The 144,179-nt window shown below is 34.3% G+C and overlaps 1 long non-coding RNA gene across 3 annotated transcripts; it reads left to right on the top strand.

Annotated features, from left to right (window-relative positions):
• The first annotated feature begins 47,745 nt into the window (after window positions 1-47,745).
• On the top strand, window positions 47,746-134,966 carry LOC129219277 (uncharacterized). 3 transcript variants are annotated; one of them, XR_008580396.1, is made up of 7 exons: window positions 47,746-47,864; window positions 70,393-70,508; window positions 74,392-74,502; window positions 108,533-108,586; window positions 124,227-124,319; window positions 126,320-126,440; window positions 131,971-134,966. It is a non-coding gene; the product is annotated as an uncharacterized LOC129219277 (long non-coding RNA). The 3 variants fall into 3 exon arrangements; XR_008580395.1 differs by having other exon boundaries at window positions 47,768-47,864; window positions 70,393-70,673; window positions 74,385-74,502; XR_008580394.1 differs by lacking the exon at window positions 47,746-47,864 and having other exon boundaries at window positions 69,492-70,673; window positions 74,385-74,502.
• The last annotated feature ends 9,213 nt before the right edge of the window (window positions 134,967-144,179 follow it).

The following is a 144,179-nucleotide window of genomic DNA, read 5'->3' as shown; positions in this document are numbered from 1 at the left end:
ATTTACGTCCGACACCAAGCTAAAAATATTTTTTAAATAATTTTATTCCTTATAATATCATTTGAAAACTGAAATATGCTTCAATAATAAGTTTTCTTTATAAATATGCTGTTTTTAAAATTAAAATGTAAGCCAATTCACAGACTTTTAATAATTTTTAAGTGAACCATCAATTTTACTATTTGTGTGTTTACGTCCGACACCAACTCTTTACATTTTTTTAAGTTATACTTTAGGGATCTATTGTGAAAAACTAACATGATTTTTTATTCCGTGGAATGTAGTAAGTATCTTGTAAATAAATTTGATCATTTTAGAACAGTTTATATTTGGTAAGTGGAATTAAAACAGAAAATTTTCTTCATTTTTTACGTCCAACACCATGGAATTGCCCTTATTTAATGTTTATTTTATATTGCTTTATTCATTTGTTTATTTATTGTACATTCATTTTCGTTTTGTTTTCTTTTTTAACTCATCCTTATTTACTAAGTCATTATTGTTACTATTTTCATGGCTTAATGAAGATAAAATATCTATTAAACCATGAATGATGAGTGTGGTACCACCATTTCTATTCTGTTCAGACTTCTAATATTTACACAAAGGGTCCACTTAAAGCAGATAATGTAAAAAGACTGAAATTCTTTTTTTTTTTTTTTTTTTGACATTAAACATAACCTATCTGCCCACTAATCTAAGGAAAGAATAGAATCTAGTTTTTTTTTTTTTTTTTTAAAGATCAGTTTTCTTAAGCATTCAATAAAAAATACATACTGGTATATTTTACTTAAAATACTCACAACGAGTAATAAAAATATTTATCACTCTCATTTCGTTTTTAAAATTTGTGTTAAAAAATAAAATGCAGGTAAAATGTCATTTCTGTACCTTGTCCACAACATGCATTCTATCGATTTTCCAGCAAGTTTACTGTACAATGATGCTGTGTTAAAAATGTATACATACAAGTATTATACGTAAAATAGCATAAATCTAATTAAATGTGTCATATCGATACTCCTAAAATCATTCCACATTTTGTATATGTGTCCATAGATACTGCTATTAGTACAACAGAAAAGAATAATAGATCTTAATATACATATTACGGTGTTAGTTAGCCACTTGAATTCCCCTCTCCCCCTTTTTTTAATCTTAAGTAAGCCATTCATAATATTGTTTTGAATGTAATTCAAAATGTAAATTTTGAATGTGAACTATAGTTAAACTAGCTGACCCAGCCACGCGTTGCTGTGGCAAAAAAGTTGGATTAAAATAAATTTTTACTCATTATTTTGATAGAATCAAATAAATATTTTTCTTAGAGCTTAAAATAGTATAGCCGATTTTAAAACATATGAGATTGATAATGGGCGTGATTCAATGTAAAAAGGATTCCTAAATGCTCCTGGAAAATTGTGGGCAGCTGATGTGGCCAATTTCTGCCAATAACATGTCATGCCAAAACCCGGAAAGTTTTCCGATAAAAGTTAATAACCTTCCTGAAATCATCTCAGAAGCCTCTTGAAAAATTCGAAGATCTTTCCGTTTGAAGTTAGTCGTGTTTCTGGAACTTTAGTGTAAACTTAGAAAGGGATACAAAAAAAAAGCTTAGCACCTTTCTGATTTACTAAGGAACTTCTGTAAGCAGTAATGCTAACATAGCCAAAGCAAGTATCGAAAATTTTTACTCAGTAACGTTTCGGATTTTTTTTTTTTTTTTTTTTTTTTTTTTTTTTTTTACAGTGCAGGCTGAAGAAAGTACTTATTGAATTCAGTAAGTACTAACTAAATTTTCTATGGAAAAAGCACTATACTTACGCTTAGTAAATTTTGTAAGTATGACTTCCGCAAAAAAAAAAATAATAATAATAACTTGAAAGTGATAGTAAATATTGAAACTGATTGTAAAATAACCGAATGTAGAAACTAAGCGTAAACCACCATACACTTTTAGATTCTACACTACGTTTTATTGACATTAGCTTTCTCTATAGTTTGTAATCAATAACTTCTTTACAATATACACTAACTAAATTAAAAACGTATAAAAATTAAATTTTTTCAATGAAGTAGATAACATTGACTTCGAACTATTGTTTCTATTATTTAAAAACTGAAAACTGTCTAAGCACTAAGTTGTGCACAATGTTCTTGATCAACCAGTCTTTTGCTAATACGAAAAGTATGATAACTTTCCACGTGTGAGTAGGCAATATTTCGTTGCCCATAAGAGAAATACTTATGTTTCAAGTACAAACCGAAAGAAGATATTTTTTGTTCTTTAAATCTATTTATGGTCTTTGCAAAAGCTAAACGAATCAAAAATTGAAGCCTTTCAAATGCGTTTGAAAATTATGACGCTAATAATGGATTACGTGGCAACACAAACATTTCTCTTAAACTTTTCCGACAAATATTGTTGACTTTTAATGTAGAAACGTGTACCGTTGCGTAATTTAGGTGGGTTTAAATTGCGAAAAAGAATAAATTGTTGAGCCAATTTTCAACCGGAAATCGTGTAGACGCATTCCTGGTGTATCCAGGGAATTTAAAAATTCATTTGGACAGCATCAATGGGGAGCTTTTTTTTAAAGCCGTCAGTAATGGCTCATTATTCGCAATAATTGTAGCTAAGACAGAGTCATTGCTCTGTTGTTATACATTGCAAATCAGTGTTAACTAAGTCGGTGGCCCAACTATCAAGTGACGGCATATCATAATAACTAAGTGGCAAATTTGAAATTGAAACGCAAAAACCTTCAGTTAAAACTAAAGCTTCATATTCATCTCTGGTGTAAAATCTGGATTTGGACATTTGTGTGTTTGTTAAACTTTATGAAATACGTCTTCAAACGTGAAAGTAATATAGTTTCTCCTTAAAAAATAATGATTGTGTTGGATAGTATGTCGTCCAAAATTGTTTTAAACAGTTGACGAATACTGTTTCTCCTTATGTCATACCTGCATTAGAAAGTGTCAACTCCCAATGACTTTGTGCTACCAATAAATACAATTTGCGACATGCATCAGGATATGTATCTGACAGTCGACAATTGACGATCCACAAATATTCCTGTCTGTTCGGGAATGTTTACCGAAAACAAAACTGCTACAAAACCAGCGCGATTACAGAGGCAATTATGATTTTTAAAAAATTGAATTTATCTAGAAATAGACTCTCAATTAGTTCACTTTTCATCTCAACGGCAGTGCAGAAATTGTCTGGCTATTTGTTGTACTGTATATTTTGATACAGTTCAATTTCACCGTTTCCAATACCCAGCAATTGCTTAGAAAATACTTGTGCGATTAGATTATTTTGCGTTTATACTCGCATGTTCATGGCCAATCGCATTACCTCGTCATTACGCTATAAAAAACGTTTTTGTTAAACGTGCGTTGATTTCATCGGAATAACTGGTAATGTCTGCCGGAAGTCCCCAGACAGTATTCAGACAATTTCGACTAAAAGTTTATCGTTGCCGTTCAAATCTTGCATAATCCTATGATGTGCTTCGAATGAATGCTTTTACTCATGAGCCATAGTACACTTATCCCAAATTATAATTTCACTCTCTTGCAACACTACAGCCATACCGCGTCTTTTTTTTTCTTTATTGTACACATTGCGTTTTGTTTGTTATGAATATCTAATAGGCAACTTTAAAGCTGAATGTGCTGTTCGTGTACCATCTAAAAAAAGTAGCAGCAATGCCTGACGATGCAATTGTCACTGCAATTTTCTGTTGCGAATGTATCTTTGCAAGAATTAATGATATTAAAAATTTCCTGGGGAACAAAATAAAGAAAATAATTGTTTTCCGCTTAAATTCATTAACTTTCCTGAAATAAACCTGGAATATTTTTGAAGAATTCAGTAGTCTTCTTGGTTTAAAAGGCAGTTATGATTCTGGCACCTGCAGAGAAGCCTAACACAGGATTAATATAATAGCCTGGAACCTTCCTGCTTTTCTAAGAAAGCTCTTAAAGCATTAATACACGCATTGCCAACGCGAAGACAGACTCTCAAGCAAGTAGCTCGACTGTAGTTCCTCTGCAACTCTTGCAAACCTTCGTGATCCAGATAACTTTTCGCACTTATTGGGTGTTGAGTCAATCTGGACAAACCGCAATCACTCCGAAACCGATACACCTATTAAATACGTTTAGTTAATCTTGATACTTGTGGAGAAAAATACTTTTCACAACGGTGTGAAATCTGCAATTTGTAGCAATTCAAGGAAACGTTTTGAAAAATATAGTTGATTTTCTCAGGAAGTAAATAATAACCTGTAATATCCCGAAACATTATATGGAAATTCTAAGCAGCATTTCTGAGTTTTTTTATCATGGTGTTTTTAGTAGTAAGTCATACGATGTTAGAGTTATATCGACTAATTAACTTACACCGCCATCTATTAAGAATTTTTAGAACTAAATTAATTCACACTATTATTGCATAATTAATATGAAATTTGCAGTAAAAAATTGTAAAAACTATCCTATCTTTTAAGTTGGACCAAATGACACATAGATATGAATTTTGAGAAAAATCGGTTGAGTAGTTTCGGAGTTTACCCCGAACAAACATCGTGACACGAGATTTTTATATATATAGATTTTAATAAAAATAAACATTTAGCGGTTAATTAGTTCTATTGAGATCCCTTGTAATTCCTATTGTTAATTAAATTTTAAATGTCCTGTTTAAATGTTGTTTAATTAGTTCAGAATATTTTGTCTTATAAAAATAGTTTTAATTTTTAGAATATGTAGAATAAAACAGATGTTAAAAAAATGTTTTTTAAAAGTAAACTTTTTTTTTTTTTTTTGGTCCCTCTTAGCAATTTAATTGAAGTTTGCTATTCTCATTTTATCCTTCGTAAAATTTGAATACTATCAAGCATTTCAATAATTGTTTATTAGCTGAGTAGTGCTTTCATATTACATTAATACAATAAACTGTTTTCTAATTAGTTTTTGTTTTCAAATATTTTCAGTATACACTTACATATTTTTTGTTTTAACTTCTAATAAATAGAAATTTGGATACGAACTGCAAAAAAGCATTTTTTATGTAGTCTGATCCAAAGTTTCAGTTTACTACTTATTTCAGTTTCTTAACTCAAGATATGCTACATAAATGAGAGAAAGTCAATGGGGGAAAATACTAGTGTAAAAAAAATGTATTTGTGAGGCCAAAAGCATAAAATTAAGGAAACATTCCTGAAAGCGAGATTATGTGTAGCAACATAATAAATGTGCCATCGTGAACATACTATTGAAATTTGAATCAACATTCCTTAAATAAAGTGTTTTGTCTAATTTTTCAATTTTAATTACTTGAAAAAAAAACTAATCTTTTCCTGAGTTTGTGAAGCATTCAAGTTAGGACAGTAGTTAATTTTTTGCTTGAAAGTTGAATTTAAAATCTTTGCTAAATTTGGACAGTAAACCCTCATTAATCCAGACCCAATTAAACCTGTCTTTGCTTAATCTGAACAGTAATTTATGTGTACATGCTGTATAAATGAAAGGCCATTTGAGCAATAATGTTTTTTTGTTGGCTGTATTTCGTATTTTTATATTTTTCTCTTGCGCACTTTTATATTTCATTGTCTTGAGTTCAACATTTTACTGTGTACGGTAGTTTGTTTATGCACCTTGGCTGAATTTGTAGGTTAATTTGTTTAATCCATACTTTCATTAATTCAGACGACTTGGATCACATATTAGTTACTACATTTAGATATTTTTTCGACCATTGCATGGTTTTCATATAAAAATTAAAACCCAAAGGGTTAATGTATGAGATGAATGTTTCAACTTACCATAGGCAAAAGTTAATGTGAAATACACCGCCAGCTCAGTCATTTCCAGCCGAGGACTGCCCTCACGTTCAATCTTCGAGTTGAACCGAACCATTGTTTCGGTCACTCGTCTGGTCTGCTAATTCTATATTAGCTACCAGTTTGTTTCGCACTCTTGGCTTCCTTACGAGGTTTTCCATCTCCAGCTCAGTCACTTTCCTATGCCAGGCTGATGAATGCTAATAAGCACGAAACTGCAGTCCTCGGCTGGAAATGACTGAGCTGGCGGTGTATTTCTGCTTTAGCCCTGGCTAATGGGCGGTAATTTACTGAAAAAAGTTAATGTACTCGTAAAATCACCCATGTAAGTATTTTTTACATTTATAGAATTTTTATATTGTATCTCCTTTTGGTTATGAGAAATAACATAAACATGTTTAAAATTGAATATTTTAAAACTTTTTATGTACATTTGTGAATAAAGATATTATTTAATTTATATTTTGTGTTCATTTACTGATTTTTCCATAATTTTCAAGTATGTTCGGTTAATTTTAAAAAGCAATGCTATAGTTGGAAAAAATATTTTGGGGAACTCAAAAAAGAAAAGATGGTGTGAAACCAGTTTACACAGTATTTGCAATATTTTTATAACAAAAAAACAATTTTTGGAGACAGCATGCCCCGTACCCCCAACTGCTGCCACTGCTCTGTTTATATGACATATCCATAATACGCAAACAACACTTTTTCTTACTTTAATTTACTATTATTAATGTGTTGCTACGTCGAAATAAATGAATGTGTTGCTTAAAAAAAACTTGGATGTTTAAAAATACAGTGGACGCTGGTTAATTGAATCCGAAGTAAATTCAATCAAATGTGTTATTGAATCAAATCTTCAAAAACAGAACAAAATCCAGGTTTTATGAATTTGTCACTTTATTGAATCAGCCACTTTACAGAATCAAAACTGTGTAGAACAAAGGGGATTCATGTAAGAGGTGGCCACTGGATAACCCATAAAAATAATGTGCATTAGGTTTGTTTGCCACTTAAAACTTGCACATGCTACAAAATTTGGTGAATTTTTTGTATTTTTTTTAAAATGTTTTATTTACATCAAATAGAAAAATAAGAGTTCAATGTTCTTGAACTAATCTCCACTATAACCTAATTTTTCATGGTGTTATGCAGGGGTGCCACCTGGGGCGGGGGATCGTGGCGCATATTGCAGCATTGAAATTTAATGGAAGGGGCTGCTTTGAGGGGTATTTTTCTCTTTTGGAGGGGGGAGAGTTTGTGGCATTAAGAGAGGTGCTCCCCTGCTTTTGGGGGGTATAATCATCCCTGTGTTATGTATAGATTATTAAATAGAGGGAGGGTTGTGTTGAGCAATCACGATTGCTTACTGTTTTCACTTGACAGCAGTTGATTTGTCTTTTGATTTTATTTTTCTATACTCATAATGTGGCGTTCTGGACCTTATAATCAAATTACAGTGGACGCCGCTTTATGTGATCACGTTTAATGTTTGTGTAACACAGTTGTCGATCAGCTGAGCCTTGTTTGGTTGTGCATATGTACATTCAACTTTTCTCTGTTATTATAATCAGCCGGTTAGATATCAAATCACTTTCGCTCAAATGTTATCACATTAGGTGGTGTCTACTGAATTTACAAACAACCACCTTGAGTTGACACAATCTTTTTTACGCAAAATCGGTATACAGCACATAACATCTAACATCCAGCCCATGGCATTCATTTGAATTTTGACGTCTTGAATTCAAAAAAATTTGCCATAAAAGCCATTAGTAGAAACAGGAAACCCAACGTGTCAAGTCCTATCGCAATTTGTGATTGCAAAAAAAACATGATTTTTATTAAAGATCTCAAAATCCACTTTTTTTATGTATAGTAACAATACACAATTTAAATGCTAAACAAATCCAAACCAAAACTTACTATCTGTTGTGTTTTTTTTAAAAATACTTTATATTAAAACACTACCTGCAGTTATTTATTTAGTTTTCTTTCTAAAAGAACACCTATTGATTACAAAGTCAGCTTGATTACTTCCTAACAATCTTTGAATTATGTTTTTTACTCAAGTTGTTTAGAATCGTAATTTGCTTTTTCTTTTGCAGAAATACTCTTACCTGTCAATTTTATTAATTTTGATTGTCAATTAGTTTATGCAATTAATTCGAGTAAATTAATTTTAGCTCGAGTTATTAATTTTAGTTTTAATTCAACGGAAAAGTTTGCCCTGCCTGTCCTAGGGGGGGGTAATGTCCTTTTTTCACCCCTCCCCCTTCTACATTAATTTTTGAATCAATCATACATTATTTAAAAAATGAAATGTTTACTTGTGTGCAAAAATAGTTGAAGAAAAATTCGATGCATAAACGAAAAAAAAAAAACGAATTTTATTGTTTATGCGTTTAAGTACTTGGAATACATTTTTCTTCACACATTAACAAAATAAAAGTTCAAGCACATTTGAAACAATATATAATATTTTTATCATGAGCTTAATTCTTCCCCATTTAAAAGAGGTTCCTTTTAACCCCCGAAACACGAGTGCAGTGTCCTGCAAATTACAATCAATTGTACATTAACGTTGTATTATTTACGTTTTGTTTTACTTTTCATCACAAAGGCAAAAGCACAAATTTAGCTTTGTTAAATCTGCTCATATTTTTCCTCAAAAAAATAATAATAATAATAATAACAAAAATAAAAAATCTCTGAAAATCTATTAGTTAAATGAAATATTATATGAGTTGAAAAAATATCTTTATGCCTAAAAAGTAAAAAGAAAAAATAAGTTCTTGTTTTACGTTATAACAATTACTGGATTCAATAGTAATAAAATTAATAATGAAATCGAAAATCGGCGTAGTTTGATTAAATGAAAGAATGCAATAGAACCAGATTTTTTATTTTTTAACTCATTTAGATTTTAATAACATTAATTTTTTTTTTTTTCAATTTCTTAGAAATACTTAAAAACAAAATAATAGTATGTTAAACTACGCACTGCTTCTACTATTAAAGTTGGGCCAAAGTACAGTTCGATCACGCTCTAAACCTTCGCATTAAATAAAACCATTTCATTGTTTTACCATATGCTATCCACCCGCGCTCAACTGATCAATATTATGGTTCAACCTCGCACTAGTCTTTTGCGCGAGCGAGACTCATTCTAGGTTTCAGCTTTCACCATTCGTGCGGGAAGAAAACGACGCCGCTTTATGGTTCATTCTTTCCCCAAACAGAGGAGCCAGCAAATGTTCTCCTGATTTTGGTTCGATGTTTCACGGATATTTTTTACAGTGCAGGGACGTAACTAGAGGGGGCAGACGGGGCGCGTGCCCCGGGCGCCAGATTTTGGGGGCGCTAAACTGACTAAATAAATGCTTAAATTTAATTTTTTAAAATAGTACAAGTTATTAGAAGCCAACCACCCCAACCCCCCCCCCCCCAAAAAAAAAAAAAAAAAAAACACGCTGTGCAGGCGCTGGCAGAAAGTTTGCATGGTTTGATGTGGATAAAGAGTGGGAAGGAGACAGAGAGAGAGGAGGGCGCAGTAAATAGCATGAATGTGTTTTTCTCAGAGTGAGTATTTGTTATATCTTATCTAAGAATTTTCCTCTCGGAGGAGGAATATGGGAGCTAAGCTGAGGGAATACCACCAATACAAAACAGCGGAAATGCTCAAATGTCCTTTTTCTACAATTAAACGTCATAAAGCTGTCAACATGAGGTCTTCCTCCAGAGCCGTGTCCAAGGGGAGGGTTTTAGGGGTTAAACCCCTCCCATTGGAGAAAAAATAAAAAAATAAATGAAGAATTGTGCATATTTGACTTAAAATTAGCTTTAATGTTCAAATTTGTGTACAGAACTTTTTTTTAAAAAGCATTCTCTTTGAAGTTGCCTGGTAACTTACGACACTGTATTCTCTTAATCAACTAAAATCATATTTTGGAAAAACAGAGATGGAGGAACAGTTGAATGGGCTGTCAATACTTTGTTTAATATTGCTTCTCATAAGGGGTTTTGATCTGGGGCGTTTCACAAAAAGCGATAACTGTTGCCGCTCAGTAGATGCATAGTAATTGCGTTTGTTAATGTAATTTACATCTGCATCAAAGCTCTTCTTATTTAGTTTGCTAAGCATTATCTTACAATATTAAAACCTGAAAACATATGTTATAAAAGAGTTTGTGAAATTTTCTCAGTACTTGTTGCAATATATTGCACTGTAAACAGATAATAGATTTGAATCTAAACAAGCAGTAAAATGGATAAATACTGAGGTTTTCTTGCCCAACCAAAAATTTCCTTCTGGGAGGTGGGGTTCATAACGATCCTTACATGTACAATACAACATCATTTATCCGGACTAGATAGGACCAAAGGCAATGCTAATAAACGAAAATCCTGATAATAATCAATAATATTCTTAAATATGCAGACTTATCTTTTATTGCACCAAAAAACAATGCTTTCTAACAAAACTATATCATACCATTTTTTCTCAATTACTTCATCAGTTATAATTCAGCTGCAATAGTATTGGGCTGACATCCAAAGAGTACATCATATTGTTTGCTAAATTAGTACTATACTTTATTGTACGTCCTTTGCAGAAGAGTATGCTTAATTGAAATGAAACCGAGTATTTGGCGCATTTAAACTTCTGTTCTTGAAATCATAATTTTAAATGATTATTTACGTAAATATATTTTTTCTACAAATTTGATCTGGATAAACAGGCGCTGGCTAAACGAGGTTCTGCTGTGTGTAAAATACATTTATAGAATAGGTAGTATATTACTTAAAACCTAATCTTCTGTGAATTTGAACCATCCTCCCTCCCCTCCAAACTGCTAAGCCCCTCATTATGACCTTAAACTGTGAAGAATTATTTGCACACTGAAGTGTGTTTTCCTGACAATGCAACTAAGAATGAAAACAATTGAAGCCAAAAACAGGCCCGTCATTTGGGAGATCAGGGGGGTCAATTGTCCCTCTCCCTGCATTTTACAAACACAGGGTTGTGCCGTCCTAAACTCGCTTTTAGAGCAATCTTGAGAGCAGGAAAATGGTGAGTTTGGAGAAGTAAAATGGTAAATTTGGAGCAGCTTGGAGCTGTAAAATTGCAAATTTGGAGCAGCTTGCAGCAGCGAAAAGTTAAATTTTGCATCAATTTGTAGCAACTATGTATATTTCACGCACAGAAATATGTGTGACATGATAAAATGATAAAAAAGGAGATTAAGGATGCAAAAAACCGTAACTCCAACACTCCAACTACTAATTGAAGCTCTCTTAATTACATTTATTTATTTGTTTATTTTTATTTTATTTTATATTTATTTATTTATTTTATTTTTTGTCTAATATTTTTCACAAAAAACAAGCCATGTCCTGCTCTACTTTTTCTCTCTTACACTGATTTAAATTTAGTTCACATATTTACTTTCCTTAATACATCACTGCTTTTGTTCACATTTAAGTTTTGGTGTTTGATATCTATTTTTAAATTTTGTTTGCTTTTTTGTAGTTCATACATATATGTAAAAGACACATGATATATATACATAAAACTCAAAAACATATTCAAAAAGGCTAAAAAAAAAGCAAAAAAGAATAGTTAAATTTAAAAACTTTACCTCAACAAATTACAAGTGAGTTTTAAAGAACTATTTATTAATCCTTTTTATTTATTTATTTATTTTTTTTGGTACCTGTAAGTTATTTACTAACATTTGACCTTATACACATAGTCATATATGTTACATACTGAGCTGATTGATTAACAAATCTGAAGATCAAGCAAAGGAAACCATTAAAACCTTTAATTTTTAACTATTTGATATTTAATTACAAAATTAATAATGAAATTACAATGAAAAAAAAATGCTTTTGAGAAATGATGTCATAAGAAAAGGAGTTTTAAAATACATGTGAAAAAATGAAAATAAAAATTTTGAGGCAGGCTCAGAATATGGAAAGTAATGCTTGAGTCTCAGAAACTTTAAATGTCTGCATTTTCATCGCCAGAGCATTAGAATTCCCCGATTTTTGCTATCTTATGTGTCTCCAACCAAAATTAGGGATCAATTTTCTGTCCTAAAATCTTAAGAAACCCAAGATTAAAAACTGGTGAACAATATTAATTTTTACACATGGCATTTGCTTAGATCAATTCGGATGCAACTAGATTTGACATTTTTGAGTGGGCATGGCAAGAAAACGAACTTACAAGTCCTCTTCTTCTTAAAACAAAAGATAAGAATGGTTGAAAATAATGGTCAATGCAAAATTTTTCAACTCAAAGGAAACGATCGCATAATAAATTAAAACGATTGAATTTTTCAAAAGCGGATGCAATCGGATTTTGAAATACGCAAAAAATCGGGGCTATATAAAAAAAATCGTAAAAACAAGCTCCAAATGTCTAAACTTGATGATAATCTGAAAAAACTGCCAAATATGCTGAAGGAACTGCAACATTAAATGCAAAATCGCACTTTTGGCGCAAGTTTGTCCGATTTTGGAGCAGAAAAGTTAATTTAGCAGTCTTTTGGAGCGTTTGTCGCAACTGGCACATCCCTGCAAACATGATGAATTTAAGCATTTTTGTACATATTTTGTTGTTTTTTTAGATAAAATGTATCTATCAAACGCTTTGCCCCTTCCCTTCAAAACAAAATGTTTTGAAGTGACAGGCCTGCTAAAACCCCTCCCTTGATGAAATCCTGGACACGGGCCTGTCTTCCTCTCAGCTTTTACAATGACGAGAACTTGTCTACCCCACCCCAAGGGCCTAAGGGAAAATCGTTACAGGTTCCCTTGGCCGTAGCCCATGGCTTAGGAATTGGAGCCACTATCTTTATCCAACAGAACCATTCTCTAAAGAGTATCTTCTCTAGCTCGTACCACGAGCTTTTTTTCTGCTTTTTACTCCGTTCTCAGGATATTTTTTGCTCATCTTGCATAATTTTAAATCAATTTTAAGATATTATGTCGAAGAAACTATTTGAAACTGAATTCAGAAAGAGAGCGAACAATCTTCATCTTATTTATCATCGTGGTTAAATGTTAAAGGCGTTAGGAGAGTAGGTAAGGCATTGTTTAGATAATTTGAATGGATGTAATACAAGTTGTTGAATTTTATAATTTTTCTCATTCTTGGAAAAAAAATCTCGCACTATAATAATGGAGATTCAATTTAAAGTTCGGGAGGCTGCCAATTTTTCTTTAGAAAATACTAGGGTTATTTTGAGGATAAATTGAACTAAAACGATAAATTTTCGACTTAGTTTCAATATATTTTTTCCACCCATACAATATTTTAAATATGCTCAAATCGATAACGTCAATCAATGTGTCAGAAATCAGCTATTTTTTACGGCTCTAAACTTGAATTTTTCTTTGGTACTTTTGATGTATATTTATCATTACAGTAGAACCTCGTTTATCTTGCTCCCGTTTATCCAGATCTCCAGCTTATCCAGATCAAATTTTTAAAGTTAAAAAATATATTCACTGAAAAGATATAATTCTAAATTATGATAGCCGGAATGAAACTCTCAATGTACCAAATATTTGCTCTTTATTTTGATTAAATACACAACTCCTGCATAGGACGTGCAATAAATTATAGTCATCTAAAAAACAACATGGCACATTTTGAGTGCCATTCCTACACCACAGCAGCTGAACTATAAATGACTAAGTGTTTGCGAATAACAATCCTATGTAATTTTGTTACAGCGTTTTTTGCTGTTATAAAAGATAAGTCTGCTTATTTATGAATGTGTTTTACAAATTACCCGGATTTTCGTTATCCGGTTTGCCTTTGGTCCCCGCTAGTTCGGAAAAATGAAGTTGTACTGTAAATGAAAATAACCTGAACGGAAGCGCACTGAAAACATATATTATTTAGCATTTTTAAGATTTTTTTTTTTTTTTAAAAAGGTTAACAGAAAGAGTTTTGATCTCAAGCACATTAGGTTTCTGTTTTTTCTATTAACTGTTTCTCAGATGTATACTATATACCAGAGTTGGGGGACGTGCGTCCTTTATAAAAATTAACTCTTGTAATAATTAATATTTAACTGTACATATTGCGAAAATTTAAAATGTGTTGCACATAAAATTCTTAAGATAGAGTTTAAATAAGATAATCTGTCCTTTTGAACTACAGTAAGATGTCAACTTAAAGTCAGGATAAGCCAAGTATAGTAACATTCAATTAATTTCAAGTAAGAAACAAAAATAAACAATTTACTAAATTTTTTATCGGATTTAAAATTATTTCACGCATTATTGCGATATGTTGCTCTTTTGTAGTTGAATATTGTTATTTTTCTTGCGAATTTCTTCATAGTAGTATATTAAAATACCGAAAAATAAATAATTGAAAATCTTTGTTTTATTGAAGTTATAATTTTTAATTTATTTTTTTAAAGCAATATTGCAACAAGTTGTGATTTACTCTCTTGAGGAAATACAAAAATATTTTTCCTTGAATAACTTCGTATGTAAAATAATGAATAAAATACTTAATGATTTTTATCCCCTATCGCTATTTTTAAAAAAGCAATACAGTAATAAAGCTATATAAAAATTTATAATTACTTAAAAGCCGCATTTATAAGGCTTATGGCATTATAGGCAGCTGACTCCTTTATCACTACCTAATTCAAATATGGCTTCCAGTGGTGAAACGGTTTAAAAATGGTACCAAATGGAATGTTATTTATCTATTTGTTCTACTGGTTAAAGAGTAATCACGGTGTAACGAAAAGTTACATTACAAGACATGTATAAATTGTAAATGCATTTTGTGTAAAATTCGTCCTTGGCTCATATGAGGCAGTGAGAAGCAAAGGGATGTAAGTAAACATTTTAAAGTTTTGAGTAAAACGCGTATAGCCTAGGTAGGCTTTCATTGATTTTTTTTCTAAATCATGCTGTACAGCAGCACCTACCAGGCCTACTAGTACTATCTCTTGCCCCAAGACAGAGGAGGGGTTCACCTACTATGTGCACTGGTTATCTCCAAATGTTTAATTTTGCCACTTGCATCCCTTTGCTTCTCACTGCCTCAAATGCAGCCGTCTCCTCCGTGATTCTGCTCCATTTGCGTTGAAATTTGATAGAATTAAATTTAAGATTTATTTAAGATCTTAATTTTAGGTTTAAGTTCTTGTTTATTGTATATAGTTTACCGTCTGGTGTGTTTAGCCCAATATGATATTCTGTCGTGCATATACTGGAGCTTAAACACCCTCTTTTTAGTCTGTAGTTTAATTTTTTGGTCTTTCGACCATACTTATTGAATCCTCCACGGTTGATGAGCTCTTGATTCAACCTTTCAACTTTTTCTATTAATTGCTGCTTTTTTTCTCATCATTATTATTCTTAAAAAAATGTTTGAAACTTGTTATTTGGCTTGCATATTTTATATATTTACTTGGCTTTTTAGTTTTACTGTGTTGCTCATCTATGAGCTTTGGTTCGTTTTTTTTTTTCAATATTCTTCACTTGTATTATAATATATATATATATATATATATATATATATATATATATATATATATATATATATAGGGAGCGTGTATTTTCTCTGTAATGTACTCTCTGGTGTTGACATTATGAAGTTTCTCGAGGATTTTTTTTTTTTTTTTTTTTTGCTTTGTTTGTTTTGTATGGGGGGGGGGCGCCGAAACGAGGTCTTGCCCCTGTTCGAAAATGACCTAGTTACGTTCCTGCTTGAATGAGATGATTTCCGTTTGTTGCCTGTAATTCTACCTTAGCCCTGGCTAATAGGTGGTAAACTGCTTTATACCCATGCTTTGCTTTCAATTGACGAGTTGAACTGCACCATTGCTGGGGACTCTCGCTGGTGTGTTAATTTTAATTTAGCTACCAGTCTGTTGGCACTCTAAGCATCAATGAGATGACATCTGCCTCCAGCATAGTTATTGACTGTTCTAGACTGATGAGTCCATAACAATGACGAAACTGTAGTCTCTGGATGTCATAACCAGGATGTCGGTATATTGCATATCTACCTTAGCCCTGGATAACTTACTGCTGAATCGTTCCATAAATGTTTTTCTACAACAATGTCATTGTCTTTAAAAGTTGTGCTGTAATTAAAGTCACTGAAATAAAGTACTTTTTGAATACATATCTGTGCATTAAAAACTTTTCAAAAACTAATTAAAAAGTATGGCAAAAATCAAATTATCTTAGGATCCTGATTTTGCTTCATTAGTTTTTTAAAACGAAAACGTGGACACTTGAACCACTTTAATTTGGTTTTAAAAAAGTGGTTCATTATCTACATAGTTTAAAATTAATATAAAGTGTTGATGTTTAATATTTTCACGGATCATTCTTTTTGGAAGACCCTGCATTATGATTAGTTAATTTTGTTTATTTAAGGGTGTATTCAGGGGGTTTGTCATTGCTCCCTCCCCTCCAGCTTTTGGAAATATCGATTTTGAATTTTTTCTCTATAAAATGCAATGGTATGTACCATCCCTCCTGGATTAACCTTTCCTTTCTAAATTCTCACTGCAGGTTTAGTTCAGGGTCATATCTAATGAGTGGGTTTTTAGTGTTTTAAACTCAGAAATTTTTCTAATACTATTCCAAAACTTGCTTTATTACATTTTTTCTATTTTTTTTGCAGAAAAATTAAACTACAATAAACTCTCTATCATCCGCGAGTCATTTAACAAACAGGAACGTGTTTTTGCAGTATGAAGCAGAAACAACGACTGTTTTTTGTTTAAAAATTGTAAATAAACTCATTTATTTTTGTTTCATTTATTTATTGTACTGTCTGACCATCACGAGAAAAGCCACTGCCGAAATGTCTGCGCCTATCTACTGCCCTAGTAACGAGGCGCGTCTCATTTTCTCAAGAGAAACTTAATGTAGGGAAAACCCGTATGACTGCATAAAGGCGAGAAGAAGAGGCGAAATGGCCCCAGAAAGCCTTCCTGCTAACCCTTACAGAAAATGAACTACGTCTGATTCTATATCAGTAGACGGGCTCAGACTTGACGGTGGGAGCTTTTCTCGTGAAAGACAGACAATATTTTCTACATAGTAAATACACTTGTTCTTTATTTATGCAAGTTCCGTTGTGCAAAAATACTAAACTTTTTTACTTTTTTTACTGTATAAATTTTCAGTTTGAAGAAAGTATTGACGCATCAATGCAACTATATTTTTGTGGGAGGACAATTTTTACCTTATTGTCCCTCATTTTAGCCTTCTTGGGGTTTATCCGCGATTTTATTATCAGCGGCACTTGTGACAACTGACCCGCTGATAATCAAAAGTTTACTGTATTATTTTTGAAGAATTGTACCACCTCAGTGCTTTAACTGCAGTATTTATTTTTATTGTAGTTATTGCGAACATCATTTGTTTCAAAACAATACAGAGTTCCCTACAGATGTTAAATACCTATCAAATACAAAATTTTTGAATTTGAAAGTACCAGGGTGCTTATTCCAAGCTCGAAATTCACCTTGCGAGATTAGTTCTGATCGCCTCACTAGATGGCGCTATAGGGAAAAAAGCGGTCTCGGAAGGAAATTCTCGCAAGTAGCAATTCCAATCGCCAAAAGAAGGAGAAAAGTGACTTTTCGGGCGCTTATTTGCGGAGCGAAATCTCAACTGCCCTAAAGTAGGCGAGATTGTGCGATTTTTGTGATACAATTTGGGAGTTTGTCTTTCTGAAAGGTATTGGCTCGGGGGAAAACGAATTTGGATGTTGCCAAACTTGGAGATGGTGCAGGGGGCAAGGGGGGGATTAAAACTGCACTGGGGGGGGCAAATGGTTTTCCGTTAAATTTTTGTGACACAAAAATGGGAGTTCGTTTTTTTGAAAGGTATTGGCAAGCAGAAAACAAATTAGAATGTTACGAACATTGAACATAGTGAAGGAGAGGGAGGTTAAAACTGCGCTGGGGGGGGGGGGGGCAAGTGGTTTTCGTTAAATTTTTGTGACACAAAAACGGGAGTTGGTTTTTTCAGAAAGGTATTGGCAAGCAGAAAACAAATTAGAATGTTACAAACCTTGAACATTGTGAAGGGGAGGGAGGGGGGTTAAAACCGCGCTGGGGGCAAGTGGTTTTCCGTTAAACTTTTGTGACACAAGAACGGGAGTTAGTTTTTCTGAAAGGTATTGGCAAGCAGAAAACAAATTAGAATGTTAGGAACCTTGAACATAGTGAAGGGGGGGGAGGGGAAAAGTGGTTGTCCGTGGAATTTTTGTGATAAAATTCCGGCAGTTGGTTTTTCTGATAGGTATTGGCACGAAAAAAAACGAATTAGGATGTGGCCAACCCCAAAAATGGTGCAGGGGGCAGGGGGGGGGGTTATAACTGCAAACATAAAATAGGTATATATGCAACATTTTTCGCTTTTCAACAAGTTTTCTAAGCTTAAAATGCTTAATTCAACTTGTTACAAATCCTGTAAATAGTAATTATTGTAGTAATGTAACCTGTAAATAGTTTCCCGTAATGAATATACAACCCCTTTTCATATGGCTAAAGTATACGACCCCCCTATTTCCTTTCTGTTCATTGATAAAATTTGATAACGGTCTACTATTTTCCAGAAGCGTGTGGAATATTTGAGAGATTTCTTTTCGGTGTGTATATAAACCGTTACGCTGGATAAAGAGGGGAGTTTCGATGGAGATTTCGAACTGAGAGCGTATTTGCTCTGTTTATAGCGAGGCATTTCGCTGTGTTGTTTTCGTATTTGGAAGTAAATACGTGTGTAACCGTTAAGTTTACGGTGTTGAGTGATATTTGCTTAATTGCTGATGATTAATTTAGCAGTTGTTAACGATTTCTCCTGTACATAGTGTAAATAAAGCTCCTGTGTTTTTATCAAGAACTGTGTCTTCATTTCAAGAAAGTGGAAGTCTCGCCGGAATCCGTTACAAACTAATAACAACGTTATAATGCACAAACATCCGAATTAAATTGCAGACACGTGTTTCGGAAGAACACGTGTTAAGAGCTCCTTTTTCAATGTAAAAAATGTTACTTTGTGAATGAAAATGCATTCGGCTAAGGTTGATAACTTCCATTGATTCCACTTTCGTAACCAAACCCATCATTTAGGAATTAAAGTAAGGTTGGGGGGGGGGGGGGATCGGGAGCACTCCAAATTTTCAAGATATAATGCATTTGAAATAATTCGGGGCTAGGAATTTCCTACTCCCTCTTATTTTTTTGACCGCTCGACGGCCTGCACAAATGCGTCTAGGGCAAATTTTATGTAAAAAGGCGTTTATAAATTTTATTTTTCTTTTGTACATTATCCCACTTAAAATTTAGTTTTTTCACAAAAGTACTAGTTGTTCCTGAAAATTGTATGAATTTCAAATTTACACAGAATGTACAATCCCTTTTTTTGCATTTTAGGGGGGGGGGGGGTGACATCACAAATTACCGCCCCGGGTGTCACCCATGCTGGACACGCCACTGACGTAGGTAATTTTTTTTTGTCTTCTTTTGCTATAAAATCCTCCTCCCCCCTTTTTTCCTAAATTCTTTATTTATTACCTACTGTCAATATTCAATTTCAATTGAATTAAATTTGTAAGAAAATTTATTTTTCTTTATTGAAATTTGGTATTGATTAACTAATTACAAAACAGTAGAAAGGCTGGTAATGTCTGGGGAATTGCTTCTAAAATTGGATTTTCCATTTCGCCGACATCAAAATTAGCAATATTATACAAATACTGTATTCGATTATACTGTAAGCATTTGTAAATTGGCTGCTATATAATATGATGCATTTCAAGGAAAAGAGAATGCTTGAAAATGCTCCTTTTTTTCTTTTCTTCTTCAATTTAGGATCTTTCCTTTGGGTTGAACTTTAAAGTTCTTTATCAACTGAAGAGAAATAATAATTGAAAAATTTATTCCCTTTACGAATATTTTTCAATATACATTTACATAACATAACACTCCAGGGTCCCCCGTACCTACCACTATGTGTGGTTTAAACGGTTGGATGGGGCCCTGGAGACAGCTGTGTTAATCGGTGAGTTGATACATTGTATATGTCGTACATAATGCATGCAATACACGAAATCATATTCCGACAGACAGGAATTTTGCTTACACAATTTTAAACTCACATAAAGATTAATAATAATAATAATAATAATAATAATAATAATAATAATAATAATAATAATAATAATAAAACATACACACACATATACAAACATACATATAGATATAGATATATATATATACACACATTACACAGGGTACACAGCTATACACCATTGAATAGTGGTAGCAAATCAACAAAGTGACACAAACAGACAATACACTCAGCTACATTCACCAAAAACAAAGCCAACAATCATTAGATTGTACAATGTAATAGGAGACATGCAGAAGGACAGAATGTCTAAAGAGGCAACCATTAGATACTAAAGCTGTGGGTAAATAAAAATGCATGCGTTAAAGAAATTAGATTGAGCTCTGGTACAGGTAACCCTCGGTTGATAAAGAATGGAAGATTGCGTTAAGACGCGCGGTGCTATGCCGCAGTTTAAGTGCCTGCTTCAGGCGTTGTTGATGGGATGTGCCCGGAGGACAGCGGAGATGGTGGGCTTCTGTCAGTGGGCAGTCAAAGATGTAATGGAGGCTGTCCCCTATTTCTCCGCAAGAGCAGAGAGGAGAGTCGATAATGTTAAATCTATTCAAATATGAAGGAAATGGGCCGTGACCTGTTGAGAAAATGGTGTGGCAACGGTGTGAGACGCGCGGGTAGAGCTTGATTGTTGGTAGCATATCGTGCAATCCTCTGCTCGTCTCCGCGTTGTCCCATCGGTATTGCCAATCCATACAAAGCTGAGTCGTTAATAGCCTCTTGAGGTGTGACGCGGGGTATGGGACACTCGCGTCTTCCTGAAGTCCGGTAGTGTCTGCCGCTAATTTGGCAAGACGATCAGCTTCGTCATTCCCTCTGTTGTTTGAATGGCCTTTAACCCAAAAGATGTTAAAATTTTTAGTAGAGCTGAGTACCTGTTTTTGAATTGTTTGGACTAATTGATTTTTGCTAAAAGAATTTTTGAGGGCCAATAGAGATGATAGGCTGTCAGAGAAAATTTGGAACGGGTATTGAGGAAGGCTTTGCGTATAAGCAATTGCATTTTTGATGGCCAAGAGTTCTGCTTGGAAGACAGAGTTTCCCTCCCGAAGTCTCACCGAAGAGGAACTTGTAATTGTATTACCCGAAAAGGAAACAAACGCGGAGCCCACACCAGTCATGGTTTTTGAACCATCTGCGTAGATTCTGCGAGGTAAAAGTTGGTTTGGATGGATCTCTTCAGTATGGATGAAGCTAGTGTCTACGAGTTGTTCGTAGGAGCATTTGAACCATTTTGGAGCGTCAGTTTCAAAGAGCGTACTTTGGAATTCGATTCCGTCAAGATGAATTGGTTTTTGTTTGATTAGAATGTTGAAGGACCATATATGTTGCCTTATTAGTAGTTCCAAAGGGGGGATCCCAGATAGTATGTAAAGGGCTTGATGTGAGGTTGTGGAATATGCACCTGTAAGAACAAGAAGGAAACGGCGTTGGATAGAATGGATTTTATTTACGAGACGTACTCCTAGATAATTGCCCCATAGGCCAGCTGCATGCATGAGGGAGGATTCGACCACCGCCTTGTAAAGTAGACGTCTTTGATGAAAACTGATGCCCCAATTACCCCCCGCTAATCTTTGAAATTTGCTAAGGAGTGTTACTGATTTAGTTTTTAGGTAGTCGAGGTGAGCCGTCCATTTTAGGCGATTGTCGAGTACCACCCCCAAATATTTTAAGTTATTTTTTCTGATGATGTGGAAGTCTCCCATTAGAAGAGTGGGGGCTCTTTTGAGATTCCTTTGGACTTTAAGGTGCATATATGCTGATTTGGAATTGGAAGCAGTCAGGCCATGCTCGAGCAGCCAGGTGTTGACTAGTGAAAGAGTGTCGCGCGCAAAGGTTTGCAGATCATGCGTGCGCCTTGTTCAAACGAGAATTGCAATGTCGTCCGCAAAGGCCTGCACGTGGGTGTGATCTGGCCATGGAATTCGAAGTAGTGAAGCCACGACGAGATTCCACAGTTCCGGTCCGCTACAGGAACCTTGCGGACAACCTTTTTTCTGTTTGATAGAGCATGAGCCTGTGCTTGTTTGAATGAAAATTTTTCTGTGAGAGAGGAAACTGCGATATATATTTAAAATGCCCTCATCGCAGTGGGAATCGGCGAGGTAATACATGATCTTATCCCATGGAAGATTGTCAAAAGCTGAAACAATGTCCAGGGAGATGAGCACCATTTGATGCCCTCTTGCAATTCCTTCCTCTATTTTTGCAAATAGTGCGGCCAAGGCATGATTAACGGAACGCCGCGGGACGAAGCCAAATTGGTTTGGGTGGTGGAGGTTGTTAAGGGAAAGGTGGCTTTGGAGACGGAAAAGTAAGATTCTTTCAAAGATTTTTGAAAGCACTGGCAGAAGAATTATTGGCCTAAAGGAGGTAAAGAGGGAAGGATCCTTACCTGCTTTCAGGAAAAGTATCAATACTCCCTCTTTGAGAGGTTTTGGAAAAGTTCCTAGTGCTTGGCAGGCGTTGAAGTAGTCTTTAAGGAAATTGGGGAAGGTGCGATGAATAGCAGTCCATATAATGTAGTCCAGGCCATCTTTACCTGGTGCTTTCTTGCGAGGGAGGAGCTGAACTGCATGTTCAACCTCCTCCCTCGTAAAAGGAGTGTAGGTTGAGGGTGGGACAGGGGGATCGACTGGAGGATCTGGTTGGTCTTCTGGGTAAAAATGGTTCAGGATCTTTTGACAAAAAGAATCTTCGGTATCAGTAGTGGCGGATGATTGATGCATATAAGTTGGGGAGAAAGCTTTGCCGAAGCAGATTTTGTAGGGTTTGCCAAACACATTTTTGCTGTGTGTGCAGAAGGTTTTCCAGGAAGAGGTTTTAGCTTGGCGTATTGCTCGTTTGTATTTGGCTAGTGCTTTTTTGTAAATGACTTTGAACTGATTCTCCAGTGAGGAACCCCTGTTGCGCTGGAGACGGCGTCTCGCAGCAGTGACACACTTTTTTAGAACAGTCAAACCTGTATGCCACCATTTTGCCGGTGAAGGTGTGGCAAAATTTTTCTTCTTGAAAGTTAGCTCTGCACAGTCCTGTATAGTGAGTGTGAGAGCTGTTGTGAACCGATCAAGATCATCAAATGTGGTCAGGGTTGGAAGTAGGGCAATTATTAGTGGCAGTTTAACTTTGAGCAGTATTTCAAATGGTATAGTAGTATATAAAGTTTTATAGCGGATGAACCGTGAGGTTGAAAAAGAGCTGTCGATATTAATAAAAATATAATTATGATCACTTGCTGATATGATATTGCTGACATCCCAGCTAATGTTGCTGCAAATATTTTTGGAAAAGGTTAGGTCTGGCCAACCATGACCATGTGCTGTTTGAAAGGTGGGAGGGGAGTGGGGAGAGTTGAACATGTTTAAATTCAAAGTAGCGGCAAAATCAAGGACGGCCTCTCCCCTTGCCCCGTCTCTGGAATAACCGAAAGTTCTAGAAGGGGCGTTGAAGTCCCCTCCGATGAGGATGGGGATGAGATTTATTGAGTTAATGAAACTCGAAAGCTCGAGAAGAAGTTCTTCGATTGGTTCGGCCGGGGACGAGTATGCTGAAAGCAAAATGAAGGGGGAGGTGTCCATTGAGACCTTTACTGCCACAAAGTCATATGACTGGAAGGCACTTATAGTTTTAAGTTTATTTGTGGGTAGGAAAATTGCCGCACGACCACTGGTTGACAAGACTCGGCCCCAGGAGGAAGGGATATTGCAAATTTGTTTCTTGACCAAGTATGGTTCCTGAGCCAAGAATGCATGAATTTCTTGTTCTGGTAATAATTGTTGAAGTAAGGATGTAGGTGCAGCCGCTCTTTGAAGGTTTATCTGAACAATCTTCAGAGAGGGAGCGGAGACTGAGGTGAATGAATTTGGGGAAACTGTTGAAAATTGTTTTAGATTTAAGTGGTTGAAAGATGAAGAATTTGCCAATCTAGTGGATGGAAGGGAAATCTCAGAGTTTGCATTTTGATATGTTTTATTCATATTTCGTTTGGGATCTAACTTTGTTAACAATATTCAAATAAAAAGGGCACTTAGAGTCGTTTGCTGCGTGATCGGTAAAGTAGTTTGTGTGTTTGCTTACATTGGAATTGATGCAATTCGTGCAAAATGGTCGGGTTGCATTGCAAGGTTCATTGCCATGGTCCTCAGAGCAATAGCAGCAACTGCGTTGCTTGTTGCAGTCCGAGGCGACATGGCCAAAGCCCTGGCAGGCATAACATCGTCGAATTCCGAGGAATTCTCGGATGCTGATGACCCGCCAGGAAAGGCTTAGTTTGGGGGAGGACATAATAAAGTGGTAGGCGCTTGGGGAACACTGGAAAACCCAGTTATTAGTGCCGTTTTTCCCTGAAAGTTTAAAACACGGGGAGACCTCCTCATGTTCGGGAATGTCAAAATCGTTGTAGAGAATATCTTGTAGGACTGGGCCGTCAAAGTCAGGTGTGACACCGTAGAGGATTATTCTCGGTAATCTGAGTCTCGGTGCTCGCACGCTAATTTTGTCCTTTAGGACTGGGACTTCTGCGAGGTTCTCCTGTAGAGAGGAAAGATCATTTTGTGTTGGCAGGTCAATAGCCACTCCCCCTTTAGCCACGTACCTGACCCTTGAGACTTTGATACCGTCCTTCAATGGATCGAAGTTATTCTCCAAGAGCTTCCTGAGGTTTTTAGATGATGTGCAATTGGGGTCGGTGGGGTACACTAACATGGTGTGTACATTTCTTTTGGCTGCCGAAGCATAGGACGGGGGGTCATTAAAGGGGGGAGAGGCAGGATTTTTAACGGGTTGGAGAGGAGAAGGCGAAAGGATGGTGGGGGAATCAACTATTAGCTCTGTCTGTGTGCGAACTGTTGTATACGTGATCTCTGGTTGGTCACACTGGGAATTACTCTCAGTCAAATTGAGCTCAGGTTGTAAGTTTATGACATTATTTGCATCGTTGGGCAAAATTCCAGTGGGGGAAGAAGTTAATTGGTTCTGTTGGCTATCCTTAAGCTTAAATCGTAGTAGCGCAAGGGCAGATTTGACTTGCTCTCGTAGTCCAATCTTCAAGAAGATGTGACGGTTTCGATCCTTGCCCGAGATAATGGTGTCAAAGAAATCCAATATATCGTCTACTGAGTTTTCGTATGTTATGAAATTTATTGGGGGTTGGGTGGTCTTATGAAAATGGTCTTCAAAAGGACCAATGTTAATCTCACTAAAATCTGTGGAATTTGAAGATTGCAAGGAGAGTGAGGGTGTTGGTGGTGTACTGTTGGTGGGGGGTGGGGAGGTTGGGTGAGGAAGTTTACCCAAGGAGGTCATCTTAGAGTCCAGTTTCTGTAACACCCAATGAGGGGGAGAATGCCTTTGTACGACCTCGTGTGTATTTTCCATCGTATTTAAACGATAAGTATTTAACGAATATTTCGGATGCTAATCAATAAAAAGAGGAGTGACTTCAAAAAAAAAAAAAAATGTTGTCTTGAAATCTGAGCTGAATGAATGTCTACTTGATAGGATTCAATAAGCTTCTAATTTTGTATACTAATTGGACAAGACTATTTAAGCTAATAATTCCTGAGATTATGATTTAGCCCAAGGAAAAAAAAAAGGGGGTACTGAAATCTCTCTTAATTCTGAGTAAAATGAATATTTACATGACATTTCAACAGTTTTTGAATTTTTAAGACGCATAAAAATATAGCATAAAAAATTAATTACAATAATTTAATTAACAATGGAAATCCAGGCATAATGCATTTAAAATTTTTTAGCGTCGCTCTGCTTGAGGCACCTTAAATCAAAAAAAAAAAAAGGGTAATTATAAGGAGTAAATGTTAAAATATAGATATATATGTATAATAAAACACATTGGTGAAAAGTAACTGCAAAATAAGTAAGATGTACGGAGATATACTTTGCAGTATACAGCGAATGTTAATTAAAATATATATATAAAAAAAAAATTATATATATATAAAAAAAATAATAATAATAAATTCCAAAAGTGAAAAATAATTACGTAAAGCCAGTAAAATGTACATAGATAGTTGATAAATCACTATTAAAATGTTTATACGTACAGTTCCTTGGATGAAGAGCAGTAATTAGCCCACATGTGAGCGACAGTTCAGGTGATAACAGGAATGACGAATGTGTAGCGGGGCAACTAGAGCACGTTCCCTAGTCAGCCGGAGAGGGAAAGTCCATAAAAGTCTGATATGGTGACTCTGAAGTGTGAGGTGGATTAACACTCTGGGCACATTAGAATACACAATGTTCACTGAAAGTAAATGATGCACTGTGAGGAAGATCCCTTGGATACGCAATGCAGATATACGTTTGGTAAAACTTTTCCCAAAACAAAAGTCTCGTTACAACACACTTTTGCAAAAGAAATGACTTTTTTATGGAGAGTTTGCAAAAGGGAAGTGTTGTTGATGTTGTATTACCCTGTGTTACTTCCATGGCAGTTTCAACTTAACAAAAGACCATTAACTTTTTCTTTTCAATGAACTCCCAAAGGAGAAGTATACTGCCGTGGGCAAGTTATGGGTAGCATCTGATGATTTTTAATGTTTTTGTATTTTTGTCACCTATTGTAGGTTAGCTTTAATTTACAAGCTTGCTTATTTGTTTCATGTTGAGAAAAAGTGCAAAAAAACGTCTTATTCCAACATTTCCCTATTGTTAGTATTGAATACAAAACAAGTTGCTTCAAATATCTCGAAAACTACTTTCTGCAGATACTGTCAATTACCTGCCCACTGCAGTATAAATGTTTGAACGTGCACTGAATTTTACTAGTGCTAAACTCATCAGTAAAAACTTGAAATTGAAACAACCATCAATCGATTAATTATTAGAAATACCTCGTTTTTTTTATGTTTATTTTTGAAAGGGGACACATCTAATATTCTCGATACCATTTGGATGTGTCCAAGTCTTTATGCTCGATATTTAGTATTATGTAGCAAAATTCTGAAAAGAGGCCTAATTTTATGCGTAAGGATAACATTAGAAACACTATCACCTCACTACAATCCTTGATTACAAAAGCTTTAGTTTGTAGAAAACCACAATCCAATTTTATTAATTAAATTTATATAGGTCTTGCATATTTATATTTTGATGGCATTGAAACTTCATTGACTCAACAGGCCTTTGTGAGCCCAAGAATCTTTTTTGTACAAAAATATTCTTATTTTTCTATGTCTTATACAAAAAGTGTACATTTTAAGTTGAAAATTTTGACAACTCATTATGCCCTTTTTCAAAATTAATAAATTTTATTCAATTATAATTAGGTTGCCAATGATATAAAATTTTGAAATAAGAAACAGATTTCAATTTAAATGGCATGATTTTTTACTATTTAAATTCTGGGACCTTTGGGAGTCACTGTAGACCCCTTGTCAGCTAGGGCTTACCAGCCCTCCATAAATATATCACTTAGATTCCAAGCTAGGCCCACTATAGTTGGGGCAAACCTAACCTGGGAATATTGTGAAGACTACACAAATCCTAATCACAGCATTACAGAGCTGCCGGTTAGGTTTACACCAGGCAGACATGGCCTCTTGTTGACCCCGTCGAAATTTAAACTTCCAATAAGCAGGTATGTCATTTAGGAGGGTCAATTGCCTCACCCCTAGCTTTGAGAAATTAATGTTACATATAAGGGGTTGTAGTTCCTGCAATAAAATTTGCATTGAGTAAACACCCTCTCCCACCCCTCAAACCCTGGAAAAATTCGAAATGACAAGCCTGCTTATACGAAGTATTAGAAGTTCAGGAATACTAAGAAATTAAGAATTTCTGTACTTATTCATGTCTTGAGCAAACCAATGTGATTTTAGCCAATTGTAATAATTACTGTGAATAAGAAACAATTACCTTTTCACAAATTATAGGTAGTTCAAGTATTTGGTAAATATTCACTTCAAATTACTTCAGAGTTACCAGAAGATTAGTTTTCAGTGGTTGATTCATGGGTTTAAGAGGCCCATTGAAATATATTTTTGGGGACCCCTTTGTCTGTAATTATCGTCATAATTGGCTGGATAGCCCCTTGCGAACCTTGGCCTTTTTCAGGAGATCCCGCCAGGCTGTCCTCCTCTTTGTCGTTGACCTCCAGTTTTTGATTTTAATGAAATCAAAATCAGAGTCCACACAGTCGACCTATCTTGTTTTTGGTCTACCCATTGGTCGCTGTCCAAATGGGACCGCACTAAAGACCGTCAACGCAGCTCTGTCATTTTCCATTCTTGAGAAATGACCAGCCCATCTCATTGTTTAGTTTGGTAAATTTCAAAATATTGATATTTCTAAAAAGTTTATTAAGTCTTTGTCTATCATAGAACTAAGTAAAAAAATTTAAAAAAGGGCTGCAATTTTAAATCATCTTTCTAGCCTTATGGTCCTGGGAGCCCCTTACAACTGCAACATGGTAGATCTGCCATTTCATCTTTAGAATTTTTTTTTTTTTTTACTTGTCTTGATGCTGTCCTAGATATTTTGGTCTAAACTCGGATTTTTTTAATGTAAAACCAAAATACATCATAGCTTCAGAACAACAGTAACATACCTAATCACAGATATAATACTAAGATATCTTACTGTTGCTTTGAGGGGACAATATAGGTTTTTTTTAAAGAAACACAATCGAGATTTTATTAGTATTTAAAATAAATTGATTATTTAAAAAGTGCTCGGCGCCCAAAGTTCCCGGCGCCCAAAATGCTCGGCGCCCAAAGTTCCTGGCGCCCAAAATGCTCGGCACCCAAAGTTCCCGGCGCCCAAAACGCTCGGCGCCCAAAGTTCCCGGCGCCCAAAGTGCTCGGCGCCCAAAGTTCCCGGTACCCAAAGTGCTCGGCGCTCAAAGTTCCCGGCGCCCAAAGTGCTCGGCGCCCAATCTTCCCATTTCGGTCACCTGACCTTACAATTAAACCGATGTGGTCTATTTTCGAGTAATCGATACGGAATCGATATCCTCCACCAGCGTCGCTCCCCAGAGGCTTGCGCACGGGAGTCACCAGGGGTACTGTGGTCCCCCATTAGCTCATAAAAAAAAAGGCGAGATTAAACGTCCGGAGAACCATAATGTTTTCCTGTAATGTGCAGGTGGCTGAAATGAGAATGAGGTGTGCTGCCTCCAACGGACAAGGCAGCTTCTACAAACCAGCTTCAGCTTCCACATCACACATTCAGCTTTTATCATTCCTTCTTGTATACGCAGTTCATTTATGTATGATTTTTTTTTTTTTTTTTAATCATGAAACGGTGGTGCTGTACGGCTATGTTTAGCGAAATTAATTCAGGTTCTAAATTTGAATGGAAACTCTTTTTGACACCCTTCAAATTGATTTTTACCCCCCTTTTTACACGAATGCAGTTCATAATATAACATTTAGTAAAAATATCAAAGAATATTATGCTTTTCATGAAAGGAAAAGCAAAGATGCTCGTTTGAAAATTTAATGTGCTCAATCGTGTACCTATGGAGTCTATAGCGTCCCCGGTGAACTCTATGGACGGCGCCCTCCCCCTACACCGTTTCATGGAAAATTCATTAATGAAAATAACATGCAGCAATTTATTATAAAAACATTCGTAAGTAAAAGATTCACGTAGAAGTAGGGGGATCCGAAGATTACTCCCTTAGAAAAGTCTCGAAATTGTAGTTGTAAAAACAGTTTTGGAAGATGTTTGATAATGTAGGACTTGAGAAATTAGAGACAAGGGCGGATCCAGAAACTTCTCAAGGAAGGGGGGGGCGATAGATTTTTATTATTTACCCCATATATATATATATAGATATATATATATAAACAAATACAAATGTGATAAAAATTGATTGAGTTGTTTTAATTCATTGATAATATTGGAATAAGCTGAATCTGATTCAGAAAAAAAAAATGTCTTTCCAACGACATCGAATGCTAGGGGGTATGGGAAATCTTTCATCCCGGTAATAGGCAATTAACGTGAAATTTCTGCCTTAAAATTACAAAAAATCTAATTCGAAGTTTAAAACATAATACCCCAGGTGCAAACAATGGGGGGAGGGGGCTCGAAGTAATTTTGTACAAAATTTCAAGGTTGTATGTGCTATGGGGTCTTCAGGACGCAAGCCTGCCACAGACTTCCTTTCATTATTTCTTTGACCTTACTTTTTTTTAATACATAGAGAAAATATAAAACTGACCCAAGCTAGAGTGGCCCTAGTCAATATTTTCAATTTTGTTTTTTCTAATTTAATAAATTTTTGATAAATATTATCATTCCGGAACTTAGGTTTTGTGTTTTCAAAGGCTACAACAAACCGTCAATCACAGTTCACAATATTTTTTAAGCCGTCTTTTTGATTTTTAATGAATGTGTTAATGAGGCGTTAAAAATATCTATGCATTCACACTCACATACAGACCAAATACTTGTCGAATCAGAAAAAGAAAAAACGAAAAGAAAATACATAAATGTACCTTGTCTAACAACATCTGGTAGCTCACCAATTTCATGGGTTTTATCTTCGTCTTCTTTCTTGAAAAATCCTAATAAATTGATTTGTTTTCTTTTGGACTTATAGTCAACTTTTGGAAGTTAGATGTAACCAGTATTCAAGAGAGACAATGACTGAACATTTCCCCGTTTCCTAGAGTGAAGCTCTACAGACAGAATGACTGGCGTCAGTAGTAATAGCCGCGATATAAGGGTCAGAAGGAGGGAAACAACTCAACAGTGGGAAGGGGGCGTGGTCCTCCGCCATCTTGGATGATCACGTGATCATCTTGTAATCTTTCAGGAGGGGTATTTTCGGATGACGTCATTTTGCGTCAGTTATTTTCTTTTAATTTTTTGAATATTTAATTTCTTGATTATTAATTTCTTAATTATTTAATTTCTAATTATTTCTTGATAATTTAATTTCTAATTATTTACTGAACGTGATTCATTAGTAATTTAAAATGCTACGACCGGGAATCGAACCCTCGGCCTCTGGATTACGAGCTTTGCATGCTAACCACTAGACAAGTCAAGTTCTTACCAAAGGAGGAAAATAAAGTGTTAAATGGAAACTCATTTGTGGCGCCATCTATCGGGGAACATCTCTGAACGGATAGTCAGAATTTTATTCAGTGCTAATGGCGCCATCTACTGATGTTAAAAATGTTTAATTGTGAATTCTTATTTTTAAAAAAAAAATATTTTTCGAAGGAATAATGCTTCGCTGTGAATTAAAATGTTATGGGGTGGATTTGAGCTCGTGACAAAGATTTTTCAGTCGGCGATATGGTCAACGCATTAGACCGCTCGGCTGAAGAATCTTACAAAGAAGTAGCAATTTGAAGTTCATATACTCACACAGGGGATAATTGTGTTAATTAAATGCTGAAAGTGAAGAGTAGATGAATCAGACAAAAGAATTTTAATGACAAAGAGCCTAATCAAAGCAACGTGATCTAATAAATCCTTAAGAAAGAGATAAAATATTTATTTTTGCTTTTTAAGGGGGGTGATTGCTACATGATTAAGAAATTTTCATGTTTAAATTTGTTCCAGACAGGATGACCAATTCAATGAGACTACGTCACAAGTCTCAATTACTGGACGAATCAGGGTTCAGATTGTTATCAGCTTATCTGAGCAATTCTAGCTTTATTTCAGTAAAGACATCAGTTTCAAGTGTTCTGCTGTCGGGTTTACTAGACGTTTACACCATGAGCTTCAAGGGTCAGAAACGAAAATGCGACAGTACAAGCAACTCTGCCAAGTCGGCAAAATTTGACGAAATTAAAGTAAGTATTGCTCCTTTATTCGTTTTTGAAAATAAGAATAGTGTATTTGTTTGAAAGCTTTATGATTTATTCTAATTTTTTAAAGCACATTTCATCGAGAGTCAATTGGAAATAAATCCCATGCCTCTGTGCCCCGCCGAAAAATACAAGTTATAAACTCATCATAAAGAAAATTGAAATCTTGATCAAATCCAGACCACTATAACATCTATTTACATCGAGTGTAAAGAAACATCTCCCCACACACCAACTTTTTTTTTTTTTAATTGGAAAACGAACTTTGTGTTTGCCTGTTATAAAGATTAATGACTTTAAATTTACCAGGAACTAAAGAACTTTTACTAAAACGTAAATTTAGAAAAGAGTTATACTATTGATATACATGCATTGTCTTAGTTGCACATGAGTACTTTGCTCAATTAATCATGATATAATAAATATTTACTCATACATAAACACATTGAATGAAAATTTAAAATTTCTAAGTTCAAAATACCAAAACGAAAATTTCTCTAGTTAAACATAAGAGTGTGAAGGGGATTGTAAAAGCACTAATCACTTAGCAAAACTTAATAAAAATGCAAATAAATAAATAAATAAATAAAACCAAGTCAAAAAGATTCATCTTGTAAAACTTTGAAAATATAACTCAAGGTACCGAGTAGGGACCAAAAATCTTTAGACTCACATAGCAAAACTTAAAATAAAAAGTGCAATAAGTTCTGAACCCGAAAACAACCAATATTCGTATAGTAAATTTTAGACAAAAATATCTAGTACTTATACATAAATAGTACCAATCGAGAAATTTTCGCATGCAACAACAAAAACGTTGAGTGAAAACGTAGAACTTGCAAGTTGAAAAAACTTAGAATTTCTGCATTTTCCCTTGTGTTTAACTTCTCTCGTCAAACACAAGTGAGAAAATTAGTACTAAACACATAGCAAAAACAAAGTATCAAGCAGGAATTAATAAACTTTTGACACACTTGTATTTGTCAAATTGTAAGAATTTCTGAGTTCAAAAACATTTATTATTCTTATAATAAAATTTAGTCAAAAAAATATAACAATATTAATCATGAATTGATGAAATTTACGCACACATAACAAAAACGTTGAATGAAAATACAGAACTTCTAATTTCAAATTAAACAAAAAACTAAGATTTCTCTAGTTAAAAATGAAGAGACAATATTAAAAAGTACTAATCACATCGCAAAATCTATTAAAATGTAACCATTGCAAAGTCAAAATGATATTAAACTAAGTTTCATAATGGTAAACTTTTGCAAGAAATGTAAAAGTGCAAAATCAAGGACTGATCACAGTTCCCCCCTTTGCTTCCGAGAAATCGCACGCATGGCATTTTCTAAAAATCCGAATACTGTGGAAAACAACTCAACTCTACTCAAAAGTTCATGTGATATTCTATGACGTCAATACCATGAAACATATGTACACTTCTTCTCATTGGTTAAAGTGAATATGCGTTGGTTTATAGTGGATGTTTGGATAATCATTTTCAGTGTGATTCTGTGCTTGGAAAGACGTCGTGTATTGTGCGTTCATGAGGAGAAGAGACTTCGGAACGCCTTCGGAACGAATTTGTAAAAATGTCTTTGTGTTCTTTCCTTTCGTTTCTAGCTTCGCGTAATTGTCGTCTACGGGGAATCTATACTTTTTAAACTGAAAATTTCAGAACAAAAATATTGTATTTACAAAAAAAAAATTAAGGTATTTTGTTTTCCGAATGAAACATTTCTATTAAGGATAGGCTTTCTGAATTTTGAACGAAATCCTTTTAAACACTAACGTTCTATATTCGAAATTGCAAGTGCGCTGATGAAAAAAAAGGGGGGGGGGGGACAGGAAAACTTCATTGCCACACAGACTGTGTCATTGAAATGCTTAAGGGTTGCGTTCGTTTTGAAGACGGAATATCTCTCTCCCATTTCCCTCTCCCTTTTCTTGAGGGGGGGTGTGTGACTCAATAGCTCTTACGGGTTGGGTCTTTTTGATGCATCTGTATGGATTGTACAAAATTTCAGATCATATAGAGAGGATATACAGTCAGTAGATTTACAATAGCAGTTATTTTTGAAAAATGATGAAAACATTATTCGAACAAAAGTTGCCCCCCCCCCCCCCCAAAAAAAAAAAAAAACTTGGTTGAACCAAAGGCGGGGACTGGGCAATTGTTCCAGAAAGGATTTACATGTGAGAAATAAAAGTAAATGAGAAAACAATAAAAAATCAATCTGAAATATTTAAAGCAATTGACTATTAAAATCAAAGCTATTTCTCTAAGTATTGCATGAATATTATTGTTTAGAAATATGTAATATTTTGCGATGCGTTATAAAAAGTGTCTTTGGTTAGAATACTGTTTTAAAATTATAGGTTCATCGGTTGGGCCGGCTTAAGAGATGACGACTACCCCCAGGGCGAGTATTTTCAAGGCGGGGGGGGGAGGGAGATAACCAACTTCTTTTCTGGGGGGGGGCAGAAACGAAGTTAGTTATAACACTTCAGTACACAGTAGCCTAACGTAAACACGGATTGTCCATAAAGGACGTTACACTTCACCTTAGCCTCTCCCCTCGTCACATCTCACGCAATGTTCGATGAACATTGCTATAAACTATAACGAACGCTTTTATTTGGACCAAGATATGTGAAGTCATATTTCTTATAAACCCCTCCTTCCCCCTTGAGACTAACTGTCCGAAGTTCATGAACCCCGAACCCTCTCTCCCTACCCCTTTCAAGCGTGACATCATTTGTGAACGACGCCATTTGTTTGCTCTAAGTCACCAAAATCGCAGTAACAATTGTTTTAAGGGAAAAGACCGGCTCCCCCCCCCCCCTCCTTCCTGGATAGCTCTAGTCACAATTTGTTTATGATCATTTTTTAATAAAGAATCATATCGCATTCCGGCAAGGAAAGTGACACAATTCAAAATCTGGGAAAACCGTACCGGCTATTGATTTAAAATCTAAATTTAGTGCTTTTTCTCGACACAAAAACCGCAAAGTTAGCTCACCTAAATGGTGCGGGGGGGGGGGAGGGCGTAGAAACGATTTCATCAATAATGACACATCATTAAAATTTCATAATTTGGAAGAATATTTTTCGAGCTTAAAGTATGCATTATATGTATCTGTACTTCAGAAACTAATTAATAAACATTACATAATAAGTTGACTGCGCATATTGTAATGTTTGAGACTAAATCACTTAAAATTACTATTGCGTCAAACCTTAATTTTCTCCATTGCTGTTTTTTTTTCTTGTGATTGAGTCAGTTTCCTTGCCAGTTATATGTTGAACAACTGAATAGGTTGACTATAGCAACGTTTCTTGATAAAAATAACGCACTTTACATTCAGAGCCAAGGACGGATCCAGAAACTATTCAAGGAGGGGGCGATTGATTTCACACCCTTACCCTTTTATAAATTCGCAAACCTCCGCCCCCCCCCCCCTTCCAAACACCATGAAAGATCGTCTCATTTCAGTTATTTTGGGAAGGGGAGGGACTTCCTTTTCTACACAATTGCGGAGAAGTGTACCAAACCCCATCCGTTACCTTAACGCCATCAAAGGTGTCCCATTAAAGTTCCTCTTTTTTTTTGGGGGGGGGGGGACTTCAATTTTCCAAACTTTCCTGAGAAGAGCCCTTGAACCCTATAACCCTATTTAATATCATCTAAAATCTTCTAAAATTGAGTTTTTGGAACTTTGAAATACTTCCTATACAAAGTTCAGATCTCTATCAGTAATGTGTTATGAATAAGATATGTGCTACACTTTCATTTTCCAGACAGCAAGAGCTTCGTCAAACTATTGAAGATAGGCTAAAACAATTTTCAACTTCAGTATCAAAGACATGCCGTGGAAGAGTTCTGCATCTCGACTCAAGGAAGGGGCGGTCGCCCCATCGCCCCTCCCTTGTTCGGATCTGTATTAGAATACGGGCAACAAACTTTTGCCTATTTTATGATCCCCACACGTAACGCTGTTCTGTAAAAGTATTGGAAGAACTGAATTACTTTTAGAGTTATCGAAAAAACTTGAATAAAAAAAGCTTGTATATTTTTTCGTATTTACAAAAATAAATAGGTTAAAACAGTAACATAAAACGTTGTTTCAGGCACTTATTCAATTATTCTGTAGATAACCATATTGGCATGTGAAAAGCTTTAATTTTTGTTTTGTTCCTTTTTTCATTTCTGAAGAATAAAAGCCATATTGGAAAAAAAAAAATAGTACCAAAGTATTGAAATGTATCACACAGAGTGCAACTTACCTACTGAGGCTTCCAAAATTGTTCGTTGGCTTTAAATGTGTATGGTTAAAAATGAAGTGCCTAGGAATCGAAATAGTTGTTCAATACTTTTTCATACTGTCTCTACATCAATTCAACATTTTTTTAAACAAAATATTGACCGTTTGAAATGGGCCAAAAATGAGGTGACAGAGAAATATTTTCAGAAAAATTCGAAATTAAAGTTATCGTCTGTCGTTTTCTTTCTTTCTTTCTTTTCTTTTTTTTTTTTTTTTTTGCTATTTTTTCAATGCGGTGATAGTTAAAAAATCTTTTGGCATTAATTTTTGCTTGTTCACTTTACAAATCTAAGTATTATTTTAAAAATGACTCGTATTCGCAAAGTAACAGCAAACAAAATTCGAAAACGCATTAATTCTTCATTATATTCGAAGTAAAACAGTTCGAAATATTGCAAAAATAGTTCATTTATCCCTAAGCACTGTGTAATATTTAATAAACGCTTTAAAGAAGAAAATCGGATCGAAAATAAGGTGAGAAATGGTTGACCAGCAAAGTTGACAATATGCGATTAGAGATTTATAATTACAATACCTATGAAAAACCCACGTTTGAGAGCTGTGAAAGTTTCAGCAGAATAGAAGGAAAAATTTTCCTTCCAATTTCACCTGCAACTGTTCACCGTGTTTTCAGAAAATGTTTACTTAGCGTGAAAAAGACAGAAAGTTTAGGATTTCCTTCGCAAAATCAATGATAAATTAACCCAAAACGTATAGAAATACACTGCAAATCTTAAAATACTTTTAAGTCGAACAAATGTCTTAGTAGCACACCTTTTTTTCGGGAAAGAAGGTGGGAAGTAATTTCTTAGAAAATTATAGAGCACTTGTCTTCTTACAGCGCGATAACGATGGCCAATTGCAACCTTTCTCAGAGTTGGTCTGAAGCCTCATCCCCAAAAGACGCATATAGAATCTTCCGATACCACGTGTTGGGGGCGTGGCCAAGTCTCAACTAGTGAAAAACGGACAATAATTTTGCTCTATATACTTAGGATTTTTCTTAACGCGCTAGTGTTAAAACCTAGTTTGCTTTATTTTTTAAGTTCAAAGAAAAAATATTTTGGTATTGAGACTTCTAATCCTATGAAAAAGTTAAGAATGAGTGACGTTGCTGGAAATCATTCTGAAACTTTGAAGCTTGAAGTTGAACAGATGGATGCAACGAGTACGAAAATGTACATTGAGCCTTCTCCCCAGCCAGATGATATGATACACTTGGGTGATAATATTTTCACTTTAGTGAATACTTTTCGGAAACGTACACGCGTGCAGATTAGAAGATACACATGTGGGAAAGATGGTATTCTTCGTCCAACTAAGGATGGTATTTTTTTAGAACCAGATATGTGGAGTTCGCTTATTTCAAGTCTACGTAAAAATATAAATCAAAAATTAATCGAAGACCGTGATTTCGCTTTTGTTGTAAAAAAGGACGTTTGTGTATTCAACGAGAGTGCAAATGGTAACATCTGTGTTAGTGTGCAAAGATTGTTCAAACTAAAACGAGAAGTGTTCCAGTTGATGCAGATAGAGTGCTACTTATGGAAAGACAGATTGACAAATTGTGTTACGCGTCCCCTTGTATCTCACGTAGTGTCAAAGACAAACTTATGCCTTGTACTCTAAAAGAGCACATCCTTTCGGAAATTGAGAAAAAATATCCCTGTGGTTGTCGATGTGATGAAATCAACACATGCACAGCACAAGGAATTGATGTATTAGCTGATTCTCTACGTAAGTGCCTATTTAATGAACTCATACGAAACATAAACTGTCTTTCTAAAAAAGAATGCACGGATTGTAAAAATAGATTCATTTTTTACATGAGAGTGCATGAATGTGAATCATTAACAAGGGGACGAAAATTCGACACTTTTTTCGAACAGGCTCTTTATAATGTTAATTGGGAAGCCTTGGCTCGTGAGTTCGTTACTCTGAATATTGACAGTCCATGTTTAAAATGTTTTGTGTCTGATTTATTCAATGTAATCGATGTTAAGAATATGCTTGAAAGTTTTGAAGAGTTTTATTTAAAGGTGTAAGTTTGTTTAATTGTTTTTTACTGTGTGTGAATAAATGATGTTTATCATTTTAAAAGAAACTTGTGTTTTTATTGTGTTGTTGAATATAGTTGATGGATTAGACTTCGACATCACTCTTTCATATCTTTCTATATGCACTTTCTTGTAAGTAATACTTATACTGTCGATGCTTTCTTCGTCTCATTGTACGGTTTTGTAATTAAGTCTGAATGAAAATATAATTTTTGTGATATTTCAATAGATTAGTACATGCCAAGGACTTCGACTAATAATAAGAGAAAGGCTAAAATTAGATCAGTAAAGCTTAAACATGTCAATGGATTGAAAACAATACACAGAACTAGAACCGTTCTCCTCCCCTTTGCTTCCGAGGCATCACACGCTTCATTTAAGTCGGATATAAGGGAAAAATACTAAGAGAAAATTATAAATTTGAAAAACGTATTGATATAAATTTTATTTTACTGCCTCATTTCTACACAATCCAGAAAACTTAATCATTGTTTTATTGTATTTTAACAAACATATTTTTTTTTCCTAATAATATATTACGGAAAATATTTTTTTCCAAAGTTTTAATCTGAGTTGTCTGTAAAGGTTTTTTTTTTTTTTTTTTCCAATGAAGAATAATTTTTTTTCTTTCAAAATATTACAACAAAGACAAAATTTAGTATAAGCAATGTATTTCGTATATATTCCCCCCGAGAATGTGTTATTAAAATGCAACAATTTTTTTTTTTTAAATGCAGAACTTCTTTTTTCCTTCTTGAAAAATGTTACAATAACGGCACAATTTTTTCTTAGCAATGACATTTTATTTTTAAAGCAATTTACATACATAATATCAAATTTGTATTACATTTGTGTACAATTTTTTTTTCATTTACATTTTTATTCAAAATACTCAAATGCGTCTGCTGGACATAGTTTTTCACGGACAGAAGACAGAACTTTGTTTAGTTCCACATGTTTTAAAAAATGTTCATTTACATACATTGCGGGCTTCATACACAAAAATGTTGGGTCTTCCCACAAATTTTCCCGAAATTCTTCGGCCATTTCTAAAACGTCCAAAGCTAGTGCAAGAGAATTAAAATTCTCAATGCGATTCCCATGTAGTTCTTCAGCTAACATTTCGGGATCTTTAAGTCCCTTGTCTTTAAACATTTTACACAGAACACTCTCTAGCACGTTGTGAAGGTAATGCGTACCCAAACTTGTATCCAACGAAGCAGGCAAGGTGCTTTTTGCTACTGTGGTATTCGTTATGGTACTGTACGCGTTCAAAAAGTCCATTTCACGGAATACATGATCTAGCAACGCATTCGTAATAGCATTTTGTTATCGGATCATTTCAGTCCATTGCTCTGCCGATAGTGTGATTCGGGGCTCTCCATTTGGTGCTAAACGCGTGAATTTGAAATGAGCAAAGTCATTGCTCTCGATGGTGAGTTCATGTTCAAATATCGTACGCAGTTGTTGCTTGGTTTGAGGCACTTATTTCCTTCCTATGATATCTGTAGCCCACCAAGGCCGCAAGGAGATCCCTTCCTTCGTCGGATAGTACTTTTCTCCATATTTGTGAAATTTTCGTATCTGCAGGCTGACGTTGCTCTGGAAAGTATTGGGATACACGAACACCTCTTCTCCAATCGGAAAAAGTCCTTCTGGCACGTCCTTCTCCAAAAATGGGTTTCCCGGCTGCAATAGAAAATTAGAATAAATCATAAAGCTTTCAAACAAATACACTATTCTTATTTTCAAAAACGAATAAAGGAGCAATACTTTCTTTAATTTCGTCAAATTTTGCCGACTTGGCAGAGTTGCTTGTACTGTCGCATTTTCGTTTCTGACCCTTGAAGCTCATGGTGTAAACGTCTAGTAAACCCGACAGCAGAACACTTCAAACTGATGTCTTTACTGAAATAAAGCTAGAATTGCTCAGATAAGCTGATAACAATCTGAACCCTGAGTCGTCCAGTAATTGAGACTTGTGACGTAGTCTCATTGAATTGGTCATCCTGTCTGGAACAAATTTAAACAAGAAAATTTCTTAATCATGTAGCAATCACCCCCTTAAAAAGCAAAAATAAATATTTTATCTCTTTCTTAAGGATTTATTAGATCACGTTGCTTTGATTAGGCTCTTTGTCATTAAAATTCTTTTGTCTGATTCATCTACTCTTCACTTTCAGCATTTAATTAACACAATTATCCCCTGTGTGAGTATATGAACTTCAAATTGCTACTTCTTTGTAAGATTCTTCAGCCGAGCGGTCTAATGCGTTGACCATACCGCCGACTGAAAAATCTTTGTCACGAGTTCAAATCCACTCCATAACATTTTAATTCACAGCGAAGCATTATTCCTTCCAAAAATATTTTTTTTTTTTTTTAAATAAGAATTCACAATTAAGCATTTTTAACATCACTAGATGGCGCCATCAGCACTGAATAAAATTCTGACTATCCGTTCAGAGATGTTCCCCGATAGATGGCGCCACAAATGAGTTTCCATTTAACACTTTATTTTCCTCCTTTGGTAAGAACTTGACTTGTCTAGTGGTTAGCATGCGAAGCTCGTAATCCAGAGGCCGAGGGTTCGATTCCCGGTCGTAGCATTTTAAATTACTAATGAATCACGTTCAGTAAATAATTAGAAATTAAATTATTAAGAAATAATTAGAAATTAAATAATTAAGAAATTAATAATCAAGAAATTAAATATTCAAAAAATTAAAAGAAAATAACTGACGCAAAATGACGTCATCCGAAAATACCCCTCCTGAAAGATTACAAGATGATCACGTGATCATCCAAGATGGCGGAGGACCACGCCCCTTCCCACTGTTGAGTTGTTTCCCTCCTTCTGACCCTTATATCGCGGCTATTACTACTGGCGTCAACAAAAAATCGGCGGCTCTGAATGTCTGATTGCGAAGGTTATGTTTCCCCCTTTCCCCTTTATGATTTGCATTTTAGCCCGTTAGACTTTTTCTTTCTCGGTGAAGATCTTGAGGTTTCTGTTTCATCATATTTTCAAGCCAAAATTCAATCCCAACAAAGAAGAACAAAATGTTATAAATTCTTATTCCTATAAAGGCAAGAAATAATGTTCTTTTGCCTACGAAGAATATTTTTTTTTTTTTTTTTTTTTGGTTAATTTCGGTAGGTGCCCGGTTATTTATCTCTTGGCTCAAGGGGGGCGATCGCCCCCCCCCCCTTGTATCCGCCCTTGATTAGAGGTTTGGGATCCTTCCCCCGGCAAATTTTACAATTGAATTTCTAAAAACGCTAGTGTAGATTATCTTAGAGAGAGGGGACTGCGGAGGGGTTCTCCCCCCCCCCTTAATTTTAGAAATTATAGTTCGAAAAATGCAGTTTTAGACGAGTTGAACTGATGTTTAGAGGGAGGAGAGATTTAAGGTTCTCTCTGGAAACTTTTTTCGAAATGGAAGCGCTAAGAATTTTTTTAGCCTTAAATATACCTTTTATAATGTTAGATGAGAAGTTTTCGAGGACTCTCACTTGGAACATTTATGAAATTGAAGTCAAAATTTAATACAATGTTGAACGTTTTTGGCGAGAGAAGGAGAGACAATCCCCATGAATATTTTTGAAGCTGTCGCTTTAAAAACGCAGGTTAAACCAATCATTTGTAATATTTCTGGGAGGGGTTTGCTTCTCTTTTAATTTGTGACTCATATTGTGTCTTATTTGAGTAATGTTTCAAAATATTTTTTCCCAATCACAGTTAAAATGCCGCCCCCTTTTCGAAAAAGAGGGATTAGCCGTCCTTCACCCTCCCAGATACGCCACTGCAATGTGTATGAAGAAGACCGAGGAAAAATGCGCCATGCAAGCAATTTTTTTTTTTTTTTTTGATGGGGGGGGGGGTTGCATTAGGGTTTTTGCCTCTTTTATCCTTCTAGCTCTATTGTAACTAATTTTCTTTGAAAAAATAATTAAAGTAATTAACTTTAAACTCATGATATTTTTTCGAAATATTCATGGCAAATTACAGCTTCTCTTCTTATTGCATCCCTGGCGAGAGTCACTCCTGTATCACTAAAAGGTACCACATCAGTCAAAAATATTAAAAGTATTCTTACTGAGATCGCAAACGCTCGTATTTCAAACAAATAAAAATATCAGGCTGGAAATAGAAATTTTCATTATTTAAAACGAAAGCACTCAAATGGTTTTGGAGAAGAAAAACTCCGGAAAGGGTTTCCACAATATTTATATCAATAATGTATTCTACCTGTTTTGGCGTTTCGACTCCTTTATGCAGGCTACAGTTGTTATTCAGATAAGTTTATTATTAATCGAAGGGTGTTCTCTATTTGTTTTAAGCTTTGACTTCGTTCAGACATCTAAGCATAATGTTAGCACAAAAAAAGTATTAGATTTAAAATTCAGACCTCAAGGGAATCCTTTTTGTGCAGAAAAACTTTTTCATTGTATGCTAAAATGTAGATTTTTCTAATAGCAGTGTTCGACCTTTTGTATAAACGAAAAAATACTACCTCAAACTGAAATTACGAGTTTCACCAAGTAAACCATTAACTATTTATTCGAATACTATGTAAAACATTAAAATTATTATCAACTTCATTAGTAAGAAAACATTTTCTACTCCCCTGCTTTCGTCGGGAGGGGAGGGGGGGTAATGCATTTTGTCTACGTTCGAAAAATTACACTTAAAAAACGGACGCAGTTACACTGGTTTTGGCTTTGATTTTTAAGTGTTCAATTAAAAGAAAAACATCCGTTGGCATCCAAGCCGTAACGGTTAAAGCAGCCTGCTATAGGAAGTTGTATCAATTTTCAAAAATAAAAACACTTGTTTTCAATCTAATTTATTACTTCTCGAGAACGTTTGTTTCAATTGCTACGCGAGATCTCCCTCACTCCTTAATCAAATTCCATGTTTTACGAATAATTTTAAAGCGTATCATGCTGGCTAATAACAAAACATAGACTTTTTTATTACACATTGCTTCAGTGAATAGCACTCAAAAATGAAGGCACAACTGCTCGGTTGGTAGGAGTGTCGTGCTGTTAATTAGATTGGTGCCACTTCGAATCTGTGCAAATAAATATCTCTTTAGTGTTTCTTTTTTTTTTCGTCAGAGGCTCACATAGGCAGGACTGTATTTATTGCCACAATCCGTTTTTTCACATGCTTTTTCACAAAAGTCGCTCAGTCACACTTTTGATGATATTTATGTTTGCATTGAAAATACATACAACCAAAAAGTGAGCGATGATCACATTATCACAACGTTGTATGTAACGAGGATTTTTTGCTGATGTCTTCAAATTACATACCTTTTTTCTGGTTTTACTTTTTTCCGTTTACATTTTTCGATTCTTCTTCATAGTGTTCTTTCTTTGAAATTTTTAAAAAGCAAAATGTCACGTGAAACGATTCAAAGCACAGTGCGGAGTTTCGCGCGGGTCGTCTTTATTAGAAAAAGGAATAGTTGAGACAAAGACGAAAATCTTGGGGATTTTTTTTTTTTAGCAATCACGATTGCTTACTGCTTTCATTTGACTGTTTTTGGCGTGCTATCATTTTATGTTCCCACCGCCACCCTCCGCACCATCACCGTCAACCGGCTCCTCACGATGCTGCTCCTATAGCGAAAGCCGTCTTCAGGTTGCATCCACAAACACATATGCCTACACACACATACCCTTCCCCCCCCCCACACACATTCATACACACAACTACCCACACACTTATGCCTGAACACATGCCTACACACATATACACATATCCCCTACATACACTGTAAAAAAAATTCGGAAACGTTTCTGAGTATATCGTGCAGCTGCGGTTCATGAAATTTTCAAAAACGTTTCTGAGTATTTCGGAATTCTCTTTCTGTAATGTCCGGAAACGTGTCTGAGTATTTCGGAATCCTCTTTCTGTAATGTCCAGAAACGTGTCTGAGTATTTCGGAATCCTCTTTCTATAATTTCCAGAAATGTTTCTGAGTATTTTGGAATCCTCTTTCTATAATTTTCAGAAACGTTTCTGAGTATTTCGGAATCCTCTTTCCGTAATTTCCAGAAATGTTTCTGAGTATTCTGTGCAGCTGTGGTTCATGAAAGTTTCGAAAACGTTTCCGAGTATTTCGGAATTCTCCAAACAATTTTCAAAAACGTTTCTGAAAATTTCGGAATCCTTTTTCCGTGATTTTTTCTAAAAAATAATTCTTTACTATAGTATTGCATGCCATATCAGTTTCAATTCTTTCATATCAAAGAGCAATGAAACAAGCAATTTTGGAATCATTCGTGGTTTTTTTTTTTTTTTTTTTCTGAATTTCTAATGACAAATAGCATGGTTAACAGCATAACATATGCACAGTTATAAATTTTTGAAAATTTATGAAATAATATAGTAGTTTCATTCATAATCACAAAATCGTCGGGGGAGGGAAGGGGAGTACTTTCTCAAAATTTGACAGAACTTACCTACACTTTGCGTTCCGAAATTCGTTCACGTCAAGTCAATTTCTTTAACGAACAAAGTGTACCGAAAAGTACCAACAGAGAAATTGATGAATTTAAATATGACACCAAAGTCCCCCTGCTGGAACCATTCGGGTTTATTCTTCTGTTCTTGCCCTTTTCCAGTTTATCACAAATATAGATACTTAATCAAAATAGGTTACTGATTTTATTTTTAGAGTGTGCGCAAAATGCATTATATATTTTATTTATTAAAACATTGAACTCTATTACATGATTATTCCATTTCATATATACGAGAGTATCCCCCCCCCCCACACCACAAGAGTGATGGTGCACCCATAAAATGATATAAAGCGCCCTCCACCTTAAAAAAAGCAACCCCTTGAAAATGTCAATGGCACAGTCTCTCACCATATGTGCATTGCATATTAATAACATAGTATTTAAAAACTGATCACTTTTAAAACGATGACATGAAATAATATTACTTTTTATTTCAGCATGTAAATGCAGCTGTTCCATTTTTGCCACTGACTCATTCCTCCTGACTGTCCTACATTAAACTAGTATATCCACGAAGGAAATGTTATTTTCGGAACAAATGTCAAGGAATTTTTTTATTGTTAACCACATTTAACAAAATGAATAAGCAGATGAATTAATTTCATAACTATGTTCTTACTAATAGATAACATGGTCATTTTCTAATGGTATAAATATTTTTAAATGAATGAATAAATTATAATAAAGAAAGATAAATTATACCGGCACATTTTTTGTGAAGCATATTACAATACTAGAAAATATTTGCATTACCATATTTCTAATGAATTAAACATTTGTTTTTTTTTTCTTTTTGAACCAAAATGTATGTACATCCAAGTATTTCGAAATAACTTTTCTGTGATTGCTTCTCAAATATAAATCTTACTTCTTTTGCGTAATTAATCAGTCTCAGTTGGTTACAACAAATAGTACACCGCGCACATAGGTATGTAGGATAACTTTAAATTAATTCGATAAACCCAAAAACTGTTACAATTTTAGCCTCATCAAATGCAAATCAACAAAAATATAAATGTATATAACAACATGTTTTAAAATATTCATTAATACTTACAAGTGAACATGAGCGGAAGAAAATCTAAGTACCTCCATTACAACTGAATAAGTAATCCAAAGGGTTTCGTTTCATTAAGTATAAACACGGGTGTTGAAACTATTCACGCTTGAACACACAATATATATCTAATTATGGTCGCATTGGAAATTGTAAAGAAGCAAATGGTTGTTAACTAACTTAATAGCTGCGTACATAAAATCGTCTAAAAAATCAAGGGCAGTCCAAAATGCAAAGGCGTAAAATTAGTTTCGACACATTTTACTACTCTCTAGACATGAAATAACAAGCAATCCAAAGCCTAGTTGCTGACTGCAGCAACCATAGATAAGAAAAAAAGAAGTTCTCATTATTTCCGACTCATTGGCGCCTGTGTTGGAAAGATGAAATAGGTTTCGAAGCGTTGCGTCATCACTTCCGCTTCTAGATATCTTGAAATAACAAAAAGCTTTCTGAATATTGAGGAGTTCGCTATTGGATGAAGGATTCCTACTATTTCGGAAACGTTTCCGATATATCCAGAAACGTTTCCGAAATTTGTTACAGTGTACAAACACACATACTCCCTACACACAAACACACACGCCTACGTACTCACACTCGTGATTGCGAAAAACATAATTTGAATTCAAGATGTCAAAATTCAAATTAATTTTTCTTTTCTTTTTTTTGAGCAATCACGATTGCTTATTGTTCTCATTTGAGCGTTTTTGGTGTCCGTGCCTTTTTCAACTTGGACCAGAAGTCCTTGCAGCACCACCGCCCACCGTCCTCTGCTGCCGGCGCGGCTGCTCCGGTTTTGAGCTATCCGCTTCTCCTGGTCGGAGGCGTCCATGTCCTACACACACGCACGTTCACACACCACCCACGGCTTCACACACATACACTCACACACACCTACGTGCATACACACAGGTCTACGCACACACACAACTATGCACAAGTAACCGCCCAGGAGGAGAGGCAGACTTGGGGGGGACAGGAGCCGTTTCTAGAAACAATAACTCCAATGAGTAGGGTCCTGTTTCAGTTCGTGATTGCGAAAAACATAATTTGAATTCAAAATTTCAGAATTCAAATTAATTTTCTTTTTCTTTTTTTTTTTAATTTTCACTTGGAAACAAATTGAAATTTCTAGCACATAATAATGTGCTTAGAAAATAATAATATTTACATTCTAATGTTTTTTACTTTACACAAACACAGAAAAAAAAATGTTCAATTCGCACATAAAAACATTAAGTTTGATAATTGCAGCTGTAGGAATTTTAATTTCTCTGTACATTAAGAATTAAATGCTACTTTTCTCATTAAAACTTAAATTTAAATGCAAGACAGAATTATATCTGATTTTTAGAGCAACTACTACGTTATTTTTTTTTAATTGTTTATTTTCGTTCTTTTCTGAAACAAAACACAAGCTTAAATATACCACTAAATTAAATAATGCAGTACGTTGGTCTGGGCCTCATGCACTCACAGAAAGGGATATTTCCCTTATGACTAATTTTTGAACTAGCGAAAAGGAGTTGCAAATCGCAGTTCTGAAAGAGGTGTTTATTTTAAATGCAAATTGTATAAATTCTGCTAAAAATTTCATAGTTATTTAAAATACCAATATTACAGTACCAATTGTTCTCTAGCAAATTTGTACATCAAAAAAGTGCACTAATTCTTTTTTTAAGCTTTCATTTCTGTTTTTGCCTGTCATTAACTAATAAAAATATAAACGAATATTTTTGAAAATTCCAGTTATTTAAATATACACGCCCTCATTTTTTCAATTTTCGAAATAAATTTAAGAGAACATTAATAGATGGCAGCAGCATGCATGAAAAACAACAATTTCGAGAGCAATTATAACGTGCTGCCATCTATTGCGTAAGTGAAGATGTGTGACCTTATTTGATGCCGAGCTATGAGGGGAAAAAGTCGCTTTTCTGTTTTCTTCCTCCGTGTGAAAAGGCGAAACGTGAATTTTAATATCGTCTCTATTTTTCGTTCATGTATTAATATAATTCGCGTGAGTAATTTCTCATTACCTCATATCTTGCTTTCAGATTTGTTTACTAATGACTAACATGTTCTTCGGTAACGTGAAATCTTAGCGGAGATTCATCTTGTGTAAAATTATAACGTAACGACTTGAACTTTAACATTCAAGTCAACCCTTTACGATCGTATTTGTTTTGAACTATTGTATGTTTGTACTACACTTGCCCCTGAAATTGGGTAATTTCCCAGTATGTGCATTTTTCAAATTGATTTTTATAGACATGTTTTCTTCAGTACAACTTGTACCAGATACTCAATATAAATTTATTTTATTGTTATTCATTTATTTATTAATTTATTTATTTTTATTTTTTGCAGTTTATTCTAAAATTGTATATTCTTAACATTATAGCATGATCTTTTGAAACCGTAAAATCTAAAAAATAGTCTGAAATTTAGTAAGTAAAGAATCTCTCTTCTCCATCAAGAGCTTTAAATCAAATAAAGCATAAGTGGTTTGATATTGTTTTGTCAAAAAAAGTGAAGTAAGAAAATGTTCAATTTGTCACCAAACAAAATTCACATCATTGAAACGTTTACACGCATTTAGATAATGCATGCAAAAGGAGAAACTTCGTAACAAGAGCAGCGTCTCCTGTGGTTGAAGAGGATCTGCGCCTTCTCTATTTTTGACTGTAACTAACTTTTCTCGTCGCAAATAAAGTTACAGCGGGTAGAAAATGGGCCTGCCACTAATGTTGCATCGTTTGCTACTCTCTTGTAAGAACTCGGGTTGGTTGATGCTTTCAGTGGTTTTGTGTATCACAATCACTTGTTGAGAGCTCTGACAAAGTGTTCTATACTTTGTTTCACAGTAAGTTGGCACTGAAGGGAAAGCTAGGCGAGCCGAATTGCAGCCGTTGTCAAGGAAACGAGGTTACTCTGAGTAGGGCGCGTGCCAGTCAGCGGCGCGACTTGCTGAATTTGGCGAGGGAAAAAAAATAATTTAAAATACCAAGAACGAAACAATTATCCTTGAAGTTTTCAAAGAAATTACATTTGTCTCAAATATGTTTCATCATATTTTCAATATCATTCAAAGTAATTAACAAATGCGAGGCTGTGAAGGGGATTTCATTTTACAGCGGCGGAGAGCTATCGGTCACAAAGTAATTAACAAATAATTCTGAATGATTAAAAAATTAGCAGGAAAACAAATAAAAAGTAATAATTAAAAGAAGAGAATATGCTCTGAAAGACGCACACTCTGTTTCTGATGATTTCTTCGTTCACTGATAAAAAGCATGTGCCCTCTCGTGAAAATACGGACCATCCAGTATGTATATATCATCTATTTCAAAAGAAAAGATAAGACGACCGAAGTTGATATATGTAAGGAGAACGTTAGCACACAGCTGTGAACATTTACCCATGGCAATAATGGGTACCAAAAGCATAGAAAAGAACCGCGTTCTTTTCAGATGTATAACAAATGAAAAACTATCAGACAATGTTCTCCAAAGCGCATCTTCGTTTTCCTACTGCAGATTAAAGTTCATCAACAAGCCTTTAGCGAAAAAAGAAATGTAAATTTTCAGTCCTTGCCTTGCAATTTTATTAGTTTGTTAAGAAGTGGATCTTTTACCTTGCCTCTGACATGGAAATGGTGTTTATAGATTATTTTCCATAATCCCTCTGATTTAAAAATCCAACTGTGCCAATTCCATCCATTTCTTCGGAATTTGGGAAAGGTGCCATTGTATCTTTTTATACATATGTATATAAATCAAAGAAGTACCTTTGTGCAGAAAAGTAAAAGAAAATGTAACAATGATAAATCGTTACAGACACCTGTTTTGAGATTTCAAGGAGCCCCTTTTTCATCGAAAAAAAAGATTGTGCTCACTTTTCTGCATTAAAACTGGGTGTTCCTTGAAACCCCGAAACACGTGTCTGCAATTCTCGGCAAATTTGTGTAACTCAACGTTGTTTTATTATCTAAAATAATATACTTCAACCCTGTACACGCGTTTTCCTTTTATACACTCTAGTAATAACGGCTAAGATCCAAGATTAAATAACCAGTTTTGGAAGAAAAAAAAAAATATTGCCCTTTTTAAAATTTTTTATTCAAATAAAAAAAGTTAGATACTTTATGGAAACAATTAGCTATTACTATTTCGGAGCTTAGAGAAGATATTAATTTTGAATTTTTCAAAAAAAAAAGGTCGATTTCAAGCTTAACTTATTTATGAAAAAAGTTAAAAATAATAAACGAAAATGCATCGAGGTTTGTGCAAATACTAGAAAAGTTATGGCTCTCAATTTTGCGTGACTGTGAAAGTATATGATTAACCCCGAAACTCAATTTATTAAAAATTATTTTACTTACCTTAGCGTAGTTAATGTAGCCTACTTTATAGGTATATTTTGGGAGTGAGTAAATTTACTTCCTATAAAAAATTAATTTAAAGTAGAGGTTCTAAACCTGGAGAGGGTAGGGCGAATTAATTTCGGATTTCGAGGGAGATGTGTATGTTTCAAATTTAAAATGAAAAAGTAAAACTTCTTCATCCAGCAGTTCATCGGTGTAAATTTGTAATAGTGTATCTGTACATACGTGAGAGCATTTTTTTTTCCTCCATAAACTTTTCAAACGATCCAAAAAAAAAAAAAAAAAGAATAAAGAAAAGAAAAAAGAAAAAAAAACGACTTTTGCCGTAGCAATTATTTGTACACAACAAGTATTCGTTGCATTCAAACAAAATTCGAGTTTCTTTCATTTTTTCACAATAATTTTCTTGAAGTTTGGGCTTATTATGTAAGAAACGAAAGCTTTTTGAAACTACCATGTAATAAATCTCAAATTCAAAGAAAAAAAATCCCGATAATGTTTGTAATTGCAGCATGTAAATAATTGAAAACTAATATTTTCATTTCATTTTTTGTTTCTTAGGCTCACGAAAACTGTTTTTAAAAATGTATTCAATTGCTTGGAAATAACGATGGAAAGCATAAATGAGAAAAAAGACCAGGCGGAAATGCTTTGACCACAATGTGGAGAGTTCATTCAAGAGTCATAATGACAATCAGATGTTTTTCCTTGGGCGATGCGAAGTGGGGAGAAACGAGTTCTGGGGGGTTTGCCGATCCACAGGAAGCCCGCCAAGGTTAACCTTGAAAACTCAAGTCTTCGCCAAGACAGAAGTCGAGTTACGGCGCTTTGATTTTCCTTTCGTAATCAAATTCTTACAAATTAAGTATATTTAACACACAACAACTTCAACTATATATCTCAACCACATACATTCTCTATTTTTTTTCACCTCATTTATGAATTTACACCCGTTCAAACCTCCAAATTTACTAGAACTACTTCTCATCGCGGAGTAGCACATCTCGTACCTTTCCCTTCAGTGCCAACTTAGATTGGAATACACTATAGTCTATTTGTCGCCGATTCAGCCGCATCACAGAACATATTACCGAACTATGCGTCGAAATAATATATGTATTTAATGTCTTGAACATCTCCCAGTTGCTCTAATCCTCATTTTAGATCGTTAATATTCGATTTATCCTTAAACTGAAGAATCTCCTCGTCTGTCTCGTTAGATGTCCGTTGTTTAATGATGGTTGCTTTTTATTTTTGCATTTTATGAGTCCGTCGTATGAGGGAGTCAGCTCTCAACCACTGTCCCTGAAAGGGTTAATTTTAATGAACTTGACAACTTCCACGTTTTCTTCGCTTGTGGTTTCTAAGTAAAATGGAATTAAAGGCATTTGGCTTTTCGTGAAATGTTTCGTCTCTCGCGTTTTTTTTTTTTTTCTTACACCCTTGATCCTGAGCGTCGTCCTCTTTTCTTTTTTTTTTTTTTTCACACCCTTGGGCTGTAGCCCTTTCAGGGGCAGTGGTTGCGCTGTGAAACCACTAATTTATGAATTTTTTTTCTCTCTTTTTTCCGAATTTTTTGAATCAAAATCGCTTGAGTCCTCTTCTTTTAAGTTCAATGAACAACATTAGATGGCAGAATAACAAAACAAATTTTTTTTTTCTTAGGCTCAATTTCTTGTTCAAATCATCAAATTTTCAATTTTTCGTTTACCCCAAAAATTGGAAATTTTTTCAGATTTTAAAATTTTTAATTAGCGCTGAAAGAGTGAATCATCTTTCTTCTTTTTTCCTGAGGTAATCAATCATATTGTTCGAAAAGATTCAAATTCATTTTTACATGAATAAACATGTTTTTATCCTTCTCCAGGTGGGGGGTGTGAATAGATGGGGACACCACCCCCAGTGAAAAAAATTCTGAAAAAAATTTTTTTAACTGAAAATTCTATGTCTAGATGATCAAATAAACTCATTTGTGGTGTTTTTTCTTGAGATATCTAAAAAATTAATGACGCGCCCCTGAAAGGGGTAGAACATGTGGGCTTTTTTTCCCCCTTTCCTTTTTTTTTACGCACTCGCGGCGGATCCAGTCTGCCCCTGTCTGTGTGTATTATTAAGAATAGTGACTCTTTTTTATCAAATACGTTTTATTTGTTAGTTATTATAACTTTGTTTTATGACAAGCAAAAACAGAGATTATCACATAAAAGAGAAGTGGTGTAATATTTTAATGTCAAAATTTTCTTAAGTGCATTTGGTACTGATTTTCAATAAGGATGAAATTGGATTTGGACAGAAGGGTCCAAAGCCATAAGATCCACATCCAAAAGTTCTGACGCACAAAAGATTAACGAACAGAATGTCCATATTTTCGAACGGCTAGGGCATAAGGTCCGTATTATGAAGTTTTTCCTTTGTCTCACGCTATTTTTACTTCCTTTTACGAAAAAGGAAGTATTGCATCGGCAAAAAAATTTTCGCTCAAAAATCGACCTTAGTTTCCATTTTACTCACCCCCGAATTTTTTTTCCGATTCGACCACACGTTGTATAGACACGCGAAATATCCATTTTGACAATTCCCGAGTAAATTACAACGAGTTTTCTCGTGACGTCTTTATGTATGTATCGTAATTCAAGAGAACGGTTTGTCCTACAAAGTTGAAATTTGGTACGTAGACTTCTAGTGGGGTCTAGTTGTGCACCTCCCTTTCGAGTGTTTCTAAAGGGATCTTTTGCCCCTTTTGGGGGGGGGGGGAATCATTGTTAATTTCGATGTAAACTCAAGTGGTGTTCTAATTTGGCGGAAACTTGGCAATATATCGCCAGTATTTTGGTCGCCAACTTGGCAACAAATTAGGCTTCTTTTTTTTTTTAATATGGTTTCATTTTGACCACTGTTGGTGATATTTAGAGAGTAAACTATTGAATCATATTAAAAATAAAAATAATGGGGAAATGACATTAAATTGGAGTAAAAGGAAGTCATGTAATGCACACATCAGCTCGTTTTTTTTTAATATTTGTAAATACATGACTTTACCACCATAGAGTGCTTGTACAGATGGAAAGAATGGAATTAAGTACAGTCGACGCTCATTATAACGACCACACATTATAAAGACTGTCCCACTATAACGATCAGTGGCAAAAGTCCCAACTTAGTTCCTATGAACACTACGTTAATTTGCCTTCGTTATAACGACCATTCTGTGTCGTCTAATCCAATACAACGACCGAATTCAGCGGGTGCTATTTCGGGTGTTCTTCCCAATAAAACAAATTTGTAGCTTGAAATGGCCTTGATTATTGTTTACGGACATCTGCCTGAAGTTTTCAATGTCAAATCCAACTTTGAGAGGGGGTGCGCGTGGATTACCATTCATCGCAGCTAGCACAAAAAAAAAGGAAGGAAAAATCGAGAAATTTCCAGGTTCCTAAGAAAAGGGAGTTGACAGATGTGTTGGTAGTTTGGTGTTTGAATCTAGCGGTTTTTAAGATTTGCGGTTCTCGAGAGACTTTTAAATGTTTCATTGAAAAGCAAAAAAAAAAAAAAAAAAACAATTTATCACCTATGTCTGAAACGGAAAATAATGTTTTGCAAAAATCACGTCTGCTAAAAAGGCAACCATCTGTTTCTGGTTTTATCTTCAGAAAATGTAGTGGTAGCAGTAGTAGTAGCAGATTTGTAAGTGTGTAACATTTTCCTCCCTATATTTTCTACTTTAAAATTTCTATAATGTTCTGTCATAGTATTTTGCACACGATTTTTCTAAAAATTCCTACGATAAAAACAATTTGGGCATTTAACTGGAATGTTTGAAAAAGTACCATTTTTTTACGGAACAACGGAGCATGCAAGATGACTGTGTATATTTTTTTAAATTATACCTATTATAACGACCACTCGTTATAAAGACCTTTTTCTCTGGGACGGAGATAGTCGTTATATCGAGCGTCGACTGTATTAGAGTCCCCTTTAAAAAAAATCAATAAAAGAAAACAAACTTGACGTTGTTACCGCCATAAACTTATTAACTAATGAAATCTTTTTTATTCTAGATGATCCAGTGATGAGTCACGTGGGACACCGCAAGAAAACTTTTTTTTTTTTTTTTTGAGATCTCCACGGAAAGTCACTTTTACAGACTCATTTCTTCATAATTATTGGAAAATTCGCAGAATTCTTTCCAAATATTTATTCTTACTTAGAAATTACGGAGATAAATATATATCTTAACTGTGTCGTCAAAAATAATACGGGAACTATGCTTTTTTTGTGTGTGGAACTAACCAGTGGCGTACAAAGACTACAATGCACACCCCTTCCCCCAATAAGAATTTTTTAAATATAGTTTTAACAATGTTATTCCATTTCGAATCATTAAGTTTTTTCGTAAGAATACTTACACTGTTTCCTACTTTTGGCTCTTAGTAATTTTAATTATTGAAATAGCTTTAACCTTTCTTTATAGACGTGAGCCTAACCCGTGATCTTCAAGTAAAATGTAGTTAGGCTTAAATCCTAATTTATTAGGCTCTTGCCTACTATATTATTTAATTATTTATTAAGTATAATATCCTAAATTGAGACTGTTCAAAAGAGCTTAGCTGCTCTGGTAACATTGACGCCCGCCTGCTGCGGGCACACATCCGAATTTCTTCAAGTTTGATTTCATCACACTAAAATTACCCCAAAAGTAGCATTAAATTTCGGAGACAGCAATTTCATCAAAGGTTAGTGAATCAATAACGGTACAGAACTTCTCTTCAAAAAATTAAGGCCTTGGGTCTATTTTTCATTATTAACCGGCACAATTAACTTTAAAATGAGGGTTAAGTCATGGAATCCAATTCAGGAATCAAGAAGATCTCGCGTAGCGACAAAAAAAAACAGGCTAAGAGAAATAGTATAAACGATAAGATATTGAAAAGAAATGATTTTATTTCTAAAAATGTATACAATTTTTCCACAGGCTGCTTGAACCGTTATGGCTTAGATGGCATCGCGTATTCCTCATTTAACTGAACGGTTAAAATGTAAAATCAGTTGAGCTGAGTCCGTTTTTTAAGCATAGTTTTTCAAATGTAGCTAAATTGGGACTGGCTGTTGATGTTTCGCTGAAAGCAGAGGAAATAAAATGATATCTCACTTATGAAATGGATAGTAATTTTAATGTTTTCCTTCGTATTCTAATCCCAGTAAGCAAAATATCTTGCCTCAGTATTGCATAATGGTTGACATGCAAGAAAAATCATCTTGCATTAATGCTGCCTCAATGTTGTTATGTTACTCCATTTATGCTGTCAGCAGGCTGCCACAATATTGACTGACAAGGTGTATGCAGCATAATATTAGGAAAATATCAAGGTAGGCTGCTTTTGTAACATTGCATACGTATTGATATGACAGGATAATATCAAGATGTTGTTATGACAGCATGAAATCAAGGTCTAGGCCAGATGATCTTGCTTTTGTAATCTTGCATACGTATTGATATGACAGGATAATATCAAGATGTTGTCATGACAGCATGAAATCAAGGTCTAGGCAAGATGATCTTGCTTTTGTAATATTGCATACGTATTGATATTACAGGAAAATGTCAGGATACATTGACATGACACGTGAATCAGCACGTTTGCTATTTTCACTTTAAACTCGAGAATTAAATTTCATTCTTTAATTATTTCTGTTATTCTTCAAGATAGTTTTCTAGCCTAAGAATATTTTCTTGAAGCTGACATCTGATCAGAAATTCATATAAAGGTATTAATAGTACTCGCAATTTAATTTAAAAAATGAAAGTTTCTTTATTTTGCGTAATACTTGACTTATTTTTTAAATTCATGCTTCTAATTGTATTGTAAAGACATAAAATGCCTAGTTAGGAATAATTGCGGAAGTTTTTATAGCACATTTAAGAGTAAAGATAGCAAAATAATAAATAAATAATGGAATACAATCAAGTACATTTTCAAATGGATGTCAGCATTGAAAATATCCCATGGACAAAACATATGAATTCATCTTAAAGAATAACATGAATAACCATTGAATAAAATTAATCTTACTTGAGATTGAAGTGATAATACAAAATTCTCGGCTTCATGTCCTTTGTTTCAAAGTCTAGGGACGAAAAAAGTTATTTTCGGATATTTCTAACATTGATCGCACATCGTCTGCGATATGACTTGTTTAGTACTATATTAATAAACAAATGCAGTTATCAATCATTCATAAGTTTTTCCTAAAACAATACTATTCCACAACCACACTAATAACTAAGCAACCAATTTAACGAAGCCTAAAGAATGCAATGCCACGTGCAGCTCCTCTGAATCGAACGTCGAAGTAGGAAGATCTGCTAGCAATGCGAGGGACGTTGGGTAGAAAGAACTGTGCGCATGCGTAAGTATCAACGAAGGTCCACCTGTTCTATTGTCCTATTGTGTACTAATTACCTTGACGGCGACAGCATGAAATCAATATCATCTTGACGGTGTCAACATGTATGCAATGTTGTTATTGTAAGGTAATATCAATATTGATATTTTAAGATGAATGCAATGTTGTATACGTGTTGTTATTGTAATATTGTTTTTTAATCTTTATGCAAGCTTTATACAGTATGAAACACGTCAATATTGACGCCGTCAGTATAATATCAAGATCTGTCAAGGTTGATGCTAGAAATTTTGCTAGTAGGGATGTATATTCTTAGGTTGTGCAGAGAGTAATTTCAATTTGGGGTAGCAATTTTTTATTAAAACAAATGGTCAAACACTCATTAGAAAAATCTACATTTATGCATGGAAAGAAAATTAATATTTCTGTACTACAAAAAGGATTCCATTGAAGTCTGAATTTTTTAACTTCAAACCTGATACTTCCTTTTATGCTTTATTTTCTGAACAGAGCCAAAGCTTCAAAAAGAAGAAAAACCTCTCGATTAATAATCAATATAACTGCATGAGAACTGTTGTAGGCAGCATCAAGAAGTCGAAACAGAAAGGAGCTTTCCCATCGCATTCATTTTATTGCCTTATGTGTGTTACTTATTGTATGTTATGGTACATATAATAAGTGATATGTGTGTAAATTTGCTACAATGGCAGATCGTTCGGGCAGAGCCCGAACTCGAGTCTAGCCGCTTAACAGCCGAACGCCCTACCGATTGAGTTATCCAGCTCTCTCGCTCAACAACGCAAGGTAAACTTATCAATTTCATTAAGCAACTCTGTCCGGTGCATTCAATAATTCCGAAGCTTTATGTTTTAAGAAACAGATAAAATGTGAAAAAAAAATTTTCACCGAAAGTGGAGCAAAAGAAAAATTGGATTAGAATTCTGTCGAAGAAAAGAAAAACCATAAAACGACATTTTCCGGTCCAGATCCGAAATTTAGCCCTTCCCGTTTATTGGCACGACGCTCCATCCAACCGAACATTTGTATCTTCTTTTTCGAAAGCTATTTATAGACGTAATGTGCGGTGAAAAACCAAAAAAAAAAATGTTTGACAAAAAAAAAAAAAAAGAAGCGTGGTTCTATTTTTCGTCTATAGTCGGCATGATAAGCTTCAAAGTAAGAGGTAAATCATGGAATTTGATTAAGGAATAATGAAGATATCGCGTAGCGGGCAGCAAATCGGGCTTCCGAAATAATACATAAGATGTTGAGATTCTTTTTTTTTTTTCAATTGCAGTGGACTCTATCTGAACACTCCCTTATATGAGCACCCCGATATTCTGAACATATTTTAATAGGCCTTGCAAAACTCCATGGACTTTAGGCTGACCTCTCTGAACATCCTATAATATGAACGCTATTTTTAACTCCCTTCAATTATTACCTCTCTATATACTGAGCATGTTTGCAATCAGTACTTGGGAAATCTTATGAACCGAATAGGAAAACCTGAAATACTTTCACAATTTTATCAATGATTGAAGAATATTAAGAAAATTAAGAGAAGAAGAAAAATAATTTTTGGGATATTGCTGCATTATAAAAAATCATTCAGCTGAGAGATATGAGTCTGAGAAGTTTTTGCCACTGAGCTGCGTATTTCAAGAATCCAACCGTTGTATCAAGTGATATTCAAGACCTTTGAAGTAAGAGTTACCTACAAGCAATACGCGGCTGAGAGCAGGGCCGCGCCAAGCCTGATCGGCGCCATCGTGCAAATGTCTCGTGAGCGCCTCTATGCTCTAGCGTTCAGGGAAAATATAGTTAACACCTGGAGGGAGGTTTTGTGGACAAATACAAAATGGAAAAAAATACGTTTGGCATTTAATTCATATAAACAATAATGTATGAATATTAACTTTGGAATATGGTCTACGTATTTACTTAATATCTCAAAATTATTTCGAGTTCAGAAGCTCCTCTGATATGCTAATAATGCGTTTTGGAAAAGAAAAATATTTTAAACATCGAAGTTAACACCACTTTGAATATTTATCTGATCTCTAACTGCTGCATAATTAATAAAACTAGATTTAGGGGGGCACATTGAAAGGAAAACCTGTTAAAAAGAGGGGTCCAGGGCTTCTCCCCGGAAAAATTTTGAAATTTGTAGTTTTAAAAACGCAATTTTAAACGATCTTTGGTGGTGTTACAGGGGAAAAGGGTACAGGGGCTCCATTGAAATTTGTAGAAGTTGAAGCCTTAAAACGCGATTAAATGCCATATTTCTTAACGTTAGAACAAGGGATGGAACTCCGGGATTCCACTCGAAGTTTTTTTTCTTTCTTTCTTTTTTTTTTCTTTTTGAAAAATAGAAAATAATTCCCCTTCCCTCCCCTCCAATCTTTTGAAATTGAATTTCCCAAAACGCAATTGTTGGCAACTTTGAAGACTTTTACAAAAAGGGGATTCTAAAGCTCCGCACCCCCCCCCCCCTGGAAATTTTTTCAAAATTAAAGTTTTTTCAAAAATATTCTATGAGGTTGGGGGAAGAGGTTCAGAGGCTTCACTTAAATTTTTCGTAAGTCATGTTTGAAAAACCTATTTTTTTATGATATTAAAGGAAGGCGGTTCAGAGGTCCTAGCCCGAATATTTTCTGAAATTGAAATTTTAAAAACGCGATTGTGTAAGACCATATTTGGTAACATTAGGGCTGGCAATCCTTCGCTCCAAATGAAGCTCCAAAAACGCAATTTTAGGCTATTTTTGAATGCAGTTTCAAGTGATGTTGTTTGGTATTCGGGGGCTTTCCTTGGAAATTTGCGAAATTGAAGATCTGGAAACGAAATTTGAGATGCTCCGTTATTCTTTCGGGGGGGGGGGGGTAGAGAGGTTCGGAGGAGTATTATTTTAAGACTTTCTTATTTTCAGACGAGCTAGAAAAATAAAAGAAAAATAGATGGAGGGGGACGATTAGATGATCAATTAGCTGTAACTATTGAAAACTTTTAATTCTAAGATTTCTTTTTTTTTAATTTTGTAGTTTTACCCCAACATAATTATTTTTTTCTTATTAAAATCACTTTGCTTTCCAAAGACGCGTTTTTTTATTCTCTTCCATAATAAAGGATATTTTTGAAAAACATTCAACTCAGCATTCTGGAGGGGAGGGGGCATAAGGTGGAGCAACCAGAGGATGTCCTGTTGCCCCCCCCCCCGCCCTCTGATTGCGCCACGGAGCAGGAGGGTACTGTTTATATTTCTAAATTGAAGGATAGTATTGTAGAGAATATTCCACCTTAAATTCTGAAACTGAAGCTAAAACGAAAAATTCTAAATTACGGAATCGTTAAAAGGGCGTTGAATCTAATTATCTGAAACAAACACATTGTCCAAAGCTTTTTCTTCAACTTAATGTACAAATAGTTGAAGAAAAAGGGGATGGGACAATCGAGTAATTATGGTTAAGTCGTTACTTTTCGGAACTAAAATAGTAACCTTATTTATTGTCTGCATTATATGTGTATTATGCACAAGTAAATTATATGCAAATATGCTTACCGTATTTTTTTGTGTATGATGACATAAAAAATATACGGTACAGTGGAATCACCACGAACAGTTGTTAAAAATCACAAAAAGACATATTGCACAAATTATAACAGACCACATTCACTGTAAGAAACAAAATGGGGAATGGCAAATTTCTTGCGCTTCGTATTATGCTCAACCGTGTGAAATTATAGACATACCGAAATAGCATTCAGAGCTCCAAATATGAAGAAAAATGAAAAAGTATTCATTAATTAGCATCATGTGTCTTCACTGTAAACGATTGCGCTTTTGAATAACATGTTTAGACGCTACAAAGGCAATAATTTTTCTTTTTAGATAGGCAGCGAGGAGAATTGCTTCTTTTAATGTGCATTATAATTTCACGGCAACTTTAGGTATAATGAAAAACTCAATTTTATGTCTTTGGTTGGTGGAGCTCGGCGCCTTTCAGACTCTGGCGCCGTTGTGCACCGCACGACCTCGCACATAGGGACGGCGCGGCCCTGGCTGAGAGTCGCCTGGAATCCTTTTCATGTAAACAATTGGATGATAACACAAGAATAAACAATGCAAAAGCAAATAAAAATTACTTTTTTTTAATATATATAATTGAATGTTACGTAAAACTTTTTAAAATTAGAAAGCAATGCAGGAGTTTAAGTCCCACTGAGTAAAATTTGACATTGCACTTGCTGCCAATCAAATATTCAGCACCTCTTTCTCAAAAAGTGATATCGCTCATTAACGCAATAGAATAACAAATGCATGCATTTCCAATCTCCCTATAGATGAACACCCCCATAATCTGAACATTTATATTCGGTCCCATAAAAATTCGGAGTTCAGAATAGAAAGGTCCACTGTACTGAATTTATTACGTAGTCTGTTTTAGTCGAAAAATTATTACCCTTTTATTGTGATTTAAAGCCGGTAATAGTATATCTGAGCCCTCTATGGAAGATATTTTGAAGCTGTTATAGTGTGATGTGAAAGGTTTTGTCATATGCTTACACTTTTACATGAAATGGAACCAAATTTACGTGTATTATTTTATTATCGTAAAAAACTTGAAGCTTTCAAACTGTCCTATCTAAGCCTTGATAAAGGAATAACGCTCATTTTATCTTTGAAAAAAAGTTTAAATTTTATGTATGAATCTCTTTGAGCATTTTTGATCTTGTGTATATTGTAATACTGTATTATTAATAAATATTTTTTATCTTAATAAATAATATTTTTTATTCGTATGTCCTTCCACGAGGTATAAGAACACAAAATTATTAAACAAAAAGCTGGAAAAAAAAAATGGAAATATAACAATTTTAAATTTAAACAAAATAACAAATTAACTGCTTCTAATGTGTTTGCATGCTCAATTTTCAGAGAACTTCTTAAAGAAAAGATGAAATTAATCCCTGCAGTTGAATCACTAATTTTTTCCACAGAATAATGAAATTACTTGACTTCTGAAATCTATTGCCACCAGGGGCGGACTGGTCCTCAAACCTGAACACCTTTTATTATTATTATTATTATTTTAATTTATTTTTATTTTTTGGAGCAACTTCCTTATTTTATTTATTTTTTGCGTCCTTTTGAGGCCAAGGTTGGCGCCCTCTTGCGGCACTCAGTCCGCCCCTGCCCGCAAGGTCTGCTCTAGTAGTTTTATCGCCCCAGGCGATGTTGACAAGTGCCACCCCATGAGTACGCGCTCACCGCTACATTTTGAGTTGCAAAAAAAATAAGGAACAAACTTATTTTTTTTTCTTTCCTTTTTTTTTCTTTGTTTCCTTACATTTTGCCATCCTGAAATTTGCCACCCTAAGAGGTGACACAGGTCACCTATACCTCAGCCCCCGGCGGAACTTCTGGGGGGGGCGGCAAATTCATCCAATCTGCGTTTCGCTGAACCCTTATGTGATTTCATTAAAACTTTATATAAAGACTTGAAGAAAGGTGAGTCTTTGGACCAGTTGACGCACAAAAGGGTACAAAAGCTGAATGACCTTCCCTTGACTTCACCAAACATTGCCTAGAAATGCATTTTCACACCTCCGATTTCGAAAAGTGTCGGAAGGAGAGCACCCACCTCCTAGCCTAACGTATCAACATGCAGCCTAAAATTGAATTTTTAAAACTGAAATTTGTCGGAAAAGGTTGCGTAGCAAAGATAGTCTGAAATTGGGTCGTTAATATTCCAATTTGGAAAACTTTCCGAGGGAGATCTCCAAATCCTCCTCCATCTTACGTCTCTAAAATTATCCTAAAATTAAATTTTCTAAACTTCAATTTTGAAAAACTGTTGTCCCCTTCCCTCTCCCATTCCTTTCCCTAAGGTCTGAAAATTTTCATAAGCATAAAAGAATAGAAGAATTAAATTTTTAAGAATTTCAGAGGGTGAACCCTCGAGTTCCCCCCTTTCCAAAGATATTCTAACTTTGACTAAGTTTTGAAAACGTTTTGGTAGGGAATCTCGAATCCTCTCCCTGTGCCCCCCCCCTCCCCCTTCAACCTAACCAAACAAACTCTCATGCTGCATTTCTAAAACTTCTAAGTCAAACAGCAACCGAAGCCGAGACGTCAAATCCCAAGCATCAGCAAAGATAGTGCAAAAAAAATTACGTCTTAAGTACTTATATTCAATACAATTTGCAGCGAAAATCATCGAATCCTGTTCTTTTCCCTGCCCAACGTCAGCAAAGATATAATTCAAAAGTTTCTTGAAAAAACTCCGAATTTTTCGCATTTCTTTAACGACATAAACTTGCGTTTTCGAAAGTTTCATTTTGGAAAATGTCCTGGAACGGTTCCCGAATGCCAAACGTCCACCGAGCTTATCTCATAGTAACTTCAGTTTTGAGAAATAATTTGACGGAAACCTCAAACCTTCATTTGCTGAAATTAGCTATGTTTGACGTCAATTTAGAGAAATTCTCTAGGAGAAAATCCAGATCCTTAAATTTTTTTCCACAAAAGATTGACTTACACTAAGTTAAAAAAATTCTGGAAGTTCTTTCGACCTGCGATTCCTCTTCCCTCTCCTACCCCTTTTCTGTCTTTTCTCTGATATTCCACAGGCTGCCTAAAATTGGCCTTTTAGTACGTGTAACTTATGAAATCTATATTTCGTTCAAAGCAATAAATTGCACAAAAATGAATTTATCCGTTTTAAATTTATCAAAGGTGTTATAAATTCACCCTATTTTTTTTCTCATGTTAATTAAACGTTGATAGTTATATAAATAAAGGTGGGTAAGTGCGGCAGTTTCAAGTTAAGACATTCCCAAGAGTAATGCCCCTCTCTACCTAAAAATTCCTACAGTGACAAGTGTCCCTTGCCCTCCTCTCACCCTTAAAGTTCGAATCCGTATGGTCAGACCCGAAACAGAAATGGATTTACGATGGGAGATTGGGGAAGAAAAAAATCCGAGAGAAGGCCACCAAAACATCCCATTCCATAGCAACACAAAACATCGTCTGCAACAGCATTTTCACGATCTAAATATCTAAAAGTTTTCGAGGAAGTGAGTCCCTAGACCTTCAGCCCATGCCGCCGAAGATACACCAAAATTTTGTGTTCTGGAGCTTCTGTTTCTAAAGAAGAGAAAGATAACTTGAATCCGATAGCTTCGCCTGCATTACCAAAGAAGGTCTAAAATCGCGTTTTTAAAATTCCAATATCGAAAAACTTCCAGAGGAAGAAAGATCACAAAATCTCTCTTCTCCCTTCCATCACATTTTTTTTTCTCAAATTGAGTTTTTGAACTTGAATATCAAACATTTCCGGCGGTGCTGAACCCCATGCCTTCGCCTAACGCCATCAAAGATGATCTAAGTTGCAATTTAAAAATTTAGAGCGAACCAGATCCCCTCTATCGAAACACGAAAATCGTTCGAAGTTGCGTTTGGAGAGTTTCAATAACAAAAATTGACTGAGGAGGAGTTCTCGAATCCGATTATTTCTCATGAAACTACTGAAACTGGTTAACTTCCGCAAGTTTGAAATTTTAACTTCGAAAAATTCTGGGGGAAGGCCTCAAACCTCCAAAAATTGCGTTTTTGGAACTTAGATATTGAAAGCTTTACGGAGGAAGTTCCAAACAACGTCTCTTCCCAATGTCGAAAGAAGGCCGGCGATTGCACTTTTATGACTTCAATTTCAAAAAAATTCCGAAAAAGAGCTCTTAAATTCATAATTCCCTATTCCCTAATATCATCGAAGATCGTCTAACAAAGCTACATTTTTGAAAGTTCTGTTTTGAAAAATTATTGGGCGAGCATACCTAAACCCCATCTCTTCCCCTAACGTCATGGCCCATAAAAATCCCGTTTTTAGACCTCAGCATTGAAATATTTTCGGGGAAAGGTTTCAGAAACTTTCATTTCTCTAAAATCATTGGAGAAAAAATGTCTAAAATTGTGTTTCTAGAGCTCCGATATCGAAACATATGTGGGGGAGAGTTTTGAGTTCAATACTGTCTTTTCTTCTAGCATCATCAAAAATGACTCACAATTTCGTTTTTTGGACTTCAATTCCGAAAATCTTCCGGAGGAGATCCCCCGAAGCCCCCTTTTCACTGTTACTTGCGAGTGGTAAAAAGAGATGTCATCCTAATATTACTACTTTTCATTTATAAAAAAGTACACTGGTGTGCAAAAATTAAGGACGATACGGTTTTTTCCAATATAACTTTGTACAAAAGCTTTCCAAATCAACACATTTAATACCGTAAGATCCCCAATACGTAAGGACATGTGTAATGTAAGCAACACTTACTAAAAAAGAAATCAGAGGGATAAAAAGAAGCTTTATTCAAAAAGTAGCATGGAGCGCAATGCGACTGAAGGCCGAAACATCCCTGTGATGGGTGTCCAGCAAGAAACATCCGGTCTTTAGTAGGGGATATGATCTCCCCCGACTGTTAGGCAGGTTTCACAGCGTCTGCCCATGCTGAGAATGAGGGTGTCAATGAGTTGTTGAGGCATTGCTGCCCATTCGTCTTGCAGCGCCAATCGAAGCTCCCGAATCGTTACTGGTGGTAAGGTGCGAGCTGCCAAGCGTCTGCCTAGAAAATCCCATACATGCTCGATGGGATTGAGATCCGGAGATCGTGCCGGCCAATCCATACGTTCAATATCCTCACTCTCTAAGAGCTGTTCGGCAGCTACTGTGCGATGACATGGTGCATTGTCGTCCATGAAAAGGAACTGCGGACCCATAGGGCCTCTAAAAAGAAGTACATATGGAAGAAGAATCTCGTTACAATAACGGGTCCCGTTGACTGAACCTGCATCGAAGATGTGAAGGTCTGTACGACTACCAAGCATGATGCGTCCCCAAACGAGAACACCGCGACCTCCATACCTGTCCCTTTCAATGATGTTCGAGGGATGATTGCGGCTTCCTCGCTCTCTCCAGATCAGTATGCGATGAGAATCTCCACTCAGACTGAATCTGCTCTTATCTGTAAAGAGTACTCGTCCCCATTCATTGTCTCTCCAATTCCGGTGTCCCCGGCCCGGCACAACAGAGAACGCCTTCTCCGATGGGCAGGCGTTAGAGGTACACACCGTATAGGGCGTCGTGCAAACAGACCACCCAGGGCCTGATTAACGCACGGTCCGGCGGGTCCGCGGACCTGGGCACCACAAATTTAGGGGCACTAAAATAGCCTAAATTAACTTCCTTCCTTTTTTTTCTGTTAAAGTGAACGTTCCTTTTCAGCTTTTAAAAGAATCAAAAATTGTTTGAGAAGCTGCGTTTCTCAGGATAATTTACAGGCGTTTTTCTTATTGACCATTGAAAATTCTGTGACATCAAAATTAGATTTCGATGATGTGATCGACACATTTGCCTCTGTTAAAGCCAAAGTCTTTTTAAAGCTTAATATCAGAATTATTATTATTTTTTTTTTTTTTTTGCTATTTTTGCAGTTTTAAAATGTTTTTTAATACATTTTCACCTTAAGCTAAGGCAATTTTAACTATGATTAGTATGGTGACTATCAAGTGTTTGGTGTTCAAATCCCAGGTTTTTTGTAGTAATGTTTAGGTTTCTAGTGTATTAGGTTTCTAGTACAAAACATTGACTTTGAAATTGTGCTGATTTTCTCATGGGGGGGGGGGGGGGGTACCAATTTTTACTCAGGACCTGGACACCAATTTGTCTTGATCGGGCCCTGAGACCACCACCGTGCAGTCTTCTGGCCACGGTAAAACGCGATATCGGTCGTACAGTCGCTTGTGTCGTGTGTCTAGCGATTTCTCCCGCTGTCTGCCGCCTGTTTCTTCTGGCCTGTAAGACAATATACCGGTCATCTGCGGGTGTGGTTTCTCGTGGACGACCACTACTGAACCCCCGGATAGCTGTTCCTGTAGTTTGAAATTGTCTCCAAAGTCGTGAAACGATGCTGTGAGCTATTCCGAACTCTGCAGTCACACTTGTCACACTGCGGCCTTCCTTCAACTTCCCAATGATTCGACCTCGGGTAAAAGCATCCAGATGTCGTCTAACAGATTGATTATTCGCCATTTCTCGCTGAGGCAGCAACTCAGTGTAATTTTAACTGCTATCCGGCGTGCAATCTCTTTGCCAGAAATACTGATCTTACACCGACAACATGCTTTACACTTCTCAGGCACTCCCCCATTACGTCTGCCTGCATATCTGCGCATGTGCTACCGTACATCACCTTACTTAATCTCCTGATTGGTCTTTCTGTCCGCTCTGCCTCTTCGTTCAGCTGATATGCTAATTTTTTGACTTCGTCCTTAATTTTTGCACACCAGTGTAGTACCATTAAAGATTTAATTGATTATCAATTCTAGCTTCCAAGTCCTCAAACGAATCTATGGTTGAACGGTTTGAGAAAAGTTAATGGAGCCAGAATACTGTTGAATTTTTTTATTTCATTCTTGTCTCTCGAAACACTTAATTTTCATTTAAATTCTTTTAATCACATACGTATATTGTTTTATTTAAAAAAAAGTCATACCTCATTTCTTAGCTTCTTTTTTTTTTTTTTAGTCACTCTCTCGCCCCCCCCCCCCCCCAACTATTGTAGGTATACACCCTTGACTTGAAAAAAGGGGTGCCCCAAAGCTGGTCTTTCCACCGCCCTCTTTGGGTGCCCAGTACGGGCCTGCATAGACAATAAAATTTGACAAATTTTTTTTGTTTGATGCTCCATAGTTTATCACAAGAACGAATATATGATTGCAATATATAGAATTACACATATTGGTACGAACTAAAATAATCGCTAAAAAATAAATGCCGACGAATTAACCATAAAAAAAAAAACCATGATTTTGTGTTGAGCTTCAATCAACTTTGAAAAATATTTGAAAATGCAATATTTGTGGAACAAAGAGGCTCAAAAAAAAAAAAAAAAAAAAAGTTTGGCCGAAATTTTTCTGACATAAAGGTACATTTATCTCTATCACTAAATCAGAAGTTAATTAAAGAATGATCTTTAAGATAACTCTCAAGGAACTGTCTCCGATAAACTAAATGAACTTTTTTTTCCAGTAAAATGAGAAAGATCTTTAGGTTTGAGCTTTCTTGAAAATGCCTACGAGCCACGCTGTTTGATGAAGATATACTGCGTACATTAATCGTTTGATTGCTCAAAGTGCGGAGTAAAATGCTTGCATTGAAAAAATAATAGAATCGTCTATCTTTCAATGTAGGCATTTACGCTAATTTTTACACAAAAAAGGCAATTTTTAACAAAATAGTTATTTTTAAGCTCACTTATTACAAGAGACATTTTCTACACAAATTTCATAAATTCCTTATTTACATATACAGTGCAAATTAAGTTGCATGGTTAAATTCCGTTTTCTTTTTTTTCTTTTTTTTTTTTTTTTTTTTTTTTGCCTGATAAACTTTTACCCACAAAAATTTTCTAATGTAATCAATTTTTCATACTTCCTGTGGTATTTTTGGTTTACTAGCCATTCTTTCACTTTTTTGACAGCAAAGTTCGAAGTAAGTTTTAGTCTATGTAGTGTGAAAATTATAGCAACAAACAGCGTGATCTGACTTCTATACACTTTTGACTCAACACAAGGGAAGAGCAATAGCTCTTCATAGGACTCAAATGGTAAAAAAGCTAAACATTAAAATATTTGAGATGCTCGCGTATGCTTCATGTAATGTTTTCATCAAGTTTAATCAATATTTCCAATTAAAAGCTTCTGAGGAAACGAACGCTTTCAATTTCTTTCACCTGAGGACATTGTATTCATAATAGAGCTTTTACATCATGGCTTCAGGGCTATCATTCTCAATGAAAGCGCTAAAACCGGCGCTTTGCAATGACAGACTAAATTCTTTAAATGTAAATTATGTCAGCAAGTATGCAAATATTTTCATGCTGAGTATCGAATGTGCAAAAGACAAATGAAGAATAAAAAAGGAGCAACCTTTGCTAAAACCGTTTGAACATGAGACTTCATCAGAAACAGGGATGTTAAAACTCCGCCATTACAATATTTTTTTTCGCGAACCCCCTGAAACCTCTCGCAAACCCCCAGGGGTTCGCGAACCACCGGTTGGGAATCGCTGCTCTAATGTTAAATATTTTCTTCTATATCTACTAATATTAAATTAGAAATTCAAAAAGATTCTGTGGTAGCAAAATTCATAAGAATTATTGCATTTTCTCACGAATTTCTAAAAACAATAAAAAAGAAAGACTGCCACCGTCATGTGCAGAATAATATTCACAAAATTTATAGCATTTTCGCATAAATCAAAGCATATTCGACCCATGAAAACAAACAACCCTCCCTAAAGAGTTCAATGACACAATCTGTACCATGCGACTCCCCCTTGGTGAGCACCCCTGTTTTAAGAAATCATTTGTAAGAAACCACGATTACGTGTGAGGCTTTGTGTGAAACATAAGTCGTTGTATACTTTTAACTGTGACTTGTAATTTCATAATTTTCTAAATTTATGGCCGTTACTAGCCTGTAAATTTGCTTTTTGCACAAGGATACTCTGAATGCAGTGAAAACATCCAAATAAGGAAAATAACATTAATGATGATAATAATTTGTTTTTGCAATGTAATGGATAAATAAAAAAAAAAAAATTCAAAAGTTATCTTTCCCATTTTTTTTTAAATACAAGTGTCATGTGAAATCTAATAGAATACTTTTCAATTTTTTGGAAAATGTTTATTGCGTAAATTTTATTTAAATGCACACAGATAATATATAAATGGTAAAGAATAATTACGTGCCCCCCCCCCCCGCCCCAAATTATTTCTTAGGCAATTCAAATGTTAATTTTTTCTTCTTAAATTACATCGATTAGGCAACAATAAGGTATTGACATCCGTGGCGCCATTTAAACATGACTTTTGTAGCCATTGACTTGAAATTACTTATTTCAATTTCCTAATCCTTGCCTCCAGTCAGAAATAATTCTGAAGACTGAAGACGAAAATGCTCTAGAAGGAAATATAATTTTTTATGTTCGAGAGAATAATTTTTAAAAAAACTGCCCTATTTTTTTTGCTGTAGCGGGAAGACTCGTTATTTCAATTTTTTGTATGCGATTCAAAAGAATATATTCAATGAATGTTGTATCGAAGAACAATAAAAACCACGCATACTCTTATGTAAATACATTAATTTTTCGAAATCAGGAGGGGGGGGGGCATTTGCCCCCATCCATCCCCTAAATGACAGGCCTGAAAAAGAGCATCGAAGCTGGATTACACTAGATAAATTTTTGAAAAACAAAATATTATTTTTTGTTTTTAGCTTCTATGGTTATGAAAAGAGTTTCTTTTTCACTTTTTTAACTTTGTTGATGATTTTTAAAAAAATCCGTATTTTAAACCATTGTTGTCATTGTTTCAAACACCACGTTTCTCAGTAAACTGATTTGACTCTCTTAATTTAAATACCTTCTCTTAGTTTGTTAATTTCCTCATCTGCCATTTATTTTTAGTATACTGCTAAGTAAAAGATTCTCTCAATATACTTTATTCATTCTTCACGTATTTTTGAAAGTTGGACAAAACAAGAGTCGTAACTTTGTTTTCTCAGCAATGGCATTTTTATGGCACCTTTTTTATTTGTTTTTTATAAAAACGAAAACAATGAAGTTTATGCGAATTCTATTATTTTATGCATTTATTTATTGTTATTTTAATTGTTATTTTCACCTTTAACCGCTAGATGGCAGCATTACTGACTGATTTTTGAATGAAGTCTGAGCTGCTGACCGTAACCGTGGACGGTGGATATGACGTCAGAAGGAAGGAAAGAGACACGAGACATCACTGGATTTAACTGTTCGAACTGTGTTTATTTACATTGTTTTCATTCTCTTAGTCGTATTTAAAACAATGCTGTATGAGTTTCGAACTATAACTAGAGTTACACGTTTGTTTTCATTTTATCGTTTTCCCCCCTGATGCTTCTGATTGTGTTATATTAAGAGAATTGTTCGAGCTCAAGTATTCTATTGTTTATTTTATAATTTTTAGTGTTTTTAAATGATTGTTATTTTGTCTGAATGCTTCTCCATTCACTTCACCTGAATTTCGTGGACATAAGGAATTGTAGGACGAGTGTAGTCATTCAAAATTTTATGCAAATATATTCCCCCCCCCCCCCCCCCCCCGAAGAAGGTTATTTCCTGAGGAAAAATGAAAAATTTGAATTTTCTAGCACAAAATAATGAACTCAGAATTTAATATTATTTTAGTTTCAATGTTTTTTAAAAAAAACATTGATGTTTAGTATTCCACATGAAAACACTAGCTTTGACAATGCCAGCAGTAAAATCATTTAATTTCTGCGTACACCAAAGTATCATTTGCTACTTTTTGCACCAAAATTTTAAATTGTTCACAGTTTTGTACTCAGGACAGGTTTTTTTCCAAATGAAAAAATAACATAAATTGTAGAAATGTTTATACAGTCAACGAACGACCTCTTATTACTACAACCCTTCCGTTATAGCGACCCACGGCATGAAGTCCCAATTCCTATTCCTTACATGCAATGTTATTTTACTGTCAATTAGAGCTTCCAAACTGAACCGTTCATTCCAATACAATGTCCAAAATTAAGTTTCAAGTTTTGTACTATCCTCAGGACTAACCATTTAAAAACTATTACTTAAACATTTATGTTTCTAAAGGTGAAATATTTCCATTGAAAAAACATATTTGTACATTTTGGGTTAAAAACGTGATGAAAACCACACACAAATGGTAGACATTATAAATTATATAAATATGTTTTATTTTTTCTCAAAAAAGCGGAAAGCTTCTACAATTGCAGCATCCGTTTTCTAACAAGAAAATAAATTAACAAATTTTTTTTTAAAACCTATTTTGTTTGTTTCTTGATTCTTTTTTGAAAAGAAGTATAACTATCAGAAATTATTTGTGCATTTAAAAAACACTGTCTAAATAATATGCCATATGTTATAACAATCTCTCTTTATAGCGACAGATTTTGTTTGGACGAAAGGGGTCATTATAACGAGCATCGACTGTACCAATTTTTTTTTATTTTTGAAAAATGTGTGACTGTACTGTACTGTACTGTTCACACTTAGTATGAACAGATATATGTAATAGGTTCAAAAGTAGAAGGAAAAAAGAGCTCTAGGGCGAACATTTCCCCTCCCCCAAGTGCTGTCCCCAAACTAGTTTTAGGCTAATTTGGTCACTTAATGGAAGGGGGGTCATGATGGTCCCCCCCCCCTGCTTGATTTTCCTAGAAAAAACTTTTTCCCACTGCCCTAAAATATCTGGAAATTTTACTTCTAGAGGTTTGAGCAAGGCTTTTAGTCAGTATTTTCCGAATGAACAGCTGAGAAAATATCAGAATGTTATGGATTAAAAAACCCTTTTATTGTCAATGTTGGACCTTTAATTATTATGTCAGTTCAAGAATAATAAACTTTTATCCAAAAAAAATATGATTTATCCTCGTGACAAAAATTTATATTCATACTGTTATTGGGTCTCTTCTGCAGTTAAAAAAAATGAATAGATTATATAAGTGACCCTGAAAAAAATGAAGTAATACTTACTTTTGTTTCAAAACTGTGACAACTAGTTATTAGTGCTAATACATGCATCATTGTAATCTAATTATTAGTGTATTCAGAGAAATTTAACATGTTTCTTAAAATTGAATGTTTTTGGGGAAAAAATTGAAAAAGGAAGATAATAATCTACAATTTCAGGACATGTTGTAACCCACAATACATTTTTTTTGAGAAAATTGAAATGCTCCACCAAAAACAAGCTTTATTTTTCATTCAAAAGATTTAATATTTTTCTCTTGATACACAATGGGATTTCTACAACACTACAAAATGATGAATGATTTTCAATAAGGGGGGGGGGGCAAATTATAGTATTCAATCATTTTTAGTGCAGAGGTCAAAATTGTTTGTTCCTGATGCGGGATATTTTTAATGTGATTAAATAGTAAATCTAAATTAACAAACAAAATGTTCGTTTTAGTGCTAACAACTGTCATCTGAATTACGATGTTGTTGTTTTCTTTTCCCATATTACTTTCATAATTTTACAATTGGCCCTTAGACCCCTGAGGTTTGCTATACCTTTTTTTTTCTTACATTTTAATAAATACACAAAAAGTTGATTCAAATTCTGTTTTAGGATGGATTCAGTACGGAGTTTAAGCAATATGACCCTTGTCGCTGGTACATTATTCACTCAAATAGGAGGGTCCAAGGATCTCTCCCTCCGAAAATTTTGGAAATTCTACTTTTGAAAACACTGTTTTGGACCATCTTTGGTAATGTTAAGAGGAGGAGAGTTTCAGTGGCATTCCCCATTGATTTTTTGAAATTGAAACTCCAAAAATGCAATTGTAAATAGTCTTTCATTATGTTGGGCAAAGGGGGCTCTACTAACAAAATAGAAGGCCCTTTTGTTCAGAGGCTCTCTCCCATAACTTTTTTTAAATTGCAGTTTTAAAAACACAGTTTTAGATAACTCTTAATGGTGGGGAGGGCGTTTTTCGAGCATTACTGTGGGGGCGCTCTCTCCTGGAAGTTTTTGGAAATGGAAGTCACACACATTGCCAAAAAAGGTGGATCTCGTACAGGCATAGGGGCCCATATGGGGCAAATGGGGGCTCAAGTTCCTCCTTAGAAATTAGAACTTCCTTGTTTTTAGTACTTTTTTCTTTGCAAAAATGTAAAAACATTTCTTTTCCAGCCATTCATGAATAAGTTATTAAAAATGTCGAATTTTAATGACTCTAATCTGTACTGAAATGGGTTTCCATGGAAAAAATATCCTGCTAAACCATGAGAAAATATCTGCCCCCCCCCCCAAAAAAAAAAAAAAATTGCATATGTGTGCCCATGCATACAGGGAAACACACACACACACAGATATATATATATATATATATACACTGAAACCTGTGTAAGTTGACCCCACTTGCGGTGCACTATTTTAGTGGTCAACTTAAGCAGGTGGTCAACTTATAGAGGTTGAATTACATGATAAGATCTAATTCTGTGACTGAAAATAGCAGTCAACTTAGACATATGGTCAACTTACAAGGGTGGTCAACTTTACAGGTTTTACTGTATTTTCGGAAACTGTAAATGTATTCAGCACGCATCATGATTCGAGAACCTTCATGAATCTAAAAAGTTTTTTTCAAAGTAAATTAAATTAATAAAAAGCAACCACCATGCCCACTTACATGTAAGTACACTAATTTTCCAAAAACCTGAACCCCTCCTTCCCTGGAGCTCCTTAAATGACAGGCCTGTTCTGTGATCATCGTTAAATGTCTTTCAGCTAAATTGTAATATTACACCAAATTCTTTTTTTTTTATTCTCTTTTTTTTTTTTGTTTCTTTTCATAATAAACATTAAACAAAAAATGTATTTGTTTTTTTAAATACACATGCAGTTGCCTAAATTTGTTCAAGTTCCCGTTTTAACAGAAAAAAAATATTGGTCACCTTGTTGTTCCTTGAAAAAAGTGGTCATTAAAATTTTTTTCCACTTATCAATGAAATTAGTAAATGCTCTCTTAGTTCATAAACAGTGTGTTACCTCAAAAAATGTGTTTGAGTGTCTGAACGTGAAAAAGTCTAAAAATATAGTAGTAATGTAGAGGATTAGTTTTAGTAGATAAAGTTATAGTTTTTGCAGGAATTAGTGATGAAGATATTGTATTGGAAATCATGGATGAAAATGATGATGAAGATTTGATGAAGATCTATTGCTATCTATTGATTGATGACACATGAAGGACTGCAACCTATAACAGGTAACGAAACATTTTTTTTTTCTTATCATTCATTCACAAATGCTGATCATTTTTATGTATTATGTTCTGTGTAATCTTTGTTAGTTGGCAGTAGCCGATTTTAGGGCCGACCCAGGGGACCTGGGCCCCCAAAAGGATAATTTAACTATTTAAGTTTTTAATTGACTCTTTTACATAGATATTTTTTACAGTTATTTAAAAAGAACACAAAACACACAGCATATTTTGATTAAAAACATTATTGTTTGCTGAAGAAGTAATAAAGTGTCCAAGGGGAGGGTTGGTTAAACCCCTCTCCTTGGGGAAAACATAATAAAAAACCAAAAAAAAAGTGCACGTTTGACTTAAAAACTAACTTTAATGTTGAAGCTTGTATACAGCATTAAAAAAAAAGAAGAAAGGAAACATTCTCTTTGAAGTTTACCGATATCTTTTGTCTTTTTTCTTGTTCCTCTGAATATAAGAAAGTCTTCAAAATTCTACTCCTCTGAATCCCCCCCCCCCCCTCCCCTTGCCAATAGCATTTTGTAGCTTCGATTTTGCTTCCAGATCTTCAGTTCCGCAAAATTTTTAGAAAAAGCCCCCGAATATCTAACAAAATCGCTAAATTCCATTCAAAAATCACGTAACGATTTTGGTTCAGTTTTGTAAGGGCCCTAGTTTACCAAATATGATTTTACAATTGCGTTTTTAAGACTGATTTCAGATAAAAATTGGGCAAGGGCCCGCGAACCATCTTCCTTTAGCATCATCAAAAATTAGGTTTTTTAAACAACACTTCTGAAAAATTTAAGAGTTATAGACCCTGAACCCATCCTTCTTATATCTTAGAACATTGCTTAAATTTTTAGAACTTTAATTTAGCACAGGGCACAGCACCAAAATCCCCTTAACGTAAAAATCTTCATTGTCTGCAATTGCGTTTTTTCGAATTTCAATTCCGAAAATTTGAGAGAAGGAGAGGAGAAATTGATTTCTATCTTTTTTCAAGAAAAAAAAAGATTAGGGAGAGTTTCTGAGCTTACCCTAATGTCAATAAATATGGCCCATAATCGTGTTTTAAGACTTAAATTTCTACAAATTTCCGCAGAGTCAAATACCATCTAAAACTCCGTTTTTAATACTAAAAAATCAAACATTTTCCGGCGGAGGAGCCCGGCCTCCCCTTATCAGATTAGAATTTTTTTCAATGTGCCCCAATTAAAACTATGTTCTAGTTTTAGTTCTAGTTTCCACTGTTTTGCACTCATAATTTTAAATTATTATATAAGTAATTATATATTTTTTAACTGTACAAATTTGATCCTTATAAACAGGAGCTGAATAAAAACTAGACTTTATTGCAGGAAATACAATAACAGAATTGGTAATATTACTTAAAACTACATCTGGGAATTTGGACCCCCCTCCCCCCTCCACACACAAGCACACGTCGCTATGCCCACATTGTACCCCAAGGCCATATCCAGAAAAAAATTTCGGGAGGTGTCCGGTTTCGCACACTGCCCAAGCACACACGCACATATATGTGTAGACACACATACACGCATAAAAATATTTAATATGGAAGTAAAAGTTCTAAACTCACTTCAGAGCCGTATTTAGACTTGACGAGGCACTGAGCAATTACAGGTACGTTTTTCCCTTTTGCAGCCCAGACATTTTTGTCATAGGTGAAACAGACCATTTTCCCCCGTATGTGTCTTTTTTACTGATATAGCTCTCATGTTTTAATCTGTTTTTTTTAATGCTCCCGCTGCTTTTATTTTAATTTCTTATTTTTTTTCATTCATCTTTTAGTAGGAAGGATAACAGGAGAGTGTCCCTTTAAATGAGATGTAGAATATCCATTATTTCAGGGGGTCCGGGGGTTTCTCCACTGAGAAATTTTTTGAAAAATAGGTATAACAATCTGTATTTTGAGGCCTTATATGAGGGTAATTGAGACTACAAAAATTTGAAGAAAAATAAGCAAACAAAACCTTTTAAAAGTTATGCATTTTTTTGCAAGTCAAGATCAATCAAAATAAAAGTTGCTTGTTTGACAAATCGTTGACATTAATTGACAGAGAAGTAAAGCGATGGAGGAGAAAAGGGAAGCACATCAGCACTTGCTCATATCGGCTTTTAGTGTAATTTGTTTTTGTTCATTTCCCCAATATCCCCCCCCCCCCCCAATTCATCAAATGCACTATAGTAAAATCATTCGAAATGCTTTAAAAGAAATAGTGTAGAGTTTCAGAAAGTAAGTAACAAAAGAGCAATATTCTGGCCATTCGGACAATTCATACTTTATTTTCTTGATAAGAGACAAAACTGAAGTACTTTTCAATGAATTTCAAAAACGTAAATAATTTTCTAAGACTCTAAAACATTTGAAATTATTTAAAGCACTTTATTTGCACTTTTCAGAAGTTGATTGCTCAGTATTACAAAATGATTACAATTTCGTAAGACACCAGAGCCGTATACAAGGGGGTGGGGTCTTAAGATTCAACTCCCCTCCCCCCCGAAAAGTTCTGTTTGACATTTAAATGTTTGTTTGTATTTAAAAATTTCCGAAAAGTATTGTTCCAAAACTCAAATGTCTTTCATATGTATATTAATTGCATAAAGCGCTTTCATAATAAATAACTATAGGTCTTGAACATTAGCACAAATGGCGCAAAACTCCGCATGAAAGTTTTAAAGCCCTCCCCGAAATTATTTTCTGGTTACGGTCCTGTAAAACACACCTCTTTTAAGTTAAAAATAAATGTAATGATATATTTCTCAAGACAAACAATTTCATTCTTCAATCAGAAGTAGTGCAGAAAATGAAATAGAATATAGTGTTATATTTTTTCCTCATCCTAAGATATAACCAGTATGCAGTAGAAGTAAAATAAAAACCATCAATAACAAAAGAACTTCCAAAATACCGATTAAATAAATGGCAAAACATGAAACATACGAGTCACAAAAATTTTGAGAAATATGCTACAAAAACAGGAGAATCACGATTTTTCAATTTTTTTACGCAGGATGTATCAAGGAGCTGAATTTATCACATCTTGGTAACCAGATACTAGCCCCTATTCAGGAACTAGGGGCCTGGCCCTTGGGGAGTCCCTGGCTCGAAATCAGCATAGTGTAAGTTTTATATGAGTTTTGGGGGGAGTAGGACAAGTCTACCAAACTGATAAGGGGCTCTCCTTGGCCCTGGACAGACCTGAATTGAATTGGGAAAGAGAGCCGGAAGCAGTGGCGGATACACCCGGCGGGCAACCGGGCATTTACCCGGTGGGCCGGTCATGTTCGGGCCGATCAGTTGCCCTGTCTACATACAGTAAAATGTAAATACCACTAAGTAAATTCTCTAGTTTCAATTGCCCATGGATGGAGGGTGCAAGGCCGTTGCTAAGGGGCCGTGGGGCTCCCAGTTTTTCAGAAATGGGGCCGCCAATTTCATTTTAGTAATGCAATAAAAAACAAAGACAAGGACAGTATTTAAAAGTTAAAATACTTTTGTCCATTTTTCAATTTCATCTGTGAATTGCAATTCACATTTACCTTACTTATGAATGGCAATTCACAATTGTTATGAATTGTAGTTCATAACAATTGCAATAAAAGTGACAAAAAGTATTTTTTCATTAAAGCTTTAACAGAAAATGCAATCTTAAAACACAGTTTGGAGCATCCAAAATTCTGTATTATAAAGATTATTTAAGTAAAAACCTCCTAAATGTGCGTTTCTGACATTTTTTTTGCGAAAAATAAAATATTCAGCTTCTCTCACTCAATATCCCTCGAAGGGTTCAAACCCACGGTTGGAGACCCTTCAGTTTAAAAATGATTATATATATTTTTAAAAAAAATGATTCCCAGGGGCCGCCGACACACCGACCTTTTCTACTTTCTACCTACTACCTACTACTTTTAGCTTTCCTATTTTTTTTAATGAAGAATATCATCCTGAAAATCAGAGTATATAGAAAAGTACACAGGCCCCAGAAATATGGTTTACCTAGGAGAAAAATTAAAGTTTAGCGAGAGTGTTTGAAATTAATAGTCACACAAGTAGTTCTAAGTGTTTGAATGTAAAAATCATGTATGAATCGAAAACTGAAACAAAACTTTATCAAGAGGTGAAGAAAGGAATGATATTTAAAATAAAATAGAGTGAAAAAAAAGACCAAAGATCATTAAGGTTATTTAACTCTTTCTGCCCCGAGAGCAACCATTTTGAAAGCATCTAGGGTCCCAGCCACATGGCCGAGTTTCTTGTTTTATGCTTTCCCCCTGTTCCTTTGTCCGCTCTTAGTGCACTGCTGAGTTGCTAATCCGGTGAATACATTCCTACTCTTTTTATCCTCCCATCAAGTAGTGACAGGTGTTCTTTCCGCATGGAACCCACGTACGACCGTTCCACGTGGAGAAAATTCCTGCAGCATTTTCCCTAATACCAGGAGTATTATGCATTATATTTAAAATATGAAATTTACTTTTTTGGTTATTGAGAATTTAACATATTAAAACAAATATTTTTTAAAGGCCTTTCTTACACATAAAATGTCTAAGACAAAGTTACGTCAGACATAAAGGAAAAAGGAAAAACGCAAATAATAATAATAAGATTAAAAGCAGGGGTGGATACAGAAAACGTTTGTGGTGGGGGCATTGGAGAGTAACAGTAAAAAGTGACTCCTCATACAATGTTTCATATCAAAGTTTTTACAAAGTTCTTTTAATAGTTTCTAGGCTGCCGAATGTGAATTACATATTTTACGGAAGAAAAAAACAATATGATAAATTGCATTGCGATATAATCTTCTTTTACACTTTCTCCAATAAAATTCCTATAGGAAACAATATTGACTTTATTCTGGGGTATGCTATGCGTTTTTTTAAAACAATAGTTTGAAGAATTGTGTTTGTGCTATTTAAAAATCGATTGATAAATATTCAAGGGAATAGTTAAAGTAATATGAGGAACCCGTGTCGCCCCCCCCCCCCCCCCCCAAGTCCGCTATTGATAAAAAGATGACAATCAAACTCAAAAACTTTTTTTTTTGCCTACATTTTCAGAGACCGTTTCTTATGGAACGTACCGAAAAATCAGCAACCGTCATACTCTAGATTCTTTGTCAACTTTTTTTCTCAAGACAACAATTAGTCAAAATACTGTTTATAAACGATATATTTTTTGTCTGAATAAAATCCACTAATTAGGATTCCCAATGAAATGTTTTGAAATGTAAATGTCCAGCGTTATATGGGCATATTGAGCAATGTCTCTCTCCACCCCTAGTAGGATAATGACTTCAAAAATTTGGAAACAAGGAAGAACGTGCAAGGCCCGATTAACCTCTGAAGTAAAATGAAGCTCAATCTCATACCTCCCCATTCCCCCTCCCCTGGCTTTGGGTTAGGAGAATTTTCACAAATTCTATACATACTAGCTGTGTCGCCCGACTCTGCACGGTCTACCTCGAAAATGAAAGTTATGTCAAGTGACGCGTGTTCAACAATCAGGCTCGAACAAAAAAATAAAAAAATCAGTAAAATTTTGCGGTAGATTGCAGAAAAATAACCAAAAAAGGAAATATTTTAAATTCTCCGATTTTAGGAAAAGCCTCAAGACTAAAGTCAAAATTTTATTTGTTCATATTCGAGGAAAAAATGGCAACAGATATTTTTTCTCAATGATTTTCTTCACGCCTCAAATTTTAATAAAAGCATTGTTACAGAAAGTTGAGATGAAGCACTGAATAATAATTTGAATGGAGGAAAGCCTACAAAAAATAGGGGATTTATGTCGAAATCTAAGTAGCATAATTAAGTTTTTAATTGATATCTCCGATAATTATTAACGGAGGATTATGTTGAATAGCGAAACGTAAAGACGGGAAAATTACGAGTCCATTGATATCTGGTTTGATGGTCAGTTTACTGGCGTTTGGGAGAAGTAACTTGGACATACATAGATACATACGCTCAGTTTTTAATTATATAAGATTGAAACAAAAGTCACTGAAGCTACAGATATTTTTCAATAGAGGCCCAGCAGAACTCGTATTGAATTTTAGTCTCTCTTCTCCTCATCGACATTGGATATCTATGCCTTGCAATTCAACGGATAGTTGTTGAATCAGATTTATCATATTCTCCAGACACTTCAGCGCATTAATTAAATGTTACAACAGTGCATTGTAAAAAAGTTGGACTAAATCATGGAAAACTGCATTTTCTATCACCCTGACAGTATTTTTTGACAGAACCGTCCCCAGCTTCAAGCATGCATTTAAAAGCAGACATTGAAATTAAAATAATTTTTTCAGTAATTTTTAGCCCCCCCCCCCCCTACTCCCGAAAATACTGTAGAGAAACTCGAAACTTCCCAACCCTTTTTAGTAATCAGGCACTGTCAACATGTTGGAAAAAGACAAAAATAATTTTCATTGCACAAAAAATATTTTAAAAAGTTTAAGTTCATTTAATTCTAACATTTATTGCATAAATGTATTTTTAGTTATTTATTTGGGGTATTTTTCACGGAGGTAAACCTTACTGTCAGGTTTTCTGTATACATCTAAATCGAAATATAAGAATGTGTTTTAACTAATTCCGTGTGTGTTTCTTTCTTTTCTCAACTCTATTAAAAAATGTATATTTTGTCAAAATACTTATTGCTTTGCTTCATAAAAGTAAGTCAGTTACCTTAGCATTGTCCATACATTAAGAAATATCTTTATATATATATTGTGTGTGTGTGTGTGTTTGTATTCGTGCGTGTGTTAGATGGGACTGCTTATAACTTTTTTCTGTCAATTTCTCTAGTTTTGTTGGAATGGCTCAGATTAAAGGGATATGATATACATCATCATTGTTTCATCATCATAGCCATTCACTAAATTATATTTTTAAATTCATTTAGAAACAGCTTTTGCATAAGCAAATTTTACAAAGTCCGCACTCCCAAGAGCTTTGGACTGGATGGCCTAATTTGGTTTTTCTGTTGCTTTTACGACATTTGATGCATGTTCTTTTCCTTCCTTCAATTTTTGCTCTTTTGTGGTCATGTTCATAAAAGCCTTCAGTCACTGTTGCAGCTCGTTTTCGAGAGGAAAAATCTTTCACAAGTTGTTCAATTAACTTCATTTTAAAATCTCGTAGTGTTAGTGGACGTTGTGAAGGAGGGAAATTTGTCACAGACATGATAATAAATGCATTTACAATAGTTGTGTCCAGTAAAAACCAAAACAGGTAGTACCACCATTTGATGGATTTTCTAGCAATTGTGTAATATTTCCTTTTCTGATCTGCAACATCCACTCCGCCCATAAAACAGTTGTACAGCTTGAATGGCTCAGGACATGAAATTTCATTCGTCTCACTTCCCTTACGTCTCTTTACTTTGTTTATGTTATAATCAACATTAGTAGAGAGCATACCTATTTGTTTTTTGTCCATCCAGATAGTGCAGAACATTTTCGTTTCTTCGTTACATTGGAACACAGCACTTTGCCCTTGATCTTCCAATTGAATTTTTTTTGCTTCGATGGGAATTTTTTTACGGTTCTTGATAATTGTTCCACAAGCATACAATCCCTTTTTCAGTAAATCCCGAAGCAAATCAACGCTGGTGAAATAACGATCAAAATAGATGGTGTGGTACTTCTCTTTCAGCGCCGTACTTAAATTGACCACTACATCATATCCCAGTCCATTGTTGGTTTGCGGCACATCATCATTTTTTCCTCCGTATATGTTGAAGTTATACACATATCCCAGGTAAGAAGTGCAAAGCATCCAAATTTTAATTCCTCTTTTTGCTGGTTTTAGGGGCATGTATTGAACTATTCCCAGTCGTCCTTTGTATTTGATGAGTGCTTCATCAATTGACATTTCTTTATAGGGGTTGAAATGAGCCTGAAAATTTTTTCTCAATTTTGAAAGCAATGGTTCCAGTTTTTGAAAAAAACGAAAACCTTCTTTTCCTTTCTCAATTTCTTCTGATCGTTTCGAAAGATGAAAATATTGGAGAATTTTAAAAAAGCGATTCCTTGGCATAATTTGCTTAATCAAGTCATGGCCTAAAATGCGATTTGATGCCCAATAATCTCGAAGTTTGTTCATTTTGACTAAACTCATTATGAGCAACACTGAAATAAATGCCCACATTTCATTTATGTCTTCTACTGGTTTTCCTCTTCTGTCGGCAGTGAATTCAGCGTAACTGTTCGTGTTAATACGAACGTTTTCCATCATTGCATCAGTAAACAACAATTTAAAATAATTGATTTCTTCAGATCCGACTTCTAAAGAATGCTTCGGCCCTGGATCTCCCCGAAAGCTTCTGCGGTCATTTTCTCTATATCCAGCACTACACCAGGTTAACTCCCCATTATCTTCTTCAACTAAAGATGTTTCCTCTTCTGATTCACTTTCTGAATCAACCTCAACTGCTGGACAAACAATCGAGACATCGTTTTCCGCAAATTCCTCAGTATCAATATCTGAGTTATCAGAATCAGAATTAAAGAGAATTGCATCAATTTCTTCCTGCGTCAATACCTTTCTCCTCCTATATGCCATTTCAAAATAATCATAAATCTAGAAAATTAGCAGAAAAAATGCGACTTCTTCTCCAAGCGAGAATAGATGCACTGAGAATTTCAAGTTGAAGTGAAAATGCGAAGCAACTCCACACATTCCTTTCTCAATTGTCCCTCATGTCACTTGTCTCTTCCTAATCTTGTGCACCACGCCCCGAGCTCACGCTTGGTTGCTCTGAAGGGGGTGGGAAAATTTCTGGGCTGCATTGGGCTATTGTGGGAGCCAAAGCATTCGGGCGTCTACGGCTACTACGGGGCAGAAAGAGTTAAGGTCACCAAAGCACCAGATCAGGTCAAGAAAAGTTTTTATACTTGGGGCAGCAGATGGCTTGCATTCCAAGCAAATAAAAATACTAGGCTGTAAATTGAAAATTTTAGTATGGAAAATCTAAATGTAAATGGTTTTTAAGGAGAACAGTGTTTGAGGGTGTTTCATATTTTTTATCAATAAAATAACTAAAAGAAGATTGGGACGTAGCCAAGAGGTGGGAAAGAGAGGGATCCAAAAGAGCTTATATCTTCCTTTTTAGTCACCAAAGCTTGCCTAAAGTGCGTTTTTGAAACTTAGCTTTTTAAGGAATTCCTAGGAAAAACTCCCGAACCCCATTCCTTAGTTTAACGTCATTAAAGATGGCCTACAACAGCGTATTTGGGATTTCAGCTTCGAAAAACTTCGAGGAGTATATTTCCGCCACAATCGACCTAGAAACGTCCCCACCCCATCATTAAAGAGCGTCAGAAATCGGTGTCGAAAAAATTTCGGAGGCCCCTTAAGCATCTCCTTCCCATAATATCATAGAAGATCGTCTAAAATTACCTTTTTTGAGCTTCAAAAAAAAGTACGAAACCTCCCCTAATCCCCACTTTTCCCATAACATCATGACAGAAGATTTTTTGACCTATTCTCAAAAATTAAATTAAAACCTCAAATTTAAATCTAAACACCACACACCAGGCAATTTTTGTAACTGACCATAGTCTTTTCCCTATCGATCTACTTCGTTTCTCACTTTCAGATTCTGTATCATGTAAAAATTCATGTCATGGTGTCATGGACTCACAGGTACACCAGACCTTTATATCTTCCATCGTCCACTAACCTCATCTTTCCGCATTAAATATTACCCCTCTGATTTCTCTTTCCAAAGTTTCGATTGTTTACCGGGACCAGGTGAAAGCTCTCAATCCTCTCTTCTTAGTAACACTATGAAAGATAGTTTAAAACAGCATTTTCGAATATACAGTATCGAAAAATTTCAAAGAAAGCCCCCCCCCCCCTCCTTTCCCCTTCGTCATCATCAGTAAAGCACATCAGAAATCTCGTTTTTAATGCTTCAATTTCGAAAAAATTCCAAGCAGAGCATCGCCATAACTCCTCCTAAAATCGTCGAAGGTCGATGAAAGTTTCGTTTTTGGAACTTAACTTTTGAATAACTGTCGATGTCCTAGTTTTTATCAAAAAAAAAAAAAAAAAAGCTTACAATTATACCTTTTTAAGATTTCAATTTCAAAAAAATTCTTGATGGATGTTGCTCGAATCTCTTCTTTCCCTAGCATCACCCAAAATCTTTTAAAACTGCGTTTTCAGAGCTAATATTTTGAAATTTTCTCGGACTTCATCTTCCTAACATGATTGAAGATAACATATAAATGCAAGTTCGGAGTTTCACTTCCAAAAAAAGCCGGAAGAGGACCCTCGAACCTCCGTTCTCCCTAACTTCACCAGAGATCATCTAAAATTGCATTTTTAGTACTACAATTTGAAAAATTTTCCGATGGAGAGTTCCCAGGACCCCATATTCTGACTCAATGTTAAACTTACAATTAAGTTTCTAATGTTAATATTTAATAACTTCCATACCCCTCGCCTCCCTAATAATCTCCCTATTCTGACTGAAGTAATGTTAGAAGAGATCATTACGGAAATAATCAATACAGCACCAGACACTTAAAAATACTTAAATAGATTAGTACAATCACCTTTTTTTTTTACAAACAAAGGTTTAGCTTATCTTGTATCAATTGTTCACCATTAAAACACAGAAAAGAATTCCATCTGTTAAATTTTATTTAAAAGAAAGTATTTAATTTTTTTCAATAATTTCCTCATATTTAAGTGATATCGTTCCCCAATCATTTTTGTGAAAATGAGTATCTATAGGAACTATGGGGCCGCGACATCCCTTTATGCCAGGGCCGATTTCTTTAACCAATCCGCCACTGGCCGGAAGTCCTAATAAGTGTCTAAATTACAAGTATTCTTTGCAGCTAATGAGAACTAGAATTGCTTTTTTTGTATTCCTTCAAACTTTCACTCGTTTAATAGTTACAAAGTTAAGAATAAAAAGACTTCGTTATTTTCCTTTCCTGACATAAAAGAAAATATGTGGACATAACTAAAAGAGTCATTTGGATCCAAGGAGCTAATAGATTTCGTTTTCATCTTATAAAAAATGCAAAATGAAAGAAATCTCATGGTAGTTTCTTTGCAAAACCATGATAGTAGTGGAAACGGCATGTATCAAAATGTCGCCTCCTGTATCATGGCTTTACAAACAAATCAGTAACTACTTTGAAATTTGCAAAGAAATAGTTTTTGATTTCTTCAATAAAACTTACGTGTTATGAAGCTATGGCTTTCTTAATTACGGTGAAGCACCGTTTATACGTTTTTGAAGGGACTGTATGAAAAAAACGTATAAATGAAAAAACGTATAATAGGTATAGGTAAATGTGTATTAGACTCTGTAGAGATCAATTTTAAAAAACGTATAATTGATAAAAACATATAAAAGAGAAACGTATAAGCGGTGCTTCACTGTACATACTATGCTTCATAATTAAAATATAAATTAATTTGTAAAAGCTCAAATTAGGAATGGATTTATTTAATAACCATGCCTTCGTGTTATAATCATTATGACAATGTTCCAAATTAAAACCGTTCATTTTATAACATCTTGGTGAAATTATATTGGGTTTAGTATTTAATTGGCTTGAAATGTTAAAAATATTTTACGTCCACATTCAAAATATATTAGTGCACTATACTTGCGTTGTTAAAACAAGTAATTGGCCTTAAGTGATCCTAAAAAAAACTATTGAAAAATAAAGTCATGAAAACTTAGGTATGAAACATTGTATGCGGAGGGGGCGGTGCTATTTCAATTTTCAGGCCCCCTCCAAAGGTTATTTCTGTGTCCGCCCCTTGAGAGTGGGGAAAGGGGGGGGGGAGATAACTGAACCAGTAAAATATTTATATTTTTTCCATAAATAAGTTACTCAGGAACTGTTCCATGAAAATTTGCTGTAAAACCCTTGTTCCGGACAAGAATTTTGTAGCACTTTTTTTTTCTTTCAAAAAAGTATTGATTCAGGGGCGGATCCAGACAGAATTCTCGGAGGAGGCCATTTGGAAAAGTACGATGTTTTGGAAAAATTTTGAATCTTACAAATATCAAAGTAATAATTGCAAATCAAGCACTTTAACATTGAATTCCGCTGTGCACAACGTATTTATGTGAACAAGCTTTTCTATACTATTATACCGTCGCCTCTAAGCAACCAGTAAGATATATTGTTGTTCAATGAGGCTTAGATGTCTTATTGTTACTCTGAGGCAATGATACATGAAATCAAGGTATAGAGTTAAACTCAATGTAAAATATAATCTCGGAATTAAGCTTTCAAACATGAAACCCCTGTTGTTGGTTACAGTTTTAAAAAAAACTGGGTCCTTCTCATTAAATGTTAAAATTATATGTTTAAGCCTTTTTTTTTTAGCTTAATTAATACCAAAAAGTCAGTATCCACCTATCAAAGATGCAGCATAACGTGTCGAAATATGTTTCTTGTTTAAACCCTTAAGGCATGAGGATCTGAAAAACTGGTAAAAATGATTATTGACAGAAGTATGGTGAAAGTTATTTTTTGCAACTTCAGTTGCGCAGCGAGGAGAATGACTAGGAGACAGGGGAGGGAGGTAATCGTTAATTTCAAGAAAATGGTATGAAAACAAAGTGGTTTCCGGTAACTTTCGCCGGTGTCAGACATGGGTAAATACATTAAGTGGTTAAAAGAAATTGTTTATATAAACTATCTATATTTCAAGATCTATTATATAAATTATCTTTAGTATTTAATCAAGCTATTCATTACAGTTGGAGTTCATTTAAATTAGTTACTACTATTAATCAAATCATTGTTCGCATCAGTTCACTTATGCATCTCATTTCATTTTAAAAAAATAGAAACTAGCGCATAGGTTGGTGAGTTGTGATTATATGAGACAGTGAGAAGCAAGGGGATATAAGAGGGCATTTTCAAGTTTTGAGTAATTTTTAAAAGAGTTTTGAAGATAAGGCCATAGGTAGGCTTTTTTTTTCTTTTCTAAATCATGCTGTATAACAGAACTTATCAGGGCTACTAGTATTATATCTTGCACTAAGACAGAAGAAAGGTTCCCCTACCATTTGTACTGGTTACATCCAAATTTTTAATATTGCAACTTAAGGGTGCTCTTCACTGAGAGTCTGAAAGCTTCGGATCCAATGCTAACCTACGGGGAAAGTTGAGTGTAATTTTACAAAATTCCTTTGAAATTTTCGGGTCAATTTTTTTTCTGAGTATTTTTCAAGCCTATGTCTGTGTATTTTAGTTTTTACTTTTTTGATAGGTCCATTCTTCGATTTTTTAAAATTCGAGAAAAAATGAATTTCTTCGAAAACGAGGTACTGTTGGACCTTTCGCTCTGTAAAAAATCTGCAAATCGTGCTATCGAAATTTTAAGAACGCCCCAACACGCAAAATATTTCCAGCTCTCTTTTGAGACTAAGTTTGAAATGATGCGACCATTTCTAAAAAAATATCGGGGTTCCAACTATCTGAAATATTTTCGAAAAAGCTCAATTCCACTACTAAGCCACGCCTTCCCACCGGTTCCGCCTTTCTTGAGGGGAAAAACCGGGTGAGGTGTATAAGATTTACAATCATTAGCGCAAACGACCGTTTCCATTTACTACTCCCCTCTTTTCCGGAGGCATTTTTCAATGCAGGAGTGAATGAGTGCTTTTGAAAGTGAATCCACATGCTTTGAAACATCTTCACGATTTGATTTGTGTTTAGAAAGGATATAGTTTTTAAAGAGTGCTTCTGAGATAATTCTTGCGAATTCTTGTGCTAAATGACCTCCTGAATCCAACTATGACCACCTTTTTCCATTCACACTTCCCGCTTTTTTGGAAATGTCGCCCGCAATGTTTTTTAGTTTTTGACAGTTTCATAGCCATTATTTTTATTTGGAGGGGAAGGGATCGTTATATTATACATTAATACTTTTCTGAGGGGCTAGAGAGGTGCTAAGTTTGTACGCAAGAACATATGGAGGAAATTGGTTAACTCATGGGGGGTATTACCACTTTTTATATTTTTAAAATCGTCAAAACCCATCCTTTTTTCTAGGGGTTTATTTTACAATTTTTTCCCTTATTTTTTGGCATAAAACCAGAGTATAGGACTCACACCTATAAGCCCTGTATCCGAAAAAAAAATTTCACGTTGAAAATTTAAAAAAAAGGAAGTATCGCATTTTGCGTAAAGTTGCATCGCAGACCTTCAGTGAAGAACCTTTCCGTGTTACTCAAATTAATTCACGGATATAATTAAGATTAAAATGATCTTAAATATGCTTATAATATAGCCTTAATTAATATTTCTATTTCTGGGGATGCACTACCCCCATTACTTTTCACTAGATCAAGAAGGCATAAACAATGGAGCTGGTGCATCCAAAGAAAGATAAATATGTATATTAATGCTACTTTATAAGCAAATTTAAGGGTGCTTTTCACTGAGAGTCTGAAAGCCTACGGATCCAATGTTAACCTACGGGGAAAGTTGCATGAAGGTTTTACAAATTTCTTTGAAGTTTTCATGTAAATTTTTTTTCCGAGTATTTTTCAAGCCTCTATCTGTGGCATGTACTTTTTGCTTTTTTGAAATATCCATTCTTTGATTGTTTAAAATTCGAGAAAAAATGAATTTCGTTGAAAAAGGTGGTAGGTACTGTTCGATATTTTGCTCCATAAAAAATCTGGCAAAATATTTCCAGCACTCTTTTGAGACTTTGTTCCAAATAATGCGCCCATTTCTAAAAAAAAAAAAAAAACCAGGGTTCCAAAACTGTATTCCAGATACTTACTAGATATTTGGAATCTATTTTTGTCTATATTATACTATGTTACTACAAATGTAAACGCATAAAATGCTTTCCACAGCTCAACAAACATTTTTGAAAATAATTTCTCGAGCCAAACTCGTAAAAAATTCTTTACAAGGTATGTACACATTGATCATGTAATTCATAATACAGTGCCATGTGTCCAGTAACAATGAACTTCAAAATCGGGACTGAAAACTTATTTGGTTGAAACGGGTGTTTCGTTATCCTGATATTGGTTGTAACAGGATTTCACTGAATTTTTCTTTTGAAAACTTTCTAAGGAGAAAAATGATACATACCTGCATTTCTTTAAAGTATGAATGAGTATAAAAAATTGTTTTAAAGCAGGGGTGGGTTCCCAGGGTCGTGACCCCACATGGGGTCGTGTAGCGTTTCTTATTCGGTCGAAACATTATTCCTACCACAGTATAGTTGGGGGTGGATCGAATCTAACATAGCAGTTTTGTAGTGTAGGATCTAACGTAGCTTTCACAATGTTGCCAGGTTAGGTCCACACCTAGCGATACTTTACTAACATGTAGGCTACGGGATCACAGGTCCTTTACTTGGTCAAAAAAGGGTCGCAACGTGCAAAAGATTGGGAACCACTGGTTTAAATTTACAGATAATTAGAGAACTGATGGGGGAAGGGGGAGAACACTGACCATTTTGTTTTTAACTGGATGAATACACAATGTTCTAAGAATCTTTCGGTAGTCGTGTTACACTGAAATTTTCATAAGCTCAGACAAATAATTTGACGTCTAAAACATTTCCCTGAAACCTAAGGTTTTTCAATTTTAGCCGGTCTTTATCAATATATATTTGTGTGTATGCACTGTGCAGTCGCGCCTGTTCATAGTGAAGTCTAAAGAATCGAATAACAATTTCGTTTATAGCCTCAATTTCGCTATAAAAAGGTAAACAACAAGAAGGGAACTGAACCATAAATACAATGTATGTACGAATATATGAATATTAGTACGAAAAACCAAATTTCTAGTTGAGTTTTAATTCAAAGTGTCAAAGGTCAAAGTTTTTTAATATCCTGGATAAAAAAACAAATACATAGCCTCAAGTTTTCAATCAAGCAATGCATTTTCTACACTTACAATTTACATCTTTTACTTGTGCTTTTAAGACGTTGTTTTTGACTTTTATCCATTTCTTGCACATAGCTCATGCTTTTTAAAGTGCATATTTTATTTACGATTTACACATTTAAAAATTGAAGATATTTTGTAACACCCGATTTAAAATGGTGTTAAAGCTTCATTGAAACATTATCATTACTGAATATTATTCATAAATGGGGGGGAAAATTCAAAATAATAATAATAATAATAATAATAATACCAAACAGAAAAGAAAGAAACATTTAGCATCCAGCCCATAGCTTTCATTTGAATTTTGACGTCTTGAATTTAAATTATGTTTTTCGCAATCACGAATTGCGGTAGGACCCTACTCGTTGGGTTTCTTATTTCTACAAATGGTTCCTATCCGAATCATATTCGTAAAAGTCATGATTTGAATACAAGACGTCTACATTCAAATGAATTCCAGGGGCTGGATGCTGGACGTTGTTGACTGAATGCTGTTTTTGTCTGAAAAGTATTGTGCAAAATCGAGAGGGTCGGGAATAAGTAAAGTCGATAGCGGGGGACATGAACTTCACCGCCCAGGAGGAGGGACATGCTCTCGAAGACACGTGGAACAGACGAGTTTGCATTAAAAGCATAGAAAAATAAAGTCGAAAGAACATCAACTACGGAGAAGTGAAAACAATAAGCAACCGTGGTTGCTCAAAAAAAAAGAATATATTTGGTCTTGGTCAAGCAATAATAAGGTATTCGAGGGCGAATGATTGGTATTAGCCTCACGTAACTTTGCGCGCATCTCTCAATTTTTGTTTATTTTAAATGTAAACATTTATTAACATAGAAATTACACTATTTTAATGTACAAACGTGCAAATTAAATTACACTTGTTTCGGAGTTACTAAGAACATATTTATCAATAGAGATAGATACATGTGTTTCTGTCTTTTACATCATTCAAAAAGTTTTTATTGGGCCTGACAGATTTCTTTTCCACGTTCTAGAGTTATTTGAGTTACCCTAATTTTGCTAACAGTTTAAAATTTCCCCGGGAAGTCGAGAAGAGATCGAAAAAAGAAAAATTAGAAAAATTAGAGCAATAAATGTTAGTATACTCAACAATTTATAAATTCTGCTTCATGAATACTTTTATACAAACAGAGAAAAATTGAAATATTTTTTTAAATTTAAAGGATAGTGTACCAATGTGTGCGATTTGCAAATGTCGGATTATATTTTCAATTCTGATATTTTTTTTCTGAATATAAATTACGTATGTAAGACATTGTTCACGTTCTTACAAGCAAACAATTGACGTAAGTAGGGAAAAAGCGAATCCGGAAATATTCCGCGTAATTGTTACGATTGTTTGATTGATTGCAATAATTTGCATCAATGAAAGCTTGATTGAGTGCAGCTATCAAGTTTAGGACTTCGTTTGCACGAAGCTCTCAACTTTGTGTGGTAGTAAAGAGGTTTGATTTAATTTCAAAATGCGAGCATGAATGAATTTTCTGAAAATTGTGCTTATAGCCGTTGCTTTTCTCGCCATAGTATTTGCAGAAAGGAAAGCATTTCTGATTATTGTTATTGTTATTATTACTATTTTGAATCGCAGAAAGCAATGCATAACTAATGTAACCAAAAATTGAAAACCAAAGTACATTATTGCAAGTAATTTGCTGTTGCTCGTGTAATTCCACCCACGAAATGTATTTTCAAATGTTCTCAAACATCATATAACTGCGTGCTTCGAAAATACACTTCAATAAAAGACTTACCAACTACTTATTATTATAGTCTGTGGCACTTTTCGTCTGATGCGTAAAATATTATTATTATTATTATTATTATTTTTGAAAAAGAATTTTAATTTTAAGAAGTATATTAATTATTTAGTCTTGTGTATGCTGCTCTAGTCACCATGCTGATTATCTATGTTTTTGCGGGATGATTTGTTTACTGATAGTAAACAAATGCAGCCCTGCGCATGAAGAATCACCGGAAAAATATAAATAAATCCACTATAATATTAAAATCTGTTCGCGTCCGTCTGTCTGTCTGTCTGTCTGAAGATCAATCTTCTCGAGAACCACTGCGAATCAGAAGTCAAACGAGATACCGATCAATTCGAAATTTTCCAAAGAAAACAATAGGACCAATCTCATAATTGTACGACTTTAATTAGCGGAGATATTAATTAAAATGTTAATTAACATAACGCTATTCAGGAATTTTTATTTCTTTCCTGTTGCCATTTTGCATATGGGTGAGCAAATAAAATTCTAATAATTGTGTCAAAAGAGATTTTTTTGGCTGCTGTCCAAATCTTAAAGCAACGTTTCCATCTAGAATTTCATTTTTAATTAGTTTAAAATTGGTTGCTCTATTCGGACATTTATCGTCTGCCCTTTCTTATTTTTTCACATTCAACGTTCTTAACTCTTTTCAGCATATGAAAAATGTTTCTTTAGTAATGTTTATTGATTGAAGTGTAAGTTTATCATTCACCGGCCTCATATTTGGGTACATTTAGGATGGGCGACTAATTATGTTTATTTTGTTGGAATTTTTTCCGTCACATGGGTGAGTTTTCGAACTGTAATAAATCTCTTTTTCCTTCCTGTTTCGATTTTTGCAATACAGTTTGTATCGTTAAAAGAACACGTTAAATTAAGATTGTTTGGATTTCTTTAAGTGAAACAGAGTTGAACAAAAAAGATTGTTTTTAAGGATTTTAACTAAAGCTTAATTGGAATCTGATGGCTTGATATTAAATTAATGCTTATTGGTATTTAATAAGTCTTGGTGCTTTAGTTTCACGTAATCAACAAAAAAATTATGTGTCATTTTACGTAAAAAGCTGATTGTAATTGTACATAAATATTTCAGATATATTCTATCAGATTTAATTCAGTTTAAAGTGAGCACATATTATAGTTGAGAATGCATATATTTTCATCTTTTGTGCTAATTGAAAATACTCATAACTTGTATTATTGATAAATATGATTAACGTTAAAGAGGTTTTTGCCAAAAATATGCTCTACTGGTGTTTTGCAAACCTTGCATTACGCGTAATTATTTACTCCTTAGCGCTTTAGAAACTGATGTCAGAATAATACAAAAACATCAATTGAACAGCTCTTTCACTTTTTAAGTAGCCCGTGCAACGCCGGGCACGCAGGCTAGTATCTAAAATATTAATTGATCAATTAACAAAAATTTCAGTTCAGCGTTGCATATTCTCCATCGAATTGCAGAAGTATTCCATTTTCGACCATATATATATATATATATATATATATATATATATATATATATATATATATATATATATATATATATATATACTCAAAATAGCGGAATCCCCCCCCCCCCTCTTTGAAATGTAACCATATCCTAATCAGAAATTGTTTTCTGATTACGCCATTTCTGCCGTCCTCCCAATAATTAAAAATAAAATCATCATCGTTCCACCTCTTGACTGTAAATATCCGATAACCGATATGTAATCATCCCTCCTCACCCCTCACCCTTTTTTTTCCGAGACTACACCACAGTTTTACACTAAGCTTATACCTCTTATGTTTTCCTTTTTTTATATATAATCATATCCTAACTCAAAAAATTGCATTCTTTAATTAAACTTCAGACAAGAAACGAATTAGCTTTATGAACGAAATAAAATTCGGACGTGGTAATTGAGAACATCGTTTAAAAAAAAAATAAGAAGACAATCGTTTTTCTGTTCAATTTATGATAAATTTTCATTTCATTCATCAATTTTTCATGAATATAAAATCTGGGAACGCATATCCAAAAAACAAAACTTAGTTTCAAAAATTATCGCAGACCCTTTGGTACTGACTTTATTTTCTGTTCTGTTCAACCTTCGCGTCGGTACTGTTCAAGTGGGGTTTTGGCCGCCAGCTAATTTCTTTGATTGCTCTTCACGACGGGGGTCATTTAGGGGATCCTTTCCCTCCAGAACAATGACAGCTGTGACAGGTCACGTGTTCCTGCCTTACATCGATTACCGTCCACTCCATTGGCCGTTGAAGTGTCAATCACTTGATTGAAGTTCACTCCCGTCGTTCAAGGAAGAAAGCCATTTACACCCTAACTTCAATGTTTTCCCTCACTGAAGAGCAGCCTTAACATCCCTGTTCGAGGTACAGGGGTGCCCACAGGGGGGGATTATGGCGCAAGTTGCGCCATCAAAATTTTTGGGGGGGATTTTTTTTACTGGAAAGTTTTTTGTTTCGAACATGAAATTTTTTAATTTTGGAAAGAAAAAAATATTTAAACTCATTCAACAAGAAATAGATGCATTAATAATGCTTTTTTCACGTACTCTTAGGGACAGTCTCCCCCCCCCCCCCCGCAGTTTTTTAGAAGTGGGGCCGGCAATTTTAATTTAGCGATGCAACTAACAAAGAAAAAGGGAAACTTAGTTGTTTTAAAAAATAAAAACAGTAACTATAAATGAACAATTGAAATGATAGTACCAAAAAGTGTTTTTTTTTTGTGAAATTTGAATAGAAAATGTAATTTTAAAATACAATTTAGGAACATCCACGATTCTCTTTTATTAAGAATATCTAAGTAAGGGCCGCGGAAATGTACGCTTCAAACATTTTTATCAAAGAAAAAAGAAGTATTCAGTACAATACACTCTTCACTAGGCCGCAAAGTGGGTATGTCTGTCTAGTCGAAAACTATGGGCTCGGCTCAAATTAAAGTATTGTGCATAGAGTAAAATTAGCATAATGGGAGGGAGGGCCGGTGACAAAACTAACACGGTGCACGCCATGTCTCTCGGCGGCCCTGGTTGTACAAAACCATGCTTCATGGTTCTTCAGTTAAAAAAAAAAAGATACATAAATAAATATAACAGCTTCATTAGGATATCCCATAAGATAGGGGTAGTCGAAACATTCCTTTTTTTTTGATGAAAAATGTTGTCCTGAAAATCATTACTAAGTGAAGAAAAATGTATGGGTCGCCGAAATAAGTTTGAAATAGAGAGAGAGAGAGAGAGAAGCAGTTCAATGCAAAGAGAGATTCAAAGTATTGTAGTGAATACTCACAACAAAAGTTCTAAATGTTTGAATGTAAAAATCGTAAGTAAATCAAAGCTTGATCAAGAGATGCAGATATATTTAAAATAATATACCTGCATGTAACCATGCATAATATCATGTATATTTAAAATAAAATGAAGTGGAATAGAGACCTAAGGTATCTCAAAAAATTACCACATCCGTTCAAAATGTTAAAAGTCCTTTTCCTAAGGCCGCAAACGCTTGTATTGCAAGAAAACAAAAATATTAATCGAGAAATTGAAAACTTTATTATGGAAAATCCTACCAGATAATCGTGTTTGGCAAAGGAAAATTGGAAGAAAATATTAACACAATATGTTTACCAATAATTAAAATTTACAATGAAGATAGGAGAGATGTAACCAAACTGAAAAGAAGAGTGGGGAGCTCCAAACCCTTCTTTTTACGTACCCAAAGCTGGCCTGTGAGTGACTTTTTAAAACTTAGGTTTTGTAAAACTCCCGCGAAAGCGTTCTCAAACCCCATCCCTTACTCTAACGTCATTAAAGATGGCCTACACCTGAGAACTTAGGACTGCAATTTCGAAAAATTGTGAGAGTGCTCCAAACGTAACCTTCGAGAAACGCCCTCTAAATTAATCATTCATCATCATTCAAGGCCAGATAAATTTCGTCTTTTCAACTTTAATTAAAAAGAAAAAAAAAAACTCGCTGACGTTTCCTGAAACTGTCGTTCTCCAAGTATTACCAAAGATTTTCCAAAATTTCATTGCAAAAGGCTTCAATTCATAAAATGTTTCGGGGGAGATATCCAAAACCTTCTACCCCTCTAACAGTACTTAAAATCGTCTATGTTTGCGTTAACTAAATTTCAATTTTAAAAATTTCCCTGGGGAGGACTCCCAATCTCTCCACCCATTAACATCACCAAAACTCTTCGAAAACTGCGGTTTCAACAGATCGAAATTTTTTCGAGAGAATCCCCCCCCCCCCCCTTCCTTTCTCTCTCTCGCCAACATCATCGAAAAATGTCTTAAATCTCGCTTTTAGTGATTCAATTATGAAAAATTTCTGGTCACGAGGACTTTCAAAACTCAACCCTTCCCCTTTTCATCGAAGATTGGATTAAATTACGTTTTCAAAGCTTTAATTTCAAGAAACTGCCGGTGCACTAAATTTTCAACAAAAAAAGTCTACAATCGCGTTTTTAAGGCTTCAAAATTTCAAAATATTTCGGGGGTGAGGGCGCATTTCTTTTTCTTAATGTCACCATAGATCATCTAAAACTGCATTTTTCGAACTACAATTTTCAAACTTTTCCCGGGGGAGAACCCCCGGACCCCCCCCCCCCCCCCCTTACACATGTCACAATACGAAATAATTCACAATTGGGAATGCGTGCTTGGAGTTTGCATTTTGAAAAATTATAGAACGATGACCCCGAGTCTCTTCCTCCCTTAACATCACCACAGATCATCTAAAACTGTGTTTGTCAGGTAACAATCTTGAAAATATTCGGGGGAGATGCCCCAGATCCCCTCTTTTGAACATAATTAAATATAACGTACGATTATGTTGGAAACTTAAATTTGGAAAAAATATCGGGAGATGCTATGCTGGACCTCATCTCCCTTTCCTCCCAAACCTAAACTATAGTCTAAAACTGTATTTTTATGTCTTCAATTTCGAAATAATGCGGGAAGGTAGCCCTCCCACACCCCCTAATTCTGACTGAATATTATCCTTACGATTAAACTTATATTTCTAGTACTAAGGTCTAGTAATATGACTATCCATGCTAAACCAGAAGCCAAATCTTCTCTCTCTCTCTCTCTCTGCACATTAAAATATGCGTTTGAAATAATTAAGGGCCTGCCAAAGCGTATCCCCACCCAGAAGTTGTTTGACCTAGCGACGACCCTGGAACTCTTTCCAAAATTTAATGACCGTGTCTCTTTTTCAATGAAGGGAACACATCACAGACCGCATGGAGTTGGTCTGCGTTTCAAAGCTGAAACAGACGGTTTGACTTGTTTTCAGTTTTTCATAAATTTTCTGGAAGTAGCACAATTTTGCATGAATACGTGTGGCAGTGATGAGAGTCATCTAAAACTGCGTTTGTAGTACTGAAATTTTGAAAAATTTATAGGAGACAGCATCATATTCCCCCTTCTTTCCTTCACATGATCAAAGACAAGCCTAGAATTGCGTTTTGGGAGCATCAATTTCAAAAAACTGCCGGGTTAAAGGCACGAAATTCACCTTCCACTAACAGTATAAAGATCTATCAAAACTGCGTTTTCAAAGCTAAAATTTGAAAAATTTAAGTGGAGCCCCCCCCCCCCTTCCACCCCCTCTTGTCAACATTATTAAAAAATCGTCTCACATTTAGTTTTCAGGGCTTCAATTTCGAGAAAGTTTCAGGAGAGCTGCCAAAAACTTTTTCTTAACGTCACAAAGGTCGGCTACAGTTGCGATTTTAGAGCTTCAATTTCAGAAAACTGCTTTTCCCCCATCCAAAGATAGCGTTTTAAGACTTCAATTCCAAAGTTAAGAATTTAACTTCTTTTTAATTCTTTTTAGAAAATTTTCCTGGTGCGAGCCCTAGGATCTCTTCTTTCTCTAACATTACCGCAGATAGTCTAAGACTGCGTTTTTAGAACTACAGTTTTGAAAACAAAGGAGAGCCCTCCTTAACACAACGTTAGAGTATCTACAATTGCGCTTTTAAAGTTTCAATATTGAAAAATTACCGGGAAGGGGCCACCAAACCTTTTATCCCCCTAACATCAGACATCGTCTAAAACTGGTTTTAAAACTACAATTTCGAAAATTTTCCACGGGAGAAACCCCCGGACCCCCTATCTAAGTGACGATAAATTTCCTTTTCAAGATTATATTGCATACATCTAGTAATGACTCCTTCTAAGCCATAAAGTTGAATCCTCTCTCCCTGTAATTATTCATACGCTCGAAGAAAAAAAAAGGTGTAGCAAAATACAGGGGTACTCAAAACTTGTTTACTCAAGGTCCACGCTGTAAAATTTGGGAAGACAAGGTGGATCAACAATCCAACAATATTTCAGTTCAAATGGTATTTGTTAGCGCTCCCCCCCCCTTCCCGTGAATTTGACTAGAAATTTAACACTCTAAAAACTATTATGTTTAATCCGATTCGAAAGCGAGAAAATTTTTGGGGGGGAATTTGCGCCATTGAGCTTGGGGGGGATGGGCACCCCTGTCGAGGTAAGTACACAAGAACCCACCGCTAGAGGGAGCAATCGTCGACACATGCTCCGCAGTAACTATGTTTCAGTCTCTGTGTAGATCTCGTTAAGAAAACGTAATGTAAATACTCGTGTGTGTAAATATAGTTGTTTATGTTTCTAATTCGTTCAATTATTGTGCCCACACCACCAGGGGTGCCCACAGGGGGGGGATTATGGCGCAAGTTGCACCATCAAAATTTTGGGGGGGATTTTTTTTTTCCAAATTTTTTTTCTTTAGAACATGAAATTTTTGAATTTTGGAAAGAAAAAATACTTAAACTTATTGAACAAGAAATAGATGCATTAATAATACTTTTTTTGCGTACTCTTCAGGGCCGTCGCCAAGAAGGGAGGGGGTGCTACACCCCCCAGTTTTTCAGAAGTGGAGCCGCCAATTTCATTTTAGCGATGAAAACGAACGAAGAGAAAGAGAAACTCTTCGTTGTTTTGGAAAATTAAATTAGTAATTATAAATGAACAATTGAAATAATGGTGACAAAAAGTTTTTTCTGTGAAATTTGAATAGGAAATGTAATTTTAAAATACAAATTAGGAACATCCATGATTCTCTTTTATTAAGAGTATCGGAAATGTACGCTTCAAACATTTTTATTAAAGCAAAAGAAAAAAGGTATTCAGTACAGTACACTCTTCACTAGGCCGCAGAATAGGTATGTCTGCCTAGTCGGAAACTATGGGCTCGGCTCAAAGGAGGGAGGAAAGGCGACATGGTGCACGCTTTGTCTCTCGGTGACCCTGGTTATACAAAACTATGCTTCATGATTCTTCAGTTTAAAAAAATAAAAAAAAATAAAAACATAAATAAGTAGGACAGCTTCATTAGAACAGCCCATAGGATAGGGTTCGTTGAAACATTCCCATATGTATTTTTTTTTTTGATAAAAAATATTGTCCTGAAAATCATTGTTAAGTGGAGAAAAATGTATGGGTCGCCTAAATAAATTTGAAATAGAGAGGGGAAAAAAAATAACAGTTAAATGCAAAGAGAGATTCAAAGTATTGTAATGAATACTCACACCAAAAGTTATAAATTTTTGATTGTAAAAATCGTAAGTAAATCATAGCTTGATCAAGAGATGCAGGTGGCATATTTAAAATAAAATGAAGTGGAATAGAGACCTAAGGTATCGCAGAAAATTACCACATCTGTTCTAAATGTTAAAAGTCCTTTTTCCAAGGCCACAAACGCTTGTATTGCAAGGAAGCAAAAATATTAGGGGGGGAAATTGAAAGTTTTGTTATGGAAAATCCAAGCAATGAATGGTGTTTGGCAAAGGAAAATTGTAAGAAAATATTACCACAATATGTTTATAAGTAATTAAAATTGACAATGAAGAGAGGAGAGACGTAGCCAAACTGAAAGGAAGAGTGGGGAACTCCAAACCCTTCTTTTTACGTCCCCAAAGCTGGCCTGGAAGCGAGTTATCAAAATTTAGGTTTTGAAAAAAATCCCGGAAAAATGTTCTCAAACCCCCTTTTTTAGCCTAACGTCATTGAAGATGGCCTACACCATTTAGGACTGCAATTTCGAAAAACCATGAGAGTGCTCCCAATGTAACCTCCGAGAAACACCCTCTCAATTAATCATTCATCCTCATTCAAGGTCGAATAAATTTCGTCTTTTGTACTTTAACTTTAAAAAAAACTCCCTGAGTTGTCCCGAGACTGTCGTCCTCCAAATATTACCGAAGATCCTCAAAAATTTCATTGTTAAGGCTTCAATTTAGAAAATTTTTCAGGGGAGAGGTCTCCAAAACCTTCTTCCCCTCTAACAGTATTAATAAATCGTCTGCGATTACTTTAATTGAATTTCAATTTTGAAAATTTGCCAGGGGAGGACTCCGAATCTCTTCACCCATTAACATTAACAAAAATCGTCTAAAATCGCGGTTTCTACGGATCAAAATGTTTTTTGAGAGAATGCCTCTCTCTCTCTCTCACCAACTTCATCGAAAAATGTCTTAAATCTCGCTTTTAGTGCTTCAATTACGAAACATTTCTGGTCGCGAGCCCCTTCCAAACTCCCCCCTCCCTTCCATCGAAGGTTGGCTTAAGTTACGTTTTCGGAGCTTTGATTTCAAGAAACTGGCGGTGCACTAAATTTTAACAAAAAAAGTCTACAATTGCATTTTTAAGATTTCAAAATTTCAAAAAATTTCGGGGGTTGGGCGCATCTTTCTTCCTCTTAATATCACCATAGATCGTCTAAAACTGCATTTTTCGAACTACAATATCCAAATTTTTCCCGGCAGAGAGCCCCCGGACCCCCCTTTACGTGTCACAATCACAAATAATTCACAATTGGGAATGCGTGCTTAAGTTTGCATTTTGAAAAACTATAGAACAATGACCCCGAGTCTCTTCCTCCCTTAACATCACCATAGATCGTCTAAAACTGTGTTTTTCAAAAAAAGTCTTGAAAATTCCCGATGGAGAGCCCCCGGACCCCCTCTTCTGAACATAATTAAATATAACGTACGATTGTGTTGGGAACTTAAAATTGAAAAAAATATCGGGAGAGGCTATCTTGGAACTCCTCCCCCCCCAAACTTAAAATATAGTTTAAAACTGAGTTTTTATGTCTTCAAATTGTGAAAAAATGCAAGAAGGTAGCCCTCAGACACCCCCTAATTTGGATTGAATATTATCCTTACGATTATTTATATTGCTAGTACTAATGTCTAGTAATATGACTATACCTGCTAAACCAGAAGCCAAATCTTCTCTCTCTCTCTCTGCATATTCGAGCATAGGCTTGAAAAAATTAAGGGACCGCCAAAAGCGCGCTCCTCCCTTCCCAGTTTTTTGAAATAGCGACGGCCCTGGTACTCTTTCCAAAATTTAATGACCGTGCCTCTTTTTCAATGAAAGGAGCATCACAGACGGCATGGAGCTTGTTTCCGTTTCAAAGCTGGATCAGACGATTTGATTTCTTTTCAATATCTTATATAAATTTTCTGGAAGTAGCACAATTCTGCATGATGAATAAACGTGACAGTGATGAGAGGGAGGGAGGTCAAAAATGTTTTATTAATAGTAATAATCTTTCATTGATTCATGTGCACCTTGACAATCGTTAAGAACTAGTTTTGAAGTTTGCGAATTACATATTTTTTATCCCTCCAATCAACAATTTATATATTTTCTTCATTAACTAGCTTAAGCTTATAAAGAATTTCACTTTACTCCCATCTTCTCTACCATTTTTAAACTGATTATTTCAATTTATCATTAGATGATTTTTATTAAAACTTTCAGTGATGTTGGTTTTCGCTGCTGGAAGTAGAACAGTCTGTTCTTAGGGTGTTTAAATTATTTTACGTAAATCATATTTACTTTCTTCCATATCTGATATGTATAGAAGGATATTTGATTCGTTAAAATTCTTGAGTTCTGATTTTCGATGTGTGTAGAATAGCTGAATCCATTTTTGAGGATTTCCCAAAAATATCTGTCATGTGATCCATCTTTTTTGGCTATGCGACTTCAATTTTGGAAAACTTCCAGGAGAGCGCCCCCACTGTAACGCCAGAATGACACCCTCTTTATCATTTAAGAGTCATCTAAAACCGCGTTTCTAGTAATGCAATTTTGAAAAATTTATAGGAGAGAGCCCCTGATTCTCCCCCTTCCCCTCTTTCCTTAACACGATCAAAGACAAGCCTAAAACTGCGTTTTTGGAGTATCAATTTCAAAAAAATTCCGGGGGAATGGCACTGAAATTCACCTTCCACTAATATCATCAAGATATATCAAAACTGCTTTTCTAAAGCCACAAGTTCGGAAGTTTAAGAGAAGCGCTCCTCTCCCTCCTCCCCACTCTCGTCAACATTTTTAAAAAGTCGTCTTAAATTTGGTTTTTAGGGTTTCAATATCAAGAAAATTCCGGGAGAGCTTCCGAAAACTCTTTTTCTAAACGTCACAAAGGTTGGCTACAATTGCGATTTTAGAACTTCAGTTTCAGAAAACTGCTTGTCCCCCAACCATAAATAGCGTTTTTAAGATTTTAATTTTGAAAATTTTCCAGGGGCGAGCTCTAGGATCTCTTCTTTCCTTAACATTATCACAGATACTCTAAAACTGCGTTTTTAGAACTACAATTTTGAAAACAAAGAAAAGCCCTCCTTAACACAACGGTAGACTATTTACAATTGCACTTTTAAAGTTTCAATATTGAAAAATTACTGGGAAGGGGCCACCAAACCTTTTGTTCCCCTAACATCACCAGAGATCGTGTAAAACTGTGGCTTTAAAATTACAATTTCGAAAATTTTCCGGTGGAGAAACTCCCCGGACCCTATAATATAGGGTCCGGGGAGTTTCTCCACCTCCTTAGATATAGTATATCTAAGTGACAATAAATTTCCGTTTCATGGTTCATATTGTATACATCTAGTAATGACTCCATCCCAAGCCAGAAAGTTGTCCCTGTAATTATTCATACGTTTGAAAAAAATAATAATAATAATAAGGTGTAACAAAATTCAGGGGTACCCAAAACTTGTTTACTCAAGGTCCACGTTTTAAAATTCGGGAAGGCAAGGCAGGTCAACAATCCAACAAAATTTCAGTTCAAATGGTATTTGTTAGCGCTACCCCCCCCCCCCCCGTGAATTTGACTGGAAATTGCACACTCTAAAAACTGTTATGTTTAACCCAATTCGAAAGCGAGAAAAATTTTGGGGGGGGATTTTGCGCCATTAAGCTTGGGGGGGATGGGCACCCCTGCACACCCCGCATGTCACCGTACATGTATCTGATTCCGCCCACCCTGAGCAAACCGTCATCATCAAGGAAAGGATTTAGAGACAAGTCAAACAGTCTATTTCTGGGTGAAAATTCTGTTCTTGAACTTGTTTGATCCAGAATTTAAGTGAATGGTCAAATTCTTGTGATGTCAGCAGTCCTAAATTTCTTTTTTCCTTTGAACGTTTGAAATTGTAAATAAACCTGAAACAATAAGCTGTAACTCGCTTCAATTTGGAGAGCAAAGAAAATTTATGCAATAATTCTAGAATGTCACTGCTTTCTGCTGTCGCTGTTGCAACGTGGGTTGCAGATGTGGTTTTCTTTTCTTCTGCTCGAATTTCATCAGTTTCAATGTACTGAAATGGTTCGTGCGAGATATCTTCTTGCGAATACAAGAAATCAGGGCCTTGCCACCACCGCGGAAAGTTTTGCAACTGTTCAAGGGTCATTCCCTGTGATGCACAGTCTGCTGGATTTAATTTGCCGTCTACGTGGTTCCAAAGAGCTTCAGGAACAAGTTCATGAATCTTTTCTACTCTATGCGCAACAAAAGTTTTCCACCGGCTAGAGTGTGATGCTAGCCAGCCCAAAACAATTGTGGAGTCTGTCCAGCACACTGTCTTAACTAAATCGAGTTGTAGCGCTCAAGTTGTAAAGCGAACAAGTTTAGCTAACCTCTAAGGCACCACAAAGTTCAAGTCGAGGAAAAGAAACAAATTTTATAGGTGATACTCTGATCTTGCTAGTAACCAGTTGCATGTCAATTTTGCCATTCATCGAAATCTTTCATATGTATACTGCAGCCTCGTATGCTTTTTCGGAGGAATCACAAAATCCGTGAAGTTCTATGATGTTGCTGTAAGGTTGAAGAATGTACCTGGGTATTTTAATTTCTTTTAGTTGAGATAAGCCTTCAACCATAAATTTTTCTTGCTGTAAATCTGGCAGAAGATTTTCGTCCCAGCTGAGCTTCAATTTCCAGAGGTGTTGAATAAGCAACTTGAATCTAAGAACAACGGGAGAAATCCAACCAGAAGGATCAAAAATCGTAGATATGAAGGAAAGCACGATACGTTTGCTGCAATATTCTGACACAAGAGGTAAATTCCACCTAAAAGAAAAAGTGTCCGTTGCTGGGTTCCACAGAACTCCAAGAGTCTTAACATCATCTCTAATTTCAAGAGGCAAAGATGTTGCACGACTTTCTGGGAGAATATTTTCAAGTACCAATTCTTCATTCGATGACCATTTTTTAATTTCAAATCCTCCACACTTCAACATTTCAATTATTTCTTGCTGCAGTTGAATTGCTTCTTCAACGGACTTGGCTCCAGTCATGAGATCGTCTACATAAAAATCTGATTTAACTACTTGAGACACATGCAGAAATTTCTCGCTGTCTTCTACTGCAAGTTGTTGCAGACATTTCGTGGCCAAATATGGAGCTGAAGCTGTGCCATATGTGACTGTCAGCAAGCGGAATTCCTTAACTTCCTCGTCGACGATCGCTCCCTCTAGCGGTGGGTTCTTCTTGTGTACTTACCTCGAACATTCCGCCCACCTTGAAACATTGTTGTTTCAACATGAAATATTTAAGTGCTACTACAAATACAAAAAGTAATTAAAATATGAATAATGCAATTATGAATACAAAAATTAGCAATTTAACCAAAATAAAAATGCAAGATAAAGTTCAAAAGTCAATAATTGTCCATTGGCAGTTTGCATAACTTAACAATGGGTCTTTTAAGCAGTCCGTCAGAAGTTTTTACTGCTGCCACTCTAACACAACCGTCTTTTCCCGGAAAAACCTCTGAGATGCTTCCCAGACGCCACTTTAGCGGGGGTAAGTTTTCATTATTAACCAGTACGAGGTCTCCAACTTTCAAATTGGGTTTTCTGGAAAACCACTTTGGTCGTTGTTGTAAACGGGTCACCTACTCGGAACTCCAACGCTTCCAGAAGTGCTGCAATAGGCGTTGCGTCAGCTGCCAGCGTGTCAGATGGTTGAGTTTAGAAGATGTAAAATCTGTTTCTGGAACAGCGTTTAGAGGACTCCCAATGAGAAAGTGTCCTGGTGTGAGCACTGAAAGGTCATTTGGATCACTGGACAGAGGTGAGAGAGGGCGAGAGTTGAGACAGGCTCCGCAGTAACTATGTTTCAGTCTCTGTGTAGATCTCGTTAAGAAAACGTAATGTAAATACTCGTGTGTGTAAATATAGTTGTTTATGTTTCTAATTTCGTTCAATTATTTCGCCCACACCCCGCATGTCACCGTACATGTATCTGGTCCGTCGAGCCGGAGCAATAAATTAGTGGATGAAGCGCAATTCAATTGTCAACGAATTAGAAACATAAACAACTATATTTACACACACACGAGTATTTACATTACGTTTTCTTAACGAGATCTACACAGAGACTGAAACATAGTTACTGCGGAGCATGCGTCGACCATCGCTCCCTCTAGCAGTGGGTTCTTCTTGTGTACTTACCTCGAACAATCCCTTTGCTTCTCACTGCCTCATATGTACTTCTATTTATGGTTTCATTTTTCCTACTCATATCATTATGACTATATTTCACTTCTTATTGGTATCTTATTTGAATATTTCAAGTTTTTGATGTGGTGGTTTTTCAGGATGAAAAATTTGATTTTTAAAAAGAGTCTTGCTGATTCTGTTATGTTCGAGAAAATACCTTCATTTTACAGATGAATACATGGGTAGAGCAGTCAGTATTTATGCATATCAATGAGTCATACTGTATTTTGCTGAATAAGACTTTCTGGGAATGATTTGTAAAAAAAAAAACTTGAAATACAGTGCTGCAAACTTCATTCCGGGCAAAAGTAAAGTTGTCAATCAATGTTTGATCATGATTTGTTAAGCTGTCTGAATTTAACTTCTTTAAAGAGGGGAAAAGGAACATATTGCACAGAAAAAATATTCTTTAATATAGCTATGATTCTAGACTTGTTTGGCAGGTTTCAGCATCCTGTTGTCTTTTCAAGTACTCTTCGTCTTTTAAAAAACCCCTTCCAGCTTGTATCAAGTGCTGCATATGTTTGCATAGCCAAGTGCATATTAAAAGAGGAGTCTAAGGGACAAGGGTCTGTCTCGAAATAAATTTAAAGCAACTCATTGTGAGTCAGGATTTTAATAATTTCAAACTTAAATTTTTACAGTTCTCATTATATTTGGCTTAGGCTTCTTTTGAAATTCCCATGTACATGCTCGATAAGTAGACCCCTTGTTTCTTTAGCTTAACGTTTTTCATTATCAATCAATAACATTTATATGAAGACGTACAAAAAATTCTCAATCATCTGAGCTTTATGGATATTCAGATTCTGAACAATTATTTCAATTTCAATACGAGTTTGCAATGATTTTCAATGATAGTGAAGAAGAAAAAATAGTTTGAAAAGCAGAAAGTATCAAATTTTTAGAATTCAAAAACTCTGTATAGTAATTTGTTGTCCTGAAAGATATGCAACATAAGTGATTTGGAAAGCTTTTTTTTTTTGTCCCCACCATACTTTATAAGTCAGTTCCCACTTTTCAACTACTTACTTTTTTCAAAAATACTGAGACTTATGCACAAGTATGTACAGTAGCATTCAATATTCTCTCCCATCAATACTCAAAACTCAAGAATTAGTATGAGATAAATTTTACATTTTAATCCATTGAGGGTTTTGTTTTAAGTCCTTAATGGGTCCAAAATTTGTTCTTTCATGCAGGCCCGTGATCAGGATTTCCAAAAGGGGTTCTAAATAAGTTCAAATCCCTGGTGACAATGAAAAAAAAAAAAAAAGAAAAGAAAAGAAAAGCAAGCAAGAAAAAAAAAAGAAAATTTTCTTTTCTTTTTTTATAAATATTTGATGAAACATATTAAATAATTCATTTTTATTTTCGTACACTTACTGTTCATTACGATAAAAAATTATGTGACAAAATTACATATAATTGTTTACGAGATATCAACAAATAATAATTGCTTGGCATTTGAATGCTGCATTATTCTGCAACACAAACTGAACATCCAAAAATAGTCTGTAAGATAAATCAGCATTAGATCAATTGAAACATATAAATCAGCTCTAAGAAATACTTTAAAATAAAATGCTAAACATAAAAAACTACAAGTTTGCTAAAATTTCTGTTTTTTTTTTTTTTTTTTTTTTTCTTTAAAAGCTTTAAGTTTCCAACTAAGAAAATAGTCTGCAGACTTTTTCAAGAGTCTGCAATGCATGACACAGGATCATACTTGCTGTGACCGGGCTTCCGTTCTTGCTATCATAATTCACAATTATCTATGAGCATAAATGTTTTTTTCTTTAAGTTACAAATTTGATCCAGATTATGTGTAAATCTGCATAAACAAGTTTATTATATGTGCATTTGCTCAGGATCTGTTGATACATCAATCCTTTTGCCAGTGGCGTCACTATGGGGGGGGGGGGGGGTGTCACCCCCGCCTTGAGGGTGACATCCAAAGGGGAATTGCAGGTTTGTGGAAAATATAAAACTAAAATGCATTTTTAAGACTACAAATTTAAAAAATCTCTGGGGGAAAATCCATGAAACCTCCTCCTCTCCACCCCACATCATGGAGGAATATTATACTCAGGATAAGGTTCATATTGTCAATACTTAGACCTAGTAGTGATTTCCTCTTAAACCAAAAAACTGAACCCTATTATCTTTCATTGTGTTTGAGATATTTTTGTAATAACTAAGAGGACATCAATTTCATACACTCCCATACTTTTTTGACATAGTAACGGCCCTGCCCATATGCGTACAGGGCGAGTTCTATAAAAAGTGTTCATAATTTTTTTTTGTACATTAGTCCACTCAAATGTAGTTGTTTTTTAAGATTGGCTTTTGTACATTAGCCCAAATAAAATTTTGTTACAACACAAATGCAATTGTTTCTGAAAATTGTATGAATTTCATGTTTGCATAGAACATTAAAACCTTTTTTTTTCTGCAGAAGAGGGGTCCCGACGACACCACAAATTACTGCCCCGTGTGTCACCCATTCTAGGTATGACACTGCTTTTGCATCCTATGAATTCTTCTTCCAGTTAAAAAATTGAAGATTATCTGTAGCATAATTTCAGAATATGTTTTGTGTTTTAGCTGATGTTGAAATACTTGTGTTTAAGATTGGTTGATTTAAATGAGATTGAAAGCATGATTTAAATCACAATTTAAATCAAATATTTTTTAATCACTGATTTAAATCACATAAAAAATTGTTTAAATTTATTTTGCACTTTTAAAATCTTTTGTTATAAGAAAAATATGATGCATTTAAAACATCAGCTTCAACCAGCTAAGCTACATAGCTCACCCTCTTTCCTTTCTCTCTGTATATCTAATAGGTTTTAACAGTTTACAAATAATTGTTTTTCCAGAATCTTGCAATTTTACTGTTATTTTTGAAAAAAAAAATAATGAATAAAGAAAATATTGGGCATTTCTTTCTGCTCTAATATAGCTATTAAAAATATAATAGGGAAGTTGCAATCTATTAAATGTTCATATTTTGGCTATTGGATATTGTTAATTGACCCTCAAAACTAAAAAATTCACCATCGCCGAATTTTAAAACACCGTGGTTGATTTTTAATGAATTTTTAAAAATCCATGTGCAAAAGTGCGCTCTTCTGAAATGTCACGACACGAGCCTACGTCACAGGGTGCAAATGGGCAGCCTTCTGCCGAAGATCTCTTGTTTTTGTTGTATAATATATTCAGACATAATTGGTCTTGCCATTTAAACAACCCTCTATTGTCATCATAAATATATACGTATCAATTTTCTCATTGTTTGTCTCACTGTCCGGTAGATGGCGCCATGAGTAGACATCAACTGTGTTTTTTCTGTGGGATATAAGAAGTAAGATCACAGAGGGTTTGTGTGGTATTTGGTGTGTGGCTATCTTGTAACATGGTGTTTTCTTTTCCTCATGTCCGAATGGGTGTATTATATAGAATATTCACCTTACAGGTATGAAGTTAAATGTTCATCCATCCTGTTTTGCAACGTACATTGTAATTTCTTTAACTTACCAACTATTTTAGACTTTTAAATAAAAGCTTTTTATAGCAGAAGTATCTTTCCTTGTAATGTGTAATATTCACTCTGCTTAGTGTTAGACAGTATTAGAATATGTCAGATATCTTCGCTAATGGCGTTTGATATTCTGTACATAACATTTGGTTATGGGCAGTTATCATGCTAGTTCTAGTATTTAATTGTATAAGTAAAGGAAGAATATTTTTGAATGACCTTCATTATTATCGCTAGTATTTTGAGTAAAAGTGAAATTATCATTTGTTTTCCACTTAAACATACACCTATTCGGACTTTGAGGAAAATTGCACAAGATGGCCGCCAAGTATAAACAAGAATGAAACGATGTATGAAGATGGGGAGGCCATGTTTTATCCCCATATAAAAGTTTTTATTTCAATAGTAATAGTTATTTCTCACAATTTGTTGAGAAACATTGAAATTTTAATGAGGAATTTTTCGGAAATTTAAAAAAAAAAAAGTAGAAATTGAACTTTAAATTTTTTTTGAAAAAAAAATTTTTTTTGCTGGACTTGTCTGTCATTTCCCAAATTGAAATATGGCACTAATTCAGCCTGCAATTGAAAAGCTGAGTGCAAATAACTACACAAGTTGGGCAAGAGACATTAAATTCATACTTATTGAAAGAGGAGTATTTACGACTATTAATACTGACATTCCTGAAATAAATAAAGAGACAAATATTATGGCTAAAGAAGTTGATGATTTTATATCTAAATCGCAGACTGCACTTGCTCTCATCTATTTGAGCATTACTCCATCATACAGACAAATCATTGAGTCATGTGATACAGCAAAGGAAGCCTGGATTCTACTGAAGACACATTACGAACCAGATAATCGGTCCAGACATATGCAGCTCTTCTCTGAACTATTAGTTTGCCGTCTGCAACCTGAAGAGAAAATTGACTTATTTTCGTCAAGAATATGTCACATCGCTGAACAGCTGAAATCCATTAAGCAACCAGTTCCTGAAATATACTTGACCTTTCAACTACTAAGACATCTGCCTGATGCATTCGAGCCAATCGTCCAAGCTATTCTCAGATGGGATGACACTAAGTTTAACTACAGAGATGTGCTCCTTGAGCTGATTTCTGAGGAATCCCGCCTACTCCTTAGAGAACAGGACAGGGCCGCCAATTTTCTTCCAGAGGTCCAATACACCAAGAGGAGGATGAGATGCTACAGATGTGGACGATGGGGACACAGTAAACAGCAGTGCCGTGTTCTGACAAAAGCCAGGAGTGACGACTCATCTTCAACGGAAGCTGACCGTACTACAGGTACAGACAAGAATCTAAACAAGAAGAGTAGAAATAAGAGTTTCAAAACCAAGAAAAGGTCCAAGAAATCTTCCAAAGGGCATTTCGACTCCAGAAGTTCTTCCGATGAACATTCCGACTCCAGAGATTTTTCCAGTAAAACAGGTACTCTTTCACTTTTTACACAGGCTAGCTATATAAGCAGCCAACAAACCCAGAATGCATTTGTGTTTGATTCGGCTTCTTCTCATCATTTTGTAAAAGATAAATCTTTTTTTGTGGACTTTACTCCAATAAAAGAAGAAATGTCAGTAGCTGTAAAGGGTAATACTTTTCCAATTGAAGGTAAAGGAACTAAAATTGAAAATAGATCATCAAATTTTTTAATTTACAAATGTCATGTATTGTCCAAAATTGCGTAGAAACCTGATTTCTGGTCCTCAACTTGATGTTAAAGGAGCAGAATTTGCAGGTGGTAAGGGTAAGGTAAAAGTAACTCGGCAAGGTCAGTATCTTTTTTCAGCCACACTAGATAATGGTGTTTATTATGTTTATCCAAAGGTTCTTAAGAATATCCCTAAAAAGGTTCATTTCGAAGCCTCTGTTGTTGAAAATAATGAAATGCATAAATGGCATAAACGTTTTTCTCATGTTAGTCCTGAATTGATTGTAAATACATGTAATCACGAATGTGTCAAAGGTCTTCCTAAACTTAAAAGTAAGAATTTTTTTGTGAAACATGTCAAATTAACAAGCAAAGGAGAGTATCCTTTAAATCTTTAGGGGAGGTTACAACTAAAAAACCACTGTCTCTTCTTGTAATGGGCATTTGGGGACCTGCCAAAACTGTAGGTAAAAAGGGGGAAAGATATTTTTTGAGCATAATTGATGATTTCTCACGTAAAACAGCAGTTTACCCCATACGTAGTAAAAGTGATGCATTTAGAATTTTCAAACAACATATAGCTAGAGCTGAGAGGTTTCTAAATAAAAAAAGTAAAGAAAATTAGAACTGATAATGGTCGCGAGTTTGACAATGAACAGTTTACACAATTTTGTAGGGAAAAGGGTATCAAACATGAATTTACAAACACATATAGTCCAGAAATGAACGGAATTTCTGAACGCTTTAATCAAACTTATAAATGGTGTTCGTACAATTTTAGACGAAAGTGGGTTAGATAGAAGTTTTTGGCCCGAAGCAGCATTGTATTTTTCTTATACATGGAACAGATTATGTCACAAAAACCAAACTAAAACTCCTTTTGAATTGTATGGAGGAAGACAACCCTCAGTAAAGCATTTAAAACCCTGGGGGGTACCTGTGTTTATGGGAATTCCAAAACAACACCGGGGTAAATTTGATGCAAAAGCAAAGAAAGGTGTGTTTGTCGGCTATGCATTCAGAACCAAAGGTTATCGCATATGGCTTCCTAAAGAAGACAAAATTGTTGAGACTGTTAATGTATCTTTTAAGGAATCTTTACCTGACAGACAGAGTAATAGTGGAGCAGTGCTGGGTTCCAAATGTAATAATGAATCTGATAGTTATGATTCTAATAATAAGTCAGAGGTTGAGTCAAATGACAAGTATTATATTACTTCTCCTCTTAGGTACAGTAAATCACCTTCGGATGAAGTATTAAAATCCAAAACAAGTGAAAGTACAACCCCTTGTATAAGTTTAAGGAGGGTTACCTGGGAACGAGAAGCAAAACCTCGACCAGATGGAACACGTACTGATATATATTACTGTGAACATGGGGAAAGGGAAAGATTAAGATCACACAAGGATGTTGAGTTATATTGCAAACGAAACAATATTTTATATGAAAAAGTACTGTTTGATTTCAAAGGTAGTAATACAAGCCAAGGTATTGTCTCAAATATTCAATCTGAATATTGTCACTCAGACATTTCAGACATTGATGGTGATTCAATCTTATCTAGTTCAGATTCTCCTTCTGCTAACAGTTCAGCATGACTAGGGGAGGTCACAGTTCCCAGAACTTATAAGCAAGCAATAAAATCTTTCCAAAAAGACAGGTGGTATCAAGCAATGAAAGATGAGTTAGAAATTTTTGACAAGAGACAGGTCTGGGAATTGGTAAAATTACCGGAGAAAGTCATTCCATTAGGATGCAGATGGGTTTACTCTATTAAGAGAAATGACCAAGGGGAGATTGCTCGATATAAGGCAAGATTATGTGCACAGGGCTTTAAACAAGTACAAGGCGAGTCTTTTGATCTCTCTTTTAGCCCTGTTGTCAATATAAGTATCATTCGCTTCTTCTTCTCTCTACTTGTGTCATGTAAAGGTTGGACTCATTTGCAATGTGATGTGAAGTCGGCTTATCTATATGCCCCTTTATCTGAAGAAATTTATCTTGTTCAACCACCGGGATTTTGTGTAAAGGGAAAGGAGGATTATGTTTACAGATTAAAAAAGGCATTGTATGGTCTCTATCAATCTGGAAGAGTCTGGTATTTTGAAATCAACAAAATTTTAACAGAATTAGGTTTTGAAAAGTATAATTGGTGTAATTGTGTATATATATTCAAAAGTGATGTCATATTACTACTTAATGTAGATGATATTGTCCTATTTGGTAGATCTGAGAAACATATTAACAAGGTTCTAAATTTGTTGAAAAAACATTTTGATTTAAAAATACTTGGTCAAACTAAAAAGTTATTGGGAGTTGAATTCGAGGAAAATGATAATTCTATCTTAATTCATCAATTAAGTTACATAAATGAAATATATGATAAGTATAAAGAGTATAATCCTCCTATCTCTTCTCTCCCTATAGCCAAGGGTTCTGTTTTTTCCAAATCTCAATCTCCTCAATCACAAGATGAAATTAATGAAATGCAAAATTACCCTTATAGAAATCTTTTAGGCTGTTTATCTTTTCTGGCAAGCCGTACAAGACCAGATATTTCATACGCTGTAAATGTTTTCAGCCATTTCCAGAACAATCCTGGAATGGTTCATTGGTCAGGTCTGTTAAAATTATTAGGTTATGTTTATTTAACTAAGAATCTGAAATTAAATTTGACTTGTACAAACATTCATATAATTACATACAGTGATGCTGATTTTGCATCTAATCGTGATGATCGTACATCAATGGGAGGACAACTTATACTATTGGGTAAAGCCCCTATAATGTGGCGTACTTCTAAGCAAAAAAGTATTTGCTTGTCTACAATGGAATCAGAATTTGTCTCTATGACTGATGCTGTTAAATAACTAATATGGTTTGATTGCATATTAAATGAATGCATAGATAGAAAATTTATCAGTGACCGTAAACTTTAATCTTGCCTGTATGTAGATAATTTAGCCACTATTGATTTTGTTAAATCTCCCATAGAGAACCATCGTACAAAGCATATAGATGTCAAACTTTTCTTTGTTCGTGATTTGTTCTTTAAAGATATCTTCAGCATAAAATATGTAAAAAGTAAAAATAACCTTGCTGATGCTTTTACCAAACCTCTTACCAAAGGTGACCTGAACAAATTTTTGAGTGATATTTTTGAAATGACATGAAGTACAATGTTTTTTTTTTGATATTTAAGTGTTTATTACATATGAATCTCACTTTGATACATTAATACCTGATTTTGTATTAAATTGATTATCCATAATCTTTTTTCATCCAGTTTGATACTTAGTAAACCAATTTAATTTCCCGCCTGATTGTTTCAACTGTGCTTGGTTTGGCCTACTCCTTCTGGCTTGAGCAGCCTCGGGAAACGTTTCGTAGGGGTGTTTTATTGTAAATGCCAGAAAGTCATTGGGTGTGGATTATCCAAGTATCAGGGTTACATGAGGGCCTTGCGCGGGCATGTTATTTTTAATTTTGTAAGACCCTATTTTGATAATTGGCAATGTCACTAGGTCCCGGTTTAACAGTATTATTGCTGGCTCTGAATTTTTTTTTAAATTGTCATAGTATCAATATGTTTATACAAATACATTAGTGTCTTTACAATCAAATATGTATTAAAATAATTTTTTGAAGTATTAATGAAACTCATGTTTTTCATGTATATGTGTTTGAATGCAGGATATCATGAATTCTCTTATCATGGAAAAGTAGCTAAACATAGTGCAATATTTAAGTATTGAAAAAAAAAGGTCTTGGTCATGATTGTCCTTTATGAAACATAATAGTCTTTCTATTTACAGATCTTATATAAGTTATTTTAGGACTTGTCTATATGAACTTTTTTCAGAAAAATGCTATTTTTGCAGAAAGAAGACGTTTGTAAAATGTTTCAGATATTTCATATGTTTATCTTGATGTTACTTGGATTTTTTTCCATGGTAGTATTTGGAGTTTAGTGTTATACAAGTTGTTGGTAACTTATTTTTTATATGGTTAGCAGGATTAACCAGTTATAATTATTTACAGTTAAAAATATATATATATAATTTTAGTATTGTTATATTTATATGTTATCATAATTGTTATATATTATGTTAAGTTTTTATCTTTCATATATCTGTATTAAATGTAATCAGGGTTGGATTGTTCGAAACAGTTGTATAAGCTTATGAATAGTATGAATAGTTTTTTTAAAGTGTCAAGAGGGGAGGCCATGTTGTATAATATATTCAGACATAATTGGTCTTGCCATTTAAACAACCCTCTATTGTCATCATAAATATATACGTATCAATTTTCTCATTGTTTGTCTCACTGTCCGGTAGATGGCGCCATGAGTAGACATCAACTGTGTTTTTTCTGTGGGATATAAGAAGTAAGATCACAGAGGGTTTGTGTGGTATTTGGTGTGTGGCTATCTTGTAACATGGTGGTTTCTTTTCCTCATGTCCGAATGGGTGTATTATATAGAATATTCACCTTACAGGTATGAAGTTAAATGTTCATCCGTCCTGTTTTGCAACGTACATTGTAATTTCTTTAACTTACCAACTATTTTAGACTTTTAAATAAAAGCTTTTTATAGCAGAAGTATCTTTCCTTGTAATGTGTAATATTCACTCTGCTTAGTGTTAGACAGTATTAGAATATGTCAGATATCTTCGCTAATGGCGTTTGATATTCTGTATATAACAGTTTTCGCTAGGGACATTTTGAGCGCGCTGATATTTATATTTTTTAGAAATTCAATAATCCTTTTGAACACACTATGGAGACTGGATTCGTTAAAGCACAATCTAAATAATCTTTCTCATGTAACATCAATGATGATATCTGAATATTTCTGAGAGGATGAGAGGTTTAATGTTCCAGAAACGCGAGGAGTTAAATGCGAGGAGATAAGCCTTTTATGTTTCGTCTTCGAAGTCGAATGCGTGACCTTCGGCTTCTCCCCTATTGGAAGAGCGCATGACGTCACTTCCTATGCCATTTGACGTCACAAGCGCTTGAACTTTAAAAATTTATTGAAAAAAAAACTACTTATCGTATTGCAAAATTTTTTTCACCTATGATGTTCATACATGTTACTTTATCATATAAAAATAAAATTGAAAAATCGAAAACTTCCCTGTTGTTCAATATAGGATTCTTTGCTAAAAGACATACATGATCATCAAAAAACTATTTTGAAATAAAACCACTTCTAAAAGCATAACAAATTACCGTAATTTCGGGTAGATAAGCCGCGGCTTATACGTGTTTTGAAGTTGAAATTTAACATCTGCGGCGTATCTGCCAGGGCGGCGTATCTGAAGAAATTTCCCCCCCACCATTCTTTCTTAGTGCTTTTCATGTTCGCCCAATCGAGTGGTAATGTTAAAATTCATTAAAAACGCTAGTAGAACTCTCAAATTGCACCATGAAACAGGTTTTTCATTAAATTTAATTTCTCCCACCCTTAAACCTGCGTTAGTTTGCGCCGATTTTACCGCTTTTCGCTGTTGTTGTTCTTTCCAGCGTTGCCAGATTCGTGATGATAACATACGTTTCACTAGGCTGAAAAATGGAGGAATCGCTAGCTTTTCTGAGTTAGAGTCCCTATAGTCTGAGCAATGTTTTAAAATGTCTCGATGATAAATTAAAAAAAAAAAAAAAAAGAATCAATTGATAAAGGGTAAACAATTTTTTAATGAACTGCTAAGTATAACAATGATTTGAAAACTTTTCATCCAACCAATTGTAGATGTCATCTGGCAACACTGTTTTTTTTGTGAAACCGTAGCATTTTCTGATTTTTTTTACACGAAGTTTATTCCATTTTTATCTGTTAACAAATGCAGTTGCTTGTTACAGTTTTGTTCTAACTAAAATAAATGATCGCATCCGTACATATGTATATATAGAGGGTGTGGGGCGCCATGGTTTGATACGCTCTTCTGCGGCATATACGATAGGGCGGCTTATCCGATGAACTTTTGTTTTTAGTTAGTAAATTATTGCATGTGCGGCGTATACGATAGGGCGGCTTATCTACCCGAAATTACGGTACAGTCATTGCACATCAACTGACCTGATTTTTCACTTCATCCACACCCAACCATCTTCGAATTGGATAGAATTTTAGAGGTGCAGAGATGCCTTTGAAACTAATCTTTATAAATTTTCAACTTCCAAAATCAAAATCCTGAGGATCTAGGATCTCTCAAAAAAGTGCTTAAAAATGACAAATCAGCTTTGTGAAGCAAATTGCCGTGTTTGTCTAAGGTTCCAAAAATTTTATCACTCTGAAATCCTGAAATTTTGGGAGTTAAAAGTATTTTTGATTGTCAATATATTCTAGTATTTTTGTGAGTTGGAGCTCATTAGTTTTTGTGTAGCACGAATAAAAACTCTTGGGAAAAGTGCTGTGGGAAACATTTTTCCTGGATTTTAGAAAGTAATAAATTCTAAACAAAAGTAATTCAAAAGCTAGTATTTCGTAATTCTTTGCCAAAATAGGGTAAGGTCACCAGTAACAGACAAGGGTCCAGGAACAGACAGTCATTAGTTTAGATTTAAATAATGAGAATTTTAGGCAGTTAAAACGGGTAATGGTGGAAGGTGATGAACAGCCACCATGAGATCAACTGGTATTTCATGTTCATTAGAATGTAACAAGGCTTTAGTTCTAAAAATAAAGAACTTTTGCACATTTTGAAGATAAAAAGGGAATTTTTTCCATTACTCAGCCTATCTTTTACTGGGTCTCATCGGATTTTCCGGTGTATGTTACTGGGGATCAGACCTTTTAAAATTGGGCAAATAAAAATAGAATTTACTAACGCAGAGCATCCAGAAGTAGTCAAATGTTAGATGAGGTGTAGTTGCATGAGAGAAAAATATTTTAAACAATCTAAATACATTAAAAGACTCAGAAAACTGAGTTAACCTGAGAGCAATGTCTTAAGCATGTTTGTTACTGGTGCCATTACCCTACTTGTTTTTAATGGGTTACAGTTGAAGAGCGTAAATATTGATTTCGTAAAACACATTGTCACTCAAATAGACCCTCAAAATCCTGCGCATGAAACATAGCTTGATGACCACTTTGGATTAAATATCTTTTAGAAAATTAGTATTTATGCTCTACAACTGTAACATTAAAACCAAGTATTTTGACTGTAGAATTATGAATTACAAGCTTTTGAATTACTTTCGTTCAGAATTTATGGCCTCCTAAAACCCACTAACAAATTTCCCCATTGCGCTTTTTCAAGAATTTACATGCATGCATGCTACACAAAAACTAATGAACTCAAACTGACAAAAATACTAGAACATATTAACAGCCAAAATTATTTTAAGTCCTCAAACTTTCAGATACATGGTACAAATTTTTCTAGAATGCTTTTTTAGTATCTTCTCAATTCCTTTTGTTTCTATTAAAATCCTTTGCTCAACTTTTGATCACCATCTCTCTCCTATCTTCATCTGTGCCCTTGTTACATAAGCTTTTTTAGCATATGTTGATATATTTCTTTCAAATATTTGGTTTGGTTATTATTTGTACTTTATAAATCTGATAACCATGAAAATGCTGTTCAAACATCTTACCAGCAAAGCATAATTCAACTACTGTAGACACCACTTTATGTGATCATTTTGGGACAGATATAGTTTTATAACAATAACCAAAAAGAATTCATGACACTCAAAATGATGATAGTTTCAATTGAGAAGCATTTATTTTTTCAACTGCAAATCAAAATTACAATGAATCAACTAAACGCAGTTTTCAATTATAAATTAGCAGAATAAAATAGCTCTTTTTTCCATTGATTAAATTATCCATCCGATGCTACAATAGATTATTTGCCCATTTTAAAAGCAGGATCTGCTTTTTGCAGTATTAACTGATCAACTTATGCATCCTTTTCCCTGAAATTTGTAAACTAGTTTCAAAGCAGATTCAGCTTCACCATCTTTTCCAGCATGGTTTCTCTTGCTGGTTTGTTGGTTAAATTTTCATTCACTTTGTTTGCAATCTCATCATGATTTTTTAGTAACTTACAAAGTAATGGTTGATTAATGTTTGGTTCTTCTGCAACATTTATTTCACTCATAACAGTTAAATTGTCAAAGCTTTTTAAAGTGTCAATTTTTTCTTGACAGTTAAATCATTTCGCTTTTCTCCATAGCTAAAATGTTTGACCGTTTAGAGGGAAGTTTTTAGTGTACTGAGCAAGGAGAAAAATTCTTCTGATTTAAAGATAAGAAGGGAAGTTGTTTTATCGGAAGCTACTTGTCAGGGTTTGCCTTTGTATTTCTTTTGATTGAGGAACAAAAAAAGATAAAAATTAAAAGTTAATGAAAAAGTGATAACACAATAGACAAAGACACTGATTACAATATCCAACTTTTTAAACACATGTCAATATACAAGTGTCCCGGAACTTTGTGATTCTGATATAACATTGAGCAAATGATAACATTAACCGTGATGACATTAAGCAGTGTCTACTGTACATACATATTGTAATCAGGGCTAAATTTAACTACCTCCACTAGGCAGATTTGAAATCTGCCGCCCCCCCCCCCCCCCTAAAAGAAGCAAAAACTCAAAAACACCCCAAAAAATTTTCTCAAAATTTAAATTGTCAATAAAGAAATGATGACATTTCACATTCAGGGGCACCCTGATGAGAGGTCACAGCGATCTCCAAAAAAATTCTTTACTCGGAAAATTTTGCTGATGATTTGGAGATAATATTGCAACATATTCTTTTTTATTTTTTAAAATTTTTTAAATTGTTTTGTTACAATACCTAAAATTCCTTTGCATTAGATGTTACATATGTATGTATGATACATGTGCAAGCTCATTTTTTTATCATTCGACAAAATTAGAATTTTCCTCCTCCCAAAGTTTTTAGTTCAAGGAACCTCTGTTTATATTATTTAATTTTGTTCATCGGGGGGGGGGGGGGGGTCGTGGTTTGAGTACTGATCTTGGGCAGGTTATCCGATTCACAAAAGACCAATTTAATTAATATTTGCAATATGTATATTTATTTACAATTATCAATTAATAGAGTGGTAACGCAGATGAATTACTGGAAAATTTTTATAGACTTGAGTTTGACCTATAAGGGAAAATATAGTGTTAGAAAATGGGGAGATAAACAGCAGCTGAAATTTGTCTCCAATGTTATGCATGTTAGTATGTTTCACATAATACAGCGTCTTTATTTTCAGAAAAAAATAACCAATTTTTTCGTTGTTTCATTATTTGTTATCGTTTACTCAAAAAGACATTTAGATTTTATTTTTTAAAAAAACTCGATAACATTTCGAATAAAGTCTTACTTTTTTTAAAGTTAGGTATTAGTGCTCTTTTGATCAAAACTGTGTTTTGAAATCGAAACTCTAGCTTAGGTATTTAATATCTATGTAGCTGAATCTTTGATGAGCACTGAACTTTAATGTCTTGTACGTTAACCATTTTATCAGCTGTCATCTTTATATATTACAGCATCTTTATCCTGTTTTTTTTTTTTTTTCCATCTACGTATCAACGATTTAAATAATTTCCTCTGTTATTACCTTCACTCACTTGTGTTCTTACCACTCCTCACTGATTGATGTTATTTCATTACTAAATTGTAACTGGATTACTTTGCAAAGAGTCCAAAGTTTTGGCTTTTAAATACTGCATTTGTAAAAAATATATCACGTTTAAAAAAAATTTTAAGACTCTTTTTTGTTCCTCAGTTTTTAATTTGGCCTGTTTCCTTTATTTAAAATCATTCAGCCTTTTTGGCTCATCACTCATTTTAATTTGCCCCCAAGACTGAATATTAACAGAAAATAATAAATAAATGTTAATAACGTAGAAAAGGAAATAAACGTCACTCACTCAAGAAACCAGTATTGAATAAACTTTATTATAGCACTTAAAATCTTAGTCAAACTCCAATCTTGTTGTGACTTCTGGATAAACGCAATGACACTTTCTGAAATCAAAACCCGCTTTTCGTATTCACTTATTATTTTACGCTGAGCAATTACCATGTCTGAAAAACATTTGATTTTCATAAAATGTGTGAAAGTAATCATTATTTAATTAGAAAAAAATGTCTCTGAAAAATGCAAGAATGCTAGTTGCCTACTCTGCCTATTAGGAAATTGGGCCCTGATTTAATTCATAATAACAATGATTAACTTCATTTGTTAGCTCTCCCTAAAGAAAATATTGCAATGTCCAAAACAACCTGCATGTAATATCAATGGCATAGCCTGCCTTATTAACCTTCCCCCTTCCCTTAATGTGTAGTTAATGGGCTTAAATTGGCATTAATAATTTTGTTAAAATTATCTGAATTCAGAGAGGAAATTAACATAATGGATTATATTTCAAATATTGTTTTTCTGTCAAATTTGTGATGTAATTCACAAGTAGCTGGTGCCATTTATAGCTCAATTTCCACCTTGATGGAAATCACTACAGGCTGAAAAGTGGATATGAATTTTTACGTGAAAAAAAATCAAATTGACAAGACAGTACTCATTTTTATTATTAGTAATGAAACAGTTTTAAATTATATTAAAAGTGAATAATTAAATATTAAATGTTGGTCAGAAAAAAAGAAAATGTCTTATGACTATACACTGACTAATGCATATTTTTTATTTCTGAATCATATAATTGTAAAAGTAGCTAACAGAAGAAAAATGAGTAAAACAGCTCATGCTATCCATTAAAACTGATAAAAATGTTAAATGAAATATTAGATATAAATAATGAAAGAAGCTATAATTTCAAGTCTACATATTGTAATAGCAATATAAGAAAATAAAGAGTGATTTGAGGATGCATTTATTAATTTGAAGACTTTTAGTTTGTGCTATTTGAAAATGTCAGATACATATCAAAATATCCGATATATATCAAAATATCATGATATTTTTGAACCCTGCAAGAGATATAGCAAAACATTTTTTTCTTGTCTCTTCTGCAAGTTCCTAAAAAGCATTTTAATATGCTCATTTAAGTGTAGTTTAAAATGAGGAACAGGCAGTTTCGCCATTGTTATGAACTCACCAGTCTGGAATAGAAAATAAACTAGCCGGAAGCTGATACAACTTCTTGAAGCTGAGACAAACTGGTAGTTAAAATTAATTTAGTGCTTATGTCAAATGTTTTTTCTGCTGTTCTGCGAGAGTTTGCAGTTATGGTGCGGCTCAACTCATCAATTGAAGCCAATTAAGGAGTAAATTGCCACCCTTAATCCTGGGAGCGCTAAGGCATAACTACATGCAATATACCAACAGTCTGGTTATGCCATCCAGAGACTGAAGTTTTGTCCTTGTTATGGACTCATCAGTCTGGAATAGACAATAACCAAGGGGGCAGATTTCATCTCATTGAAGCTGAAAGCTTTAAGAGTGGCTGTATGTATATTGCATATAGTTCTGCCTTAGCCCTGGCTTAAGGGCAGTAACTTACTACTTAATATATTGTAGTATTTCATCTGCTACTGTTAGATGGAGGTGGGAGAGCTTCAAACAGTTTTGTTCTTGCTCATTTTTAATAACTCACATGCATGTTATAGCTGTTCTCAGAATTTCTTCTACATTTTCATGATTTTCTTTATACCAATTTTGCTCCTCCTATTTTCATATTAGGAAATGTTTTCTGTAAAAAGTTTTATGTTTATAGGTAATTATGGAATTGAATTAAATTTTTTTACTTGCTTGAAATTGTCAGCAGTAACATTTTATTAGTGCATTAACTACAGCAAGTGCCTTCAATTGTAGTGGGTTTGCTTCAAGTTGCAGTATAGCTGAATTTTTTCTCAATAAACTCTAATAGAAAAAGGAAATGATAGCGTGTATTTGATATTTGCTTTTTTTTTTCCTTTTCTCCTTTTCATTCTCTTGTGTAGCTCATGTGTCTAAAGTGTCCGCATTTGCAAATTATTTCTGAATGCAATGCTTTTAATTCTTTGATCCTTCAAACCAAAAAACCCATTTAAAACATGTATTGCAAAAGATTACCTTTTTTGTGGTTCTAAAAATTTTTGAGTTTTCTGGATAACACTTAAATTGTCCCTGATAGTGACAAAGTTAAGCTTCTACAAGGGAAAATAAAAGTACTTGTCTTTCTCATACTTAGAACCAAAGAACAGACCAAAATGTAAAATCTTCGGAGCCGGGGGGAAATTTTGGCACCAAACAAACTATTCCTCCAAGTTTATAGCAAAATTTATAGATTCATGGCTTCTGCAAAAAAAATTTCTGAAGGAACTTGTCACTTAGGTATATTTTTAGTTGCCCGGGCAACCCAGTGCTCAGGATTTGTTGAACCTGGCTTATGACTCAAAATTGTCTCTTTTCCTCCCAGATATGATGAAACATTTCCCCAAACTTAATAACGGAGAGATTCATTTTAATCTTCAATAGCTTTAGTAACACTCATGGTGTTGACTTCTTAACAGGTTATTACATCTCTACCAAACTAAAATATTCATCGTTAACATCGTATCAAGATAAAAGCATAATCCAGTATACTTCTGTTCGTTGCTTAGAAGATTAATACATCTTTCAATTTAGTTGATTCTATTTGTGCTTTATGCATAAGACATTCTACTGATTCTTTCTTACTGGAAATATGAAGAATACATACTATGTTTTGAGAACATGCTGTGTGTTTAACTATACAGTAAAATCCCTCTAATACGGACACTATCGGGACAATTTTTTTTGTCCGCAGTAGAGAGGTGTCCGCAGAACAGGGGTTTAATAATGTTATTTGCATTGGAACTGGGGAATTAAAAATTGTCCGCATAAGAGGGGTGTCCGCCTTTGAGGGGTGTCCGTTAGGAGGGGTTTCACTGTATATTTATTGATACCTGTCATACATAAAGTGATTGTTTTCAGGTATCCTGTCCTGTTGTCTCTGCACATACTGAGATGCCCCATTTTCTGAAGTGACACAATGTAACACTGGATGCTTCAACCAAAAGTCATTAGGTAGTACTGTTTAAGCATTTTTATACCAATAAATTTAATCATACAGAATTATTCTTTATCATTTAATGTTTGTCTGGGAGTAATGCATTCATAGAAAGGGTGTTTTTACTAATGACTAATTATTCATGTACTAACAAAGAAGCACAGTTGCAAATTTCAGCTCTTAAAGCAATGTTGATTTTAAAAGTAAATTGTTTGAAATTCTGCTTACAATCTCATTTTTATATAAAATCCGGCAGCAAATTTGTACATTAAAAAATTACATCAATTATGCTCTTTAAAGTGTTACTTCTGGTTTTGTCTGTCATAAACTAAAAAAAAAAAAAAGAGATCTTTTTTTAAAAATTTTCACTTCCAGAACCTAAAGTTCTTAAGTCCCATTTTGTGCAAAAAGATAAATGGTCTCTTAGGTTATATATTAACTTGTTTCCAAATATTTGAAGCATAATTATGATGTGGTGGGAAAATTTTCATTTTGCCTTTAAAGTTGGCAAATCAGACACTTTTTCTTTGAAGTTTTTGATATGGTCCGTTTTGCAAGCATTTCCTTTTTAAAAATACATTTTTGGATGTTGTCCTTTCCACGTGCTTTTTGAAATTTTCTATTTCCTTCATTTTGCTCTTTGACCACTTTGACTTTCAGCCTTAAATATGGCTGCCAAATGGATGATTTGTAAATTGTGTGGTGAAATAAAAACTTTAAAAATGCCTATAATAGATCATTATAGCATACATCAGTAACTTTTTTCAAAAAAATTATAATTTTCTCTTTGGTATGTGTAATAAAAAGAGAGAGACTGAACAGGTGGCTAAAAAAATGATTCACACATATAATGAAAAACTACAACTGTGTGTAAATTATAATTACATTTGATCAGAGGCGGTGATTAGGACTGAAAAGTGGGGGGGGGGAATAACAACTAAAAACCATAGGATTTTTAAGCGGCATCTAAAAAATGAAAGAAAAAAACATACAAAATTTTGCTATGGTTGGTTTTGAGAGTGCATGAGTGCTAATTGATGCAAATATAGCAGCTTAATCGTATTTTTCTTAAAATTTTGATGAATTATGTACACAATTTTCCTTGAAGAAACATTTAGACATAAATTAGACTTACATTCTTTATCCTTGAGTATTTTGAGGTGTCACAAACACTTGGTAATAATTTCATTTAGTAAGTATGGCTTGTTTAAGGAAAATAATTGATTTACTAATATCTAAACAATGAATACATAAAAAAAAGTGATTGTGCTAAATAATGTTTCCTAAACAGATATACAAAATAAAACAAATAATCATGATCTGAAAATTTTGACACTTCTCCTTTTTTTATATAATTTATAGTTTTGGTTCCTAAATTTGAAAATAAAATAAATAAATAAACCATAAAAAGTGCCCCCCCCCCGAATCGCCGCCACTGCATTTGGTAAATAGCTTCAGGATTATTTACATTGTTCTGTTGTGAAAGTATTATTCTGAGAAGGTAACTACTGAAGAACATCAAAGTGTAACAATGTTGTATAACATTTTGAACAGATAATTCTAATTCTCTGAGAAATCATACATGTTGTATCTCTTAGGACTAGACGTGAAGGTCTAATTGCTTCAAAATGTCTACCAGCAACATAATCTGGTTTTTTTTTTTTTTTTTTTTTTTTTAATTTTCATTGTAGAAGGGGGAAAGGTAACTGCCCTCCCATGAATGCACACATGTGCATTAGCATTTTTCAAAAATGATAGGCTATACTTAATTCTTATCTGTTCATTAATTTATTTTTAATAATTGCAAGTTTTAAAATTAAACCAATGAATTTCAATAAAGGCATTTCTAACTTAAGTTTATTCTTAATGCATTGCATTTTTAAAAGTACTTAATATACATTTTAACTCATTAATCAATAAAGTTTATGTAATTTTATGCTCACTCTTGTAACTATCAAATTTTTCACATTTGTGGGAATTATGTTTTACTTCTTAACAGTTTATTTGAAATTTTCAGACATTTTCCTGGATGCTGGTATCAGATGAGATAGTTAATTGCTAAAAACATGCCCGATGAAATTTTTATGTATATATGGATCAACAACACCCAAGTGTATTTATTCTATGCATTGGTGAAGGTATTGTTATTTATGGTTTGAATTTTTTTATGCTGATGCACTTTAGAACCTTTTATTTAATGTATCCAAAGTCAAAGTGCTTTGACTTATCTAAATACAGTGGTAATAAAATTAAATTTGTTTTTCTGTTAGTTTTTTTTTTTTCGAATGAAAGCATTTACAGCATTTCCACTGCCATCACACTGGTTGCTCTTTGAAAAGCATTGTTTTTTCGTAACTCATGTCTTAACACTAGAAAGACGGCGTTTTGCGTATACCTAGAAAGACGAGCAGCGGTCACTTTGACCGCCATAGTTAAAAGATTGGAAATTTCCTCTTTTCGGGATTTTCAACCATAGAAAAGATTTGTTTCATCATATCAGATTTTAATGTAACAATTTAATCGTAATATAGTCTGCAAATAAGTCTCAGATAGCTTTTTTTAATTTTATGTTCGATCAAGTGAAATACACATGCTTTACACAATTGGCATTAAAAAAGAGCAAATTTGTACAAAAAAGAGGAAGTTTTTTTAGCATGTAATAGCTAACAAGTACTATAATCAACCATGCATGTGTTTGGTTTAAAAAATATCTTAATATCGCAAGATACCGTACATTACTATCTTTTACAGTATTTCGAAATAATTACGTTATCACATCACCTGTATGTTAGCCATTAACAGTTTTCTTTTTTTTTTTGGCAATTAGAACAAATGCTCGTAGTTTTATTTCCGCATAATTTATTTTCACATTTTTTTAATCTTTTTCCTGTGGTAGATACTTATTTATATGCAGCAAAATTGATCAGTGGTGGTGTTTTGGAGGAAATTGGAGAAATAGGAGTTCTGTTTTTGAAATTGTCCCCTTTTTTTCGGCGTCGGTCCCTTTTCCCTTTTTCTTTCACTACTTTTTATATTTTGAGCTTCAGTTTTTATTAGCGAGGTTTTTTCTGATTCTAACTCAGAAGAACAATCCTTTTCTGCAAATCTTGGCTCCGAAAAATATTCGCAATAATATCATGAAAGCAAAATATTCTCATCGCTAGGCATATATTTCTCTTCAGATAAGTCAGACTGTTCATTCGAACCATCTGTTTTAGATCTGCAACAGTTTCAGGAGTTAATGTTCCCATAATTTTTGCTTGTCGTCAACGGTTCTTCTCGATATCATGAAGTTAATTATGTGATCAAACACTTCATTATCACCGAAGAAAATAAACATCAATGATTCAAACAAAGCACATGTTTTGTGCACAAAAGAATTCCAGCAAAGATTTTTGGAATTTACCTCTGTTTATATTTACTTCTTTTTAGACCCAAAGTAATTTCACGTGTCCAGTCACATGCTTTTCAAATTTACCTTTCTCAACTTTGCCCCCTGTGCAGATAGCAGAAAACTGAAACTATGCAACCAGCAGGTGTTTCGCATTTTCCTAACAGTTGAAAGAATTAAACCTCACCAGCAGGTACTACTCCAGCTCAAAAGAACATTACTCACCCTGACAACTAACAATAGTCCGTAGTACACACAACTGATAAGAGAAAAAAGAAGAAAACGGATGCATAAAGAAAGGTTCCCTTAGCGGTCAAAATGACCGTAGTCAGTCTTTCTAGGTATAAACATTTATAGCGACTATAATAATAATCCTAAAGGGAAAAAAATTACTGTTGTAAGATCTTAATAAATACTTAGGAAAAGTCAATGAAGGAAAAAGAATATGAAAATTAAACGCAGCAAATATGAGCATTTGAAAATCGTTTGCGGTCAAAATGACCGCTTCCGTCTTTCTAGTGTTAATGTTTAATCAAACTAAACCAAGAGAAAGTTACTAGTGTTTTCTGTGAAAGTAATGTGTTCCTGTAAAATAACATTTTTTTTTTAATTTTTAGTAAAATAACAATATTTATTGATATAAATAAATTACAAATATTTCAATGCTCATGTTAGATATTTTAGCACAAGAAAACTAACTTAAATTTATTGCGAAATTTTGCTGCTTGTACTCAATCTGCAATGGGCAAAAAAAAACAGGATTAAAATATACAAAAAGTATCTTTCATTCCCAAACTCTGTTGGCCATTTTGACAAAAGTAATACTATACGTTCTCGGCAGCAAAGACTAGTACTCAGGATTCATTTAATTTGAAAAAGAGGCAATAAGTTGAGGATGGATTCTTTCTACTCACATTTGCTATCTCTGTCTTTTTCAACGTTACTTTTGAAGAACTGCTGATAACATTATTTTGCATTTCCAATTTGCATCCTTTTATTAATGGGTTCCTTCCCCTATTTTGATAAAATCAAAGCAGACCTAACAAATGCAAAGCATGCACAAATTTGCGAAAGGTTATTATGCATTTCTTACATTAAAAAAATTGCATGTCTGAACAATCCTTTACTGTCTATATTTTTTATCTCAGAACGCTTGTCAGTAAAAAAATTTCTTCTGTTGAATTTTGTATCAGAGGAGTATGTATACTTTCAGCAATTTAACTCCTGCTCAAAAGATTCATAAAATCAACAAACTAAACCCAAAATAAATTTTCTGACTTTGGGAGAGTTAGTGGCTGATGTGTCACTTCCACATTTAGTGTTGTAGTCACATCTTTTAGCAGTATTAAAATAACCTTTGTAATGCGGGGAAAAGATTCAAGTAGAATAAACATATTAACAATGTCTTCTCCAGACATTTTTAAGAGGGTGCTGCATCAATAGCTTACATAGACTCCTGTGCCCCCCCCCACAAGGCTTATGAGTGACCCTCCCCCCATAAGAATTTTTTTTCAACTTTAACATATTGTTATTTGTTCAAGAACGTGTGCCCTCTTACTGTGCTGTGAAGGTGCTATGTACGCCACTGTGCTGCACTTTGCTAGGTTTAAGATAACCTTCAGTGTGTCCTGCCCTCTTTTTTGCAGAACTCAATGTGCTTTTTTTGTCCATTTGAAGTGAAAACAACGCTTGATCACACAAGCAAGTCTTGATTCATGAAGAGTAACAATTCAAATAGGCCTGCCTTGAAATGTAACTCCCTTATTTCATTTGTTCAGTAGAACGGTATGGGAAAATTATCCCGTCTCCCATCTTTTCGAGGAAAGAAAAATCATAAATAATCAGAATCCTTCACTTAAGACCTACTTTCAGAGAAAATCAGAAAGTGTCCTTCTCATTGAATTGGATTGTCCTTTTGTTAGGAAATATTCCCGCTTCTTTTTATCTATACTAATCAGGGTTGATGTTTGGTTATAGAAATTCATTATAACTGGTAAAAACTGGCTGAAACTAAAAAATATTTAATAGTTCTATTGATAAATAAGCCACATTCATTTATGGAAACTGAAAAATGTAATTCCACTTCATTATTGTAAAACAGAAACCGATTGCTGTTGCCCTTGATTTAGTTTAGAAAGAGAATTGTTTTGTTGTACATGCTTTTAACATTGGAAAAATCCAACAAAGGAGACACCCCGAACAGAATCTTATGGATGTTTTTCATTCACAGTGTTTGAGATTAAAATTATCATGTGCTCAAGAAGATAGTAAAAGAATTTTACTTGACAATATTACCCCCGATTTTGTACCTTGTGTCAGAGTTTCTTAAATTGAGGCTAGTAGACCACTGGCAGTCAGCAAACTTATGCCATTGGGTCTTTTGTGCTGGTCTACTAAAAAGTCCAAATTAAATAAAAATAATTGCATTCATATTGAGTTGATCATAATGTGTAGCTGGAGTAGGTAAGTATTGATATATAATTAAAAGTAATTATATATCGATAGTTGGCAGTGAAGGCAGTATCTGTGATCTTCATTTCACACATCTTTCAGATTGAATGTGAAGTGGGGAAGGGAATATAAATGTGTATCCTGGCAAACAAAACATATATAAAATCAGGGCTTGAAACTCATAGTGTTTCACTAGTCTCAGACCAAAAAACATCCATTGAAGTAGCAGAATATTAATTTTGGTGGTTCATGAGACCAGCTAAGTTTTATTTTTTTTTTTTTCTTTTAAAAATTGTGAGCATCATAATTTTTATGAATCTGTTAAAGTTTATGCCTTTATTTAAAATGTTTAGGTTTTCTTTTTTGTAAGAAAAGATTGGTTTTGAAATTTCCAGAGCATTGTAACATTGTTTTTACCTCTTGCTTTTTGTCTGTTGAAAACTGCTAATTGACTCATGTGTCATTATACTTTATTTTCAGCTTTTTTCTTAATTTTTTTTTTAAAATAAAACCAAGACTTGAGATTGGATAGCTAAGCATTTGTGTAGACCCATTAAATTTTGTAGTTACTCGCCTATAGAACCAGTGTCATATTTTCTTAAATTTCTACCCTTGTGTAAAAAAAAAAAAAAAACACTCACAACCACATAGTAGAATATAAGATTTATATATATATATATTATATGAAAAGGGTTTTAGATTGGGGGGAGGGAGGTTTGCAAAGTCTGTACATTTTGCTGGTGGAGGTAAACAGTGAACTTTGAGAACCTGTCCCTTCTTGCATTATAACTTTGGAAAACAAATCATGTCCCTATTTTCTGAAATATATTTTTCCAGTCAAGTTTTGACAACTCCCAAAGCTGCTACATGGTGATCCAGTTTTAAAAATACATTTGATGAAAGTTTCACAAATCTTGTTTGCTTCTTAATTGGCTATGCCTGCTGGAGTTGAGAGAATCTTCTCAAATTTCTCATCTTTGCACACATAAAAGAGAAAAATTGTTTAGGTCTTCAAACAACATTAAAACTTGACTTTTACTATAGGCTACTGCAGACAGCAAGCAACCGAGCATTTGATTTTGAATGATGATAATATTGTAAATAAACTGTACTTTAATTAGCATTTAATTGTTTTTCCTATGCTATCTGATATACATAACAGTAATAATATATATATGTGATAAATTTACTTTAATGTCATTTTCCTAGTTTCTGCCACAAACGGTTTTAACCACTGCTGCAGAAACCTGCTAGCCCTGCTAATGAACATGCATGTGTAAAGTGAGGGAGAGAAGAAAAAAATTGTTAACTCACACCCAGGGGATAGCAAGTTTATTTTTGGCTCTAATTTAAAGTACATAGTGTGGTGGAAACCATATAATATTTATGAAAACAAAACTAAGATTCACTGAAATTGCCGTGACGGCATTGTAATGAATTGGGATACATGTCTTTTTGTAGTATAAATGTATAAGTTAGAAATAAAATACCTTAACACTTCTGATTATTAGTTAATTCTCATAGAAATTCCATATGATGCCAAATATGGTTGCTCATTATGTAAATATGTCCTAAATTTTTCTTTCGAAATTGTTTCATGTGCATTTGTATCCAGGTGAATTAAGAGTAGACAATGTTTTTTTTTTTTTTGTCATCTGTATAATTGGGTTAATGAAATAACTTCAATATTTGTTCTACTGCAATTGTAAATAAATAATCTGCTCATAATTTTATACAACATGATTTCTCTTGAAGTCAATATTGTTTCAACAAATGAATTTATGCACATATATTCCGCCATTAACATGTTTTATTGTATTTTTCAGGAAAGCTTTCTTCCAGTGCATATTTGTCTTGCATCTTGATTTATATTTAAAAATCCTGGTGAAGCTACTTTGAGGATTGTCCATGTTATGTATAAAATTAGCATCCTTTGAAGTGCTATTCCAGGAAAATTCAGTGCTGCTCATGGACCGACAATACAGAAGAATAATATTCAAGCATTTATGCATTTTTTATATCTATTAGTTGCATACATTTGTTATCAGTGTTATATCACTGCATTATGTACTGTAGTATCTGGTTTTAATGCAATGTTAATGCCTGTAGTAGAACTGATTTTAATGTTGAAAATAGACATGCTAAAAGATGTTTTCAAAAAAAAAAAAAAAAAAAATGCTGCTCTAATTTTTTTATTTTGTATTGAGTTTCTTCTTTTAGCAATAGTATGAAGGAAATTTCAATGGTTTTTATTTTATTTTTTTTTTTTTTTTGAAAGTTTTAATCAATATCCTTTGCATTCATGCATAAATCTGATAAATATTTTTCTATGTGAAGCAAAAGTTATTCAGTGGCATAGTTTACTTTAGTTATTTTCTTATTATATGTATTTTTTCCCCTGCTGTTGATGTAGAATACATACTTTTCTCCTCTAAAAGCTGTTCCACACTCATTCTTATGCATTTGAGTTATTTTAAATGCTTCTGTTAAGCATTAATATCTTATGAGTTTAAAGCATTACTTTTTTGAATGTATAGAAACATTTTGTCCGCAAAACTAAACTAATTTGCCTGTAAACTGTCTTTTGAGTTAAAATGTAGTTCATAAAGTATAGGGTATAATGCTCCTTTGATACAAAATGTACTTCTCAAATTTCGCTCATATAAAAGTACTTTAATGACCTAATGCTCAGCCTCATAGTTGACTTTATTATTTTAAGTATGATTTTTTTCAATTTATGGAAACACAAGCATGATTGAAATTTAACAAAAATGTAATGAATATGTTTGTTTTAGTGCAGATGAAATGACTTGATTGCAATCTGTAACTTACTAAAAATTAAGTTTTTTTATAACCTCTACAACTTGCGCATCGTCGTAATTATATATGAAAAATTTAAAATTTGTTAGAACTGCAAAGCTTTTTGTTGCACTCCATTTTTAGAGGTTTGAGGTAGCTGATCCAGGTCCTTCTTTGAATGACCCTTTATAAAATATTGTGTGCTACCTCAATTTGGCAGCACTTACATCTTTCTTCAGACATACAATTAGATATGAACAATACTCTTGCAGGGTTGCCAACTGCTCTGCGAAAATAGCAAAACTCCTCAGCTCCGCAAAGAAGTTCTTTTGCTCCGCATTTCTTGGCTGAGTGCGATTTCTAGCGATCGAGCAATCACCCCTTCACCTTTCTTCTGCCGTGATCTTCCATTCAGGATTTTTGCTGATGCATATACTCTTTCAAAAGCTAGAAAAAAGTTAGACACTTCGTCGTATCGTGGGTGGGAGGGGGAACGGCTTAAAAGGGACGTTGCAAGCATTAGCGCTAATGCATTTCAAAATCGATTGCAACCCCTCCCGTAACACTAGCTCATTATTGTCTACTATGCCAGTATACCACATAAACCTTCATAACCTTTTGTAGACTATTATTTTCAACCATTCTTATATTTTATTTTTTGCTGAAGACTTGTACACTCATCATTGCCATGTCCATTTTTCGACCAAGTTTTTACAAGCGATCCACGCTAATACCCATTCACCTTGCATGGGAAATTAAAGATGCTTATACTTAAAGCATGACATAATAGTGTTTAAAGCTGTTTTATTAATTTAAATATGATTATTTTTATTGCTAGTGCTTAAAATGATTATCAAGGCTCTAAAACAATTTACGATAAGTGGTGTTAGTTTTTTTTTTTTTTTACTGATCTTGATTAAAAAAATACCGACTTGCTCTGCAAAATTTCAAAATGCTCCTCAAAATCACTACAGATGCTCCTCAAATTGTTTCTCCAAGGTTGGCAACCCTGCACCTAGTAATGCAATACATTAAACATCTTACTTCAAGAACCCTATCATTCATTCTCTACGAAAAGTTTTTGCTTGAGAAACTTTTTAAGTTATATAACATATATTTGTGATACATACATATTTGATACTTTACATTGTCAACCTAAAATGGATTCCTAGAGAGGTAAGAAGCATTGAATCGGAAACAGTGGATTGTGGGATATTTGAGGATATTAATATAGTACAAAGGTTGGGAATAAAGTAGTGGCAACATAATACAGAAGGTAATAGAAAATCAGGCATACTGAAATATAATATGGAAGCACTGAGGTGATGCTATTGTGGTTATTTATAGGGCAATAAACGAGATCTAGTTAGCAGAGGTATTTTTATAGTGTTGAACTACACTATAAAAATAGTAAGTTGGAACTGTTGTTTCTACCATTCTAAAGTATATTAACAAAAGATGATCAGTGATTGAATTAAGATAGGGTGGCCCATGTAAAAATGGCTGAATTTTGTTAAGAAATGTGTGAAGAATGTGGAGAGAATATTACAGTGTGTAAGATGGTTGCTCAATGGGTCAGAATGTTTTATGTGGGTTAAATGAGACTGACTTTACACTGCACAGGTTTTCTGTAAATTTCTCAGCATTAGATTATCCTCATTGTCTGAGATGCTATTCAGAAGCATCCATTTCATAATGTTGTATATTAGAAACTTTTATAATGCTGACTTATGTAACACAATTCTCTTCAAACAGCATAAATTTTTTCGGAAGAAAGCAGTAAGTTTTACAGTTAAAAAAAGCCCTCTGTTTGGCTTTGCAAACATAAAAATTGTTAGTCAAATTAAATTTTGAAACAATTTTTCATCTTTCCAAGTAATTCAAAGCTTTTAAAGGAAAATTAGTTTTCACAAAAAAAAAATAATAATAATAACATCGCTCTGGAAAGTAGCTCTTGTGCGAACTATGAAACTATGAAGCTAGCATTAGTACAGGATAATTCACTTACCTTCTCTTTTTGATTGTGAAGCATATTTATTTGAATTACAATATATATATATATATATATATATATATATATATACAGTGCAGAACCTTTTATCCGGGAACCAATAAACCGGGAAACCAGAAAACCGGCAACTTTTTCCCTACTTTCCCGTTATTTTTTTAAAATAAGCAATTTTGGCAATTTTTGAAAAATTAAGCTTTTTTTTTCTTTTTTTGAAATACCAAAAAGAATATGAATGATTTCTTAATAAACAACATATTACTCACGCATAACTCGAGAAAATGTTTGCAAACACTAACTTAAAATGGTTATCCTTTATGCGGGTCAAAATTTCCGAAATATTTTCTTGAACTAAAAAGTACATTCGTAAGTTTGAAATTTTCGTGTTTTATTCTAATTGATAGCTAAGGAAATGAATATTGTCGCATAAAAAGCGAATTTTTTTATACACATAGTAGAAATTTGCAGATTTAGGTTCAAAAACTTATTTTTTGCCCTTCCCTTCATTTTCTTTCGTTTTAAAACATCGAAAAGTGGTGGATTTTTTTTTCTTTTCCTAACAGAATGTGAGGGTCTCATGTATTATGAATAACTTAAGTTTTTTAGTGTTTAAATTATTCTCACAATAATAGTTTTTTATATTTCGATATTCATAAGCATTTCTGAACTGTTTTCTTCTTATTTTAATATGCTTAATTATTTATTATATAGTAATTTAAATTTTACAAACAATCGGCCAATAGCGCTTTTTAGCAATCCAGTAAACCGGGAAATTCAGATATCCGGGATAGCGATGGTCCCGAACTTCCCGGATAATTGGTTCTCTACTGTATATATATATATATATATATATATATATATATATATATATATATATATATATATATATATATATATATATATATATACTATTGTATAATTAGTGCTTGAATACTTATTGCAATTAAAACTTATTCTGAAGTGCAATGTATAGATATATTCTGAATATTAGTATATTAGTTTCAATATTTGTGAAATAATCTATATAATGCCAAACTTGTATAACATAAAAGCTCTGGATCTTCTGCTGTGTTCGTGCTTTGAGCATTAGGGTGCTCTATCACTGTCATCAATAATTAGAACCTTGCCAGTGGTACGCTATATCTTCATAACATTTGGGGGGGGGGGCTTACAGTACTAAGCTTGCTAATGTTTATGGTCTGACAAATTCCAGATGCTGTTTTGTCTGGGTGACAAAAAAATACTTGAGTGATTAGTTCTTTCAGACAGAATTTTCCTATGCTTCTATTCACTGAATTTTCTATGGACTGCAAAATTATTTGTCTAGTGCCGAATTTTTTTTCCTAACTCCTAAGATTTTGGTTTTTGTTGCTCTCTGCCAATGATTATATTGAAAGATGTATTATAATTTTACTTCTAAGGTTATTGGAGGAGGGGGGGGCAGAATCTATGTTGCCACTCTTTGTGGAAACCTTTGTATACATGCAGGGAAATAACATGTAAAATCTTGAAAAACTGGGTAATGAGTGAGTGAAAAAAGTAGTGCATTCACAGAATGCAGAAACAATAGTTTGGGTGCAGTTTTTTTCAGTGAAGGTAGACATATGTTAATCATAATGTTAATTATAGTAGAACTAATATAATTTTGAGACGAGAGTACATTCAAACCTGATTTAAGGCGGTCTCTTTATGTGTTTTTTTGTACGGTCTATGAAAATTTCACACAAATTAGGACTCAATTGACTAACCTATCTTTAAAATGAGTTCTTGTAATTTTGAGCACTTTTTTTAATGCGATTTCTCTTTATGCGGTCCCTATCTACTGCCCAAAAACAGGTGTGAGTGTACAATATTATAAGTGATCAGCCATGTTAAACATTTTGTTGAATGTTAAGAAGGATAATGTGTGTGAAATGTCACTTAAGTAATATGCTTTGGGTTAAATGTTGTTTGGTCAACTATGTGCATAATTTTTGAAAAAATGTTGGTGGAATAGTGTTTACTGGTTGTCATTATTAACAAAAACACATTTGTTGTATTTAAAGCGCTATGTAACATTCTTCGCCCAATATGTTAACTGATGTAGTTACTGATTTCTTAAACATCTAATATTGAACAGCAAAGATGATGATCTATCTTTTAAATTTAAATTTCCATGATATTCAGTGAAAGGAGATTGATAAACTATCTAGAATACTTTAACTTTATTAAAACATTTAGAATTTGAATAAAAACTATAACATGCACTAAGTAAAAAACCTAGTAAACAATTTGTTGTACAATAATAGAGACTCTTAAGTATATTTAATGCCATATTTACCTACTCTCAGGAGTGAGAGCAACTATGCTCATATCAGTCAAAAACTGATAAATGGGAAAGAAAATCCAACTTTTTTTTCCCACTTATTATGCAGGTACAGTTGCATAGAACTCCATTAGCCTGAATATTCATAGACCCCAAAGGATACTTTGTACATCCAATGAAAAGCAGCCATGATGAAATCTTTCTTTTGTTAAACCAATGGCATCACTTCCAGCATGCACTTACTTCTACACATTGATGATAAGATTACAACCACAGAGGAAAAAGGAATAGAATTTGCATTATAGAAGTTCAGGGACAAGATTTCACTGGTGAAATAGGATATTTTGTTCCTTGTCTTGTCATGATGATACTTCACATGCATAGTCTAGCATTATGAAAATGTTTATTTTAAAAATATTTTCCTTACCATTTAAATAGTTGGAGCTGAATTTCACCCCAACGATGTATACCAAAGTATAGATTATGTTCAGTTTTAGAATGTGTTTGAGATTTAATTTCACATTCTCAGCATTAATTTTATATGAAGGAACATGTTTTCCTAATAATGTTAGCTGTAACCATTTGATCATTAAATAACTTTCTCTCAGCCTTTTTACTAGTTAATTAATTGCCTATTTTTATGGTTTTATTATGTGCACATATATTATGTTCGTAATTGTAGTTTCACGTTTTGTGTTTTGATATAAAAAGATTTCAACTTTCTTTTTAGAGTTGCCAATTCAACAAATAAAATGAATTAACAGTATTTAATATTGTCTGATTTTCTGATTTGTATTAATTTCATTCGTAGGAAACAATTTGGGTTTAACATTATAAATAAAAGAATAATTGGAATACAGATATCAAATATTCATGAAGTTTTAGGATGAAACGTAGACACTTTCTCTTACTGTATATCCTCCTGAGACCTCTCATTCATTAAAATGAATATTTTAGTTTCTCCTCCCATTACAATAGATTTTGTTGTAGTGAACAAGAACTAATTATATCATAGTAGATAAATCAAAACTCTGGAATCTCGCAGTAATATTTTGTTTATTTTTAAGATGCTTCAGTGACTGAGTTGAGCTCAAATGGTGAATTCCATGTTAAATTTTCACTTAAAAAAAAAAAAAAAATGCTTTGAGCTTTAAGACTGATATAAGTGAAAAATACAACGAAAACTAATATATGTGTAATTAACTTGTTTTTAAAAACACCATTAAAATGGATGTTCGGTCTCAACTTATCAATTGCATTTTTAGGATAAGTTTGTTAGCATTTAAGATGTAAATGTCTAATTATGGGCACCCAACGAATAATGTGCAGGTTTGTCTTATATTGTCAATCTCAGGTTTGTAATCGATATTCCAGGAGCACCATTAGTTTAATTGCAAAATAGTATCTTTCAAAAACACCCCAACCACATTTTTTCGAACATAAGTGGTTTCTTACGGACCTGACATTGCTGTTTTTTTTTTTTTTTAATCAGATCGTAGTTATATTGATGCACACTCATTGCTTTTCCTTTTTCTTTTTTTTTTCGTATCATATAGACATTTTTGCCATTAATTAAAATTCTTAAGATCCTTTCAAGCCAATGTGTTCATAACTAGTCAAGTAAAAGTAAGTATTTCATTTATGAGCTTGTATCATAATCTATTTTCTGGCCATTCTTACTCAGTATTATTATTTAGAATTAAAGATAGAACGTAAGCTAAGTTTAGCAAACGATTTTAAAAAATGAAGCAGTATAATAGTTCTATTTATTTTATTTATTTATTATTATTGTTCAAACACACCTTTCAAAAGCTATTTGTCAGTTACCAATGTTTTAATTTTAATGTTGCTTGCATTGATAAATAAAGACATTTTAAATTTGATTATATTGTAAGAAAAGTTAATTTTTTAATATTGTTGAATACTTTTTTTGTGTAATTCCTGAAAATAATTGAACTCAACTTGCATGACCATTATTAATTTTTAGTATGCCCATAACTAAGCGAGTGAGACAATAACTGGTCAAGAAATACTCTGATACATTACTGAACACATAACTGAAAAATTCTAAAATGACGGGCCTGTGGTTAGTACATCTTTAAATCTAGTCTGTGGGGAGGGGGTCGAGTATAATAACACACTTTTGCAAAATAACACTTTTCAGTGGAAGTTTGTACAAAACTGAAATATTTATGTCGCTGTGTTACCTCACGTCACCTTTATAAATGGTATTGCGAAGGAAACCCAAGTAAACACCATAACTTTCCCTATTTAGTGAGCTCCCAAAGAAGAACACACTTTCACAATCAGGTACAAAGTTACTAGAGCCAAACTCATCAATACGTTTAGAAATTGAAGCAATCATGAATTGACCCCATTTTTTTTTTTTTTTTTTTTGAACATTTTCTTTTTTGAAAGGAGGCCAGGGGTGCCCATCCCCCCCCCCCCCCAAAAAAAAAAATTTTTTTCGCTTTCGAATCGGGGTAAAATATAAATTTTTAGCGTGTTTAATTTCTTGTCAAATTCATGGGGGGGGGGGGGGGAGCTCAAACAAATAGCATTTGAACTGAAATATTGTTGGCTTGTTGACCTGCCTTGCCTTTCCAAATTTTTACAACGTGCATCTTGAGTAAACAAGTTTTGGGTATCCCTGAATTTTGCTACACCTTATTTTTTTTTTCAAACGTATGAACAATTACGAGGAAGAGTGGATTCAACTTTCTGGTTTAGGATGGAATCATTACTAGATGTATACAATATGAATCTATAAAATATGAATCTTATTTTATTGTCACTTAGATAGGGTGTCCTGGGGTTTCTCCTCCGGAAAATTTTCGAAATTGTAGTTTTAAAACCACAATTTTAGACGATCTCTGGTGATGTTTGGGGGATAAAAGGTTTGGTGTGCCCTTCCCGATAATTTTTCAATATTGAAACTTTAAAAGCACAATTGTAGATAGTTTACCGTTGTGTGAAAGAGGGATTTTCCTTTGTTTTCAAAATTGTGGTTCTAAAAACGCAGTTTTAAACTATCTGTGGTAATGCTATTAGGGAAAGAAGAGATCCTAGGGCTTGCCCCAGGAAAATTTTCAAAATTAGTCTTAAAAGCGCTATCTATGGTTGGGGGAAAAGCAGTTTTCTGAATTTGAATCTCTAAAATCGCAATTGTAGCCGACCTTTGTGACGTTAAGAAAACGAGTTTTCGGAAGCTCTCCCGGATTTTTCTCGAAATTAAAGCCCTGAAAACTAAATTTAACACTATTTTTTAATAATGTTGACTAGAGTAGGGGGGAGGGGCGCTCCACTCAAATTTTCGAACTTGTAGCTTTAAAAACGCAGTTTTGATAGATTTGGATAAAGTTAGTGGAAGGTGAATTTCGGTGCCATTCCCCCGGCAATTGTTTGAAATTGATACTCCAAAAACGCAATTCTAGGCTTGTCTTTGATCATGTTAAAGAAAGAGGGGGGAATCAGGGGCTCTCTCTTATAAATTTTTCAAAATTACAGTTCGACAAACGCAGTTTTAGATGACTCTTGATGATAAAGAGGGTGTTATTCTGGCGCTACAGTGGGGGGCGTTCTCCTCTAAGTTTTCCAAAATTGAAGTTGCATATCCAAAAAAGATGGATCAGACACACCGTGACAGATATGTTTCGGAAATCCTTAAAAATGGATTCAGCTATTCAGCAGACATCGAAAATCAGAACTCGAGAATTTTAATGAATAAAATATCCTTCTAGACATATCAGATATAGAAGAAAGTAAATATGATTTACGAAACATAGTTTAAACACCTTAAGAAGACTGTTCTACCTCCATCAGCGAAAACCAACATGACTGAAAGTTTTAATAAAAATTACCTAATGATAAATTGAAACAATCAGTTTAAAAATGGTAGAGAAGATGAGAGTAAAGTGAAATGAGAAAAATTCTTCACCAGCTTAAGCTTGTTAACGAAGAAAATATATTAATTCTCAATTTGATTGATAAAAAATATGTTATTCGCTAACTTCAAAACTAGTTCTTAACGATTGTCGAGGTGCAAATGAATCAATGGAAGACTACAGCATACTGGTCAGAATTATTACAAACAATAAAACATTTTTGTCCTCTCTGCCTCTCATCATTTTTACACACGCATTCATCATGCAGAATTGTGCTACTTCCAGAAAATTTATAAAAAAATTGAAAAGAAATCAAATCGTTTGATCCAGCTTTGAAACGGACACTAACTCCATGTCGTCTGTGATGTTCCCTTCATTGAAAAAGAGACATGGTCATTAAGTTTTGGAAAGAGTACCAGGGCTGTCGCTAGGTCAAAACACTGAGGAGGGAGGGGGGGGGGTACGCTTTTGGCGGCCTGTTAATTCTTTCAAACGCATGTTCCAATATGCGGAGAGAGAAAGAAGATTTGAGTTCTGGTTTAGCAGTGATAGTCATATTACTAGACCTTAGTACTAGTAATATAAATTTAATCGTAAGGACTGCATTAGCTACCAGTTTGTTTGGCACTCTTGGCTTCCTTAAGAGTTTTTCCGCCTCCAACTCAGTCAGTCCTATGCCGGGCTGATGAGTGCTAATAAGCACGAAACTGCAGTCCTCGGCTGGAATTGACTGAGCTGGTGGTGTATTTCACGTAAGGATAATATTCATTCAGAATTAGGAGGTGTCGGAGGGCTACCTTCTTACATTATTTCGAAATTGATTACATAAAAACGCAGTCTTAGACTATATTTTAAGTTTGGGAGGAAGGGGGAGAGGAGGTCCAGGATAGCGTCTTCCGATAATTTTTCCAAATTTAAGTTCTCAACACAATCGTACGTTATATTTAATTATGTTCAGAAGAGAGGGTCTGGGGCTCACCCCCCGGAATTTTTAAGATTGTTATTTGAAAAACACAGTTTTAGACGACCTATGGTGATGTTAAGGGAGGAAGAGACTCGGAGTCATCGTTCTAAAATTTTTCAAAATGCAAACTTCAAGCACGCATTTCCAATTGTGAATTATTTGTGATTGTGACACGTAAAGGGGGGTCTGGGGGCTCTCCCTCAGGAAAAATCTGAAAATTGTAGTTTGAAAAATGCAGTTTTAGATGATCTATGGTGATATTAAGGGGAAGAAAGATGCGCCCCCTCCTCGAAATTTTTTAAAATATTGAAGCCTTAAAAGCGCGATTGTAGACTTTTTTTTTTTTTTTGATAAAATTTAGTGCACCACCAGTTTCTTGAAATTAAAGCTCCGAAAACGTAATTTAAGCCAACCTTCGATGAAAGGGGGAAGGGGGAGTTTTGAAGGGACTCGAGACCAGAAATGTTTCGTAATTGAAGCACTAAAAGCGAGATTTAAGACATTTTTCGATGATGTTGGCGAAAGAGAGATAGAGGGGGGGGGGGGGGCATTCTCTCGAAAAAGTTTCGATCTGTTGAAACCGCAGTTTTAGAAGATTTTCGGTAATGTTAATGGGTGGAGAGATTCGGAGTCCTCCCCTGGCAAATTTTCAAAATTAAATTCAACTAACGCAACCGTAGACGATTTTAAATACTATTAGAGGAATAGAAGGTTTTGGAGATGATCCCGAAAAATTTTCTGAATTGAAGCCTTAACAATGAAATTTTTGAGGATCTTCGGTAATATTTGGAGAACGAGTTTCGGGACACCCCAGGAAGTTTTAAGTTTTTTTTTTAAATTAAAGTCGAAAAGACGAAATTTATTCGACCTTGAATGATGATGAATGATTAATTGAGAGGGCGTTTCTCGGAGGTTACGTTGGAAGCACTCTCACAACTTTTCGAAATTGCAGTCCTAAATACTTAGGTAGACCATCTTTAATGACGTAATGGATGGGGTTTGAAAACGTTTTCCCGGGATTTTTTCAAAACCTAAGTTTTAAAAATTCACTTCCAGGCCAGCTTTGGGGACGTAAAAAGAAGGGTTTGGAGTCCCCCACTTCCTTTCAGTTTGGCTACGTCCCTCCTATCTTCATTGTAAATTTCAATAACTGATAAACATATGGTAATATTTTTTTCCAATTCCTTTGCCAAACACGATTATTTGCTTAGATTTTCTATAATAAAGTTTTCAATTTCCCGCACAATATTTTTGTTTTCTTGCAATACAAGCATTTGCGGCCTTAGAAAAAGGACTTTTAACAATTTGAACGGATGTAGTAATTTTCTGTGATATTTTAGGTCTCTATTCCACTTCATTTTATTTTAAATATGCCACCTGCATCTCTTGATCAAACTTGGATTTACTTACGATTTTTAGATTCAAACATTTAGAACTTTTGGTGTTAGTATTCATTACAGTACTTTGAATCTCTTTTTGCATTTAACTGTTTTTTTTCCCCTCTATCTCTCTATTTCAAATTTATTTCGGCGACCAATACATTTTGCTCCACTTAGCAATGATTTTCAGGGCAACATTTTTCATCAAAAAAAAAAAAAAAAAAGTATATACAAATGGGAATATTTCGGTGACCCCTATCCTATGGGCTATCCTATTTATTTACGTATTTTTATTTTTATTTTAACTTCAGAACTATGAAGCATGGCTTTGTATAACCAGGGCCGCCGAGAGACAAGACGTGCCACATGTTAGTTTAGTCGCCTGCCCTCCCTCCCATTACTGAAATTTTACTCTATGCACAATGTTTTTAATTCGAGCCGAGCCCATAGTTTCCGACTTGGGAGACATACGCACACTGCGGCATAGTGAAGAGTGTTCTGTACTGAATACTTTTTTTTTGTGTTAATAAAAATGTTTGAAGTGTACATTTCTGCGGCCCTTACTTACTTTTGATAAAAGAGAAGCATGGATGTTCCTCAATTGTATTTTAAGATTACATTTTCTATTCAAATTTGACAGAAAAAATACTTTTTTGTCACCATTATTTCACTTGTTCATTTATAATTACTATTTTA

Source organism: Uloborus diversus, chromosome 3 (assembly GCF_026930045.1).
Source record: "Uloborus diversus isolate 005 chromosome 3, Udiv.v.3.1, whole genome shotgun sequence".
Taxonomy (NCBI): domain Eukaryota; kingdom Metazoa; phylum Arthropoda; class Arachnida; order Araneae; family Uloboridae; genus Uloborus; species Uloborus diversus.
Note: the sequence above shows the minus strand (reverse complement) of the source record. Positions and strands in the feature narration are given on the sequence as shown.